The 121,896-nt window shown below is 45.9% G+C and overlaps 1 protein-coding gene across 1 annotated transcript; it reads left to right on the forward strand.

The window, feature by feature from the left end:
- The first annotated feature begins 5,180 nt into the window (after positions 1 to 5,180).
- PGBD5 (piggyBac transposable element derived 5) lies at positions 5,181 to 114,354 on the forward strand. Its single transcript, XM_084828112.1, has 7 exons — positions 5,181 to 5,988; positions 69,470 to 69,897; positions 85,319 to 85,453; positions 93,442 to 93,622; positions 97,245 to 97,442; positions 99,176 to 99,281; positions 109,837 to 114,354. The coding sequence occupies exons 1-7, from the start codon at positions 5,265 to 5,267 to the stop codon at positions 110,030 to 110,032; spliced, it is 1,968 nt and encodes a 655-aa protein (XP_084684238.1). The 5' UTR covers positions 5,181 to 5,264; the 3' UTR covers positions 110,033 to 114,354.
- The last annotated feature ends 7,542 nt before the right edge of the window (positions 114,355 to 121,896 follow it).

Consider the following 121,896-nt stretch of genomic DNA (forward strand, 5'->3'; position numbering starts at 1 on the left):
CGGGGACTGACTTACACAGAGATACGGCACAGCAATGGCTGCCAGCCATATCGACTTTCTCCAGCCCTATGGAGCTGGCGGCTGGTTCTGCAGGTTCGACGTGGACAGGGATCCGACCCGGACGGATCCCATGGGGAGGCAGAGGTGAGTGATCTATTCCGCCATGGACTTCTAAAGAATCCAGCCTCATTGGAGTCTGTGGCGGAATTCTCCGCCATCCCTAGTGGGGATTGACCTGAGGGGCAAGGGGGCATCCTAGAGGTGACTGTATGATGCATGTTGTCCACTTATACTGGATTCTGTAGATTCATATGTGGAAAACTAATAAATTGAGGATTCTGATCAAGGGAGATGTGTGGCTCTAATTTCAGTGGGGCAGAGAATTCCATTCTGAGTTCCATTCTAACCCAAGTGGGTCCAGAACCTTGGATAGCTCCTTTAGACTTTTGGCTGATTGTAACTAAAACCCAGAATGGGGTTTATTCCCCCCCCAAAAAATTGGAGCCACCAGCCTCCCCTGATTCTGATTGGAGGGCTAAACTGGAAGGTTTTCTTAGATGGGATGTCTCATTTAATCACATCCTATTCCTACTCTTTACAACTTCATCTACCTTGGTTAGATATAAAAATTTTCAACATGATCATATCATTAGATATTTGAATTTCTTGCTGAAATGGAAAGCTATAGGCTAACACATCCTTTGATCTATGAAATCCATCTGGTATCCTATTTGATCTAAGGGGAAGAATAGATCCTAGTTGATTCAAGAGGAAGATGCTTTATGACTGGGAAAGTTAACAGCTGTACTTCAGGTTGCCATGGATACAATATTCTATTTACTGTTTTCACATCTTGTCTAACTGTTCAAACATAGGCATAGAAATTACCATGAAGCAGGATGTGAACTGCAATCCTTTATTAGATTAAGACAGATTTAGGTTTAGCTGGATTGCAGTAGGTGACTGTCAGGGTGGACACTGAGCCCATAGAATCCCAGAGTAGTTCTGATTCAGAGGAAGAGCAGTCGCTCCTGGGAGAGGAGCGCGCCCCTTTTTCCCAGGGCCCGCAGCTGACAGAGATTCCTCCCACCCACATTCCTAGATTAGAAAGCAGTCCAGGGAGTGACCCAGCACCGATAGCAAACTGGTTGGATGCATGGCGCAGACGCAGAGAGCGGCGCCAAATGGAGAGCGTGGAAAGGAGGCATAGCGCCCGGTTGGCGCTCAAAGAACGGTTGCGCCCAGAGGATCCAAGGGAAAAGGGGAGGGATTCTCCCTAGTCCTTATATTCAGGGGTCTGCCAGTAATTGCTTTTCAAACGGGGACCAACTGTTCCAACTTAGGGCATAGGGATGCTGCTGCTCAGATCTAGTTGCTACCTGTAGAGTTGTAAGGTGTAAAAGAAGAATAAAGCTTTGAAAAGAATCCCTTTGTCTGCATCTGGACTTGGCTACTGGATTAGACTGAGAGAGCCCTCCAAGGAGCCCTTGACAGTGACTTCCCTTTCAAGTACTGGCCAGTAATTTTGTACATGGCAGGGCCAAGCAAACTTCAGCCTTGTGGGATCTCCTTCATTTTTCTAGAGTCCCAAGATGCACCAAACTCAGCCGGGTGCAAAAGACATATGCTTAGAATGGATCTCACAGATTTTCCACACAATGATCCATTCTTTCTACCTTTCAGCAGTATAATTTAAGAGTAGAGAGTGGGAGTAGGGATGTATGAATCCCACTCACCCATCCGTTTCAGGACAGCGGTGGTGGGGGGGAGGCACTCCGTCCCTCCCCCCGGAATCCTCCCCGGTTGGCTCCACTCCACGGTGACTCTGCAGAGCCACTGGCCGGGGCTGGCCACAGCCGGAATTCTGGCTGTAGCCAGGCTGCCGCGGCCGCAAATGGCAGTTGCTACGCCAGCCTCCATTTGTGTGGCTGCCAAGCCGTGATAGGCTACACAAGTATTTACATAGCCTATCATGGCAAAAGGAAGCCATGCAAATGGCAGCCGCTATGACCCGGCATCAGCCAGGAGACCAGCCGGAACCGCCGCCGCATCCGCCGCCAGGTAAGCTCCGTTCCGGGGGGATTCTGCGGGGTGGCGGGGGGCGTAGGCCGTTCCATCACGGATTCCAGGGGGCCGGATTCTTTAGAATCCGGCCTCACTTGAGTCTGTGGCAGAATTCTCTGACGTCCCTAAGTGGGAATCATTAATATTGTTAAACAGTTGGGACTAAGAAATCCTTGCAGATCTATTTCAGATCACCCAGAGTTCTACCAGAACATCCCAATCTATCTTCTGTCCACACCTGGTATATAGTAGTCTTCCTCAACCTGGTGGTCTCCAGATGTGTTAGACTACAGTTCTCATCATACCCATCCAATGTCCATGCTTGCTGGGTATGATGGGAATTATAGTTCAACATATGCAGAGGATACCAAATTGGGCAAAGCTGGTATATGATATATACTTTGTAAACTCATAGATACCAGCTTTTCCATATGAAAAAACAAACAATTGTTTGTAGTAGTTCGTTGCTACAACTAAGCTGCCTTTATGTTTACAGTTTTGAACACCAATCCTGAATATACTTACCATCCCTGTCCTAAAAGAAATTAGTTTTGTTTCCGTGGAATTTATGTACAAATGATTGTCCCAATCCAGCCAAGAAATACCAAATTGTCAGTCTTTTGTATGCATTGCTGATGTGGATGCACATCTGCATGTACTTTCTTATCTGCAGACACCATTATTTGTTATTATGTATTTAAAATATTTGATTTTATGATACCAGAAATAAATACACAAAATAGACAGCTCACACCAATCAGCTTAAGATCCAGCGTAAAATGCCTGGGCAAATACATTTTGACCTGGCAATGAAAAGAATATAGTGTTGCACGAGTCACACCTGTGTGTGTGGGGGGGTGTTCCACAACCAGGGTACCACAGTAGAGAAGACTTTCTCCCTTGTTGTCACACATTGACTGGGTTCAGACGATCACATAGGGAGAAGAAGCCATCGTGGCTTTTTGGCCGTCACATGCTGCACGCGTGACCTCCATGTGCATAATTCTCCACGATGCAGCATGGGTTGGCATGTCATCTGAACCTGGTGTGTGCTGCTGCGCGGATAGCTTCATACCCACCCTACAACCCATGACTTGCAGTAGGAGTTGTAAGGTGGTTATGAAGCCACCACCACCATGCTGTATGCCAGATTTGGATGACACACCAACCCTCACTGCATTATGGGGAATTATGCAAATGCCGACAGCATGCACAGCATGTGTGGGGGCAAGGGGAGAAGTCACGAGGGCTTCTTCTTGCTACGCGATCATCCGAATACCCCCAATGTATCAACAGTACTTGGGGAAGAGCTTCCCCTGCTGATCTTAAAGCATGGGCAGGCTGATACAGGGAGAAGTGCTACTTCAGATACTCAGCCAAACCCATGACGTGAATGGGGGTGTGTATCAACACCTAGGCCATGAATTATTACATATGGCTGGTTGCCTGTGACGACAGCTGAATCAGAGCCTATTTAGTTCTGGGGAAAGGCTGGAGTCAGATACCAGTATTTTCTTTTGCTTTTAAAATCAGATCAATCAATGGATTCCCTAAAGAATATACCAGTTAAAGGGACCCTTCTCAGTTGCCTGGCCTCAGGCCTGTGATTTTCACAATATGGGAGTGGTTTTGACAATGATGTCAGCACTGAAGAAAAATAATGTTATTAAAGTATGGGCCATGTATGGGCTTTGAGCTGTAGATCAACAAGAGAAAGTTTGTTGATTGGTCCATTGAGACCCCCAGCAATTTTCAAGTGGTCTGTTGAAAAAATAGAAAGTTTGAGAAGCAGGGCTGTAGCAGCGCCAAGGCGACATTGGACAGCGGCATTAAGGGCCACCTCTAAAATAACATTGAAAAAACATGCACGCTCTTAGTGTTACCTTTTCTGCATTATAACCTTAGCGTGGAATCATTTAATTATGTGTTAACGCAGACATGCATTTTGAGATCTTTCGGGACTGTGCACATTTGCCTCCATCTAAATAATATCTTAAACTGAAGAACATTAAAGTCTGTAGGAAAATTCAGAGAGATCTGAAATGGGAGCAACCTGATTTGGTTTGGACAGGTAATTGTGTCAATGATTTTGGTTACATCTTTTATTCTTCCAGCACTCATTAGATCTACATGTTGTTGACTACTACCGACATTGTGTTCATAGGATATAGGTCATCATATGACACAGCCATTTCTTTCAAAAACAATGTTGACTTTTGAATACTTTGGTACATAGACCCATTTTCATAACCTTGGCAGTTTCTAGAGTTGGAGATAAACAGCAACGCTGCCCCTCTTGCAGTCTTTCCCAGTTGATGTAAAGTGCTCTCTCTCTCTCGCTCGCTCTCACTCTCACACTCTCTCGGTGATGCATTAGTGCCGCTCCAATCTACTCTGACATGAAAGTGACGCGTGGCTGCAGATGCTATTTTCGATGAAGCGGATGTGACAGGATGGTTATTATTGCTGGGCGATTGTCATGCCCCACCGTTCGTGCAGAAAGGCGTGCAGTTCTTCCGATTCTGTTCCGGCTCCTCCTGGCGCTGGTCCTGCTGGGTCCTGCTGCTGGTCGCCTTCCTGTGCCGACCATGTGCCAATTGGTCAGCAGTGACTCAGCCTCCTGTCATGGTAAAGTCACATGCCTTGCTCGCTGAGCACTCGAGGCGCCTCGGGGGTTGGTGGGCTTCAGCACCAGAGCTGCCGGACAGCGCCACGCGAGCGGAGCCCAAGGGAAGAAAACCGGATAACGCGACCTTCCAAGCCTAAGGGGATGCTGGGAGTTGTAGTCGGAAACTTCCGGCGGGGCCCCGGGCGGGGAAGGCTAGGGCAGCTCTATCCCCTTAGGGGATGCTGGCGTTGTAGTCCGGCACTTCTGGACAGCGCCGCTTGGGGAGGGCTGGGATAACTCTGCCTTGCCAGATATATCCCCCCGGGAGCTGCGAAAGGCCCCTGGGCGTGTTGGCGCGTCACGTGCAGGGAGCGAGCTGCTGGCCGCTTTCCATCGCCGGGCGGCTGTGCTTTGCGCAGCAGCAGCTGTTTCGCCCCTGCTGCACGCCGAGCCTGCGATTTTAAAGGGCGGAGACCCCCCCGCTTGGGGGGTGGGGAAGTGGGCGGGCTCAGGGCGTCGGGAGCGCCCATAAAACCCCACCTCCCGCTTTCGGGGCTGCAGCTGCAATTGGCTCGATGAGGCATCCGGAGCGATGTTGAGCTGGCTGCTTCCACCCATGGCTCTGCACGCGCACAGGGGCGGGTTGTGCCGGGGAGAGCGGGAGGCTGGGCTGCGAGGCGGCGGCGGCGGCGGCGGCGGCGGCGGCGGCGGCGGAGGAGGGGAAAGGGAAAGGGAAAGCGGCGGCTGCGGCGGCGGCGGCGCTTCCCCAGCCTGCTTGCCTCCGTCGGTGGCCGAGCCGCTGCTGCTGCTAGGTTGCTGCCTGCGGCCGGAGGGCCCGGCAGAGCGGGGACTCTTGCTGACGCCGCCGCCGCCGGGCGAGATGATGGCGGAGGGCGGCGGCCAGCGGCTCAAGGCGCTGTCCCTGCTGGAGGCGGCCCGCTGCCGCTACGAGAGCCTGCAGATCTCGGACGACGTCTTCGGCGAGTCGGGCCAGGACAGCAGCGGCGGCAACCCCTTCTACAGCACCACGGCCGAGTCCCGCTCGGCCTCCGAGGAGGAGGGCGGCGACAGCGGCGGCGGCGGCGAGGCGGCGGCGGCGCGCCGGAGCCCGGCCGAGGCGGGACGCAACCACCGGAGCAGGGCCGGGGGACGCCGCGGCTCCAAGGCGGAGCAGCAGCAGCAAGCGCAGGGCGGCTCGGAGGCGGGTTGTCCCGGGCCCCTGGAGCCGCAGCAGCAGGAGGAGGAGGAGGAAGCCAAGAGGGGCTGGAGCCCCAGCCTCACAAACACGCCGACCCCTTCTTTCCAGGACAGCAGCGGTAAATCGGCTCGGCGCGTGTGCGCGTGACGGGGGGCTCAAAATGTGTGGGTCTCTGTGTGTGTGTGTGGGGGGGGGATTAGGGAGTGTGTGGGGGAAGGCACAGCCCCCCCCCCCCCCGGCAACTGAGTAGTGGAGGCTGGCTGCTCCGGTGTTAGTGGGGCCGGGAATCAGCTCCGGGTTTCAGTCAGAACTCTAAGGGAGCTGCCCAAATTGGGTTCATCGCCTCGGGTAGCTCCTTGAGAGTTCTGACTGAAAGCCGGAGCGGATGCCCGGCCCCACTGACATCGGGGCCGCCAGCCTCGACTGCACCTGGGCTTAGGAGGACTTCCAGGACTCGCGCTTAGCGAAGAAAGCCGCGAGGTTCGGAAGGACGCCCCGGCTGGCCCCTGGCTAGGTGGCTTCCTCCACGTCGGGTTGCTGGACCCAGCAGCTCCTTGCTTCAAGGGCCGCCTCCTCCTCTTGACTCCGCGCGGCTGAGAAGGAGAGCGAGCGAGAGCGAGCGTGGGGTGGTTGGACGGTCCCCTGTTGCATCAGGGAGGACGGCGTGCCTTTTCTTTTCTTTTCTTTTCTTTTCTTTTCTTTTCTTTTTTCTTTTCTGCTAGAAGAGGTTAAGGCCCGGAGAGGCGCGTGTGCGCGCGCTTGTGTGGTGTACGTCGGAAGCCGTTGCCCTCTTCTCCTGTCAGGCACCTGAGCGCTCGAAGTCTGGGGGAAGGACGGTGGCCCTGCCAGAGCAGAGCCATCTGCTGCAGGAGCCGGAGAGAGAGAAGAGAAGCCGATCTTCTTGCCAGGGCCAGGGGGGAGGCTGCAGGCATCGCTGCAGAGGCAAATCGGGAGGCAAATCGAAGACGAAGTAGAAGGGGCGAGGAAAGGGGGGGGCTCATCCCTGCTCTATTTCTCCCCCTCCCCAAATCTGTTGGGTTGGAGGGCAGATCCTTAGAGCTGCGAATCCCGCTTGGGTTTGCTAGATGAGAATTCCCGAAATCCAGGGACCCCCCCCCCCGAGCTGTGCTGTCTGCTGTCTAGAGTGTGAGGGGGCTGCAGAGCATTCTGGCACAAGGCGCCTCGGAAGTGTGGCGGTGCTCCAAAGAACGGTGGCGGCGGCGGGGAGCCTTCGCAATCATCTGCTTCTGTTAAAATGTTTTCCATTGTTTTAATATGGTGTTTTATTCTTTTATCTTGTTGTTGACGGCTCCGGAATCTTTGATGTGGAGCAGTATGTGAATATTGTAAATAAATAAGTGACTGTTTCAGACAAAATCCACTAATGCCGCTTGGGCCGATCCCTCCCAGGGCTTCCTGACTGCAAGCACTTGGGTGTTCAACCTCTGAGCCAAGCTAACTCAATGCACCTTGAAAAGAACTGGGCGGCAGCCCATAAGAATGAGCCACTGAGCGGGTATCTCTCAGGTGTCTGCCAGGGATGCTGGATCCCTAGAGCTAGTGCGACAGCCCAGCCCCGAATGTCTGACTGCATCCTGGCCTCATTAACTGGACTGGCTTGCAGGGCAGACTCCATCATGTCTGTTAGTCATTAGGAAAAGGAGCCCTCCTCCGTGGTGGGAAATGGGCGACACAGTAGCGGTAGGGGCGTGATGGCTGTTCGGTCCTCGCCTCCTTTCAGGATTGGGCAGAGCTTAAGTTTTCCCTGGTTTTTCTAGAGTCTAGATTCACACAACAGTCAGGAGTCTTGAAAGCTTAGTCATGGGAAGCCAGGGCTTGGCTAGTTTGGAAACTGACGTGTGTGAGTTGCCCTCGCTTGGTGAAACCAGCATTAGCTTGATTCACAAGCATTTGTTGTTTCCCTTTGCCTTTCACAGTTTTAGGGGGAGTTAACAACTGAACGCTCATCGCTCAGCGGCTGCAACATCAAGGGATGACTTACGGGTACAGAATGGTCACGTATCGCACACAGCGGAGTCAGCTTTTGGATCGCTCTCATGCAATATCTTCCCCTCCATAGAGACAGTCTGCATGTTCAGCTGAGAGTCCCTGAGCAATGAGGACTCAGTGATGGCAGATGTATGTGTGAATTGACCCTAAGGATCTGATCACCAGAGTCCATGGTGCAGGGCTGTCTGGCATTCTGCAGCTTTGCATGAGCCATAGATCCTGCCCATTTTCATCTAGGCTATATCTGACAACCATAGAATCAATGTCTAGGCAGACACTTGGTGGGGGATAGATTGTCTAATCAGGTGAGACGACACCCCCACCCCCACCTCATGACACTGGCTAGGAAATTCAAAGTTGGACAAAAAGCTCTTGTTCAGCAAAGTGTGCTAGCAAAGGTATGTCTCTTAAAAATGGGCAATACCAGATTTTATACATACACGGCAGTGAAACATGCTGGTTTTGGTTGGTGACATTTTATTTTAGCATTTTGCCATTTTCTTAATGCAGAACCCCACAGCTATATTGGATACATTCACTGTGCTAAGTTATAAGTCGTGGACGATACGAGCAAGAGATGTGTTGAAAATGGTTGCCAGTAGTGATGGGTGAGTCAGTTTGGGATTGGTTTGATATTTATTAGAATTTGCAGGGGAGGGGGACATTCCTCTGTTTTCTGAGAGTTCTCTTCTGGCTCACAATGCTTTCACATTGTGAAATTTTATTTTATTTTGAAATAAAAATTTAAAAAATGCAGGCAACTGGCCCTCGACGTTGTATCTATGTTGTGGCTAAACCCTGGACACTTATCACAGCTTAGACAGAGCTGGGTAAAAAAAAAAAATGAGAGAGAGAGACAGAGAAAGAAAGGGGTGATTATTTTTTTCATATTATTTTACTGTGGCCTTCTCTTGATATGACTGCTGTTGTCACTGGTATTGCCATTGTTATTGTTGCTGGTTTTATCATTGGCTTTTATTGTTTTTATTGCTATTATACTGTGTTTATGTTTTTATTGTTTTTAATATTTTAACCGTTCTTATGTATTCTATTGCTGTAAGCTGCCTTGAGAGGGCTTCTGCCCTGAAAGGCAGTCAAGAAATATTTTGAATAAAATAAATATTTTATTAGGCCCCAAGGAAGTGTGTAAGTTGTTGAGCTCTATTGGCACTGAATGCAGCTTTGAGGAGGTCATTGCCCCTGAGTTTGTTTGAGCAAGCTTGGGGAAGCTTCTTGACCCAAATGAGTTGATGCTTGGGTAGGTGACTTCATGTGCACTCTGTAAGCTTTAGTCACATAACTGGTGGGAGGGCTTATAGAAAAGCTATAAAGGGAACCTCCTTAATTTTTTCTCGCTCCAGTGGGGAAGCTTCCCTGAACTCACTCAGGAAAGCTCAGAGGTTGCACAGCTCTCTTCCTCCCAAGGTTGTGGACCAATAGCTCAGAGACTGCATGGTTCTGTGGAGCTTTAAAATCCAGCCTTTAGGGCAGGGGTGGGCAACTTGCGGTCCTCCAGATGTTTTGACCTACAACTCCCGTCATCCCCAACCATTGGCTATACTGGCTAGGGCTGATGGGAGTTGTAAGCCAACAACATCTGGAGGGCCACAAGTTGCCCACCCCTGCTTTAGTGGCTCTTGCACAGCTCTGTTCGTGCTGTGATTTAGTGGCCTAGATGTGGAATAAAAGAAGAGAAGCATTTTCAGTTTTTGTACCCCTGGCTGTAATTCATGTACTTGATCAATATTCAGATTTGCCTTCTGACCCTAAGCACATTTGATTATAAGTACATTGTGTTGATTTCAAGTGTACTCTGGATCCTAGCCTAGATAAGACATAAACATTCACAAAGTTCAAGTTATTGGACATAATTCTGTGGCAACAACAGATAGCCAAATCCCCCCAAATGATCTCAGTATCGTCAAAAAAACTAAAGAAACTGTGAGCTCTTTGTTCTGGAAATGGAGTGATGAAGATCTTTTTTAAAAGATTGGCATGGGAGCTGGGATCAAAATAATTAAGGGTACAATCCCATGAAAGTTTAGACAGAAAAAAGTCCTACAACTCCCAGCATGCCCTAGCCAGCATGCTGGGAATTGTATGATTGTATACTCTTGCCATCCATTCTATATTTAAGCAGTCTGAAATCCCATTCTCTGGATCGGTAATAGAGGTCAAGATAGGAAGTTCCTAGGGGAATGTCAGGACACTTTATCTCAAGGTGGGCTGAAGGTAGATCAGGGTCTACTGGTAGATCTGTGGGTGATTTGCAGTAGATCTGCAAGAGTTTCTGACTCTCTGTTGTTTAGCAATAGCAATAACAACATGACTTTTTCTGCCTAAATTAAGCTGCTGAAATGGAGAAAGTTTGGGGTAACTAGGAGCAGACTTTTGCACGAAAGGACTGTGAGCTGAGTTCAGTTCTGGTACTGAAAACAAATCCTGTGTTAATTCTGTGCGTATGTCTTTTGCACCTGGCTCTAGTTCGTGGATCTCAAGGTTCTAGTAAAATACAAAGTGGATTTGACAAGCCTGCCCACCCCTGGTTTATCCCTTATGGATGATGGGATAATGTTTCAGATCCTTAAAATAAGGGAATAGGGTAGAATCTGCAAAGATAAACAAATGATGTTTAAAGAGACCAAACTTTCATAGGAAACTTTGCACATGAAAAGGACATTTGAGAAGGACACAATGTCTAGGTGTTTATATGCAAATACTAGAAGCTACAAAACTAAGATGGGGAATTTTGAGTGAATGGTACTGAAAGAGAGCATCAATGCAGATATAGTGAGGATATCGGAAATGTGGTGGAATATTAAAAATGAGTATTGGGATGTGGTGATCTGTGGGATATCCCTGTATATAAAATATATAGCAAAAACAGAAAAGGGCATTTTGGTTGTGGTATTTACTCTATACATAACATAGAGGGCATAGAGTCCAACAAACTAGAAAACTTAAAAGGAATCACTGAGTAAAAACACCAGGCTCCCAAAGTAGCATTTGTTTATATTAAGACATTAGTACCCTGCTTTATGGGTCCAATATGCCTGCCAAGGAAGCTTACAACCATTTAAAAAACAAAATATGATATATCAATAACAAAGCAACAGTAAAAGAGAGATCTGAAAACTAGAGCAAGCGAGAAGCATTGTGGCAGGAGAGCAAAAACACAAAGCAAACCAAAGGCTTTGCAAAATAAGAAGTGTCCTTGCAATTTGCTGAAATGTCCCCCCCCCAAAAAAAAAGAGGGAGGTAACTTAGGGTTCCAAAGGAAGAGAGTTCCACAGTCTGGATGCTGCATCCAAAAAGGCCTCATCCTAAATCCCAGCCAAACGAACCTCCAGAGGAAACAGGACATGGAGCAAATATAGTTGTACTTTGGCCATATTATCTCCCTAACGAAAACTTGGTAGATGACCTTAAGAAGGACAAAGAAATCAGGGAGGGAGCTAAATGAGAACATGTTGTAATGATGGGTGCCTTCAACTACTTTCATGCTGACTTATTTATTTTGTTTTGTTTTTTTTATTTTACAATATTTGTACACCACCCAGTAACTAACATTCTCTGAGTGGTTAACACAAACTACTTAAAACCATTAAATAGCCCTATAAAACAGAACCACAATAAATAAACCCAGCAAAAGGTTAAGACAGATGAAGTAAATGTACACTGAGATCACAGCAAAGAGACAAGATACATTTCCTTGGAACAGTTAGTCATGGCGCCATTCTCTCCATGATAATGGCATTAGTCATTCTCTTCCTAGATAAATGCTTAAAATAAACCAAAATTTTTGTCTTACAGTAAAACGTCAGGTGGATTATAAGACAGGGTGCCATGACCCCAGTTGGGCTCAGTGGATCTCTTGATCTTTTTGCACTGTTGTGAACCTACAACTGCTTTCTGTTAAAGCAGAGTGGCTGTGGGAATGAGCATGCAGATGTTGTGTTCAAGAGATAAATAAGCTCAATAATACCATGTAATGGGTTGTATCCAGTGGTGTCTCTCCACTAACAGAAGGCTCTTTGATTCAGCAGAGGCTTCCATCAGTGGAACAGGGGGTGGTGATTTTTGCTGATTCCCCTTCCCCCTGAAGCCCCTGCCCCTGCTCCCTTGCATTAACAAGGGGGAGGGGCTGTGGCACAGTGGCAGAGCCCATGCTTTGCATGCAGCAGGTCCCAGGTTTAATCCCCAGCATGTCCAGAAGGGCTAGGATGAAATCCTGCCTGCAACTCTGGAGAGCCATTGCCAGTTGGTGTTGACAGTACCATAGGTTTGACTCAGTATAAGGCAGGTTCCTATGTTCCTAAGAAGGCTTCTTGACCCCACATTCCCAGCTAGGTCACTTAAGTGCTCAGAACCAAACTGGGCTGTGCAACCACTGTTTCCAATTCCCACTGAATTTAGCCAAGGCTGTTTATGATGTTTATTTCCCCCCGCCCCCCCGGGTCTCTGCTACAATATTCGTATATCAACATATACAACCATTGGTCATCTGAGTGATGCACTTGTAAGATACTTCCTTAGTTTAATCCAGGAAGAGTCTGAATGAGCACTCTCTCTCTTACTGATAATCCATTCAATCATTTCAGCTTCTAGAACGGCTCTTCGTGACTAAAGAGCTCTGCAGGACCATTGAGAGATCGAGAGCTTAAAACGTTAGCAGTGCAGTGATAGTTGCTGATGTTATCCTGGAATTCCTGGGCATGGGAGGGATTTAGGAGCTCTAGGGAAGAGTGAGTTTACACTACCATCTCCCATTGTGTTTTTTAACTAGAGCTCTAAGCTTTTGTTGATTTAGTGGATTAATCTACTAAAGCTTTGGTTGATTATTCACCGGAGGACAGTTTTAATGAGTGGAGATAAAAGTCAGTAAGGTTTCAAGTTAAGAGCACATTTAGTTATTTTTGAGGCAATTTTGGTTTTGGTATTTCTGTGTAATAGGATAACACTGAGAATTAGTTAGTAGATTAATCAGTTAAAGGATCGATGATTATTCAGCTCAGTTTCTTGAATTTATTACATTTCTATACTGTCCAATAGTTGAAGCTCTCTGAGCTGTTCACAACAGTTCAAACCACAAAATACAGCAACATAACAAAACATAATATATACTAGGGCTGTGCAGGGTTTGCGGCTTCCGAGGTGGCCCCCCCCCCCGACCTGACTCGGCCCTGAACCCGAAGTGGGATTCAGATGGCAAACCCTGCTTTGGGTCCCCCCTGATGCCCCCGCACAATCCCCCAGCTCCTTACCTGGGACGCCGCCTTCTCCACTGCCGCCTTCTCCACCGCCGCCAGGTCCTGAGGCCTGGATGCGCGGTGACTCGTCTTCTTGCAGGGAATCGCCATTTTTTAAATGGTGACTCCCTGCAAGAAGAGTCACTGCACATCCAGGTCTGAGGAGCTGGCGGCAGCGGTGATGGAGGAGGAGGCGGTGGCGGCAGAGAAGGCGGTTCAGGTAAGGACCTGGAGGCGCTGGGGGGCTGGGTTGGGGGCCGACCCCCAACCCACTCCAGGTCACTTCATGCCCCCTCCACTTCACCTCGGAATGGGCACAAAGTGACCCGAAGAGGCCCACTTCAACTTGGGGTTCAGGCCTTGGGCCAAAGCAGTGCACAGCCCTAATATATACCTTTTAAAAGTTTAAAACTATAGTATAAAACCAGCATAAAAACAGCAGCAGTGTAAAGATCTACGAATGCAATAACAGGTTTGAAACAATGCAAACTGAGGAACTTAACATGCCTGGGAGAATAAAAAAAGGTGCTGTGTGCGTATTTTCTTTCTATTACACATCTTTCCATTGCTTTGCAATCTCCCAGGCTGCCTGCACTTCCTGATCTGAAGAAACCCTATGGAAGGAATTACCTCTTGATGTCTTCCCCTGGGCTTTAATTGAAGTGTGGGAACCCGAGGAGGCTACACTTTGCTGGAGTGATGACTGTAGAATGAAACATGGGACATTTGGGCACACTGCTTGGCTACCTGCTATGTAAGGAAAGCGCAAGAACCCTGAACCCAACCCATGAGAATTTCTCCAAAATTTTCTTTTCACCGGTGAATTTCTTTTTGAAAGAAATTTCTTTTCTCTCTCAAATTGAATGACAATGGTCAAAAATTGTGGGAGAAATTTTTGGCACAGCACTAGTTTTTGATACTGTTTTGATACTGCTTGTGGCAAAGGTGATGTGACCTTCATACCTGGAGGGTAGATTTCAGAAAGTTGTACTGGGGAATTATTGCACGACTCCATGGAATTTGAGCTGTGCAGTCCATCTAAGGCTCCATCTTATCCCTCATGTTCCTATAACATCTAACAGCTGCTAGGTGAGATCATCTGGGGATGTGAAACCAGGTGCTCTCTTTTTTCATTAGTCAGGTGAGATTGTGGAGGTGCTGACCCATTGTCTGCATTCAGTAAGGGGGTGGATGAGGGCCAATAAATTGAAGCTCAACCCTGACAAGATGAAGGTACTGTGGGCAGGCAGAAGCAATAGCAGCCTCTTCACTACTGAGCCCAATTCAAAGTGCTAGTGCTTACCTTTAAAGCCCTAAACAGTGTGGGGCCCAAATATCTGGAGGAGCATCTTCTCACATATCAATCTGTCCATGCATTAAGATCATCAGAGGAAGCCCTTCTCCATGTTCCTTTGATAAGAGAAGTATATTTACCATCTGTAAAAGAAGTATATTTACCATCTGTAAAAGAGAGGGCCTTCTCTGTGGTGGCCCCCCCCAAAGCCCCCCAACTTTGCAGTGCCCTCCCATGGGAAGTATGCCCGCACCGAAGATTGTCATCTTAAAACCTTCTTATTTGCCCAGCGTTCTCAACTTTTATGTATTTCTATTTGTCTTTTAGCTGGTTGAAATAATGTTATGCCTCTTGATTTTATTGGACTGATATTTAAATCTCATGTCAATTTTATGGTATCGAATGTCTAATTTTTATGTACCCTGCCCTGAAATCCTCTTTGGGACAAAGGTGTAGTTTATACATTTAATAAATAAATAGACTGATTACTGGAGACCTTTGGTGCTCAATCCACTGGGAGGTTCTCCTGTCTAACTTGAAAAGAATGGAAGTTGTTCAAGAGAATAATAATGTCCCCTTTGCTATGAAAATGTCACTGGGCCCACATATGCAGAAAACCACCTCTGTTGGAGAGATGATAATCAGGCCCGCATGCCCTGCTAAAGTGCAGGCTAGATATTTATGCCAGGAAACGGAGGAGATAACTTGATTAATGCAGAGAGCTGGCCCTGTCTTTTGGGAGCCAGCCAGTGCCGTGTTCGCTGGATCTGCAGTGCAATGCTGACCAAACGGAGTGTGGAGCAAGCATTAAAGGTTTTACTTTAACAAACTTTTCTTCTCCATAATGGATCAAAGAGAAGGAAAAAGAACAAATGTACAGAAAGGATGCTTACCTAGTGTGCAGCACAATGGCTTTACTCCATTTTAACTACAATATTCACTGGGGCCTTGTTCTTTTTCTCAGTTAAAATATTCTGAATGGTGGTTGAGACACCAAGCAAGCATATAGAACGTGTGCTCCATGTCCTTGATTATGCATGGAACTTTGGCCTTCATTCATCAAATGCTTCCCTGGGGGAATGTTCAGATGTTGGGATTGGCTGGAAGGAAGGAAAGTTGGGCCAAAGCTTCAGTACAGTGTTACCCAAAGGGCCTGTTTGCATAATCATGCTGGGGGAAATAAGCCGTGGTGGCTTATTTCCCCCCCACGCACGCACACATGCCGGTTGCGTGCCAGGGAGATTAGCATAATTACCTACAGCACCGTGCCTTCCGTGTCATGCAAACCTGGCAAGGGTGGTTTTTGCTACGGTTAACAAGTAATCCCAGAACCCTATAACAGCCCATAGTTTCTGGGTGTCTTGTTAACCACAGCCACAAGCCACCTTCACCGGAATCGCATGACACAGGAAGCTGTGCTGCTGAGGGTAATCATGCTTAACACCATGGTGGCTTATTAGCCACCGTGCCATCATACAAACCAGGTCATTCAATGGTTTGGAGATGGGCCTGTTGTCCCTTAACCTGCCTGCCTTTCCACACATCTGCAGTGCATAGCATAAAGATACGGTATGGTGGCTGGGACTGGAGCAGCTTTAAGCACTACAACCAGCATAGAAAAGTAGTGGCAATAAGTAGGGATGTGATGTTTTGTTGACTAATCAGTTAGATAGCTAATGCAATCCTAGGCTGCATCAACAGAAGAACGGTGTTCAGATCCCAAGAAATAATTGTGTTGCTATGTTAGTAATGACCCGGTGCTTGCACAGGAGGAACCTTTCCTTTCCTATGTTCTGCTTTGGGCAGACCTGGAATGCTGTGTCCAGATCTTTGAGAAGGATGTTTGCAAACTGGAACGTGTCCAGAGGAGGGCAACAAAGATGGTATGGGGATGGGAAAGCAAGTCTTATAAAGAGAGGCTGAAAGGAGTGGAGTGTGTTTAGCTTGGAGGAGAGATTATTAAGAAGTGACATGATAGCCACCTTCAAAGGTTTGAGGAACTGTAACATTGATGAGGAACCAATGGGTTCAAATTACAAGAAAGGGAACTTTGACTAGACATATGACAGCTTTCCCCAACTTGGTGTCCTCCAGATGTATTTAGAAAAAGTGCTGTGGCTGGGAGATTTTTTTTAATTATAATTATTATTATTTATTAACTTTTTATCCCACCTTTTTTTCCTCTTGCAAGGAGCCCAAGGGGGCTTACGTGGTCATCGTCCTCCTCCTTTTCATTTTATCCTCACAACAACCCTGTGAGGTAGGTTAGGATGGGAGTCAGTGACTGACCCAAAGTCACCCAGTGAGCTTCATGGCCCAGTGGGGACAAGAACTGGATGGAATAAGGAGATATTTCACCTTTCTGTTCCTTGTCAAGTACCTTAACAGTTTAGATGTTCCTATAGGTGAGTCAGCGAAGGATAGTAGCAGAGTATAAATCCTATTGTTACCCATTGGGAGAGGAAGAAAGTGAATTAAAAGTCAACTGGGTTATCTCATGGCCTAGAGGAAAACAGCCTACCTCCAAAAACTGGTGCCCTCCAGCTGTGTTAGACTACAACTGCCATCAACTGGAAAAGTCACTGAATATGAGATTGTTGGTATTTAGGATTCCATGCAAGCATAAGAGTGACATGCTAGGGATCTAAGACCAGGACTTAAAAGTTCTGGATGAAACACTGTCAGGTTCTCTGCTGGAATAAACACAAGTTGAACTCTTCAGGATACTAACCTCAAGTCAAGAAGTTCAGGGAGCCCTAATAGTGTAACTGACATTCTGTACAAAAAAGTTTGGGATCATCATTAAATTTACATCCCACCCTTTTTCCTCTTGCAAGAAGCCCAAGGGGGCTTACATGATCCTCCTCCTCCTCTCCACTTTATCCTCACAACAACCCTGTGAGGCAGGCTTCCTGGCCAAGTGAGGACTGGAACCTGGATCTCCTGAGTCCCTGAGGCCACATGGGATGGAATAAGGAGATACATTTTTTTTTTTCTGTTTCAGCAAGTCTGTGGCCAGCTGTGTGGGGAGATAATACACAAAGAGAACATAGTTACGCAGTGCCTTGGCTCATGCCACGGCTGCTCTTTGTCTTTGAAAGCTGCTTCATACAAACAAGGAGAAGGGAAAGAATTCCAGTTAACACTAGACCCGTCTGTGGAGACGTCATGACCATGCTAGAGCAATGGAATACCAAAACCTGAGGCACATCTTGGTGTCCACAACAATAGTCATTACAGAATATTAAGCATGCCATCCTATGGGCTTCTAGCCTAACTGAAGGTGTCCTCTGATATCAGAGCCTTTGCTGGCAGGGTGAGAGGAACCGCAGAGGCATTCTTTGCTTCTCTGTCCTCCTGAAAAGGGGTTTTCGGTAGATGGACCACAGAGACTGTCTAAGTTCCCCACTGTGCAGGGGGTGGGAACGGGGCTGAGAGACTATTGTATCCATTGGATCAACACTCTCCCCCTCCCTGCCCACAGCACCCCCTGACACTCCCCCTTTTTCCCCCGTCCCAAAGACAGCCTGACCTTGGGAGAGGGACCTACCACAGACGTTGCCATGGTGTCTGGGTGGGGCTAGGAGGGGTTGTGGATAGGGAACTATAGCTGGATCTCCTCTAAGGTTGGAGTTCTGTCTCCAGCCTCAGAGGGGGAGATCTACTGCATCTTGTGGTCCCTAAGACACTGTCTAGGGGCCATAGAGTTGCGCTTTGAGGTAGTTAATAAAAATTCCAACTTATTTGTGCTCACTGTGGGTTTAGTCTAACGGTGTCTCTAATATTTTAACTTTCCATGTTTGAAAACGTATTTATTTGTTTGCACGGGAGAGTAATCAGACGTGCAGTTCTGTATCTGCAGTCTGATACAGGTCCAGGAAGGATTCCGTCATTCTTTATATTTGAATTCACTCAAGGGTTCCAAAGTGGGTCAGATCAGTGGAGGCTGGTGGCTCCAGTATCAGTGGGGTGGTGAATCCCATCCTGGCTCCAGTCAGAACTCTAAAAGAGCTATCCAAGGTGCGAAAGAATGGCGGATCCATTCTTTGCCATATTTTGCATAGCCGGTTAATCCAATTCTGTGCATGTCATATGTGGCGAAAAGGTTTGAATTGTTTGCACCAAAGCTCAAAGGGGCACACCTGTTTTGCAGAAAATTAACAGCAATGATGGTGAATGCACAGTCCCACTGAGTGGGTGTCATGGCTTTGCATAAGTTATTGCATGGTGATCAATGGTGGGAAGATGGATGAAGTCCCACTCTCCAAATGGAAAATGGTTTATACAAAGGCTTTTGAATTCCTCAGATTATCAGCCTCCCCCTTTCTTTTCCTGTATACTTAAATGGGAAGGGTAAACATTAATTAGCTAATTGATAGCTCTTTGAGAGTTTTGACTGAAACCCAGAGCAGATTCACCACCCCACTAACATCAGAGCCTCCACCCTCCACTGGATCAGATTGTACCATTTCGTAGGCCAGTTATGTCGGTTGGCTTGTGAGGTTTCAGGTTGTTAATGGGATAATAAAAGTTATATAACCCAATTGCTAAAATAACAAAATGCAGCTAACAGTATAATGACTTACTTACAAGCACGCTCATCCATTCTAAATGTGAGGTTCAAATATTGTATGAAGGCCCCTTAGGCTATGAGTAAATACAGTTTTTCTGAAGCAGTCTTGTAACTAGCCACTCCACTGTGGCAAGTAATAGAATCACCTCCATGTGACCAGGCAGAAAGAGAGTTGAGCCCTGCCCCACCCCTCTCCCTCTCAGAGTGCCTCAAATGACGGTAAGTATGCATGAACAGGCATGCTAGCTTTTTTCCCCTGTGGGGCTAGTATCTTTTATGGACTTTAAAAACAAATCAAACTGGTCAGACAAAAGATAGTTTAATTTGGCTGTCAATTGACTATGTATATTATCACATATTCTAATACAGGGGTAGGCAACCTTTTTGGACTGTGGGCAAAAAAAAAACACATTTGGCAATTTAATAAATTGTTGTGGGCCCCATCGCAAAATGGCGACCATGGGAGGTATGGGAAAGGATGCGCAACCTGCCCCAAAAACTGAGGACAAGGCAGAGGTGGGCTCTGAGCTAAACAATGGCACACTAAACAAAGCACCAGCAGAAGCCTATTTCACAGCAATCCCAGATGCTGGTAAGAAAATGTGTTAATTTTTTTAAAAAAATGTGGGAGGGGTAGGGCATCTTGATGGGTGCCAAGAAAGGTGTCTGGGATGGCAGTGGTGCCCAGGGGCACCACGTTGCCTACCACTGTTCTAATAACAAACTCAGTTGTCCGAGTGCCAGTCCTTATGCAGCCCAAGTGGTACCAGGCATGTACGAGAAGGAGATACCAATCAGTGTGGGGGGACCCCAGATTTTGCAGAAGTGCAGAAAATCATAAGGGGGGGGAGCTAAAGGTGGAACCTCCCCTAACTAGCCAAATGAATACTGAGCATGCTCAGTGGAAATAGAATGCTGTTGTGTGTATGTGGGGGGGGGAATAGAAAACTGATGGAAGGGAGAATGGAATGGAGTCTCCTGAATGGGAGCATGCTACGCTGCAGCATTTTGTTGCAGGCCCCATGCGTGTGTTCCTATAAATAGGCATGATCAGTGAAGCTGCTGATACACTAGAGTACAGGAAGTATGTACAGAGTTGCATATAGCAATCTAAATTAAAAGACCTGTGGAAGAAGGAATGAAAAGAATACAGATAAAATATTTCTTTTCAACTTAAATGGAGGAATAGGTTCCCATGCCAGAGAACTACAATGTGTGAAAGTCTAAGGAGCAGAAACAGCAAGCGGAGAGTCTAGATTGGCAGAGCATCAAGATTTGCAGCGTTGAAAGAGAGCTGTTGAAAAGGAGCAACCCAAAACATCAAGGGACTGGTGAAATCCTATCACAGTGCAAATCGTTCTAACAAACCTCGTGGAGCTATTATTACGTATTGTTACGTGGTGTGCTCTAGTTAGACCCGTGTGCAAACTCGTACATATTCTAACAACACCTACACACCCGCTTATAAGGAATCTCTGGAAATTGGCAAATAGTGCATCTGTGGCTAAGAAGGTGATTCCCACCCAAAGAGATCCACACTACAACACTATTGGAGGGGTTAACGTCACAGTGGCACATTTATTGTGGTTTACAAAGATTCATATATGCAAGCTAGTTTGGGGGGAAGTAGCTGAGCAAATGGATTTAGCACTTAATACCAATTGGGGATGCTCCGGTCTTCACCAAAGTATGCTTTGGTGGGGAAATTAGCTGCATTCTTGGTGCAGCTGAGCTCCAGCCCTAAAAGCAGTTTTCAAGACTGTGGGAAGGAGTCTTCCAGAGGCCTGAAGCCTACACATGCATGCGCACACACACACGAAAGCAGGGGTAGAGGCTACAATTTCTACTAAGAACCTCCAAAAGGTTCTTTTGGAGGGTTCTGGCTACCTCCAGTACGGGCTACCTCCGGTACCCGAGGCAGTGAGCCTATGTACACCAGTTGCTGGGGAACATGGATGGGAGGGTGCTATTGTGCTCATGCCCTGCTTGTGAGTTCCCGATTGACAGCTAGTTGGCCACAGTGTGAACAGAATGCTGGGCTAGATGGGCCCTTGGCCTGATCCAGCAGGGCTCTTCTTGTGTTCTTAAAAGCATCTTTACCTGGGCTGAAGCCCTTTCCTGCTGACAAGAACTAGTCTAGCAAGCGTTGAAACTCCTGGTCTCGGGTGAAGGGGAAGGAGAGCAGGAAGCCTTGTCTAGGGGAGGCAAGGCACCCACTGCTGGCACCTTGCTCTGTCAAGCAAGGAGCTTAGTGATTTCAACACTGAGGCTTTCCTCTGGGAGTGATTCAGCAGCAGGGTGGCACCTGACCCCTACAGAGCAAGGCACCTATTGATTTCAGCAGCATGGCCCTATGCCTCTGGGAAGAGGGGGACAGGGACTCTGGACTGCCCCAACCTGAGGCTTCTTATACAGTTCAGAGAAAGGCAGTGACATCACAACTCTGATGAGCCAGACACTGCTCAGAGGCACTAGAAATGGTGCTACTTGCTATGGGATAAAGACTGAGTTGGCCTCCCATCCTGAATAACAAAAGAGGGTGCTTGGGGATGATGGCTGTACTTCCCAGAAGCAGAAGTCCTACTTACTATCTCTTACTCTTTTAAGGAAAGATGACTTAACATTGAGCAGGGGGTTGGACTTGATGGTCTTGAAAGCCCCTTCCAACCCTACTATTCGATGATTTTATGACATGTAATGACTTTACATGTTAAAGACAGGTGTCAAGGCTGGAGTCCAACAATGGGAGTATACTGCAGGTAGCTGACTAGGTAACTTACCAGATATCACTCTTGCTATCCAGCACATTCATGTTTTGCTGAATTTTTACTCCCACTTTTGCCTTTGGGGAATGCATTTTAATGAAGAATGCATTCACTAGAAACTGAATTGCTTGATCTAGTCTTGAATGATGCTCTCAACCCCATTCCTGTGCTTCTCTCCCACCTTTGCTGAGGCTGGGGATGAAGACGCATGGCTTTGTGGCTGTGTCTCAAAATGGAGTCAGTACTGTTCACTCAAAAGAGAGCTACTTTGTAGCACTATACATGTATTAGTAGTGCCTTTGCTGTAAAACCACAGTCAAAATGACGTAAAATATATTAAACGTACGATCTATAGTTAATACCAGAAAGGTTAGAGAGGATACTTATCCTTTGCAAAAAAAAGAAGAAGAAGAAAAGAGGACACCAAAAAAGAGAACAAAAGAGGACACAGATTGGCATGCAATTTGCATGTGCTAGTTTATTTGTATAGATGCACATTTAGAAATGACTGTCATTTAAAGGAAATCCAATACATCTCACCCTAGTCGGGGAGACTGTGACCAGGTGACCCATGTGCCTGCTCAGTCTGCTAACTGCTGGTGGGCAAGTTCAAGAGCTCACTGTCCTCCCTTCTGATGGTTCTTCTTTATCTTTAAATAGGACTTGGACTGAACAGCCATTCAAACAGAGGATGCTGTCAAGTAGAGGACTGTTCTCTGACAGCTATACAAATAGAGGACTGTCCCCTGTAAATTGGGACACATGATCACCTTAGGAAAGGCTAAAACCGTAGCACAGTCAAAATGTCTGTACAGATAAAGTGGTCAATACCGAGAGAAGGTGCATTGGATTGTCAGACGCAGATGGATATATAGGAATGCTGACTGATCATCTATGCTGGCTGGGGATGATGGGAGTTGTAGTCAAACACATCTGGTGGGCGCCAGGTTGATAAAGGCTGTTTTAGAGCAACGGAGAGAGGTGGCTAAGCAAATCTTTTCCCTGGACTGGGAATTCCAGACAGTAGCAACCACCATGGAGAAACCTCCATGCCATACTTGATCAGTAAACTGAGAGACCTTGAGTAAGGCTCTATCCACTCCTCTCAGAGGATAGGGGGTCTTGGGAAGTCTGGACTTGACCAAGTGAGGATTGAATTGTTGAGCATGAACCCCTTGAAATCTGCAAATGACATGTACATAGGTTCACTTTTGCTTTGGAACTACTTGGATCAGAATGAATTTAGTTTTAGTTTAATATTTTTACCTCATTTCTACCAAAGGTACTCCAAGCAGCTAACTAAATGTTATCTCAGAGAGCGCCTCCTTCTTTACCAACCTGCCCAGTCACTGAGGTCATCAGAGGGCATGTTCCTGGTGGTTCCACATGGACCTATGGCCTGGTTGGAGTCCACCAGGAAAATAGCCTTCAGTGTGGTGGCCCCCTTCCTGTGGAATTCCCTGCCTTTATTGGTCAGGCAGCGCCAACATTGTGTTCTTTCCGGCGCCTCCTGAAGACGTTATTTCAAGAGGCCTTCCTTGCATGACCTGCCATGGTTTGTTAAATTCTACTTTATTGGGGTTTGTCTTTTAAAAAATGTTTTAGCTTTTTTAACCTGCTGTTTTATTCTTTTATTGTGTTGTTCACCACTCCGAAATCTTCTGATGTGGAACGGTATATAAATATTGTAAATAAATAAATAATAAATAAATGAAATACCTCAAAAAGATGGAAAATAGAATGACATTTAAAACAAATGAATAACCACCATTAGAACCCTAAGTAGGGATGTCAGAGAATTCCGCCACGGATCTCGGGGAGGCCGAATGCCAGCGCATTCGGCCCCCGAAATCGGTGGTGGAACGGCATTCCACCCCTCCGCCACCCCCCGAGACGAGACTCACCTGGGGCAGATCTTCCTGGCGGCGGCTCCGGTGGCGGTTCGGTGGCGGTGGCTGCGGCAGCCAGTCTTCTGACTGGCTGCCGCCACCGCCATTTCCAGTAAAAAAAAAAAAAAGACGTGATAGGCTACGTAAAGATTTACGTAGCCTGTCACGGCTGACTTAACAAAAAAACAACAACGCGCGTACACAAATGGCGGCGGCCACGGATTATTAGGACAAATTACTTTTATTATATGTAGCCACAGGTCAGGGATGGGGAATGTGTACCCCTGCAGATGTTGTTGGCTATGAAGGCTAGGGATGATGGGAGTTGCAGTCCAACAACATCTGGAGGTGAGGCGCATGCTCCCCACCTTTGCCACGACAAACCTCCCTGCCCAATAGATGTGGGCTTAGGGTCCCCACACAAAAGCACTTCTGATCAGAGCCAGGATTTTCAACATACCCACAGTGTGGCACTTATGGCACAATCCTATACATGTTTAGACAAAAAAAAGTCCTACAACTCCCAGCATGCCCCAGCACATCTAAACCTGTGTAGGATTGCATCCGCTACACTATTTGTGTTCCCCTTATTTTCGCCGTGTTAGTCTACATAAATCTTGACTTAGACTAAGACGTGCCAAAATAAGGAACGCAAATGGCGGCGGCCATGGCCGCCGCCATTTGAGTATGTGTGTTGTTGTTTTTTTAAGTCAGCCGTGATAGCCTATGTAAACATTTACGTAGCCTATCACGGCTGACTGCAGGGACGCAAACGCCGGCGGCTAAGGCTGCCGCCATTTGCATCCCTTCTAGCCAGTGGCCAGATGTCCGGCTGCTGGTGGAGCCGGTCGGCGGCTCCGCAGAATCCCTGCGGAGCACAGCCAGCCGGCCAGGATTCCGGGGGGGGGGGGAGGAACGGAGCGCCTCCCCCCCCCGTCCAGGATTCCGGGGGGAGGGACAGAGCGCCTTCCCCCCCACCATCAACATAATCTGCGAAAGGTAAGTGACTTTTGTACATCCCTAACCCTCCTGGTTTGAGATAAACCTGAGTTTGCCATTTCACCTGAATCAGCAAACTGTCATTTGTACCTGCCCAAAGCTTGGTTTGCAGGGTAAACACAAATCACAGTTTGCCTGCTTGGACAAAAATGCAAGGTATGATTTGCCTCAAGCCAGGAGGGGAGAGAGGGAATTGTGTCACATGAAGGGAGGAGAAAGAAGTGCATAAGTCTGACAGACTTTGAGGGTTTGTTCATGCAGTACCAAACCATGGCTTGTTGTTATATCTGACGCTGATGAATGCGGGCGGAAAAAACTACATGTTGCATACATATGGAACTAACAAAACTGTAAGGGCTGGGTAATTGTGTGTATGTGTTTTTAATTTATGGAAAAGCAGCTTCCAGAGGGGTATTGGAAGCGGTGAGCTAGAGCTTTGACTTGGGTTCCTGCATTGAACAGGGGGTTGGACTCGATGGTCTTGTAGGCCCCTTCCAACCCTACTATTCTATGATTCTACGTAGAACAGGATGTCTGAGACTGATTATAAAAAACAAGCAACTTCCTATGGGACTGTCTACAGTTATTTGACACCAAGTGGGTAAATAGGTGTAATGACTCCCTGTCTCTCACTGGAGTTTTAGGAGCTGTAAAATTACTTCCAAATGTGAATTGTTCATAGAAATCCCACAGGTGCAAATGCGTTCCAGCATTCAGAAGGGCTTTAGAATAGTCTTTCTTGTCTGTCCCAGATTGGTGGAGATCTCCAAAATATTGAAAGACATTGGTTAGAATGTCATGGCAAAGACCCTTGAGGAAAATCCAAAGTTCATCTGTGAGATACAGGTCATAGGCAATTAGGATGTTAGGATGTGCAGGCTGTTCGCTGCCCCTCCAATGTTCCAGCATAGTTCCCAACATAGTTTCACACTCTATCCAACACTGGCCAGTCACATGTCACCAAAGCTCATAAGGAGGGTGTTATGCTGTCTCCTTTTGCTGGTCCCTATCATCTGGTAACTGCAGTTATATTGCTTCTGAAGATTCCATTTAACTATCCTAATTAATAGTTATTGATAAGACATGAGCCACTGATAAGACATGATCCTCCATTAGTCTATAGTTGACTATAGAGAATGAGATAGGGATGTCAGAGAATTTCTCCACGAATCTCCGGGAGGCCGAATGCCAATGCATTCGGTCCCCCGAAATTGGTGGAGAAACGGTCCGCCCCCCCCCGGAATGGGACTTACCTTTCCTGAATGTCCCTGGCGCTGGCGGCTCCCGGCGGCGGTTTGGCGGCGGTTTGGCGGCGGCCGGTCTTCTGACCGGCTGCCACCGCCGCCATTTCCAAGTGGAAAAAAAAACACACACAAGCAAAGTGATAGGCTACGTAAAGATTTACGTAGCCTATCACGGCTAGATTTTCAAAAAACACCGTGATAGGCTACGTAAATCCTTACGTAGCCTATCACGGCTGACTTTGGGGGGGGGGAAGCGCGTACGCAAATGGCGGCGCCCATGGGCGCCGCCATTTGCGTACGCGCTTTCCCCCCCCCCCAAAGTCAGCCGTGATAGGCTACGTAAGGATTTACGTAGCCTATCACAGCTGACTGCAGGGACGCAAACGGCAGCAGCTACGGCCGCCGCTATTTGCGTCCCGGCCGGCCACAAGGATTCACGGCCGGAGGGACGGGGCGCCTCCCCCCCGGCCACAATTTCGGTGGGGAGGGACGGGGCGCCTCCCCCCCGCCCAGAATTTCGGGGGGAGGGACAGAGCGCCTCCCCCCCACCGTGAAGCAAGCTGCGGGATGAGGTAAGGGACCTTTCGTCCATCCCTAGAATGAGAGACTGATCCAGATCTACTCACGGTCACCTTGTCAAGATGTATTGAGACTGCTGACACTACTGTTCTGCATAAAGGAACAGCCTTGTTTAGCAACAGAGCCCCAAGCGAACTTCCTCCCACTGGAGATTTGGGTGTGTCTCCCACGCCATTGGCATTTAGGCACCAGTTGAAATATATGTGGTTGTTTAGGCACCACAAATATTTATTTGTGCAAGATTTGGGGTTATAGGCAAATGTTTTCTCTCTTTTACCTATTTTTTGCTGATTGGTTTTATTGAATTTTATGATGTATATGTGGTTAGAATAATGATCTTAATGGTATTTGTGTATGGTACTGTGTTTATGAAGTTTGTTAGCTGTTCTGGACTCTCTGTGAGGAAGAACTGGATATAAACACAATAAATAATAATAATGATAATCATCATAATCATAATCCTATGACATTAAAACATGGTTTTCAGAAATCTTAAATTAATTATTGTTTTGCTGGGCTCCATGCGCACATTATCTGCAGTTCTTCACCATTTTTTAAAAATGACTATGCAGCAACTTTCAAAATAAATGCTTTGTTTATTTAACAGTTCAGTTCTTGCAAACATGGCATTATTCACTGAGCACAAACTCAGTGACAAAAGGCAGAGCTGGGAGACTAAGCTGGCATGGAAACCAGTTTTTCTACTTTGAGAGTGATTGTCGGTGCTACTTTAGACGGTACACCAGAGTCAACAAATGCTGCAGTTTAGTCTCTGCAAACAGAGGTGTTGCTTTATGCGGAACAGTGGAGTAAAGACTCTTAATAGATCTTGACAAGGTGACCATTCCTTAATGAATGCTTGGTTCTTTTAAAAGAGAGATCAGGTGATGAGTCTTTCTACACAAGGCTTTTATTGTGCGCTTATGATTGCTCAGTCACGGTAGTTTGGGGGCCCTTTACATGACATCCCCCCCTCCAAGTCCTCTCCCGTGCTTTGCAACTATTATCATGGTTTTTTCCTTAAGGAGGAAAGTCTGGTATTATTTAGAAATGGCAGAATGAGAGTATCTTGCACTTGCACAATTCCGCTATACCAGTGCCATCTAGTGGTTGTATAATGAAACATATAGAAAGGCAGAGAAAGAAAACCCTGGGAAAAAAGCATGTGTAAAGGAGCTGATCTTAATCCTGCAAAGAACCTGGAAGCAAAAACCTCAGTAAACATGTGGGATAAAAGCCTCATGTAGAAATGTCCATGGGAAAGGAAGTTACATACTAAGAAGGGAGCTACAGATCAGAGAGTCACAACACAGATCACTCCACAAATCTGAACTGGAGAGCCCATATTTCTGCAGGAGAGGGTGATTTTTTTCCTTATCATTCTGCTCTTTGGAGAACCCTGTCCTGGAAGACTGGAATATCATGAACCAGGAACTGAGAACTGGGCATATGCCAAGAATGTTCCTTACAGTCCCCTCTTATGCATGTTTAAGATACCTGAGCACAATGGGACTTATTCCAAGCAAGCCTTCCTCAACCTCTCCAGATGTGTTGGATTGCAACTCCACCAGCCATACTGGCTGGGAATTATGGAACTTGCAGTCCAACACATCTGGAAGGCACCAGGCTGAAAAGGGCTAAAGTGTAATATCTTTTACAGGGGCGGGGAATGTGTTGCCCTCTAGATATTGGACGGCAGTTCCCATCAGCCCTAGCCAGTATAGCCATTGCTGAGAGATGATGGGAGTTGTGGCCCTCCAGATGTTGCTGGAGTACATTTTCCCCATCCCTGATCTATTAGGATATAAGTCTGTCCTAGCACATCTTGTCACACAGAGATCATGGCCTTTGTGTTTTCCCCAAACACACATCCTCTTGAGATCCTGGGTCCAAGTTGTTCACTGAAAATAATGCTGTGTATGTCTAATGACACTGTGCACCTAAACGTACACCAAATAATTTGAACGTAGTCTGTAGGAATAAAGGGGGGGGGCACTTTGAGAAAGAGAACCACAGGATTGTGAATTTGCTAGGGGTTGTGCAAAGTCAGAAACAGAGCTCCTACACACCCCCCCCCTAAAGGAATGGGTATCTGAGGGTCAAACTACGTGGTATATTAACTGCGTAGAACGTAGCCAAGGATTATCTTTTTGTTTACTCTAGAGTGAGTGTGTGTGGCCCTGGTTTGGATCGAGACCAGCATGCACCAGGAAGGAAGGATTAAACCTTCCCTCCCACATTTGCTTCCTGAAATGCTCACTCTACCCTGCTTCCCACACTGGGGGGGGGGGGGGTTTAAAAAAAAGAAAACACTCTCCGTTGGCATCAGTGGAGGATTTTTTTCTAAACCTCCATGGGATGGTGGGGGAAGAGGGAATTTCAGGAAGAAAATGAGGGTAGGGGAGGTTTAATCCTCCCCTCCAGGTACATTCTATTCAATTAATATACCATGTAGTTTGACACTGGCAAATACGTGCATAGGTTCAAATTCACCTTTGAAGGAAAGGTTACATTAATAAAGGAGATGGGTGGGATGATACCCAGACTGAAGCCACGAGCCTCCACTGCTCTTTCTAAACAGGAACAAGGGACATCATAGGAAGGTTGCTAATGAGATCTCTTTCATGGAAAGGGGAAATAGGAAGTGGAGTGTTAATCATAGTGGGAAATAGCTCCTCTATTTTTAGTGACATGTTGCACAACAATAAGTAGATGCAGATGACCTCTGAGTCCCGTTTGTTTTTGTTCTTGCACAGGCGTCAGAACTGGGAGGTGGAATAAGGGGATACATTTGCCCAATTCAACAACTCTGTTGCCAGCTGTGGGGAGACTCGACACAAGGTGAACACGGTTATACGTTGAGAGGTGCATGCCTTGGCTGCTCTTTCTTTGTATGTTCCCCTTTCCCCCAACCACTGATCAGTTGATTGTTTCCTGGCTTTTGTGCATTCCCCCCCCCCACATTCCTAAAGACTGAAATATCTCTACTAAGGCTTAGTAGGAATGTGGCCCCCGAGAGCTTCTCCAAAACTGAATTTGGCCCTCAGGCTGAAAGAAGTTCAACACCCCTGGATTAGATAGATAGGCAGATAGCAAAGAATTCCAGTTAAAATAAAACTGTGCAGAAATTGCAACCATGTAGGGCAGCTTTCCTCAACCTGGTGCCTGCCATATGTGTTGGACTACAGGTCCCATCATCCCCAGCCAACATGGAGATGGTAGGAGTTATAGTCTGACACATCTAGAAGGCAGGAGGTTGGGGAGGGTACGCAGAGGATTGGGAGAGGGATCCTGCCTGCTAAACGTTGTGCTTTCAAACATAGGTTTTACAGGATAGAAAAACTGTATCAGAGAGATGCCAGAGAGACGTAGTGTCAAGGGGTATTGTACATTTCCACTTTTGGGGAAATGGGAGTGGTTTGTTCTACAGCAAGATTGCTGAAGTGACACAAGTCTGCCTTTAGGGTCAGAGCCTTTTGTGGAAGCCTGTTCAGAGGCACTCTCTCTAAGTGGGAAAAAGAACAGTATATTAATTATATTATATTATATTATCTGCAATCCTATACATGCTTAGACAGAAAAAAGTCCTACGGTTCCCACCATACCCCATCAAGCATGGCTGGCTGGGGCATGCTGGGAACTGTAGGACTTTTATCTGTCTAAACATGCATAGGATTGTACCCTAAGAGTATTATATTAACCCATAAATACTTTCTGAGTTTTGTTGTGACTTATTTAAGGACATAAGGAAGTTGTCACATTCCTTGTTTTCTGCAAGCAGCGCCTTTGGGGGCAAACAGTCACCAGAGGTAATTGGAGACCAAAACAGACATTACTTTAATGTCTGTCCAGCAGCAATGTCTTTTTCTTTTCGTTTTACTCTGGAATAGGTGCAGGGTGCCCAATCAGGATCTTAAAAGCCCCCCTGCCCCCCTAAGGTAGGGTCCCAGTCCAAATCAGGGGCCTGCACTTACTCTAAAAATGAAGGACAGACATAGCTGCTAGATATAGATTTAAAGTAATGTCTGTTTTGGCTCTCATGCAGGGCCCACATTCAGATCAGGAACAGATTTTCAGTTGAAGTCCTGTTACCACGTTTTGTTCAAAATATCTTAATTTTTTTTCAAAATCTTTGAAAAAAGGGAATATAACAACATGCAATTTGGCCTTCCAAGTTCCTGACCAATAAAGTTCTATCTACACTGGATGTTTGTATATCAATGCCACCTTTGCAAATAAAGAGTTAACTGAAATGGGTTGTTGGACAGGCCTCCCCCTGAAGTATTCAGGGATATTGTTTAAGATTTAGTCTTCATTAAAGCTTTTGCCTAATTTGTATATAGCTACCTTCGTATATAGTGCCCTCCAGATGTGGACTACAAATTGCATCATCCCCAGCCAGCATGAGTGTTTTTGAATAAGGGGCCAACCAGTTTGTTGTTACAATATGTGACATAGCAGCAAATGGCATGCATGATTGATGGCGTGTTCTCTTCTTATGCACTAGAGAAAGAGACACAGCAGTTCCCTCTTGTACTGGGGGCTCAGAGGGATGTTTTACGGGGAAGCAGGTGTGAGATGCAATAGGGCAGCTATTTGTATGAGCTGGAGCCTGCCTAAGGATTACGTTGCAGGAAGATATCAGGCCAAATGCAGTTAGAGTGCAATCCTATGCATGTTTAGACAGAAAAAAAGGCATACAACCCCTAGCATGCCCCAGCCTAAACATGCAGAGGACTGCGCCTTTAACGTACGAAGAGTGTTTAAAAAATAAATGAAATCAATGATGTGGGTAAAAGAGGAAAATTGAACAGGAGAGGTAACTCCCTCCCAGTTCTTCTGCAGGAAACCCTGGAGAGTGCTTTTGGGCAGAAAAGAAAATGTCAGAGAAAAGAGAGCCTTTTCCGCATTGGCTCCACACCTCTGGAATAAGTTGCCATCGCCAGGCTTTTAAGAAAGTCCTGTTTTTTGGGAGGGCTCCTGCTCTGAAAGGGGGCCAAGAAATACTATATATATATATATATATATATATTACATACACACACACACACACTATATATATATATATAAATGCTAGAGAGAGAGAGAGAGAAATATCTATCTATCTATCTATCTATCTATCTATCTATCTATCTGAATGAACCAAAAAATTCTCTCTCTCTCTCTCTCTCTCTCTGTGTATATATATATATATATATATGGATGGATGGATGGATGGTGACTGCGTTTAACGTATCATTTGGCCCAGGGATAGGTGGATCAAGGTAATTTTTTGAATAGCCATGGCTTGGCCAACTAGGACCCAGATTCCACTTGCTCCTTAAGGAATCAGTCAGGTATTGACTCCAGCATTCCGTGAGTTGCAGTGGTTTTCCATTCATTTCCAGGCACAATTGAAAGTGCTGGTTATTATCGATCAAGCTCTAAATGTCTTGGGATTAGGCAGGGTATATAAAGGACCATCTTCTCTCTTATGAGTCTGTGTATTTACTGTTGGAGGGCACGCTCCATGTCCCTCTGCCTTCGGAAGCTTGGCTGGCTGGCACACGTGACAGAGCCTTTTTGGTATCATTCTGGAACTCCCTCAGGGGACTGAGTTGGCTCCCTCTCTTGTGGCCTTGAAGGAGCAGGCATTTGGCTTGTGTTAATTATTCCCCTGCTTTTGCGGTTTGTTTTATTGTCGCTTCTCTTTCATTTGGCTCTCCGTTATTAATTACTGTGTTTTTATTGTGCAGTGTTAAGCCACCTTGGGGGCCGTTATTATTTTGATTGATTGATCGATAGAGAGATATCTAGATAGATAATGTTACTGAAAGGACAGTCCTATGGCAGGTGTCTTGACAGGAGGGTCTAAGGAAGCCTTTCCCAATATGGCAACCTCCAAATGTGTTGGACTACAACTCCGATAATTCTGAGCCAGCATGGTTAATGGCCATGATGCAGCCCCACACCTAGGAAGGCACCAAGCTGGGGAAGGCTGGTCTAGGGCATCACCACAAAAGCCAGCCGAAGAGCCTTCATTCAAAATATGACAGAGTGGACAGACTTCTGGGCTTGGATGCCGGGAAACCCAGCTTCAAATCCTTGCCTAAGTAACCATGAGACTTCCTAGCTAGTGTAGAGCAGGTTGCTGTCTCCCAGACTTATTAGGTTCAGATGGTGAATGATGGAAGAATTCTGCACAAAGGGTTTTGTGCCTCAAGGTGTAACCTGTGTCCCATGATAAACACTGCAAAATACATGACGTATGTCTGTTGTTGTTGGATTCATACTCTGTGTGCCTAAGTTGCAATCTGCTTATGAGGAGAATGCTCTGGATGCATATAACCATGGAGATCAGATGTTCGGTCTCCTGAAGCCTGGCTCTGATAGCTGGCAGCCCTCATGCAATGGCTTCTGGGAGCATGCAGAGGCCCAAGGTGGTTGCGATGCTATGGAGGCACTGATCGTGTGTGCTGGAGCTTCTGTGTGTGTGTGATGGGGGGAATGGGTGGCCACTGTAAGAGACACAGTCACACTGATCATTTTTCAGCCTGCTATACTGCAGAAATCAGGGCAGTTGGGGTGGCCAAGTGTCCTGCTCTATAGAGGACAGTCCTCTATTTGAAGGTCTGTCAGAGGATAGTCCTTTGTTTGAAGGTGAACTCTATTTGAAGGGTTAACCAGAGAAGTTTACAGATTAAGAACCACAGGAACCCTAAGAAGGGAGAGCAGAGAGGGGCCATCAAGTTGCCCATCAACAGTCCATATCTGGTCAGCAGATTGAGCAGGCACACAGGTTGCCTAGTCACTGTCTTTCCTGCAATGCTGAGATGTACTGCATTTCTGTTTAAATCATAGTAACTATTTCTAAATGTACATCTATACTTACACATTAGCATGTGCAATTTTTGCGCAAATCTGTGTCCTCTTCTGCCCTCTTTTTTGGCAATGCTTGTTTCCTTTTTTCACAATGTGTAACTGGCTACCCATGTGAAGGAAGTGCTGGATCATACATTCAGCTTCTGCGGATAATCCCGCCTGGTTCAGAGCCTGCTGATGGCGACCCGTGCGCTCTTGGAGACAATCACATGGGGCCAGTAACAGCATGAACCAGCCCTATGATGACATAGTTCACTTAAACTGGAGTTTGGAACTCTACCTGAATCTTGCACATAAAGGCAAATATTCTCTATGGGCAAAGCTTCTGCTGCTGCTCTTCCCCTCAGATGGTCTCCTCCTTCCATCTTTCTTTCCTTAAATCAGTTATTTTATTGCTCTCCACTCAGTTCCCCTTGAAAATGACTGCCTTGCATCCCACTCTTAAACAGGTTTTCCCAGAAGCAAAGCCTGTTGGTTTCTGTAGGAGCCATGGGAGGCCTTTGTTCCATTCCATAAGACTGAATATTTCAGCGCTGTTCTTTGTGGGGTGGGGCTGGAATTAAGAAAAGTAAGAAGAGGAGTTGATTGACAAACCGTGACCCTTTCTGGCTGCCTGGGGAAAGAAGACAGGATGTACAGTGAGTCACACAACCACCTGGTGTCCTGCTAGACTGCCTGGGCTTGTGGGGTTGGCTGGTGGCACGTCACAGGGCTCCATATTAATCACCAAAACACACGGCAAGCTGATCGGCTGAGAGTAAATTTGGATCCAACCTATTCACAAATGTTAATGCTGAATAAGGACCCAAAGAGGTAACCATGGGTTGGATCCAAGATCTGCGTTCTGTGGACAGAAAGGTTCCACTAATGGAAGGTGTTTCTGCCTGATTTCTTTTGGATCCACACCACAGCTCACCCCATTCAGCAGGGTCCCCTGACCCTCTGTCTAGCATTTTCATGGGCCTGGAGGGGCTGCTGTGGGGAGGAGGGGCCAGGTTGCACGTGCCTAAACCGGGACCCCACCCACTGAGTGCACAGGTGGCTACTGAGCCTTACTGCTGCAGTCTTTTGTGCCTTTGGGGCTCAGAGTGGTGACACTTTCACAACCTCTGTTCAATATGTCTCTGGATCCCCGGGTTGACAAGGCTCCTCATGCCTTCATTCCCTGTCACTGTTTCTACTCTTCAGCGATGTGAGCACGTGGCTGCCCACTGCTAACTGCACACCCACTCCAGATTAGCCTCTGATGGCAGACCTCCTTCAGTGGTATTGCTCCTCAGCTCCCTCCCCTCCCTTCTGTCAGTGCCATCTCCTCCCTCTCTTAAATTCTGTTTCTCAGCCTCCAGCCTGATAATTCACTGCTGTGTTTTAAGCCTTCCTGCCCTGGTTCATTGCTTTTTTGCGCCTGCCTCAGCCCCAGAACCTGCACTCCACTGCCAAGGGCAAGAGAACTTCTCCTCTCATAGTCCACAAGGCCATATAAATAAAAACATGGCGTTTTCAAGAGGAGGATCGATCGCCTCTTTGCTGTGGGCACTGACGCACTGAGGTGTCACTGTCACCTTCAGCAGCAAGAGCTGTAAATACCACCGCTTCCCTCCTGTGATACTTGGTGACTCTAAACCGGGGATGAAGAACCTCAGGCTCAACAACAGCCCACTGGCTGCCTTACTGGTTTTTTCCCTTGTTCCACAGCCTCTAGGTGAGCAGCTGTTTGATGATAGAGACTAGCAGCCAATGTTGTTGTTTATTTGCTCAGTCGCTTCCAACTCTTCGTGACTTCATGGACCAGCCCACGCCAGAGCTTCCTGTTGGCCGTCGCCACCCCAAGCTCCCCCAAGGTCGAGTCCGTCACCTCCAGAATATCATCCATCCATCTTGCCCTTGGTCGGCCCCTCTTCCTTTTGCCTTCCACTTTCCCTAGCATCAGCATCTTCTCCAGGGTATCCTGTCTTCTCATTATGTGGCCAAAGGACTTCAGTTTTGCCTTTAATATCATTCTCTCAAGTGAGCAGTCTGGCTTTATTTCCTAGGGTATGGACTGGTTTGATCTTCTTGCAGTCCAAGGCATTCTCAGAATTTTCCTCCAACACCACAGTTCAAAAGTATGTATCTTCCTTCGCTCAGCCTTCCTTATGGTCCAGCTCTCGCAGCCATAGGTTACTATGGGGAATACAGCAGCCAATACTGTACATATATGTAAGTTCCACTACAGTGGGCTTACTCCCTAGTAAGTATTCATAGGTTTGCAGCTAAAGATACTTAATGGCCAGGTGTTATTCCCTTTTACCCTCAAGTTGCCAGGTTGCCCCATCTTCTGGCCTCCAGAAGGCCAGAAAAGAGCCCTATCTTCTGGCTTCCAGAAGTCCTGAGGAGAGTCCCATGGCCTCCACCCCAGAAGCCTAGAGCCCTTCTCATAGCAAGAGACAATAAAATCAGGGTAGTGAAAGCAGAAAAGTAGGCTTATCGTACATCTCCTAGTCCCACTGGCCAAGCTGAACCATAAATGGGACAAGTGGTGGAAGCGGTGTAGAATCCCAGTTCTCAAAGGGCTACTATACAATCGCCTATATTCTAAAAATAAAACAGAAGCCTTCTAATAAAGAGGTGTTTGGAGAGCAGGATGTTGCCCTCATCAAGACACAAATGTTCTCAAAACAAGAACATAGTTATGTTAGAGCAAAGCTAATTTCAGTGGAAAACAGCATGGCTCATTAGGCATATATGCTGGAACTATGCCAGCCTGGCATACCTCAGCCTGCACAGGATGCCATTCTAACAAAAAACAAATGAAAAAATCCAAAACAAAACTCACACATGAAAATTAATCCTAGATGTGTGAAACTGCCATTGTGTGTATTCATTCCCTGTTACCCTTGCTTTTCACTTTCCTCCATTCCCTTCACTCCCCTGGTGTCCTCCACTGTCAATATTTAGACAGTAAACTCCTCAGACAGGGCCAGCCCTACCATTAGGCAGAGTGAGGCAGTGGATGCTGGTGGGATGGGGCAGTGGGTGGCAGTGAGGAGTTGGAGGACAGGGCCATGTGTGCTATGTGACCTACCCTACACCCACTAAGCTAGCTTGCTGCCCTCAAGTGTGATGGAGGATGCTGTCCCATCCAGTGTTGGCTCCAGGTTTTTGAGGGCCCTTGGGTAAGACACCCTCAATGGGCCCCTCGCTCAGTAAGTCTACCTTCTCACTGCCATTGTCACCAGCTGCTATTGCTCCTCATCCTCTTTCTCATCATTCCTACCACTCACTTGGTTGACAGGCAGAGGGCCAGGAAGCAAACGTACAGTGGCATATCTGCTGCTTCTCCTTCTAATGGCGGAGAATTTCTCCCCGAAACTTCGGGGGGCCAAGCGCCAGCATGTTCGGCCCCCCGAACAAGTTTCAGGGAGAAATTCTCCGCACCCCCCCCCCGGGACGGGACTTACCTTTGCCGAATGTCCCTCCCGGCGGCGGGTCCGGCCGGCGGTTCGGCGGGTGTTCGTGCGGGGCGGGAGTGGCAGCCGGTCTTTCGACCGGCTGCCGCCGCCGCCATTCCAAGAAAAGAAAAAAAAACAAAAACGCCCCCGTGATAGGCTACGTGACGATTAACGTAGCCTATCACGGCTAGATCTGCAAAGTCAGCCGTGATAGGCTACGTAAATCGTCACGTAGCCTATCACGGGTGACTTAAAAAAAAAAAAAAAGCGCGTATGGAAATGGCGGCCCCCATAGGGAGCCGCCATTCGCATTCCTTATTTGGTCGCTGTAGTCTACGTAAAGATTTATGTAGACTACAGCGACCAAATAAGGAACGCGAATGGCGGGTCCCTATGGGGGCCGCCATTAGCGTACGCGCTTTTTTTTTTTAAGTCACCCGTGATAGGCTACGTGACGATTAACGTAGCCTATCACGGCTGACTTTGCAGATCTAGCCGTGATAGGCTACGTTAATTGTCACGTAGCCTATCACGGGGGCGTTGTGTTTTTTTTTTAAACTTTGGAGTTCGCGGCCGGGCGAGGCGGGAAGCCTCCCCCCCCCGGCCTGAACTTCGCGGGGGGAGCAGCGAAGCGCCTCCCCCCCACCGCGAACAAGCTTCGAGGACAGGTAAGTGACTTTCGTCCACCCCTACAAGTTCTAACCACCACCGTTGTCTGGGCCAGAGCGAGAGGGAGGTGAAGAAGTATATTGGAACGGTGAAGCGCAGGAGGAACTCCAGAGGGCTCTTGTCAGTGGGCCTCTGCTGGGATGTGGACCCTGGCAGGTGCCCAACAATGCCTTTGACACTGGCCCTGTCACCAGTGAGCTTCTGTAGGTGGAATGGTGTGGGTGGCTGGGTGGAGGAAACACTGTTTTGCCCTTTCTCTCAGGCAGCAAAATGTCTTAGGCCAGCCCTGTACTCAGAGCAAGGAGCTGTATGTACTATATACTGTACACTGATGGCACTAGTCCTACCAAATTGCAGCTTAATCATCTTTCCAATTCAGCTTCTGTACTTCGGCTCGCTCGCTTGCTTGCTTGAGTGTTCTTGGAGTATTGATTTGCGGGCGTACATTTGCTGCTCTTTGTTTGTGTCATGTTGCTGTGTAGCCTGGATTACCTGGCTGGTTTACGCAAATCTTGGGGTTGGTTGGGCTTGCCTTTTTGGACAGGAGAACTACTTAGTCCCCTCTAGTCTTTCTACAGTCCTTTAGACCCGCTGATACATAGGATACAACACTGAGATTAAAAGTTCCTCTGGGGGCACCCGCAGTAATGTCACTCCAGTGACTTAAATCCAAATGCTCATGTTTTACTGTTTGCGGTTGGGTATTTTGTGTTAAATGTCCAGCAACTTGTATCAGAAAATTAAGCCAATGAGCAGAATTCTTTGCTCATATGTTAGTTGCTGGGCTGTACCATTTCAGAGCAGAGGTGACGAATGTTTGAATGCTCTCCCACAGTAAACACGCATAAAGGGCCGAACTAGACGTGATGCCATCCCATCAATGGCCTTTTAAAAGTAAATTGCAGGCACAGGGGGACTGTTCCAGACTGGGACCCTGGCATGGGAATAAGGGAGGCTTTAACCCTTTGCCTTTGCCATTATGCTCTTTGCTTTGTGGTGGTGGTGGGGAGATCTGATGGGAGCTTCCCCCCCAAATACAAACAGCAGGTGTGGAGGGATGATCTGGACTGGGACCTCCATGGGTTAAGGATTCCCTACCCCCACACCACATCCCAGTCTGGATTGAATCCCCTGAACCTCCCATTTACTTTTAAAAAGCTGTTTGCACAATTGCTAGCTCTGCGGATGGCATCTTGTCCAGTTTGACACCCCCCTCCCTGAAAAAAACAACCACCACCACCTAGTCCTAGCATGTCAACCCCTAGTCTTTCCCCTAAGGTGGCCACCCATGCATCAACAAAAAAGAGGATAAAAGAACACAGATTTTCATGGAATCTACATAGGCTAATTTATATGGATGCATGCAAATGAAGAAACAACGGCTATGATTTAAATAGAAATACAATGCAGCTCATCATAGTGGCAAAGGCTGTGACCAGTTGCCTACTCAGTCTGCTTCTCTGGTGCAAACATCCTGGCCCTTGTTCTCTCTTCTGATGGTTCTTGATCTTTGAACTGTGCATCAGCTAGACAGCCCTTCAAACAGAGGGCGCCTTCAAGGAGACGACTGTACTCTGCAAAGTAGGACACATGGCCACCCTACTTGGCACTTGCCAGTATTTCATGAGGGGGCGCTTTCGTACATCAGTTTCCCCTCTCCACAGCCTGAAAGGCTACAGCCCTAGCAACAGATATATCACATGAGGCTTATTTTATTGATGCAGTAATAAATCAGTGTAATCTCTCCTGGAATCAAACCTTTCTATTTGTCTTAGCTCTTATTTTCATTGTATTTATTTCATTTTTATACCGCCCAATAACCGAAGCTCTCTGGGCGGTTTATTTATTATTAGCTCTTATTTAAGCTCCTATTATTTAGCTCTTATTATTATTAGCTCTTATTTAACAGTCAGGGTAGGCAGCAATTCTCTTCACCCTTTGCATCTTTAAAAAAACGTTGCCCTGGTGCCCTGATCTTCCAAGACATGGGCTGTAATAGTCACGGACACATCGCTCTTGCCAAGAATGAAAATGGGAGTAGTAATAACAGCTGTACTGACCCTCTTCACTCACAAGGCCACTGAGATAAAGTGCTTTAATATCTCCTAATGAGAAAAACACTCCAATCAAACACAGCAGTTGTTCCTGTCGCCAGCATTCATGTTGCAAGTCTCACATCTTGGCTGCAACTGTGGAAAGGGGCGGTGAATATGTCAGAAGCCAGTTTGTCTTTGATTTAAAAGCCAGTTGCCTGAAAGCTGCTTGGAGGTTGTGCTTTATGAGCACCGGTCATCATTGTTGCTGCCCTGACAGAGCATGTCTTTGGCACAGATGAAGCCCTTAGCACTCCTAGGCATATCCTGTTGAGGGATATGATGTAGAACAGTCTTCCCTAAGCTGGCACCTTCCAGGTGTGATGGATTACAACTCTTATCATCCCCAGCCAGCATGTCTCTTGGGCACACAGGCTGAGGTGATGGCCATTGTAGTCCAACGCATCTGGAGGGCAGCAGCTTGGGAAGGGTGATGTAGAAGGTCTGGAGAACTTGCCTAATTGGGTTTTCCACTCCGGGAGAACTGACCTTGATGTCTCCTGCCTGTCGAGGTGGGCATTACTGGGCAAGGTGGACTATAGATCTGATTTCGCCAAAGCAGAAAGCAGAAGCACAGAATGCATAACAGAAATAATATAACATGAGAAAAATGAATCATATAACCAACAGAGATTGCATTTGAAGGACAGTAGTTGAGGCAAACAGCTATAATTCTTTCAGTTTCACTTGTCATTAGTTTAAACTCTTTGAATAGTTAAAACGTTGGTGAACCTAAATAAAGCACATGTATAGTCCGTACGTGTCGTAAATGGTTTATTGCCAGTATTTGTTGATTTTATTAATTTTTGCTCTTTTTGCTGTTTTATAGTTCTGTGGATTTTTACTATATTGTACTTTACTGTGTAAACCACCTTGAGATGGCTCTTATCCTGAAAGACACCCTAGAAATAATGATGATGATGATAATATAAACAGACAATATTTTCTCTGTTGCACATGTTGTTGCTTGGTGCATTGCCCTCCCCTGGAACCCCAATCCAGAGTTCTGTGAGCACTCCAGTGTGTACACACAGTCATACCTGCCAACATTTCAAAATGCTAAAGAGTGAGAGACCTGACTTTGACATCCCTGCCCTAGGGTGGACAACTGTGAATCACCCCACAAAACAAGGACATGCATCCCCAGAAAGGAAGACAAGAGAGGACTCAGATTTGCATAAAAATCTGCAGATGCAAATTTATATGTACGGATGCAAATGCAGAAAGAATATTATAACTTAAATAGAAATACAGTGCATCTCACCATAGTGTGACCAGGTGACCCAGGTGCTTCTAATGGGCACCTTCAAGGCCCAGCTCTCCCTCCTGATGGTTCTTTATCTTTATTCCAGTCTTGTACTGGACAGCCCTTCAAACAGAGGACACCGGTCCTTTCCCCATTATTTATTGGGGAAAGAAATTTATTTATTTACTGGGGAAAGAAATTTATTTAAGAAAGCCAGAGTACATCTAATATTAACATTCACATTTGTTCAGGGCCACACTCAAAGTGACTGTTGCAGATCAGTGTGTTGAAACATTGGGGCTGCCCCACTGATGTAGAGAGATGAGGCTCTGAGTTGTATCGTTATAGCAAAACGGGCACCAGGTGAGGAGTGCCGAATCTTCCCCATGCCTGCTGCTTGATGTTACTGCTGCCCTTCTCTCAAAGCATCTTTTTCCTCGCTGAACTTGCATCCAGTATTAAAGTTCAGATGAAGAGAAAGGAATCTGGTGTGAGCGTGGGTCCGTGTGTGTGTGTGTGTGTGTGTGTGAGAGAGAGAGAGAGAGAGAGAGAACTGTGGGGGAAGTAAGACATGGCTGGGGAGAGAGATTGACAGATCTAGGGGGCCAAGATCTGCCTTGGCTATTAAAATGGGACCTTCTTTTTACGTGATTGAGGCAGAACTGGCTTCAAACACACCCATCTGCCGCAGCCATGGCCAGTCTGGGTCTCATATTAAATCCAGAAATTCTGTCAGGTGCTGGGGAATATGAGCAGGAGGGTGCTGTTGCACTCACGTCCTGCTTGTGTGGCCTTCCTATTGGCACATCTGGTTGGCCACTGTGAGAATGGACTAGATGGGCCTTTGGCCTGATCCAGCACAGCTCTTCTTCTGTTCTTATGCCAGATCCAACTGTGTTCAGCTGAACACGTTTAGAATCCCCCTTTTCAAACCTTCCCACTCAACATGGGAAGGTCAAGGCCGGAACAGGCAGGGATGGGGACCCTGGGGGCGGGGCTAGTACATGCACCCCTGCACCTTCTCTCCACGATGTACACCCAGACTTTCTTTGAACACCTTCATAGGGCTTAAGTGAGATCATTATTAGCAAAAAGAGAATTTATTTTGACATTTGGCATCTCAAAAGAGAAATCAATTACTCAGGCAGGGGAAAATGATAAGGTGTTGCTGCTTCACTGAATCACCGCTTCCTCATAATTATTGGGTTCATAATACTAATACTGATGAATGGGAAAAGAATCCTGGTTTAGTCAGAGTGCGTCCTTTCATTTACCATTTCTGCAATTGCATAGCATTTTAGATTAGGGCTTCTCCATGTCTACCTTTTTAGAATTGTTCCACGGAAGAGAACGACTCTGATTGTATTTATCATTATAGTATTTATCATTGCAGTAGCGAACGTATTTAAAAACTGAGAAAACCATGAATTTAAAGTGTTACTACACCATCGCAGTTGTCATTAACAATCATTCACCTCATTTGGCGTAAAGCCGTGCAAGAGGCTTTCATATTAGCCACAAATTCCCTTGATCAAACCCCTGTATGCTGCACTCCTAAACCCACTTCAAAGTAAGCCTCACTGATAGCCATTGAATTGTGTTCCGGATATGCATGTCCACAACTAGATCGGCTGATAGCAAGCAAGGCTCACACCAAAAAAACAAGATTGTGTGGATGATTACAGAACACATCTGGATGATTTCAAAACACATGTAGATGGTTGCAGAGCACATCCATTGTGCTGTGAAAAGGAAGGTCTTATGCTGCTGCCCTCCAGATGTTTTGGATCATTGGATGACAACTTCTCTCAGTCCCAGCCAGCATGACCAATGGTCAGGGATGATGAGGGTTGTCGTTCAAAACATTTGGAAGTTACCAGGTTGTGGAAGGCTGGTCTTAATGTAATTGTTTTAGGGGAGAGTGAAAATGGCCTTCCAAAATTTGCTGCTATTTGTGAGCAGTCAGTTTAGGAGGGGCATGTCACTTAACCTTTCTCTTCTTCCAGCATTTGGCAGCATATGATAAGTTTTAATTAATCCTGGAATGGCGTTTGGTTATGGTTCTCTGCTTTGAAATTGCTTGCTGAAATTGTTTTAAATATATGTTCTTGTATATTGTTCTGTTCATGTGTTTTTTTTAATGGAATTGGCTTTTAAATATATATTGTGTTTTTAAATGTTTTAATCTTTGTAAACTGCCCAGAGAGCTTTGGCTATTGGGCGGTATAGAAATGTAATAAATAAATAAATAAATTTCTTGAGAAGGGGAAACTCTCTAACCGTTTGGGTGGGGACAAAAAAGAAAATTCTCAAAAACTCTCTTCTGGGGAAATTTCAGCTCAATGTGGAATGAAACTATTGTTAGCTTGTTCTGGTGGATAAAAGGAAGCCATGAGCTAAGAGCAGAGTAGCGTCCAAGCTCATTGCCTTCTTCAACCGTATTAAAACAATACGAAACAATAGTAGTACTGGATCCACAGTTACATTTGGAATTCTCCACCCTATTCAGCAAAAATTGAGGAGGCCAGGACTGGACTTCTCCAACAGTTCAGGAGGAGCTCAAAAGAGAAAAGAAAAAAAAAGGGGGGGGGATAAAATATTTATCAGAAAATTTTCTTCTGAGAAATGTCAGCCCAGCCCTAGTTTGTTTGTTTTAAAGAATCTTTGACATTGAGTAGTGCAATCTAAATACTGCATAATGCATGTACTTCGATATCAGTGGCCCCCTTACCTCAGTAATGAATGGTAACTAAAAAGGAACCGTGTCCTCAGGTTCCAGTAACATCTGAGCCTATAGAGCAGCTTTCCCCAAGATAGTGTGCTCTAGATATTTTGGATTTCAACTCCCATCAGATCCAGCCACCGTGACCAATAGTCATGAATTACGCATCTGGTCACCCTGAGGAGCTATGATTTTCCTGAGAAGTGACCAGGGCTTCAGTCCCAGGACACACAATAAGATGTCCTCCTATACCTTGCCAAAAAAAAAAAAGAGTAAAATGCATAACAAATAGAATAAAAGAGAACATAGGTTTGCATGGGATTTTTGGATGCTAATTTACAACATGCAAATTAAGACGTAATGACTATAATTTCAACAGAAATGCAATATAGCTCACCATAGTGGGAAAGATTGTGATTGCTCAGTCTGCTGTCCTGGTGCTAACTGCTCAAGGGCTCCTCGGCTCTCCCTTCTGATGGTTCTTGATCTTTAAAACAGACTTGGACTGGACAGCCCTTCAAATAGAGGACGCCTTCAAATAGGACTGTCCTCTGTAAAGTAAGACGTATAGCCACCTTGGCACACTAGCTCCTACCCACAAAGAGCTGAATGGTCTCCCCCACACACACCCCACCGCCGTCCCTCAAAGTCTATAGAAGTGGTGGATATGAAATACTTTATAGGATCTAGTCTTACAATGGGGGAACTGCTGTATTCATTTCCTGGTTTGAAAGAAACAGCGGCCGGGTTTGGATGATCACAGGGGGAAAAGAAGCCACTGTGATCACGCTGTGATCAGTGAGCTAGAGCCAGACATCCTGAAGAGTGAGGTTGAATGGGCCTTAAGAAGCATTGCTAATAACAAGGCAGCAGAAGATGATGGTATCCCAGCTGAACTGTTTGAAATCTTGCAGGATGATGCTGTCAAGGTGATGCATGCCATATGCCAGCAAATTTGGAAAACACAAGAATGGCCAACAGATTGGAAAAGATCAACTTATATCCCCATACCAAAAAAGGGAAGCACCAAAGAATGTTCAAACTATCAAACAGTGGCACTTATTTCACATGCCAGTAAGGTAATGCTCAAGATCTTGCAAGCATGGAACGAGAATTGCCAGATGTACAAACTGGGTTTAGAAAAGGCAGAGGAACTAGAGACCAAATTGCCAATATCCGCTGGATAATGGAGAAAGCCAGGGAGTTTCAGAAAAACATCTATTTCTGTTTTACTGACTATTCTAAAGCCTTTGACTGTGTGGAAACTGTGCCACAAACTGTGGCAAGTTCTTGGTGGTATGGGGATACCAAGTCATCTTGTCTGCCTCCTGAGGAATCTGTATAACAACCAAGTAGCAACAGTAAGAACAGACCACGGAACAACGGACTGGTTTAAGATTGGGAAAGGAGTACGGCAGGGTTGTACTCTCACCCTACCTATTCAACCTGTACGCAGAACACATCATGCGATGTGCTGGGCTTGATGAAGCCAAGGCTGGAGTTAAAATCGCTGGAAGAAACAGTAACAATCTCAGATATGCAGATGATACCACTTTGATGGCTGAAAGTGAGGAGGAGCTGAGGAACCTTATGACAAAGGTGAAAGAAGAAAGTGCAAAAGCTGGGTTGCAGTTAAACCTCAAAAAAACCAAGATTATGGCAACCAGCTTGATTGATACCTGGCAAATAGAGGGAGAAAACGTGGAGGCAGTGACAGACTTTGTCTTTCTAGGCGCAAAGATTACTGCAGATGCTGACTGCAGCCAAGAAATCAGAAGACGTTTACTTCTTGGGAGGACAGCAATGACAAATCTTGATCAAATAGTGAAGAGCAGAGACATCACACTGACAACAAAGGTCCGCATAGTTAAAGCAATGGTATTCCCCGTAGTAACCTATGGCTGCGAGAGCTGGACCATAAGGAAGGCTGAGCGAAGGAAGATAGATGCTTTTGAACTGTGGTGCTGGAGGAAAATTCTGAGAGTGCCTTGGACTGCAAGAAGATCAAACCAGTCCATCCTCCAGGAAATAAAGCCAGACTGCTCACTTGAGGGAAGGATCTTAAAGGCAAAACTGAAGTACTTTGGCCACATAATGAGAAGACAGGATACCCTGGAAAAGATGCTGATGCTAGGAAAAGTGGAAGGCAAAAGGAAGAGGGGCCAGCCAAGGGCAAGGTGGATGAATGATATTCTGGAGGTGACGGACTCAACTTTGGGGGAGCTGGGGGTGGCGACAGCCGTCAGGAAGCTCTGGCGTGGGCTGGTCCATGAAGTCATGAAGAGTTGGAAGCGACTGACCGAATAAACAACAACAAACTGTATGGTTCCTTTGTTCAAAAATGGTATTAAAATTAACTCATTGAAAGGAAGAGAGCTCAAAAGAAAAAACACAGCAAAGGACATATGGAACTGGGGCCACTCTCACTACAACTTCAGTTGTCTACCACTGAAAATCCATGAAGCAGATTTTGGGCTGATCGAGATTCATTGCCGGTTTGTCTTTGCACCATATTTTTCTTTTCTTTTTGGCTCGTCCCATGTGGCTCTTGGTGTGAGCCGGAGTTTTCTGATGTTCACAACAACTGTAATGCTGTAATGAAAGGGCAAGATCAGACTTAGCATTTATCTCCTTTTTGAATCAGAAACAACATTGACCTTACTGACGGACGTTACCATTCATTTAAAATCTAGCTGATGGGACACTTTATTTAATGGTAAACCTCTGACTTAATGGTAAACCTCTGATTTTAAAAATGTACAGATTGCGATGATTTAGCATCTTCCTGGTTATTCTTCATCTTGCCTTTATGATTTTGAGCCCTGGTTTACCTTTCTCCTCACCACTTTTCTACCAACGTTTATTGTTGGTGATTTTAATATCCATATCAAAACATCCTCTCTCTTTCTTTCCTAGATTGTTTTGCTCTAACCCTGGCTTCGCATACTTCCACCTATTCTGCTAATCTGTCATAGCAGCCTTCTCCGACCTGGTGCCCTCCTGATGTTTTGGATGACAACTCCCATCAGTCCCAGTCAGCATGGCCAGTGCACAGGACTGCTGGGAGCTGTAGTCCAAATCATCTGGAGGGCACCAGGTTGGGAAAGAGTACATTACAGCTTAGGATCATAGAGCTGGAGGGAGCTTGGAAGGCCATCTAGTCCATCATAGGCTCAGTGCTTGAATTATGGGGGAAGAAGTGGAGAGAGCCATGAATGAAATCAAGAAGTCTCGCCCACTGACCTTCCTCTAATTTTGGCCAAAGCTTGCCCTTCCTGGAGCCTTCTAAAAAAATTCACTAAGGTGGGCACCACAGAAGGTAAGGGGGATGGTTCCCATCTGGTTCCCTTTAATCTGAGCCCCACAATGGTCTGATCAACCCACATCACAGAATGAGATGGTAGAATCCTGAAGTGGTAGAGGTAGAATTTAGACTGCAGGCGGGAGGTGCCAGTTTTTAACATTCTCCCATATAAAACGAAAACACAACACAACCCCCAGTGCTCTAGGAGTAATGATTGCAAATGTAATACATCAGCATGACTGTAGGTCTCTTTCTCTTGGAATAATGCTGGCCCGTCTCACTTCTCAAAGGCATTTAAATCTTACCAGGCCATTAACCCACAGCCTCCTGAAGACGGCAATGCAGGAGATGGTGTCTTTCCAGATATTTTTAAGCTGTAATGAAAGGGCAAGATCAGACTTAGCATTTATCTCCTTTTTGAATCAGAAACAACATTGACCTTACTGATGGACGTTACCATTCAGTTAAAATCTAGCTGATGGGATACTTTATTTAATGGTAAACCTCTGACTTAGCATAAAATATACATGGCATTGGACCTCTGCTCAGTTTAAATGCTTCATTCTGCTCTCTCTTTCTCTCTCTCTCTCTCTCTCTCTCTCTCACTGTCCTGCTAAGAAGCCATTTAAATAAGTCCAAATCTGCACTTGGGAATGGGAGGTCCTGAATAGGAGCGGCACTGTTATTGATATCTAATGTTGCACAAGCAGAAAGCAAGCTCATGCATCAGGTCTTCCCCTTCCCTCCTCCCCACTGCAGCTCCACGTATCCCCCGAAAGCGTCTCCAGAGGTCTGCAGGGACTGATTGAATGTCCTGGGTAGTGTCCTAAGGGCCTCTGAAATGGGGCAGAGGAATCTTGCACCACCTGTGCCAGGTTCCCAGTTTGGGGCAATTCCCCCCTCCCACTGCAGCTCACAATGTTTGATTGGTCCCCCCCCCCCAACCTTCTGGAGAGGCTATTGGGGGGTATAGGGGCTGCAGGGGGAGGTGGGGAAGGGAAAGAACTGTTGTGTGAGCTTGCCTTCCACTCACCCAACATTTCGATAAACAGGGCAAGCATGGAGAAGAGGACAGATGGGCAAGAGAGATGAGGATGGAAGGCAATAAAAATAGAATCCAATAAAGATGCAGGCCTAAATGAGAATAGAAGGTAAGAGAACAGAGACATAAGGAATGTGGGTGGCTAAAAGAAGACTATACACTGAATGGGATAAATTCATGACCACCACCACCCTTCCCTTTCTTTCTTTCTTTCTTTCTTTCTTTCTTTCTTTCTTTCTTTCTTTCTTTCTGCATGCATGTATGTATTTAATCAATCCATCCATCCATCCATCCATCCATCCATCAATCTTATAGGTCCCCTGGAAGGAACTCAGGGGAATGCACATAGTTGTCCCCCCCTCCAGCACCCATTTTATCCTTACAACAGCTCTGTGAGACAGGTTCTGCAGAGGGTGGGTGACAAGTCCAAGGTTACTAGGTCTGCAGTCCTATGCACACTTCACTAAATGCCGTTGAACTCATGAATTCATGCAGTGCCAGCCAGCTTCATAGTGAGGGTGTCCATGATCCAGGTCCAGCACAATAACCACTACACCATGCTGGCTCTTTTTCTCAGGGCTCTATATTCCCTTTATCATACCTGGCAGGATCTTGCTAGACACACAGCCCGCCGTGCTGTATTCTGTTGGAGGTGTCAGTTGGCTTGCTATGTGCTGGAGTGCTGGCTGCTCATTTCAGGTCGACATAACCCCTATTCAAGCATTTGCTTCTGAACATGTGAAGGGGCCAGTGGGAAGGGGGAGGGGCTTTCTCCAGGCACTGTATGCCATCCCTGTGCTGGCCACATACCTCAGCTGACATGTGATCAGCTTCAGGCTGGGGGTGCAGAGTGTTTTTATGCACATACATTTTCTAATATGGGGATGGGAACCATTGTCAAGCAGGATTCCTGTTCATATTCAGGAGACCTGATATGCTGAAGCACCCCCTTCAGACTGATGCTGCTCACGTGTTGGCCAGGGGCGTGGCCAGTGCATGTGTCATTGTCGAAGGGAAGGGAGTAGCCCCACAGATTCTCATTGGCCCCTTCAGTACCCATGAGTACTAAACACCTGACTAGGGCTAGAGCAGCCCTTCCCAACCTGGTGCTCCCTGATGCATCTGAAATCCAGATGTCCTGGACTTCAAATCAGGTTGGGTTCTCTCATGGCTGAGAGGAAAACAGCCCCCCCCCAACTGGAAAAGTCACTGAATAAGAGAGTGGTGGTGTTTAGGATTCCATGCGAAAATGAGAGTGGCATGCTAGGGATCTAAGACCAGAACTTCTGGATGAAAAACTGTCAGGTTCCCTGCTGGAATAAACACAAGTCGAACTCTTCAAGATACTAACCTCAAGTCAGTAAGTTCAGGGAGCCCTAATAGTGTAACTAACCTTCTATACAAAAGAGGTTGGGTGTTATTGTTATTCTTCCATTTTTATCCCACCTTCTTTTCCTCTTGCCAGGAGCCCAAGGAGGCTTATGTGGTCCCCCTCCTCCTCCTCCTTTTCAATTTATCCTCACAACAACCCTGTGGGGTAGGTTAGTCTGAGAGTCTGTGACTGGCCCAAAATAACCCAGTGAGCTTCATAGCTCAGTGGGGACTAGAACCCGGATCTCCTGAGTCCCAGTCCAAGACTCTAAACACTACACCACACTGGCTCTCTTTATGATGATAACAGTGGAATCTTTCAGTGGCATTGAATTAATCTGAAATTAATGATATGCCCAGCATGTTTTGCATTATGACATCTCCGCTCCTCTGTTATGTGATCCATGTTGCTACTCTCGGGAGCCTAGAATGATGACAGCATCAGAGATGGGAGGGAGCCAACTTGGGCTGTAAAATGTGCTTCAGTATTGATTGAAAGGAGAGACTCCGCCGGCATACAGTGCTGGCTCCAGGTTTGTGGGAGGCTGGGGTTGGGATGGGCCGGGCAAGATGCCCTCACTGGCTTCCCCTCCTCTCCACTTGATCTCCCTTTGCCACTCAGAGGGAAAGGGCAAGCAAGTGAGTACGCAGTAGTGGCAGCTCCTCCTCCTTGCTCCTGGTGTGTGGTCATGCTTAGGGATGTCAGGGGAATCCCTTTTGTGGGTGGAGCTCAATGAGCTTTTGTCAGCTTGGCCTCCCGGACTCTGTTTCGTCACCCGCCAGCTGGCCCAACTCGGCACGCAGCAAGTTGAGCCAGCTGGTGGGTTTTTCATACATTTTATTTGCGCAAATGACACCATTCACAGCCACAATTTTGCGCAAATCACGCTATTTGTGGCCACAGTTTTGTGCAAATGGCTATTTGCGCAAATTTTTAAAAACCTTCAAAAGTGACCAGATTTCAGGAACAACCCTGCGGCTTGGCTCATAAATGCGAACCGAGTTGGGAGTGTCACAGGGATCCGTTGGGCCCCCAAAGGGTCAGATTTCCGCGCAACAGACATCCCTAGTCATGCTTGTCCTGTGGACTGGCGAGAAAGAACAGCCCAGCAGGTGGCAATGGCGAGAGGAGCAGCAGCATGGAGAGAGACCTCTAGGGATCAGTAGTGCCTAGGCAGGGGCCTTGACAGATGCCCAGCAATGCTGACCCCTGATGCTGGCCCTGCCTGTGCACTATAGTGATGTTCTATGTTTTGTGAGCCTGGCCTATTCTCCAGCTCGGGTATGTGCACTTTTATTCCTGTGACAAGCTGGGCTATGCAGTATCAAGTTCCAGGCAGTTATTTCTTGATAGGTGCTCTTCATTTAGGCCTCCTGTATGCAGTTACCAGGGAGGAGTTTTCAGAGGTGGTGTTCTGTCGCTGAGGGACTCTAGTGCTATTTCTAGACACTGCTCTGACTTCCTCAGCTTGTTGGCCTGTGATTATGTTGCCACCCTCTTTTGCAGATGTCTCCAAGCTCCCTCACCCCCACCCCAGAAATCCAGATATTCAGTGTTTTGCAACCTGCTGTTGTGAACATCAGTGCGTTGATGGAAATGCTTTTTAAAAATCTATCTGGACTTCTATACATCGCTATTTCAAGCAGGAGAAGGACATTTTACAGAACAAACCAAACTTTCTAAACTAAAACTGTCCCCCCATGCCCTGCATTCATTTTATCCTTGGTTACTAATAGCCAGAACAAATAACATCTTACAACTCTTCTTAAAAATACTCTGTGGGCAAAGAATCCCATAATGGTGCACGTAAGAGAATCACTGAAATCATGTACCCTTATCCTGAGCATGTGGCATACAGATGACAATCATTCTCAGCAGATAAAAATAAGGAACATCGGTTTCTCAGATTATAGAGTTGATTATGTTTGATGCTTCATAATATAAAAGTAGCACTTCAAGGGTCAACTCAGACATTTCATAAAAGGTTGTCTTGCTATGCAGATCTGGCTGCATGTCTGAAACAGCGCAACTGTGGATATAGATGCTGTTTCCCGGCAGTGATTCCCAGAAGCGCTGTGATTGCTCTGCTCACACAAAATTGACCTTGGGAAATGATAGCTCAGAGCCAGGTTTAGTGGATCAAGTATTGGATTTGGACCTGGACACCCTGGGATGAAATCCCTACTCGGCCATAAAGCTACTTGGCGGTCTTGAGCCGGGCCCCATCTACACGAGCCTTTTACTCTGGGGCGGCTGTAAGTCGAGGTCCCTCAGGACAGATGATGTAGTCGCCACATTGCAGCCATTCATGGTTTTCTCCTGGAAAATGCGGATTTCCAAGGAGGCGTTTTGCTGTGATGTTTTTTGTTTGCTGCGGGTTTCCCCGCAGTTGTGAGCCTTCTGTCCCTTCCCAAACCAACTTCACATTTTGCACTGAGCATGTTGTGGGTGTGTGTAGTGCTTGTGTCACTCTGTGGCCCTCCCTTTACTCCCCCCCATCCCTTCACAGCTGCACAGTTACAGAGGCAAAGAGGCGTTTTCATTTATTTAATCACACTTTCGCAGTTTTGCCACTTTGTATCTTAGCAATGGTTGCTTTTGGACTCAGTGCCCAAGGGCCGGGGGGATCTTGGGGGAGAACCAACTTCACTCCAGATGCCATTTCGGAGTGTTGGGTAGGCATGTACCATTCATTCTTGTGAGTGTGAACCATTGCAAGAGTCTCAGGCTGGGGAACTGACAGACAGCGTGGAAATGAAGGAGCACAGAACACCCACTTTTTACCTAGCGAAGGATGGAAAGACACAACAGAACCCCTAAAATGCAAAACAGACACTGCAGTGTTGCACCTCCATGCTCACGGGCCTGCACAGCTGTGCATTAAAGTATAATGCCAAAAAAAGAAGGCATGGCGGAATCTGTTAGGGAAGCCCACAGTAAATCACGAGTGTATTGCAGCAGAAGCTAATTGAAGCCAAAATGCTGTGCAGTTGCGACGGAGTGAAGAGTGAAAGCAGTGCCATGCCCCAATCACTTGGGTTCACATAACATGACAACCCATACTCAAGGTACCTTGAGTTTGGGTTGAGTGTGTGAACCCAGCCATATGATTTGTTAACTATGAACAACCCATAGTTCACAGCCCAACAACAAACCATGGGTTCTCTTCATGGGTTGTTTATGGTTAACAAACTACATGGCTGGGTTCACACTACACAATGACCCACAATTCAACAACCCACAGTTCAACAACTCACACTCAACCTTAAGTGTGAGTTGTCATGTAGTGTGAACCCAGTCAGTGTGGAAGGGTTCACACACCATCTGGGGCATAAAATTTACACAGGTAGTGGGCATAAGTGTCAGCCACGCTCCTCACCCCACCCCCAAGGAAACCTTCAATGTGAACTGGAGCCTATGTACATAAATGTGGCTACTGCCTGCTTACTATCTTTTTCTGGTGCAACAAGCCAGAAAAATGCAGGGTTGTTTTGGGGGTTGCTTTTTTTTAGTGAGCCTGCAAAAGAGGCAGAAAGCTAGCTCTGAGCTCCGGAAAGGACCCTCTAGGAGCTGCCTCTTTAGGGATCTGAAGTAGGAAAGCAGTAGACATGCTGATGGCAGGGGGTTTTAAGGTGTGCACCTCCACTGATGCTCACCGTGTAAATAAACGCAAATATTACGGAACAACTTCTTTCTCCAGGGAGCCCGCCTCCCAGAGGAAACCAAAACCAGGTCAGCACAGTGGATGCCCTGGAACTTCTCACTATTCAATGAAATGGGGCGCACACAACTGTTTTGTAGAGTGATGCGCTCTCTTCTCATCTCCTGAGCTGCCTGGAGGAGAAAGCAGACTGTAGATCTGACTAACACTAATCACAGAGCCCAACCTTCCCCAATCTGGTGCCCTCCAGGTGTTTTGAATGTCAACTTCCATCATCCCCAGCCAGCATGGTCAATAGCTGGGAACTGTGAGAGGTTTAGTCCAAAACCTCTTAAGCGCAGCAGGCTGTAGAAGGCTGATCTAACTTATAAAAGCTATGATACTTCCTCCATATGTGCAGCACGGAGCATTTGCTCCAGCCCTGGGAACTTAGGAAGTTATGAGAGCGGTCAGAAGCACATCCTCTTGTAATATTTACATTTCCTCTGAAGACGGAGTCAAGGGAGGATGTGATCAAGATATTTTATTGTCCTTTAAGCTAGCCCTTTCCATATTCTTAGAAAGTTGAAAACCTTGACTTGTAATGAGTGCACTCCTGAACATTTGGGTTCCTCCTTTTCCACTCGAAGGTTTAGGGCACAATCCTATTGGGATAGGTGGCTGCTTCCGAACTTGGAGGCGACCACCTATCCAATGCAGGGCAGGAGAAGCGTGGAGAGGATCGTCCCCTCCGCACTTCAGCTGCCCTGCATTCGCGGCTAGACAGCCGATTTAGACAGCTGTCTAGCCGCGAGAAGTCGGCGCAGGGGGGCGGATGCCGAATGATGCATAGGAAGAGCCAGAATGACACTTCCGCCCTTCCCACCCCGGCACGCCCCCAGGAACACCCCATTTTTGCCACTCCAGGGTCCTTGTCGGAGCGTGGGGCCATTCCATGCTGCTTACGAGGCAGCGTGGGAGGGGATGGAGGTCGGTTCTCAGGGAACTGACCTGGGAATGCAGGCTCCGAGGTTGGTTCCCAGGAACTGATCTGTCCTATGGCCGTCTAGCTGCTGACTAGCAGCCACAGGATTGCACCCTTATTTAACTTAAACAAAAAACACGCAGACCGTTAGCTTCTTTGCACTGAGTTAAAAATCCACTGATGAACAAAGCACCACACACAGGTCTCTCCTGGGATTCACGAATAAAGAAAAAGCCCCATTTTCCCCTTGGGCTGTCCTTTTGGCATATAAACTAGGCATTAATCTCAGTGCTTTCAGCAGTGTTGTATGGGTCACTCAGATGCTGGCTTGTATTTAATGAATTACTTTTATATCTGCATCCTGACCCTTGGAACAGGATCAGACTATTGTCATTGTTTCTTTGTATAATAATAACTGGAAATGGCTAAAGGGGTAGATTAAAAAAATACTTATGGAAAATAAAATGGTATACCAGCAAATGGCTCTGGCTTACAAGTTTTAACCTATTGACTCATATTTTCTCCTGATGATGCCTTGTACCTTGACGGTGCATCAAGTTTTCACTGCAATAAGGTTATTGCTACTCAAATAAGACAGCCCTGTCTAAACGTAATGTATTTTGACAAATATTTGGACAGTTTACTTTTACTTTTAGGAAAAGATCATTAGTCAGTTCAGCCAAAGGTCAGCCATAGTATATAAAAAGAATTGAAGCAGAAAATGTAATTGTTTGTTTCTATGATATTAGGATTTATTGAATTGTAAATTCATTTTATGTTTATGGTTTTACAGTGGTTATGACTTGTGGGCTTGACAAAGAAATAACTAGTGCTCAGTGTGTCATAGCTTGCCATGGTGGCATAGATAGTTTACCAGTTCTATGCTGAAACTTTATTTTAAATTCTGAATTTAGAAATGAATGAGCAGAAAACATAGCAGCACAGATGTCTGTGGTTTCTAGGGACAGATGAACCTGTCAATCTCATTTTCTTCCACATTTTTAAAAAATCTCCAGTTCTTTCCATTCTGTTTATGAAGATCTTTGCACATTTTGATACATTCTTATCAAACAAAGAACTGAATGAAGTTTTCACTCGTCCACACCGGCCAAATTCAATAGGCACAGCTATTCCTAGCATGGAGAGGACCACAATGGACCTGCCTCCCATAGAGCTGTTAAAGATGAGGAGCCTGTCAGAAAGTGGCGACCCTAATTCAGCACCATAAACACGGCTGAATATGCAGGGATTCAAATCCAGACTTTTTTTCTCATGAAATTTTATTTTATTTCAAAATAAATTTAGAGCGCAATCCTATGGATGTTTAGACAGAAGAAAGTCCTACAACTCCCAGCATTCCGAATGCTGGGAGTTGTAGGACTTTCTTCTGTCTAAACATCCATAGGATTGCACCCCAACAAAGTAAAGACAACCAAAACAAGAACAAGAAGAACATACATAATAAATCAAGATCACTAAAGAAATGAAGACATTCACTAATTATAATTATTAGTCTATAACCGATATTCTTATGGAACATCTACAGTAAAACAGCCTAAGTAGGAGCTCACTACCTAATGAAAGAGTAAAAATACAAGTTATACAATATATAAAAGGATGAATCTGTCATTTTCTCTTTCTCCTACATTTGAATTTTTTTAAACCTTTTCATCCTGTTTATGAAGATATTTGTGAATTTTGGTAAGTTGTTATATATATAAAAAACGAGGCAAACAAAATTCTCACTCATCCCTAGTTGAGAATTAGCACTGTCAAAATGTGGTCCCCATTTTCCTATTCTCCCCACCATATCATAATTGTGCAATTTGTGGTCATGTAATCTATAAATTTGACATTTTGAGAAAGTTGCATGCAACGTTAAGCCGTGGTTTAGTGTTACAAGGACAAGCCTAAGCAAGTCTTCGGCTCATGCATTCCCCTGGCACTCTCCTTTTCCAGAGTGGCTATGTGGAGATCGGAAGCTTCTGTTGCAGATTAAATGCAGTTTAGTGTGTCATCTGAACCTTAAACTGTGCTTAATCCTAAGCATGGTTAGTGGAAACAAGCTAGCTTCTTAAACTATGGTTTCATGTTGTCTTGTTTCAACAAATCGTAGTTAAGATTAGTCACAGTTTGTCAGGTTTGGTTGGCGTGGCAAGCTGCGGTTAATCGAAAATGAACTGAAAACTGAAAGCTTCCAACCTCCTTGTGGCTGCACCTTCGGAGGAGGGAGTGCATGAGCCTGAGGCTTGCCTATACTCATTTTCATAATGGCTTAGCATAACGTCTGAACCAGCTTTGTATATTACTGTTTTGAGTTCTGCTGTGTTGCTTCCAGCTTCACACCACATACATAATACTATCCATAAGGCTGTAGCACAAAATGTGAGAGAGTAACATCTGTTTGGATGCCAATAATACTGATTGGCACAACTCATAATAGAAGCCAGCCACACTTACATTGAATGGCACAAATACTTTTGATTGTGAGGGTGTGTGTGTGTGTGTGTGTTCCAATTCACTGGTCACAACATGAATTTTTAGTCTGTTACAAGTATAAACCTGGAGAAATGTCCCTAACAGTTCAGGTTCTACCTTAAATCCAGGAGAGAAAATATTATAGAAGGCAGCCATATATGAGGAAAAGATAGGCTTATCAGGCTTATCCTTTCTATATCCTCATATAACACTCTGCAGTGCTGTTTTTGTGACATCACGGAGTTAAGAACTGGAATGTTTTGCCTGACGAATAGAACTCCCAGTAATGATACAGAGACTAGGTATTAGATTCTGATCATGTATTTTTGCAACCAGCCTTTGTGTGTGCAAGATGGCTGCACATTTTCATTAATGGAGAGACCCCAAGATGCCATATGCGGTTCACGTTACTGCCAGCACTGCAACAGATATGATCAGATTTGGTGTTACTGGGGAAAACAGAACCAATCTGCTGAACATTCTTTTTGATGGTATTTACATAAGAAAATTGCAAGTGCTGTGCTTAGTAAGCCTTCATTTTTCAACAAATCTGTAACAGGTATGGACAGTCAAGTCACAAGTTCCTCAATAGAGACTTGAAAACAAACTTTAAACTAAGGGATGTTTGCATTTGCACCAGTATTTTTATTGTTATTGTTTTTAGTTTTTTACTGAAGGTATAGTTTTGTATTGCAATTCTGAAGTGTTGGGTGCTGCTCTGAGGGTTGCATGGGCCAGGTTCAGATGACACAACAACTTATGAGTGGGGGTTGGGTTATGGAAGGGGACCCATGGACACCCAGCCCGTGCCGCAAATCACAGTGGCTTATTTAAGCCCTTGTGGCTCAAACTGATTTGTGGGAACCTGGCCTCTCTCTGGCCCAGTTCACACGTAATGAGATACTACTGTGGGTGAATTTCCCTGTGTGGCTTCTCGTTGTGGTTCCATTCCAAAATTCAGATTCCATTTTGAATATTCGAGCTGCAGTGGGGGTCACACTGTAGCTTTCCGTTACGTGTGAACCCAGCAAGGGCGGGTTGTTGGGGTGGTTGACAAGCCACCGACAACCCTAAAACAGGCCATGGGTTCTGGATGGCTTGTCAACCACCCCAACAGCCCATGCTCGCCAGGTTCACATGTAACAGCAAGCTACAGTGTGCCCCCTGTTACCTGAATATTCAAAATGGTGGCCACCACAGCAAGAAGCCCCACAATGAAATTCACGCACAGTGGCTTATGGTTACAGGCGAACCAGATCTCTCTCTGTTATCTCCCCAGGATCTCCAGGAAGGGCTGGACAAACACTTTTATTTGAAACCCTGGAATGCTATTGCCCATCAGTGCAGGGTGGTAGGCAAACTGATGCCTCCCAGATGTTTTGGACTGCAGCTCCCATCATCCTTGGCTATGATGGCTAGGGCTTATGGGAGTTGTAGTCCAAGACATGTGGGGGGTTTCAGGTTGCCAATGAGCTAGATGGATCAGGGGTCTGACTCGGTATAAGGCAGCTTCCTTTGTTCCTCTGTTCTTCTGTCCATCTTCCTGCTGCCAATTCTTTCTCTTCTCTCCAACAGATGGTTGAGAGGACAGCAATGTCATAATAATAAGATACACATCCTGCTGGTGCAACTGACTGGGTGAAGATCCATGTAAACTACCACATTCATTCGGTGCCCTTTCTTTTAAGCGGAGTGTAGGAATAACTAGCTGTGACTGCATAAACAGCGACATTGGCTAGAGCGGCATTTATTGTTGCTGTGTCTTATCCCTTGCCAAGTCCTTTACCTCTAGGACTCTGAATTCACGCTAGACTGCAGGTGAATCACAGCTATTGAGCTGTGTTCTTCTGCTTGGGTGCCTCTGATTCTGCGTTGAGAGAATGCACACGTTAGGAAAAAAGCACTTGAGAATCCATGGCGCTTAAAGTACATTCTAATAATTATTTTCTTCTGTGTTAAATCCATAGGAAAACACCAATTAATGAACGTTATTTTGGTCCCATTCTGCATTCTATCGCCCGTTCAGCAGCCATTAAGGATCCTGAGTAGCTCTTAAGCTGTCTTGTACAGTTATAAACACATTACCCAACATTTTCTGCAGCTTCATTGTTGTATTAAACCATCCTGAAGTTCAAGGAAGTACATTGTGTAGGGTTGTTTTTAATTACTCGTTGGTAGGGCTATTACTGAAGAATACAGCCTAATGGACCATCAAATAAAAGTCAACCATGTTTAGGCTTTTAAATGGAAGAAGTAAAGAATGCTCCATAGTTCTTGTGGGACAAAGACTACAGTCACTGCAGGAAGATTAGAATATGGTTTAGTATTTATTTTTATTTTTTAATTAAATTTATTAATTGCCCATCTGGCCGGTCACCCAGCCACTCTGGGCGATGTACAACAATAAAAACAGTTTATACAATAAAATTCAACATTAAAAACATCACATTTCTAAAATTACCCTAACCCACCCCAAATGCCTGCCTGAACAACCATGTTTTTAATGCATGGCGGAAGCTCATTAAAGAGGGGGCATGGCGGAGTTCCCTAGGGAGGGAGTTCCACAGAGTGGGGGCTACCACAGAGAAGGCCCTCTCCCTCGTCCTCACCAGCCTAGCTGTCCTGGCTGATGGGACAGAGAGAAGGCCATCCAAGGCTGATCTTGTTGAGCAGCCTGTCTGGTGATGCTGGAGGCGCTCCTTGAGATTTAGTAGGAAAATCTTTGAGATTTACTAGGAAAATATTTGTTGGAAATACAGGTTATTCTGTGTATGTCTGTGTATGTCTGTATATGTGTGTATGTGTCATGCTTAGAGTACACCCACTGAAATCTGTGGGACAAGGTGGTCATGATAATGTAAGTCCCATTGATTTCAGTGAGTCTACTTTAAGCATGTTTAACTCTGGATCTTATGTCTATATCACCCATTCAGCAATTTAGGGAGCAATCCTATCTAGATAGGTGGCCACCTCCAAACTCGGAGGCGACCGCCTATCCAAAGCAGGGCAGGAGAAGCACGGAGGAGATCATTCCCTTCGCGCTTCTCCTGCCCTGCTTTTTCGACTAGACAGCCCATTGCAGCTGTCTAGCCACAGGAGGACGGAGCAGGGAAGGAGGCTGCTGCATGACACATAGGATGCGTCGGACAAGCAGTTACATTCTCCCCACCTTGGAACGCCCCCAGACATGCCCCTTTTCAGCCACTTCACACTCCTCTTGTGAGCGCGGAGGACAGGGCTGTTCTGCACTGCCCGGGAGGCAGCGTAGAAGCGGGTGGAGGTCGGTTCTCCTGGAACCAACCTCGGAGTGCGGGCTCTAAGGTCGGTTCCTGGAAAACAATGAATTTATTTATTTCATTTCATTTCTATACTGCCCAATAGCTGAAGCTCTCTGGGCGGTTCACAAAAATTAAAACCAAAGAGCACACAATAAAACAATTAGGGATGGCAGAGAAATCCGCCATGGATTCCAATGAGGCCGGATTCTTTAGAATCTGCCCCCCGGAGTCCATGGCAGAACGGACTACCCCCCCGCCTCCCCCTGAAATCCCCCCGGGATGGACCCTACCTGGCGGCGGCTGGTCCGGGTCATCATCTTCGTTCCACAGCCATCTGCTGCCGGGCTGCGCAACAAAATGGCATCCGGCGTAGCGGACGCCATTTGCGTCCCTGCCCTTTGCCATGATTGGCTATGTAAATACGTAGCCTATCACGGCCAAGAGCAGGGATGCAAATGGTGTCCCCTACGCTGGATGCCATTTGTGGCCACAGCCCGGCAGCAGACAGAAGTCTGGCTACGAGCGGCCCTGGCCGGTGGCTCTGCGGACTCACCGCAGAGCGGAGCCAGCCGGGGAGGATTCCTGGGGGAGGGACGGATCGCCTCCCCCCCCCCCCGCGGATGCCCGGACCGGAACGGGGTGAGTATTCCGTACACCCCTAAAAATAGGGATGTTGGAGAAATCCACCACAGACTCCAGTGAGACCAGATTCTTTGGAAACCAGCCCCCCGAAGTCCGTGGCGGAACGGTCTCCTCCCCCGCCGCCTCCCCAAATCCCCCCCCCGGGACAGACCTACCTGGCAGCGGATGAGGCGGCGGTGGCTCCGGCTCGTCTTCCGGCCGCTGCCTGGCTGCTGCAGCCGCAAATGGCAGCCGTCATAGTGGCCACCATTTGCTGCGTGCCTGCATTAGGCCGTGATAGGCTACGTAAATACTTACGTAGCCTATCATGGCCTAATGGAAGGACACAAATGGCAGCCACTACAACCTGCTATTTGCAGCTGCAGCAGCCTGGCCGCAACCAGAAGTCTGGCTGCGGCCGGCTGGGGAGGATTCCGGGGGGAGGGACGGATCACCTCCCCCCCCAACCGCGGATCCCTCGAACAGAACAAGGTAAGGGATTCATACATCCCTACCTAAAAACAATACAAAATATATAAAACATTAAAACCACAATAAACAACATATCGTGTGGCCTTCTAGCTGCTGTCTAGCGGCCATAGAATTGCTCCCTCCAGGAATTATCCAATGTTAGTCCTACACAGAGTAGACCCATTGAAATGAATGAGACCCTAGGTATCATTCATTTCAATAGGTCTACTCTATGTAGGACTAACACTGGATACCACCATAGAACTGTTGCTTCTTATTGTATTAAACACTAAGGGTTAGATCCAGATTTATGATTGATCAAATGTGCTGGTGGAAGTGGGCTTCCCCACTGCCTCCTTTCCACAGGAGCCCCTCAAGCCCCCTGAAAATACTACACAGAGAGTCAGGAGACCCTGTTGAGTGGGGTGAGCTGTGGTGAGTTGGGGAGGGGGATCCCCAAAAATCGTGTGGAGGGAACTTCTGCAAAAGGAGCCCTTCCTCTCACAGAAGTTGCAAATAAAACATCTAGCTCTTTCAGTCTAAGGTTTGAGGACAGACGAGAGCTTTTTCAGATTGTCTGAGGTGGTGTGCGAAAGACAGAGCTGCCTGGGATGTACTTACTCGCTTCTGGTAAATGGGTTTTCATGGTGTTTGAAAAAAAACTGTTTGAGTAGAGATCACAGTGGAGCTGGGGTGGGGGAAGAAATGTATGGGTACACTGCAGGCTTTTGCCAAATTATTTCCAACTCTCTTATCAGTCTTCAGCTTCAAAGAACGTGAGGAATAGAAATAGAAACGGGAAAATGCTGTAGACAGAATATACAAAGTGGATTGTATCCAATGGTGGTTTTGTCTTAGTGGAAAGCACTTGGGCTCATGCAAGTTGGGGCCCCTCATTTCAATCCCCCCCTACCTTCACAGCCCTGCATGCCATATTCCCTAACTGGTCCCCCAACCCTCTGAAGCAGCTTTTTCCGATGGGATGAGTGGGGAAGGGTTATGTGGATAGGGGGGTCCCGCAAAATTGCAACCCTCTGTGAGCAGAAGCACATTTTCTTAAGTCAGTGCCACCACTGGTTGCAACCCAGCGAGAGTGGGTTGGGCCCCTTGTGGAGATGACATTTAAAAACGGATTTCTGCATTATTAGTGCAAATGGCCTAAGAATTTACAGTATAGTGTATCTGAGTACAGTCCAGAAATACTGAGGTGTTTAACATGCCCACATTTTAAATTCTTTACTGGAAGCTAAGCAGGGCTGATTCTGGCTTTCTTTGGAGTGGTCAGTCTGCTGAACCAGGAGTTTGCCACACTGCACAGGCATTTTATTTTTCTGAAATTGTACCTGTCTGATCTGAGAAATTGTACCATTTCAGGCTGTGGGTTCTGACGATGCTCTGCAATGTTGCCTCGGTTGCAGGGTTCTGCTACAGGTCAGATCTTTAGCAGAGGTCATGTTAGGTCAGGTTGCTCAGGGAAGCAAGACAGGGTGAGATCAGCACAGAAAGCTCCAAGTGGCACTGGAGCTGGAAGCCAGGATTATCTGTATGTTACTCCAACAAGGAGCTGATCAAGACTGAGCCTTAAATAGGAGTTTAGCTCCCTTTAGGATGATTGTTTCTACCTCTGCATTGACTAAGGCTTTGTCTCTTCAAGGGGTCTGGCCTGTTAGCAGCCTCAAGCTGTGATGATATGGGAGTGGCTGGAGCATGTGAGTGTCCGCATGGCCTGAGTCCTCAGAGCCTGAAGATGGCAAGGCAACCTCCTTTGAGAGGGGAGCTGACCCCCAGAATCTTTTGGGGAGAACTGGATCTTGGGGAGGTGGAAGCCTTGTCATGCCTTTGCATGACCGGATGCTGTGCTGTTAATTCTTGAGCCTCCTCTGAGGACAGGGGGTCAGGATCCCCCAGTGAAGAGGGTTTGGGGTTCTAGTCCATGACAGAAATATGACTTGGTTCTTATCCTCTATCTATCTTGTCAGGTCTTTAGCATGTTTCCATTATATTTCCAAACTCTGAGGGGCAAGATTAAAAAAAGTTTCTGGGGATCCTGCACTCTGGTACACTTAGGTGTATCAGAACCTGGAACCTAAGCAAAAGTCCCTTGCCCCCAGCCTTGATTTTAAACACCAGGTTGATTTACCAAATAGCAATAAATCAGTGCAAGGATTTGCTGCTTGTAGGTCCATCATTTGCAGAACTGTAGAGTTGTAGCGTTTGATTGATTATTAAGATTTGTGAATGTACATCCTTCTAAGCTCCCCATGATCATTGATGTGCTGGTTTTCTTTGAACCATAATGCTGTTGGCAGATTGGATATGCGGCTTGTTCTCCCCGTGTGCGCTTCTGTCTCTCCCTCTTCCTCCTGCTCCCTTTGTGTGTTGCGTCCAGCAAGACTACCGCAGCTAGCAGCCGTGCTCATCATAGCCAGAACACAGTGTACAGAGTACAAGCATATTTGACTTGTGTCATGTCCATTCCTGAATTTAAATCACCAGAGACTTAATAGCAAGTGATCTTCTAATGCTGACTTCACAACTGGTTTTTGTTTTGTTTTGGAAAAGAGTACAGGACTCGGCACCACGTTCAATGGCTTGAAGAGAAACATAGCTTCACACCCATGTTCAAGATGCCTTTTTAAAAGATTGACCCATAACGTCTCAAGATGCTGGAAAAATAAGTGCTTTATTCCAAGAGAAAACCCAACTCGTTTCAGCCCTGTTTTATTTGGGGCCTTTGTCAGAGGCTATGAAAACAGACAATACAATAAATTAAATGTTTTATTCAAGCAATAAGAAAATAGAAAACAGAAATAAGTACAAATTGCATTACAGCATGTATGAGGCAACTGAATACTGCGTGATGGGAAAAGATAATATATCTCTATGCTGCGAGACAAACTAGCACTTTACTTGACCAGTGTTGTCTAGAAGAATGTTGTTCAGAGAAGAATTCTGTGTTAATGGGGCTGGCTTTAAGGGGCAGGCCTGGGCAGGCACCTGCCACAGTAACGGCCCACTGACAACAACCCCATGAGAAAAAAGAGGAGGAGCAATAGCAGCTGGTGACCATGGCAGTGAAAAGGCAGACTTACTGAGAGAAGGTGCCCATTGCAGGTGTCTTGCCCAAGGGCGGTCAAAAGCCTGGCACTGGCAGAACGCAAACCATTCCAAAAGGCTTTGATTATGCCAATGGGTTCTGGGACATACTTTTATTTTAGCTGCAAGGCTCATTAGCTTCAGCACATTAGCTTTCCTATAACTGGACTCTGCACAAAATAAAAATACTCCTCCTGCCCTTCACCCTCATCGAGGGCTCAGTACTGGGCCCAGAAAATCTTGTTGCCATTACTGAGGTGAGGGAAGAGCAGTCATAGGAGTTTTAGACTAGGGTTATTTGAGGAATTTGTTCTTTGTGAATTCTGAAATGAACTGACCTAGAAATGTAGAATCTCTGGAAATTTTGAGGCCATGGAAAAAAATGCGTTTTTCCAGGTGGGGTGTATGTGGAAAACTGGGAAATTTTGGAAAAAATTAAAAATAAGCAATAGCCTCAGGCAGCATGGCCAATGGTCAGGAATGCTGGGCACTGTAGTCCAAAACATCCAGAGGGCACCAGGGTGGGGAGGGATGCTTTAGGAACATAAAGCAGCCTTTCTGTTCCTAAATTTATTTTATGTATGACTTAGTTTGGTCATAAAATTATCATTATATTTAAAAGCTTTAAAAAGTAAACACAGTTACTAAGTTTGTAACTATTGTCTGAATAGATTGGAACTACATTAAATGACTGCTACAGCATCAGAAACACATGACTCTATAGAACAAAACCCAAGCTGTCAAGAATACACATTTACTGTCAAGAATGCACAATGGTGACTCTACTCACATGTTGGGAAACTGAGCATAGATATCTATCATTAAAATGTACTTTAGACCAATAATTTTAATAAGGAATGAAAGAATTAACTATGCTGGGAATCTCACAGAGAGGATTTTAAAAATATTTTCCCCCATGGCTTCATTGTTTCCAAACATTTTACATCGCTAGTCTTTCTATAAAAGTGTTCTTATTACATAGTTTTTAGAAATAATTTTGGGAGAAGATGCTGATGCTAGGGAAAGTGGAAGGCAAAAGGAAGAGGGGCTGACCAAGGGCAAGATGGATGGATAGGGATGTAAGAAACACCTACCTGGCTCCGCGCCGGGCAATCTGTGGTGGGGGGGAGACGCTCAGTCCCTCCCCCCCGGAATCCTCGACGAGGGAGGAGGCGATCTGGTCCTCCCCCCCGGAATCCTGCCCGGCCAGCTCCACTCCGCGGCCAAGCCACAGAGCTGCTGGCCAGCTCCGGCCACCCACAGCCGCCGGACATCCGGCCTCTGGGCAGCCCTGCAGGGACGCAAATGGCGACTGTCATAGCCGCCGCGATTTGCGTCCCTGCATTGAGCCGTGATAGGCTACGTAAATACTTACGTAGCCTATCACGGCAGGGGGAAAAAACCCAGAGTACACAAATGGCGGTAGCTACAATAGTCGCCATTTGCGTCCCTGCAGGGCTTTTTTCCCCCCTGCCGTTATAGGCTATGTAAGTATTTACGTAGGCTATCATGGCTATGAAGACGAAGCGAATGGCGGCCGCAGGACGGCCACCATTCGCAAAGCAGCATGGATGGGAGCAGGTAAGTGCTCCGTTTCGCGCGCCTTTCGTGGGTTGGGGGGGCGGGGGCTTCGTTCCGTGACGGATTTAGGGGGGCCAAATGCACTGGCATTCGGCCTCACTGAGATCCGTCACGGAATTCTCTGACATCCCTAGGATGGATGATATTTTGGAGGTGACGGACTCGACCTTGGGGGAGCTGGGGGTGGCAACGGCCAACAGGAAGCTCTGGCATGGGCTGGTCCATGAAGTCACCAAGAGTTGGAAGCAAATGAGCGAATAAACAACAACAAAAAAGGCTGGGTATATAAATACTTTGTCTTAAATAAGAAAATATTTTATAAACCAAAGCTGTTCAGTTTTTCAGAAAAAACAAAAACAGTTCCCAGAAAAAAATGGAAAAAACAATGTTTTTCTTAACTTTTCCAGGTTTTTTCCAGGCCTTCACATCTCTAAACTGACCTGATCCATACCTCCTGCATTAATATGTGCACTGGAGCATAGCTTTACTTCGCATTTCGCACTTCTCTATATTTTGCGATGCAGTTCACGGCTGAAAAATGTATTAAGTTCATTTTAAAATATGTAGTTTTAGATTAAATACATTTTGGCTGCACTGTTATACACATGTACCTCAGGGCTTTTTTCTGAATAGACATGCATAGGATTGCACTGTTAGAAATGGAGAGAAAATATATTAAAGTATGTATTTAAATACATATTTAAATATGTATTACAGTACATGTTTAAATGTGATTTAAAACACACACACACACCCCACAGATTATTGAGGCAATAGGATGAAGCGAACTAATGAATGAATAGATGTGAAAGTGACATGGACCAAAAACAGAATAATCTGTCCATCCCTAGTTTAGACTCTGTGAGCATTAAGAATCCACCTAGGTGCTAGCACAGGCCAGTGGGAACAGCCACCTCTCTCTCACCCCACCCCACCCCACCCACCCCGACACAAGTAATCATGACATAGAGTTCCAGGTGCAGCATTATGGGAGGTCATGGTGTCCTGGCTGGTCATAGACTGCTGTTGCTCCCAGCTGTTTTAAGTAGCCACAGAAATTACTGTAACAAACAGTGTAAACAGATGCAGGCAGTCCCTGCCTTTGGGGGTATTAATGCAGATCGATAGAAATGATTGTGCTCAGGAAACACATCTGTTGACTAAATGAGTACCACTTTAACATAATCATTTCTCCACAAAGAATCACACTTTATAGAGTGCCAGCTATTGAAAATATAATCATGCCAAAAACAACAAAACAACAACAACCAAAACATTAATGGAAGATTCTGTACCTCCCACTGCCATCCTGGTTTTCTGAAACATTTCATATGTACGTATTTCAAAATATATTTGGGGCTTTGTTAGGCACTGTGTCTTTTGAACACAAATTGAGAAAATCCATTCAACTTGTGTTATCCAAGGGAAAGAAATTTAGCTTACTTTCATGAATATATATGCAGGCCAAAATGGTAAGTGCTGAGGAAGCTATTCATATACATCTATCACATTGTATCTCTGAATTACTCTGAAGTTATTTATTTATTAATTTAATTTATATCTCACCTCATGGACAAAAATAGCAATGGATGAGTGAGAATGCACTAATATGTAGGACGATCTTGGTATAAATGGCTCCCTAGGGTGTTGATGGAGTACTTGGATGCTTTATTTTGGTACACTAGTCAGCCTGTTGAGAAAATGTTGATGTTGACTCAAGGACTATGTGAATCAACCCTTAGATCTGTTAAGCAAAACTGGACTGTAGTCTCCGGTTCCACAGGCTTCCAGGAGGTGTGCAGGGGTCACCAACCTTTTTGGACCTGTGCACACATTTGGATTTTGAGAAAGTATCTTGGGGACCACCACAAAATGGCTACCATGGGAGGGGAGTCACAAAATGGCTGCCATGGGGTATGGGCTATCACAAAATTTACTACTGCAACAAAGCACTCATTTCATAGAAAGGCAAACTGGTGAGGCTAGAAGACAAACACTCAGTTGAACCCACAGTTTTCTGCTCTGGCAAAACACCTATTTCACAGAAAGGTGAGCCAATTTCCCCAAATCACCTCTACAATAATTTTTCTAAAATTATTTCCCTCAAAGAAGGTGAAAAGAGCTTGGTGGAAGAACTTGGTTAAGCTAGCCTTGCTAATATTTTATATGTAACATGACAAGATGAATACATTGTTCATCTAAAAAGCAGTTATATGGGGAGATTAAAAAAAGGAAACTCAAATATGACCTAGAGTCAAATATTTTGTTTTGATGGAAAACGCGTTGTTTGGAGATGCTGACATGTAGATGCCAAGCATTATTTTCAAGTTATAAACTGAACTTTAGACAGTTCAATGTTTAGGAGTGATTATCAGAGATATTTTTCTAGCCAGAGATTTTCTACAAGCTAATGAGATTTTACAGTAGATATATAGAGAGGAAATTCAAAGAGCAGGACGGTTCTTCCCCCAGAACCCCCTGGCTCCTGAGTCAGGAAAGCTCCATACCACCTCTTCTTGATCTCTTCTCCTTTGAGACAGCTCAGAAAGATAAACTGAGAAAGAGATGGTGATTTTTTTTAAAGGCAAGCTCCTAAAGAATTCTTACAAAGCTTTAGAAATACGTTTTGTTTGAGACCATACACTGTTAGCATTTTTTCTGTACGTGTACTATTTTCTCATACCATATGTCGCTGACCAGTAAATATCATTTGTTTTTTGTAGAAGTAAATAAAGTACCTTCCCTTGCATTCTTTAAATTCATATTTCCTGTCAATACAAATACCTTTTGGACCTACAGTGCAAATGTATTCCTTTGAAGGATATTTTGCATCGCCTAGTTAGCCGGTCACCTTAGTATTGATGTAACTATCAGGAGCATGAACCTTTCTCCTACAAGAGGCAGAAATGTGACCATATAGGGATAAAATAAATAAACTTGTATAGGTTTGTGCTGCATGATTTCTAGTGGTTGGAAGAGGGGCTTCTGTGACCCGTACAGTTTCTCCCCCGCCCTCCTTCCCCAATATCTAGCAAAACCAGAACAGACTATTCAAAATAAGACAGATACAATCTACACTAGTGCTTTTTATCAGTATTGAAGTGCACTAACTGTTGGGGCACATTAGGCATTCCATATACTGCTTTTCTGGCATTATTTCCCACTTTTTTTTCTTTATTATCCAAAATACTGCAACAGATGTCATTGGGCTCCTTCACACAGAGCTTTTCTCCTGCGATTGAGATTGCGCCTTCATGGAAGTTTGTGGGCTCTTTACATGACACCGTGATCATTCAAAGCTTCTCCTGCACTAAATGCCCTTTGTTCCATTTCTAAATAGATTGTAGTGTTCTGCTTGAGTTCCCTCTGTGAAAAGAGTAAATGCAGCAAGAAGAGGAGAGAGTTTCAGTGAAAGATAATGGAAGACTCAGATACGGGGAGAAGGAAGGGGAAGGGGGTGGGGGAAAAGGAAGCACGTGCAAAACGGAATCGTTGTGATCCTGCATTTAAGGTGGAAGCAGAAAGCCCAATTTTAAATGCAGGGTTTTAGGCTGGTGTAGAGATGCCCATTGTGTGTGCTACCAAGTATAAACGCGCAAGAGGGATATAGTGTCACTATGATGGGATCGTATCGATACAACACAAGGTGTAGATGCAGGGTGCAGTCCTATACCCATTTACCTGGAATAAACCCTGTTGAACTCAATGGGGCTTACTTCTGCATAGAAGTAAGTAAGTAACAGCGTAAGTAAGTAACAGCGTTGTAGTAAGTAACAGCATACAGGATTGCGCTGTTAATTAGAGCAAAATGAGATCAACTCTGCCGATGGGTTGAATTTGCATAATTTAGACACATCAAGGAATTCATTTTTTCTTGGCACTGAATGTGGATTGGCCTAGTACAGAGTTTTTAACCCCCCCTTTTTTTAAAGTGACGGGTACAACATAACCCTGACTACTGATTACGGCACGTACTGTAAGAAACAGTCCTGCATTTGAATGAGATGGAGTGGGGGACCCAAGTATAATTATTAAGTTCTCAGCGATGTTTCTCAGGTTGTGAACCATTAGAGAAATGAGCATAACCTTTTTATTTTTGCCTTCTAGGCCCAACTCGCAAAATGCCTCCAACTGCCAGTGCGATGGATTTCTTCCAGCTCTTTGTCCCCGACAACATACTAAAGAACATGGTGGTACAAACAAATATGTATGCCAAGAAGTACCAGGAGCGTTTTGGGAGTGATGATGCCTGGATCGAGGTCACCCTGACGGAAATTAAGGCCTTCCTTGCGTACATGATATCCACAAGCACTCACCACTGCGAGTCTGTCCTCGGCATCTGGAGTAGTGGTTTCTATAGCAACAAGAGTATAGCCCTGATCATGACCCAGCCAAGATTTGAGAAGATTCTCAAGTACTTCCATATTGTGGCCTTCCGTTCCAGTCAGACTACACATGGCCTCTACAAAATCCAGCCCTTTCTGGACTCTCTGCAACAGAGCTTTGACACGGCTTTTAAGCCTTCCCAAACCCAGGTGAGAGTTGATGTCTTGGTTGTGGACGATCTTGTCCATTTTGGGCAAAAATAGCAGGACATGCACTTACCAGCTACCTGGATGAAAAGCTGATCGATGTAGTAGGAACTCCCAGTGCAAAATAAAAGGGGATCACGTCACAGTGCATTTGCACATTAGTTTTTTTTTTTTCAAATGCACACCTTAATAACTTTTACTTGTGAACAAACACATGTTTACAAATACACGTACAGTTGCACTAATCCAGTAGCTGGGGTGGCAGCAGTCTCTTAGTGAGGCATTCACACTCAGAGGCATGATGAAACCAGTTCATTTGCCTTCTGCATTTAGCAGATTCATAGTGTGACCGTCATATCTCTGTGTCATTCTGGTCCCCTTCCACAGCTTCATAAGAGTGTGTGTGTGTGTGTGTGTGTGTGAGAGAGAGAGAGAGAGAGAGAGAGATTAATGTGTGGGTAGAGATGAGGCAAAAGTATTTGAAGTGAGGCATAGAAAGACATCTCTAGCTCTCTTCAGACATTCTGTCCCCCACCATAATTAGACTTGCCTGAGGAGGAAAGCAGGGAGGAACCCATTTACCCCACCTTCAGGGGTAATTTCTGCAGATAGGAGCATGCTCTACTCATGTAGGTTTTAGAAACCTGTAAGGATGGACGGAAGTCCCTTACCTGGTCCCGCAGCTTGCTTCGCGGTGGGGGGGAGGCGCTCCGTTTCTCCCCCCGAAATTCTTGGCGGGGGGGAGGCGCCCTGCCCCTCCCGGCTGAAATTCAGGCCGGGGGGGAGGCGCCTCATCCCTCACCGCTGAAATTCAGGCCGGGGGGGGAGCGCCCCTTCTCCCCGGCCGCGAAATGAAAAAGTAAATTGGAAAAAAAAGTGATAGGCTACGTAAATTGTTACGTAGCCTATCACGTTGTGTTTTTTTTTACTTTATGGGGAAATGGCGGCGGTGGCGGCAGCCGGTCGGAAGACCGGCCGCCGCCCCCACCCCCACTGAAATGCCGCCGAAACTCCGCCGGGACCCGCCACCGAGAGGGACATTCAACAGAGGTAAGTCCCATCCCGGGGGGGTGGCGGGGGGCTGGCGAAGAATTTCCCCACCAATTTCAGGGGGCCAAATGCGTTGGCATTCGGCCTCCCGGAGATTCGTGGAGAAATTCTCCGCCATCCCTAGAAACCTGAAGTTTGAGTTCATGCAGGAAGCCTATATGAGCAGAACACTGTAGGAGATGCAAGAGGGGGCTCACAGGAAAGGATGGGCCAAGAGACCTATGGCAGCTGGGGACTCCAGTTCCAGAGAGGTGGTGATTCCATTCCGGGTTTTACTTACAACCAGCCAAAACTCTAACGGTGCCATCCAAGGTACTGAACCCATTTGGGGGATAAGGTTCAGCACCTTGGATAGCACCTTTGGAGTTTTGGCAGGTGGTAACAAAAACCCCAAATGGAAGCACCGCCCCTCTGGAACTGGAGTCACCAGCTGCCACTGCAACAGACTCATTCTCATACCCCCCCCCCCTTCATGCTTCGGTAATCACATCTGGCTGGGGTGTTGAAGCTCAGGTCTGTGGGCCAAATCTGCTCCAGCTGGAGTCCCAAAACAGCCCTCTGGGACTTCCCAAATGGCCATGCACCCTTCCCCAGGCCCAGGCCCAGCCCCTTTCCCACAACTGCTGACCTTTGGTTGTTTCCTGGCTTTTGTGCAGCATTTTCTCATTCTTAAAGCTTGAAATGCCTCTCCTAAGGCTTTGTTACTGGCAGGAAGTGCTTTAAATGACACTATGCTGGTATTTTAGGGGTCTTATCCCTTTTGCCTTTGGCCCCGGCCACCACTGGAATGAGGCCCCTAAGAGCCTCTCTGGAATTGAATTTCGTCCTCAGACTGAAACAGGTTCAATGCCCCTGACATATGGGAAAAGGGCTTTTATCTTGCTCCAATCTAGACATGACATTGCAGGTCTGCAGTCATGATCTTCTGCACTTACAAAAATATTTAAAAAATTAGTAGCAGCCACAAGAATAATCTTCAGATTAGAACCATGGTGCTGTGGGATGGGGTGTTAATCCTTTCCCCTGTGTCACTTTTCCAGTTCAATTCCACCTTCCCCAGCCGCTACTTGCTCTGTTGGGAAAAACATAGAGGTGCCGTACCAATCACAGTCAGTTTTTTAAGCATCAAAGATAGTTCATTTGGAGTTTGCAAAAGCTGATCTGCCTTTGTAACTGTGTCGGTTGCATATGATAAGAAACAAGAATAAGGGCGCAATCCTGCCTCCAAACTCAGAGGCGACCGCCTATTCAAAGCAGGGCAGGAGAAGCACAGAGGGGATCATTCACTCCATGCTTCTCCTGCCCTGCATTTTTGGCTAGACAGCCGATTGTGGCACGATATCCTATGGCCGTCTAGCTGCTGTCTAGCAGCCATAAGATTGTTCCCTAAGAAAAGAAACCTCTTTTATTCTGACTGGTTGGTGTTAAAAATGATGGAAGTTACATCACACCTCTTAGAACTATTTGTCAGGTTGTATGTTGAGACAGAAAGAGATTATACAGTATGTTGGGCTAGCTAGAACGTAATATTTGCCTACTGAGATCTTCTGAGGGCCTTCTTGCATACTTGAAATCAGTTTGACTTGTGGGTGCTGCATCATAGAAGTTGTTTCTCATGCAGAACATCATCCAAGCAGTTGGTCTTCTTGGTTTCAACCACCAGTGTAATTTATGAGTAAGGCCATCAGTCCCAAGATAGAAGAAATGAAGTTGTACTGGTGGTGCCTTTTAACAAGTCAACATCTGCAGTATTTTCCATAGCTGGCTTTAAGTAGTGTGATATCTTTAATATGTGCCACCGGAAATGCTTCCATCGGGTATGCGCCTCGGTGCCTTTTGTAATACATCATGCTAGGTATATGCAAATCCACCCTGACCTTAGGCAGACACAATTCAATTACAAAATAAGCCACGCTATTAAGGCTTAAGGTGCAATCCAATGCACATTTAGACAGAAAAAGGTCCTACAACTCCCAGCATGCCCCAGGCAACCATGCTGACTGGAGAGGCTGGGAGTTGTAGGACTTTTTTCTGTCTAAACGTGCATCAGATTGTGTCTTCAAAGTTCTTATGACATTTCTTTTCATTAAGTTGGTTGACTAATGCCTGTAATGTAATTAAGATGAAGCCAGTCACCAATAAATGAAATAACTGAGTACCAAAATCATTACATGGCAAGGACTACAGATTTTAATTTTGATTGCTATTGTATCACAGGAATACGTTAATTCAACTTGTGTCTTCTAATTATATTATTTCTCTTTATCACTAATTGTTAAATTAAATTGAAGACATAAGAATTTAATGAGATGCTTTTTCCAGGATGAAAGTACAACGTACTTATTAAATGAAGAATATGCTCCTAAAAGAGGCGGAAAAGTGACAGTAAATGCATAAAATAAACAAACAAACATGTATAGCATTGTGCTGCATGAGTTTGAATGGTTGGAGGAAGGTTTCTGTGCCTTTCTGTGCTCTGATGGCTGCTAGTAAGATCTGGGGGATCTTCTGTTGGCTTAGGAGTGGTTCAAACATGGATTTGTTTCACTTGATGACCGCAACATCAAATGACTTCACACTGTGTCTGTGTGTCCCACTGATAACTTCTGGAAACAGCCCTGTAGTAACTTCCTTATTAGGCAGACATCTTGCTTGCCTGCCTGCTTGTTATGGGCAGTATCCTATTGTGACAATCCGCTAATGCAAATCATGTTGTGCTAGTGTAAGGGACCTGTAGCGCAATGCCAATTGTATTAGCTGGCACAATGGGATTCCCAGGGAGTCCCGTCACTTCAGCTAACGCAATTGGTGTAGCACTAGAGGTCCCTTATGTTAGTGCAACATTATTTGCATTAGCGGATTGACACTGTAGGATATTGCCCTTTGTTCTAGAGATGGGAGAACCAGGGATGTTCGTGCTTGCCAAAATTCCCTGAACTTCACTTCAAAGCTCAGTTTGGCTTGCTCACATTTTCGTTTGTGACCTGGTTTTTTGCTTCATTCGAATGGGGAAAGTCACGCTTTCCCTCCATTGACTACAGTGTGAAAATGTGTATTTCAAAGTGCACATTTTTTTAAAAAATGCAAATTTTCCAAATGCAATTGCAAGTTCAGGAACATGCGAACATTTTTTGAAATGCAATTGCAAGTTCAATTCCAAATGCAATTGCAAGTTCAGGAACATGCGAACATTTTTTGATTTGCGAACTGAAGTGAAATTCTTGTACATCCCCCCTTTGCTCCTCATTGATATACATGGAGACAGCAGAAGCCCCCTAGAGGCTTCACATGGAGCATACACAACAACTTCCACGTAGACTTGGTCACCACAGATATAATAATATCAACAGGTATTTCACGTCATCTTTCTTCACCTAAGAAGATCAAGATGAAAGTTTATTATTCACTGCATTTCTGTACTGTCCATTAATCAAACTTCTCTGGGCAGTTTACAACGGGTGCCTTTCCCCCAATGCAAATAGCTGCCACAGGAAAGGGCGATCCTGACCGGGAATTTGGTGGTGGCGCAGGATTAAATCCCCTCTCCCCAGGCTCCCACTCTGGATTGCAGGTCCCTGCGGCAGCTATTTACTTAAACATAATGGCATGTCTGGTTTGGCCCTGAGATTAATTGAAATCAATGGATTTAGGTCATCCCAGCAGGATTTCTTCACAACTGACCTGCTGAATTACGATGAATGCTTTTTCAATGGTGTCAGTTCACATATTCAGATATGCAGATATTCAGATATTCACATGTTCAGATTCACATATTCAGATTCCAGTCATCCAGTGGACAGTAATCCCGTGTTCAGAAACCAAATAATGTCCATGTATGTGTGAAGCAGGCTTTCAGTGCATTTCACATCAAAGGCTTAAAAAACGTGATAATATCGGGCTGGATCACATGATCAAACAAGCCACTATGGCTTAAATAAGATATGGTGGCTTGTTTTAATTGGTAGCAGGTGCCAGGCACCATTACCCTAATTATAACAGGCCATGGGTTATTTGAGGGTTGTTTCCCCCTCAAACAAGCCATGCCACCCAGGTTCAGACAAGCTGCACCCAGGTGGGTAATTAGGGAAATGGTGGCTGGCACATGCCAACTTAATTTGATTGTGTGAACCAGGTCACAGACTGCTCTACTTCCGAATTCTGTCAAATCTATCTGTGTATTTCCCCAGTTACAAGTCCTTTTGCTAAGAATATTTTGTCTTTGTTTGGAAGCCTTGCATGGTTTGAATAAGCCTTAAATGATATTAGTAGTCTTCCTGAACTCCTGGCCCTTCCTATATACCTGCATTTGGGCCTACCTGGAAGATTGCTACAGGTTTTAAATTGCCTTTGTCTCTTGGCCAACTCCTCTTCATGGATCACTGCCTTGTTGTGGCGAAGGGGCTTGCGTAACTCAGTGAAGCCATAAGCTATGCCGTGCAGGGCCACCCAAGACGGACAGGTCATGGCAGAGAGTTCTGACAAAATGTGGTCCACTGGAGAAGGAAATGGCAACCCACTCCAGTATTCTTGCCAAGAAAACCCCATGGAACGTATCACAAGGCTAAAAGAGATGACGCCGGAAGATGAGCCCCTCAGGTCGGAAGGTGTCCAGTATGCTACTGGGGAAGAGCAGAGGGTATTTCCAAGTAGCGCCAGAAAGAGTGAAACGGCTGGGCCAAACCCGAAAGGACACTCAGCTGTGGATGTGTCTGGTGGTGAAAAGAAAGTCCGATGCTGTAAAGAACAATATTGTTTAGGAACCTGGAATGTCAGATCAATGAATCAAGGTAAGCTGGAGGTGGTCAAACATGAGATGGCAAGATTGAACATCGACATCTTGGGAATCAGCGAACTCAAATGGACAGGCATGGGCGAATTTAATTCAGGTGACCATCATATCTACTATTGTGGGCAAGAATCCCTTAGAAGAAATGGAGTAGCACTCATAGTCAACAAAAGGGTGAGAAAAGCAGTACTGGGGTACAATCTTTAAAATGATAGAATGATCTCAGTACGAATCCAAGGCAAACCATTCAACATCACAGTAATTCAAGTCTATGCCCCAACCACTGATGCCGAAGAAGCTGAGGTTGATCGGTTCTACGAAGACCTACAACACCTTCTAGAACTAACACCAAAAAAAGATGTCCTCTTCATCATAAGGGATTGGAATGCTAAAGTAGGAAGTCAAGAAATCACCGGGATAACAGGCAGGCATGGCCTTGGTGCACAAAATGAAGCAGGACAAAAGCTAATAGAGTTTTGCCAAGAGAACACGCTGATCATAGCAAACACTCTTTTCCAACAGTACAAGAGGCAACTCTACACATGGACATCACCAGATGGTCAATATCGAAACCAGATTGATTATGTCCTTTGCAGCCAAAGATGGAGAAGTTCCATACAGTCAGTAAAAACAAGACCTGGAGCTGACTGTGGCTCAGATCATGAGCTGCTTCTTGCAAAATTTCAGCTTAAATTGAAGAACGTAGGGAACACCACTAAACCGTTCAGGTATGACCTAAATCATATCCCTTATGAATATACAGTGGAGGTGAGGAATAGATTTCAGGGATTAGACCTGATAGACAGAGTGCCTGAGGAACTATGGACGGAGGTCCGTAACATTGTTCAGGAGGCAGCAACGAAATCCATCCCAAAGAAAAAGAAATGCAAGAAAGCAAAGTGGCTGTCTGAGGAGGCTTTACAAGTAGCTGAGGAAAGAAGGGAAGCGAAAAGCAAGGGAGAAAGGGGAAGATATACCCAACTGAATGCAGAGTTCCAGAGAATAGCAAGGAGAGACAAGAAGGCCTTCTTAAATGAACAATGCAAAGAAATCGAGGAAAACAACAGACTAGAGATCTCTTCAAGAAAATTGGAGATCTCAAGGGAACGTTTTGTGCAAAGACGGGCATGATAAAGGACAAAGAAGGCAGGGACCTCACAGAAGCAGATGAGATTAAGAAGAGGTGGCAAGAATACACAGAAGAACTATACAGGAAAGATCTGAATGTCGCTGATAGCCATGATAGTGCGGTCACTGAACTTGAGCCGGACATCCTTGAGAGTGAAGTCAAGTGGGCCTTAGGAAGCATTAGTAACAACAAAGCTAGCGGAGATGACAGTATTCCAGCTGAGCTATTTAAAATCCTAAAAGATGATGCTGTTAAAGTGCTGCATTCAATATGCCAACAAATCTGGAACAGTGGCCACAAGACTGGAAAAGGTCAGTTTACATTCCAATTCCAAAGAAGGGCAACGCCAAAGACTGTTCAAACTACTGCACAATTGCGCTCATTTCACATGCCAGCAAGGTGATGCTCAAAATCCTACAAGCTAGGCTTCAGCAGTATGCGAACCGAGAACTACCGGAAGTACAAGCTGGGTTTCGAAGAGGCAGAGGAACTAGAGATCAAATCACCAACATTCGCTGCATCATGGAGAAAGCAAGAGAATTCCAGAAAAACGTCTATTTCTGCTTCATTGACTACGCTAAAGCCTTGGATTGTGTGGATCACAACAAACTCTGGCAAATTCTTAAAGTGATGGGAGTACCAGACCACCTTACCTGTCTCCTGAGAAAACTGTACGAGGGTCAAGAAGCAACAGTAAGAACCAGAGATGGAACAACCGATTGGTTCAAAATTGGGAAAGGAGTACGACAAGGCTGCATATTGTCACCCTGCTTATTTAACTTATATGCAGAGTACATCATGAGAAATGCCGGGTTGGATGAATCAGAGGTCGGAATTAAGATTGCTGGGAGAATTATCAACAACCTCCGATATGCAGACGATACCGCCCTAATGGCAGAAAGTGAAGAGGATCTAAAGAGCCTCTTGTTGAGGGTGAAAGAAGAGAGTGCAAAAGCTGGTTTGAAACTCAACATTAAAAAAACTAAGATCATGGCATCTGGCCCTATCACTTCCTGTCATATAGAAGGGGAAGAAATGGAAGCAGTGACAGATTTTACTTTCTTGGGCTCCAAGATCACCGCAGACGGTGACTGTAGCCATGAAATTAAAAGACGCTTGCTCCTTGGGAGGAAAGCTATGGCAAACCTAGACAGCATAGTAAGAAGCAGAGACATCACCTTGCCGACAAAGGTCCGTCTAATCAAAGCTATGGTTTTCCCAGTAGTAATGTATGGCTGTGAGAGCTGGACTATAAGGAAGGCTGAGCACCGAAGAATTGATGCTTTCGAACTATGGTGCTGGAGAAGACTCTTACGAGTCCCCTGGACTGCAAGGAGGTCAAATCAGTCCATCCTAAAGGAAATCAACCCTGAGTGCTCATTGGAAGGACAGATACTGAAGCTGAAGCTCCAATATTTTAGCCACCTAATGCGAAGAGAAAACTCCCTGGAAAAGACCCTGATGCTGGGAAAGACTGAAGGCAAAAGGAGAAGGGGACAGCAGAGGATGAGATGGCTAGATAGCATCACCGATGCAATGAATATGAACTTGAGCACGCTCCAGGAGAGAGCGCAGGACAGGAAGGCCTGGGGTGCTATGGTCCAGGGGGTCACGAAGAGTCGGACACGACTGAACGACTGAACAACAACTTGGCCAACTTCTCTTCCATACTGATTAAAGAGTACAGATTTCAGATTGGCAGATGCTGAAATGGCAACTTTTGCTGTGGTTTAACACATCTCTCAAATGAATTATTCAAAGCCCTTTAAGTTTGGCACCTTGTCCTTTTAACAGTGTTTTAGTTATTGAATTTATTTTCTAGTATACCAAGGTTAACAATGGTACATACGGTGGTGCATAAAGAGCCAAATTAAAAAGGAAGGTACTCAGGGTTGTTCCTAATTTTAGGAAGGCTGTTATGGGAATTAATGTGATATCATAGCATAGTGGAATGTGGGAATTAAAGTGTTCAGCGATATTGAAAGACTGGGACTCCCTTTAGTGTGAACCTTGTGAAGGGGACCCAAATTAAGGGAAGTGAGGGCTTTGTAAAAGTAGAATTTTTCTGTCTTCAGTTTGTGGTCACTTCCAGGCCTACAACCTGTTGCCACTTTAGCCTCTTTTACCCCAATTTTTTTTGTTTTGTTTTGTTACCCTTACCCTGAATACTCCCAGATAAATGATTTGATGACGGTGTAGCTTTAGGGTCAAATTCAACATGACAGCTTCAGACTCATCAGGCCAAATCATGTCATGTATGAAGTGGGGAATGGCATCAAGGTTTAGGTCAGGCGAAGGGACTGAACCCTCCATTTACCTCCCTGTAGCCTCTCTCCTTAAGTCCTTTTCTCTCAGCCAACCTTACTTTTCATACTGAAACTCATCTGAGGAGAAAAGCACCTGGGGGAGGATTGCTGCAGACTGTGGAGAGGGAAGCTGGAGGTGAGGGAAGGATTTAGTACCTCAACTATTTGCTAAAATCTTTTGCTCTAAAAATCAGACTGCAACCTAGGGTGGCCTCTTCTGCATTGCCTAAAAGGGGGGGGGGAATGTATCACCATAAAGAGGACATGGATTTGCATATAATTTGCATATGCTGATTTATAGATATAGATGCACATTTTAAAATAATGATAATTTAAATAGACATACAATATGTCTTACCATACCGGGGAGGACTGTGGCCAGGTGACCTGTGTGCCTGCTCAGTCTGGTGCCGTCCACGTGGGCAAGTTCAAGAACCAGGGCTCTCCCTTCTGAGGGTTATTTATCTTTAAACCAGACTTGGACTGGACAGCCCTTCAAATAGAGGATGCCTTCAGATGAGGACTGTCCTCTGTAAAGTTGGACACGTGGCCAACCTTCCCCTATGGGGAAAGATTATAGCAGCTGGGATTCTTTAGCTTGGAGAAAAGGTGAGTGAGTGGAGACATGATACAGGTGTACAAAATTATGCATGGTGTGGAGAAAGTGGATAGAGAGACATTTGTTTCCCTTTCTCATAATGCTAGAACCCAAAGGGGTCATCCCTTGAAGCCTATTGGTGGGAGATTCAGGACAGATCTGATCCTTTTGTCAGAGTGCAGCCCCCTTCAAAACAGGTTGAACACTGCTCAGCAACTTTATCTTGGAAGCATCATGCCACCTTGTCACAGCGTGCTATTAAGGGTTCCACCATCTCTGTCCTTGGCCCAGATTGCAGCAGGCCATGAACCACTCAGAAAACCACTCAGAAAAAGCTGGATGATGCTGAGAGGATGTCATCGTGGTGGGGGGAAAACTCCCTCTTTGCCACCATCACTGCCACAGAGCAGGCTTGATAATGTGTTTGGTTGGACTCAGAACAAGTCTTCCTCTACCTATGCTCTAGCCATCTCCGCTCTTGCTTCATTGCCTTCAGCTCAGGTATATACCAGGGAGGTTCCTGGCTCTGCTCAATGGGAGCAGACACTTGGGTGTGATCATGTCAGTTGCCCAGTTCGTCTCTGTATTCCACAGAGTGGCCAGAGCTTTGATGGGAGCACCAGCCATACCAGCAGGAAAATCCCCCGGAGCCCTCTGGAATCCATCAGAATCTGCCTCCATGGGCAGACCATTTTAATAAGTCCCTCACCTTAGCAGAGGGGGAAAGCTTCTGAAAGTCTAAACCTCAATAGGAAGTGATCCAACCATGACAAGGAGATAGATGTTAATTCCTCCACTTTGCCATCCTCCTATTCAGTCAAGTAAACCAAATCAAGAGTGTATGTTCCTACATGCATTGGCCCAACAACATGTTGGGACAGCCCCATGGTTGTCATGGCAGCCATGAAGTCCCGAGCCATCCCAGATCCCACTGTCTTGGCATGGAAGTTGAGATCCACCAGAACTATCATCCTAGGGAGCCTCAACACCAAATCTCAGACCACCTCTATCAGCGTAGGCAGGGAGACTGAGGGGTAGTGGGGTGGGTAGCACCCCAGCAAAATCCCTAGTCTGTCCCAGATACCCAACATGAGATTCAGATTGACACTCGGATGGACAGGGAGCCTAGAGAGGGAGATAGAATTCCTGTAGATCACAGCAAACCCCCAACCCTCAAGTAGGGATGGACGAACCCAACCCTGTCCGGTATCGGTGGGTGCCTGCTGAAGCCCTGCCCCTGCTTGAGCCTCTCCAGGTCCACGCTTGAGCCCCCACAAGCTCGCCGAGCCACCTGCACTCACCCTAGATCCCGTCTGCAAGCTCCCGCCATTTTGCCAGGCTTATTTTTATGGAAAGAAAGGAGGTCATTAAAAATGCACATATTTAAATATGCTCAAATTCAGGCTGAGAAAGCTTGATATACACAATATTACAGCCATAAATGGCCCATTTAAATATGTGTGTTTTAACAACCTCCTTTTCCCCATAAAAATAAGCTTGGCAAAATGACGGGCACTAGCGGATGGGTCCAGGTGAGTGCAGGGAACGTCCGGGAGGGCGCAAGTGGGGGTGAGCGAGGCCAGAGGCTTGGCTGCTGTAGTCCAGGGGCATGGACAGGGTGGAGCCCGACTGACTCCCGAACCCAGTCCCTAACCTCAAGTCATGAAATATCCTCTCCCAAAATGTTGTAACTTTCTCACAGTCCCACCACATATGCACAAAAGCATCTTTTTGACCACACCTCCTCCAACAATTAGTGGAGAATGGTTTGTTTATATAGGCTATTCTGACTGGAGTCTGGTACCATCTCTGTATTATTTTTAAAGCTGTCTCCCTAAACTTTATAAGGAAATTTATCCCACTTATTATTCCACTGTCCATTTGGTGCTGCACCAAGTAGCCAGGAGGGTACAGCTGGGTGAGACTAACCCCTCTCAGTTCCCCCACCCAGGTCTTGGTAATACATGCCAGGAGTTATGCCCCCTCCACATATCTGTCACGTCTAGTTTGGCCTGGAGACGCTTCAGACTGCCCACGTCCTTTCTGAATTTCCCGTCAACCAAGCTCCTTGCTCTTGTAGTTCTTTTGACAGTCTAATGTTATTTAATACAGGAAGAATGACGTTGGTTGGCACTTGGGATAGCTAGCCTTGCTTCTGTATTAGATATTCTGTAGAATATCAAATGGGGTTTGCACAAAGTTTTCCCACACCTGCGTCTCTCCTTTTTTCTTATTTTGAGTCGAATCCGTGTGTTTTGCCAAAGTGCTTCCAGATGATGCTGTGAATCTTTGATGAGCCATTAAGGGCTTGCATAAATGAAGATGTGCACAGCGGCTCCAGAGCTAAAATGTGTGGATGCTGGGGAGAAACTATGATATAACAATAGTCAAATCTCTGAAGGAAGGCATCGCCCTTTGGTATCAAAACCATACTTGTGTTGAACTTTTAGATCATACCCCCACCCCCAGTGATACAGAAATAATGCAAGTGCTCCAGACATCTCTGGCAATGAGTATGAAGATGTGCAGTGTACAGTGTACACAGTTACCAGTGGGAGAGTTTTTATTGACACCACTGGGTTTTAGGTCAGGCTTAATGTGCACACATTCTGGGCTGTTACATTGAGAAGATAAGATAATAGTAAACAGATAGAGAGACAGACAGACAATGGGAGTTGCCAGACTTCCCCAACCTTGTGCCCTCCAGATGTGTTGGACTGCAACTCCCATCATCTTCCAGCCAGCCATGGTTTGAATGTGGCCACGTCCTAGCTCTTTCCTCCATGCTTATCATCCTGGCCCCTACCAGGAGATTGCAACCTAAGCAGCCTTCGCTTCGAACAGTGTGTGTGTGTATGTATCAATTCTTCCAGTACTGAATTTATTTGTATATGTTTCTATACCGGCCTTCAACCAACAGGGAGCCAGGGCAGTTAACAACACGAAGAACAATGAAACAATATAAAACCAGAATAAATGACAATTTTAAAAAATCTCTATAAGATCACCAATTAAAAGCAACTGATTTAAACATAGAGTTTAAAGCTTAAAATGACTGGAGGAATAAAAAGATATTTGCTTGGCACCAAAATGATACAAAGTAGGTGCCAGGCAAGTCTCTCTTGGGAGGGAGTTTCAGGGATGCCACCACTGAAAAGGCTGTCTCTCTGGCTGCCCAACCTTAGGCAGCAGGACCACCTGAAGGAGAGCCTCAGTCACAGACTCAGTACGTGGGCAGGTTGATGTGGGACTAGACGTTCTTTCAGTACCCATGCCCCAAGCTGTAATGGGTCTTAAGCCAAATGGATAGTATGGAATAGTGTGTCTGGTAATTATGCCTTCTACCATTGCTATCATATTTCTTGGCCTCTTAATGTCAGGAGATTCTGTGGGTCTTGCAGCCATGCCTTAACATGTGCCAAAGAGCTGTACAATGGCAAGGTTAGGGAGCAATTTCAAGAACAGGCAGAGACATGGTAGGTGTCAGGGCCGGCATCAAAGGCAGGCAAGGTCAGGCACTTGCAGAGGGCCCACAGCCCAGCAGTGGCCCACTGACAAGAGCTTCCTGGAGCTGCTGCTCCTCTTCACCAATGCAACCTGCTTGCTCACCTGCCTCTTGCTCTGGCCCAGACGGTGCTGGTGGTGAGAAGGAGGAGCAGGAGCTGCCACGGCCTGCTTGCTCCCTGGCTCTCTGCCTGCCAAGCAAGCAAGCGGCAGCAGTGATGAGAAAGAGGATGAGGAGCAATCACAGCTTGTGAGAATGGCAGTGAGAAGGTAGACTCAATGAGGAAGGGGGCCTGTGGAGGGTGCCTTGCCCAAGGGCCCTCAAAAACCTGGAGCTGGCCCTGGTAGGCATGTTGGAGATGCTGCAGCCACTCTCCACTGGCCACTATTTCCTGCAGCCCCCTCCCACCACTGCATGTGTGGCAGTGTTTGTTTCCCAAGGTTTCTAGCATCTTTGCTTGCTGCCATGCATGACCATGACAGCGCCTGGAGCCTAACAGAGGCCTTATAGTGGTACTCACCAAGTTCTGGTCATCTCAGTGTTGTGCACCGGTATGTAGGAGAAAACAGGTGGCAGCCTGGGCTCCCATTCAGGACACTACAGTGGAGGCCATGTAAACACCAGACTCAGTTCAAGGCCTGGATTATTTTGCCCTTTATCTAGATAAAATGGAGAGGAGGAGGCTTAGGTATGCTGCCTTGGGCTTTTTGGAGGAAGGTGGAATATAAATGTAATAAAGAAAGAACCAAATAATCCAGTTCCCCCAAGTAATTTCCACGTGGACTATAAGGACATTCCCATCGCTAGCGATAGATGTTGTTATCAGCCCCAATTCAATATAAATAAGATTTTTTTAAAGTAAGAAATCTATATTTATTAGTGGCTATACATTTTTCTCTGTGAATGCTATTCACATTTTTATGATAATTGCGAAGTTGAGCCCTGTTGCGATGCACTGAAGAGGTTAGTTGCCATGAAAGATGCTTTCCAAAACAAATCTGTGTTTTGAATAAGTAACCTTCTGTTTGTTAAAAGCTCCTTTGATGGTTTCATGCCATTGGGTATCTGGAGAAGCAGAGTATGGCTGGCAAGAACCAACATGAACTCGGCCAAAGATTAACGTTCTGGAGGGAATTAAAATTACCAAGCTGGTGTTCTCAAGAGGGAACAAGTTCATTATAAGCAAGCTATTCCTTGGCTCACTTTGAAGTCTACACATGCATCAGGGCTAAAGAAAATATTTCAACGAATGATAATTAATCAGGGCAGGAAGGGAAAAGGCAGAAGCCATCTCCCCATATTTGGGAAGATTGTAATGGGTACACTGAAGACAGTGTGGACCATTCAGATATGACTACTGCATTTTCCCTGTGTGTGTGTGTCTATGTGTGTATGTGCATGTATTTGCGATATATGTATATATATGTATATATGTGATACATGGGTAATATATGTATATGTAACAATCTATGTAGAGTGGGTATAACCCCCTGAATAAATATAGTCCAAAATGTATTGAGATAATCTGTAGTGTTTGAATAATACTTTTTCTAGGTAATAGGTTGGATCCAGATTTAGTCATACTTAGAGTAGACCTATTAAAATCAATGGAATAAGTCATACTGATTTCTTACTCTAAGTAAGTGGGTCTTACTCTAAGCATGAATAAGTCTGGATCCAACCCACTGAACACAATCTTCTTCATTACATGGGTATTTAGGATGGCAATTGACTCCCTAACATGGGTTGGAGGGATGGAGAAGAGGAAACAGAGAGAAATCTGTTATTTATTGAATCACATCTAGAGACCACCTTTCCCTCAAGGAGCTCAGAGTTATATGTGGAGTTATCACATGTTATCTTCACAGCAACCCAGTGAGGCACGTTAGGCTGAAAGACAGCAAATTAACCAATGCCTCCTGGTATGTTTCATGGCTCTATGAAATTGGTCCAAGTCTAACACTGTCCATTCTGCCATGTTTGCTTCAGAGGAATTCAAACCACAGTTTCGTCCAAGGACCAAATACTCCTTACCTTATTATGATTGCAGGTACTCCATGAACCTCTGATTGATGAAGATCCGGTTTTCATTGCCACCTGCACAGAGCGAGAATTGCGCAAGAGGAAAAAGCGGAAATTTAGTCTCTGGGTTCGACAGTGCTCATCTACTGGTTTTATATGCCAGGTAAGAGCTGGTGGAATTGGTCTAAATCCAGTTTCAAGTGGCTGGATAGAGTATTTGTGCTTTGGGGCAGTTTTCCGACAGGCTACACCATGGAGTTGGCCTCTGACCTGTACAGTAAAATGCCTCAGTCCCAAGTCTATGCATGCATGATTCATGTTCAATTGAAACTCCCCCAAGACCTTCAATAAGAAGAAAAATGTTTAGTGTATCTTCCCTAGCAACAACTCCCTGCATGAACCAGTAAGTATCTCAAAAATGATGACAACAACAGCCAGTCCTAAGGGAGCTCATCTCCAGCCCTTCCTGCCAATCTTCTCCCAATCAAATGTTCTCTTATACGTGGGAAGTTGGAGTTTCTTATGCCTCCTGATTCAATGAATTAGGCCGGGAGGGATAGGAAACTATATACTCCAGCAGGAAATGTCATTTCTGAGTAAGAGTGTCCAGGCCCTATGGATGAAGCCTACAAGGCTTCTGCTGTCTCAAGTAAGCCCTTCCTGCTACCAGTTCCTCCCATTCACATGGATATGTTTGTTTAGGAAGGGAAAGGGAACTGGCAGGAAGGGCTGAATGACAGTGATGGTAGTGAACCCATTACAAACTGGTTGCGAATTTCAGAGGGGGTTGTACTTGGCTTGTAATGGGTCATGAAATTCTGAACTGGTGGAGTTCATATCTTGCCTTCCTCGCCAGCTAACATTGCTCCACTTCCCACTAGTATGAGAAGTAGCTGCATCTTCAACTCCTTCATCAGAGTCTCTGGTTTCTTCTATTAATGGAACATCATGGGACTGAGGTATTATAAGTACAGGCTTTTCAATTGACCTCCATGGACCTTGGCATTGAAGGAGAACAGGTATAGAGAAAAGTCCATAGATCAGACAGCAGATCTGTTCAGAATATAGACACGCTGGAAAAATTCCAGCTACACTAGGCTCTAAATATAATTCATTTTCTGCCCTCAGTCCATCTCCATTAACGTACATCTTCATACTGTCAAAGTCAATGAAAATGGATGGCACTCGGCACATCGCAGGATCAAGCTCAACAGCTTGAGTAAAATAATGAAATTGACACTTGAATTTGACTTGCATCCAAATAACTTCCAAAATAATCTCAAGAGCCTTTGTCTATGAGCATCTTGACAGCTCTGTCTACCCATTCAAAAGGGTCAGGTGAGAAAGGTTTTTTAAACAGTTGTGAAAAGGAACGCTTCAGAGTGTGAACCCATCAATATCATGGCTGCAAGAACAGATGTGAGATTCCCCCCACCCATCACCCCAGTGATTATAGACTTAAATACTGCCTTCAGCTTTATGTTGACGACCTCCCCGGTGCATTTATTCAAAGGCCGTGTGGAAGTCAGCCACTTATTTGGAGAATGCCTGCTGATCTGTGAAGAAGGAAAACAATAATTTGTTCAATGTGCCGAATTCAGGTTTTAGTTGAGTCTAAATGATGGGTTCCTATAAAGAGATAACTGCGTTAAATGAGAAGAAAGGTAGTCTCTCTCAGTGGAGGCTGGTGGCTCCGATGTCAGTGGGGCAGTGAATCTGCTCTGAGTTTCAGTCAGAACCAGTCAGAACTCTAAAGGAGCTATCCAAGGTGCAGAGCAAATGCATAGCTCCTTTAGAGTTCTGACTGAAACCTGGAGCAGATTCACTGCCCTACTGACATCAGAGCCACCAGTTGCCACTGGTCTCTCTGTTGCTATCCCTGTGAGTGCATAATCCCAACAAAACAATTGATCCAAATGTAGGGTGGGATCCAAAGAGCTGCTTCTGGTTTGCTGAAGGGCTTCGGCATCCCCAGTGGAAGTTTTGGATTTCCTTTCTTTGAACATCAGACCCTACATGATATATCGAAAGTGTTTTGCCATCTGGTATGTAGAAGTCAAATGTCTCCTTGGGAACATGGAATTTACTGCACTAGGGTTGGATCCAGATTTAGGCTTACTTAGAGTAGACTCATTGAACTCAATGGGACTTAAGTTAGCCAGGACTGACTTAAGTCCCATTGATTTCAGTGGGTCTACTCTAAATATGTCTAAATCTGTATCCAACCCCAAGTGCTGGATTGTGTTGAACTACAGCCGAAATCTTGATTATAAATTGGCTTCAATAAGCCTCCTTTTCTCCTGTACACTCTCAGTAGTAGAATTTGCAGATGACTTATTATGCATTTAGTATGCTATGCTGAAGAGATGCAAGTTAAACATGCCTGATACTGAGGTAGGGGTTCGTGATGGAGCCTTCACATGAAAGAATCACCCTAACCAAACTTCCATCCAGACTTGAAAATATCTACCAGCCATGGACTTGGTGCAAAGTGTAGGGATGTCAGAGAATTTCGCCACGAATCTCGGGGAGGCTGAATGCCAGCACATTCGGCCCCCCGAAATCGGTGGCGAAACGGTCTGCCGCCCCCCCAGGACGGGACTTACCTTGTGCAAATGTCCCTGGCGGCGGCGGCTCCAGCAGCGGTTCGGCGGCGGTTCGGCGGCAGCAGCGGCCGGTCTTCCGACCGGCTGCCACCACCGCCATTTCCAGTAAAAACAAACAAACAAACAAAAATGTGATAGGCTATGTAAAGATTTACATAGCCTATCACGGCTAGATTTTAAAAAAATACCGTGATAGGCTATGTAAATGTTTACGTAGCCTATCACGGCTGAGTAAAAACAAAACAAAAAAACCCCGCGCGTACGCAAATGGCGGCGCCCATGGGCGCAGCCATTTGCGTTCCTTATTTTGGCACGTGTAGTCTACGTAAATATTTACGTAGACTACGGCGAAAATAAGGGGAACGCAAATAGCGTAGACGCTACGCTATTTGCATTCCCCTTATTTTCGCCGTAGTCTACGTAAATGTTTACGTAGACTACACGTGCCAAAATAAGGAACGCAAATGGCGGCGCCCATGGGCGTCGCCATTTGCATACGCGCAGTTGTTTTTTTTTACTCAGCCGTGATAGGCTACGTAAACATTTACATAGCCTACCACGGCTGATTGCAGGGACGCAAATGGCAGCGGCTATGGCTGCCGCCATTTGCGTTCCCGGCCAGCCAGGATTTGTGGTGGGAGGGACGGGGCGCCTCCCCCCTGGCCAGAATTTCAGGGGGGAGGGATGGGGCACCTCCCCCCCAGCCAGAATTTCAGGGGGGAGGGATGGGGCGCTTCCCCCCCGGCCAGAATTTCAGGGGGAGGGACGGAGCGCCTCCCCCCCACCGCGAATCAAATTTCGGGCAAGGTAAATGACTTTCGTACATCCCTAGGAAAGTGTGAGTCAGTTCTCAAAGTCAGGGCCAAGCTAGATGGGACATTACATGCATCTTTGCATTAAACGTGCAGTTTTTTTAAAAAATGCATATAACATTAACTGATGGGGCTGATGATTATCATGAGTGCAACAGAAGGGATTTTACCCCTTTCCTTCCCTGCTGTGGTCCTGAAGAAAATCCCTCTTTTGAAGGTAGTATTAGCATCAGAAAATCCCCCATTGGCACCAATGGGGGATTTCCTCCCAATGCAAATACCAGCAATTAAAAGTGTGTCTAGTTAAGCCCTCAGAGAGGGAAAGAGCCCAAAGTCATCCAGTGAGCTTCCATGTCTGAGTGAGGACTAGAACCCAAATCTCCCGACTCCAAGTCTAACATTCTAGCCACTACACCACACTGGCTCTCCAGTGTGGTGTAATGTGGTGTATCCCCAACCTCAGATCACAGATAATAGCAGGATTCTCCTATGTGCCATTTGGAAGGGGGAGCAGCGTGCAGGGTTGCTAACCCCACTGCTAACACTGATCTCAGGTTGGAGAGAACAGTGGAGATTCCTCCAAGGAAGCTCCGCCCCCTGGAGGAGCCCAAGGAAGCTCTGGGCTGCAGGCCGGAGGTTCCACATCCCTGATCTAGAGGAATGCTGAGTGTACGGCTGCATAATTACAACAGTTAAAGTCTGACCTGTCTACAGCCATCTTTTCCCTCCTCAAATCAGTTCCATCAGGACCATGACTAGGGGAAGGCCTATCAGTGGCAAACGTGAGTGCGAGTGGAAATCTCCATAGCTTTGTGTAGTTTTGTCTGAACAGATAGCCGAGCACACAGCATGCTGAGAGTGCAAAGTCTTCGCATGACTGGGACTGGGACTGGGATGGAGCAATGTGTTGGGATGGATCCCCCAGGAGGGCCAAGGAGGAATTTGGCTTCAGTGGCTGCCTCTGCCTCTAGGGTCAGAGGCAGCCACAGGCCAAAGCCCCGGTCAGAAAGGCCACATGAAGAGGGATGGGGCAGGAATGCGAAGGAGCAAGTAGACAAAGAAGGCAGGAAAGGAGGAGAAAGGAGGCAGGCAGGGAGACCAAAGGATGGATGAATAGGCTGGCAGGCAGAGTTAGAAACAGAAAGCCAAGCAGGCAAGCCAGGACCAGGCTGTTGCCCAGGCAGAGACCCACTCCAATTATGACAAGGCTTGGAAGCATCAAATGTGCCTCTTCTAGTCAAGCCCACTCTCCTGACTGAAGCATCTGCGGGGTCCAAACCACCTTGTAAACCATCCAACAGAAGAGGAGCTACAGATGCTTAAAGCAGCGTGTTCCATCACTGAGTTGCTATTACAGTTGGGGAACTTACTCCCTTGGTGTGTAAAATGATTTTTTCTTGTCCTCTCCTTGGTGGGCAAGGGTGAAGAATTGTCTATTCATTTTCTAGCTTGGTATGCTTTTAAATATTTGGTAACTGCCCTCCCTTAATCTTATTTTACCTAAGCTAAACATATTCCATTTTCTTCAGCTTATCCTCTTGGGATTGACTTCTATCAACTTTGCAGCTCTTCTCTGAAACTGTACCAATCATGTATCAATAACTGCAGGGCCTGGTACTGAGGAATTAATTTCCAAATGAGACACTAGAATAATAATTGTCCAAGTGGGTGCAGTCCCAATGCAGTTTAATAGGCACTTTGTGTTTCTAATTTAGTTAAGCCACGTAGGGATGTGGGAGTAGAGCATCTCACCCTGGCTGCTGCACAGACCTGTCACTCAAATGGCGGCTTCCAAATGGAAAGAGGAACTGAGATCGATGAGCCAGTCTAGTCTTTTCTTTATGGTGTCAGCAGTGCTTAGTAATGCTAACTTCTCAAGTCTTGTTCCAAGTCTTGCTTCTAGAGTCTTGAGATTGTCTTACATTGATACCATCTAAAATGGCATTGGGCTGCTGCGTGCGTGCATGCAGGGGAGGGGGGCTACTGTCCCATCTTTCTTTCCTTCCTCCCCTCTCTCTTCTCCCCATCACTCTTTTTGCATGAAATTTCAATTCTTTATAGTCCTGGAGTAAGCTGATGTTGGACAATGTCAGAATTTCACAGAACTGGAAAGGTGCGACATTAGAACTGGGATGACTTTGGCTGTCCTCACGTTATGAATAAACTTACTGGGTCTGCCATTAAGACCTGATTGACCTGATTACTTATTCTGCTTTGAGAGATCAAAATATAAGCCTGGGGTGAATTTCCTTTTCAAGGGCAGAGTTGCAGGAGGGTTCGCCATCTGTCTCTTCTCATGACACATCAGAGAACCATTGGTTCCCTACCATATAGACAGAGGTATCTGTATTTAACAAAGACGTCTCCTTAAAGCAGAAATCTGTGAAAATATAAATCTTGTACAAATGAAACCGGAGCAGTTGCATCGCCCACATTTCATGAGTGGAGGAGGCTCCAGCAATTTCCTTCCTCCCCAGCCCATTTTCAGTTGGCGTCACTCTTCTAAATAACACCTGCAGCTTTACTGATCGCTGTCCTTGAACATCAGAGAAATGTGTTCCAAGTGTTAATTAAGGCATGGCTTAAAGAATATCCACTCATGAGGGTCATGTGGGAAACCTTCCCTGTCAAGCACAGGGCCAAAACTTCAATTTGTGCATAGATAATTACTACTATTATACAGACAGCTCTAATGTCTGTGAAAATTGGGTTTAGAAATATGACTGAGGACAGTACTGCTTTCCTGGCCGCTGTTATGTGTAGGACAGGTTAATGCCAGGGAAATGATGCATGAGTCAGTCTAAAAAGAAGTACAGGCAACATGGCTGCATTGACATCAGGAATTTGTGGCCCTCCAGATGTTTTGGCCCACAACTCTCATAACCTCTCAGCATTGGCTTTGTTGGCTAGGGCTGATAGGAGTTGCTGTCCAACAACATCTGGGGGGCACATGTTCCCCACCACTGAGTTAGAGCATAAAGAACATGAATGCCAAACAATAATGTAGAGGCTTGGAATGGCCCTCTGGTCAAATAAAACTCAATCAGGCCCAGTCTGCAGGTTGGGTGTGCCATGCAATGTAGAGCAGATTCCCTGATTCAAACCCAGTCTACTACTTTCCTTCTTAAAGCATAAGCTTCTATATGAAAGCAATGTGAATTGCTGTTGGTTCATCAGTGTATATCTTAAGATTTCTCTTTAGCAATACTCATAAAACCAAGTTGAATCAAGGAAGCCACAGGAAAGCCCCACATACAAGGGCCATTGTGGAGTTGCTGCATCTAATTATAGAAGAACATGGATCGGGGTGTGTGTGTGTGTGTGTGTGTGTGTATGAGTGTGAAAGGAGGAGAGGCTGAAGAGATCTTAGTTTTGTTCTGGGGAGATGTTGCATCCTTAAAACACAAGATAAAATAAGAGATGTGCCCCAATTAGGGATGTGGGAGACATCCACAATGGAACCAAGTGTGTTTGAATTTTCATGAATCCAACCCACAGATTTGGGTCGGATTAGACCAGTTTTCTAAACTTTGGGAATTCTGCACAAGTTTCATCCGTAGAAAAATATGCAAAATAAAAAACCCAGCCAAAAATGCACATTTCCCTCATAGGCTAAAGTGTGAAAATGCACATTTCAGGGGAATTGGCACATTTTTGCATGTGCATAATTGCGCAAATACACATTTGCACAAACTTGGGGGGGAAGATCCAGTTCTGGCAATGGGGGGATGACAAATAAAAGGCACCTGACAATCTGTGAAACACAGACAGACTGGATTTTACACAGTCCCTACATCCCTAGCCCCAACTAAAGCAGCTCTTTGCAATCCTAAATATGTATTTATTTATTAAATTTTTATCCTGCCTTTCCACTAATGAATAGTGCTCAAGGTGGCTTATATATAATTAGATACAGATAAAATATGAATTTATAATTCAACCCTAAAAACAATTAATTAAAAGCAGAATTAAGAACACATCAATTAAAAAAGAAAATAAATGAAAAGCACTCACCAGTTAACACCTATTTCAGCAAACAAGCCAGCTTAAAAGTCAAAAGCCTGTCTGAATGCAAATGCATTTGCTTGTCGACAGAAGGACAACAGAAATGAAGACTGAACTCCCTTGGCAGGGATTTCTAGAGCCTGGAATCAGCCACTGAGAATATGGCTGTCCAATGACTGAGATGTATAAGGGTGCAATCCTATGCTATGCTGGCTGGGGGATGCTGGGAGTTGTAGGAGTTATTTCTGTCTAAGCATGCATAGGATTGCAGCCTTAGTGAAATACAAATGTCTTTTGAAGCCCTGTAACAAGATGAAGCACTTCAGCTGTGTTTCTGATCATAGTCCAAAAGCAATAGCAGAGAACTGCAAAAGGTGCATTATTATATAGACAACAGAAACAAACTCTTTCACGTTTCAAGCTCAGTAGCTTTTCCATGGATAAAATTCTAATGGTTTCTGAAAACAGACCTGCTCAAAGGATGACATTTCTTCAAATGATGCTGGTATACTCAGCTATGGAATGGCATTTCTTGTTTCATCTCCAGCAGAAGTTTTAAAAGGACCAAGAAGCCTTAGCATCGATTAGCGTTAATGCCACTTGGGTAATTATTAGGTTCGTCTCCTAATAAGAGGGCAAGAGGGTAACCATTAGCCGTTTTTATACATTGACTTTTCTTCCTCCTGTTCCCCACCCCACACCCACCCCACACCCATTTGGCTGTTAAGATCTACGTCCATCTGAAAGAAGGAAGTGGGACTGAAGGTCTGGATGCTTTGAAGAACAAAGCCCAGCTCCACAGCATGGTGGCCAAGAGCCTTTGCCAGAATGCCGCAGGGAAAAACTACATCATCTTCACAGGCCCCAGCATCACCAGTCTGAACCTCTTTGAGGAGTTTGAGAAGCAAGGTTTGTGCCGGGCTACACAATGAGCTTGAACAACAGAGGTCCTGTGGGGGGAGCTCCAGTCCACACCATCTCACGCCACGTTAGTTACCACTGTCAGCCTTTTAAGGTGGCACAAGCGCTCCTTTGCTTTTGCTGCAACCACTTAACCTGGCTGCTCCTGTGCAGTGTTGACCTTGGAGCACTTTCCATTTTATGAAGTTTAGAATGAGAAAACAGTGAATGTTAATTCAATCACTGAATTAGGGGAGAGTGGCCAAACTCTGGGTGAGACGGCTTCTCTGGGGACATGAAGTGCAACTGAAATGCAGGAGTGTTGCTTCTTGCTCCTGAACTGCCACTGACATTCTGCTAGCTTCCACCACTGTCTGGTAGAACAAGAAAGATTTCAGTTGCATTCCATAGCAGCCCCAGCCAGCATGACCAGGGAGTATAGGTATTTAAAGACCAAAACTTCCGGCGGGCACCAGGTTATCTACCGCTGACAGGAACTTCTTTACACTGAGTCACACCATTGGTCCATCTAGCTCAGCATTGGCTGGGTTCACACAATACACCAGCCCACATTCAGTAGTTGAGTGTGGGTTGTTGTTGAACTGTGGGTTGTTGGTGAACCATGGGTTATCATGTTGTCTGAACACAGCAGGTGTACCACAGGCTGGATTATCGTGTTGTCTGAATGTACTGCAATTTCCACAGGGTGGCTTGTCAACCACCCTGAACAACCTAACAGCAAACCATGGGTTCTCAAGGTAGCTTGTCTAAGAAACGTAAGCCACGCTGCATGGTTAACAAGCCACCCTGTGGAAAACGCACTGCGTTCAGACAACACGATAAGCCATGGTACAACAACAAGCCACAATTCAACAACAAGACACACTCAACCACTGAGTGTGGGTTATCCTCTGTCTACTATACTGAAGAAACTGCCGCCACTGCACTGTCCCCCCTCCCCAAATCTGGTCCTTAACCATTGTGACTCTTTTCGCAAAGATGTCATTTGGTGTTTGCTCCGGCAGTGGGGTCTCTCAAGATGGCAGCTGGCTGCCAGAGCAAATGAGTAATGGCTTCTTTGCCAAGACAGCCACAACCGCTGAAGATAAAGAATGATGGGACAGGGGAGCGGTCACAGTGGTGGCTTCTGCTCCTTTCCTTTCCCAGGTGGAGTGTAAGAGGACAAAGGCTATGATCCTGCACACAGTTACATAGAGTAAGCCCCATTGAACTCGATAGGACTTGCTTCTGAGTGACTGTGCTTCCAGTTGGGCTGTGATCAAGTCTATAGATCAGTCCTCTGCTTCTGCTGCCCAGGCTGACTTTTGCGCTGTTGCTGTCAAGTTTTCATCACAAGCACAAGAAGGTCCTTGTGGTTCAGATTTCATGGAATAGAACAAGACAATCGATCCAGGTGGATTTAATCTTTATTGCACACTGCCATAGCAACGGTGAGTTTCAATCGCAGATTTTGCTTTTTAATTCTTGGCAGTTTCATGTGCTCAGTGGAGGCATGAAACTTCTTGCTGCTGTTAAAACAGTCACTGTTTGCCAGGTTATAAATCTGGGATGCTTCATTGTTTTCTCACATTAGAGAGGTGGTTTATGTATGGTTCTCATTATATTGCATAAGATGCTTTCCTTTTTATGAATCCTCTGTGAACTAAAGGGGGAAAAATGGTGTTTCATTACCATTTACCTTTACTGTGGTTGCTCTTTTAAATTAAAGGCCCACTTCGTAAACAAGGTAGTGTACATTTCATACCATTGGAGAAAACTGGATTTCTGCAATAGGCCTAGGGGCTACTTTTACTGTGGTATGACTGACAAACCAATAGACGAAAGCCCAGGCATTCTCCTCTTATGATTAGAGGGGGCCCACACCCTGCAGGTCATGCACCTGCCAGCCCCGTGGCTCCCATCACAGTGCTGCCATCCATGCCCCCTGTTGTCCATGTGTAAGTAGGGTGTAGAGGGAAACTTGTGTAGGCTCTTCCTGTGATGTTAATGGCATAAGGGGAATGACCAAATAGGGCAGGGATAGGGGACCTGTGTCCCCCAGATGTTGCACTCCAATTCCCATCAGCCCCAGCCAGCATGGTCAATGGCCAGGCGTGATGGGAATTATAGTCCAGCAGCATCTGGAGTGCCACAGGTTCCTCACCCCTAGACTAGGGCATCAGACCTATATATACTTACTTAGGAGTAACTCCAACTGAATTCAGTGGGGCATACTTCTGAGTAAACATGCATAAGATTGGGCTGATAGCCACACTGACAGCAACTGGATACCTGTCTTCCACCATGGTTTCTATTCCAAGCTGGTACTGGGGCATTGGATCATACTCAGTAGTTCCCCCAAATGCTCCTCCCATCCTATTTCTTTCCCTAATTCCTTAAGAACCCATGAAGAACCCATGAGTCATCTCATGAAGCTGATTGGTGGGAGATTCAGGACAGAGAAAAGGAAGGACTTCTCCACACAGCGCATAGTTAAACTATGGAATTCACTACTACAGAATGTACTGATGGCCACCAATTTGGATGGCTTTAAAAGGGGGTTGGACAAATTAATGGAGGAGAAGGCTATCAAAGGCTAGCCCTGATGGCTATAGGCTACCTCTAGTACCAGAGGCAGTAAGCCTATGTACACCAATTGCTGGGGAACATGGGCAGGAGGGTGCTGTTGCACTCATGTCCTGCTTGTGGGTTTCCCGTGGGTAGCTGGTTGGCCACAATGTGAACAGAATGCTGGACTTTAAGGACCCTTGGTCTGATCCAGCATGGCTCTTCTTAAGTTCTTAATGGCATAACAAAAATGTGAATCTTATAGAGCTTCGAAGGAGTTCCAGTAGCAGTTCTAGCAGTAACCCAGTGCTAAGTTCAAGTTTCTATCAGAGCTGAAGGAAATCGGATGGGAGAGTGCTATGCTGCTAAAAAGACCTGCTATGCGTATGGTTATCTGTAACCATCAGTAAATGCAAGTAATAAATATAAAAACTGAGTCGAGTTATGGATATGAATTCAAATATTAGCCCTTGAAAATTAAAATGTATTTGGAAATGTATTATTTTAAGTATTAAAAAAGGGGGAGAAATCTGTTGGCTCACCTTACCGTCCTTGGTACTTCATCCTTCATTCTGATTAGGATAACCTCTATGTTTTAAATGCTTCAGATTTTAACGCTGTAGACATTGAGGACCCTGTTGTCATAACATAACTGCATTCATGTCCTGCGTGTGGGCTTGCCATAGGCATCTGTCTGGCTGCTGAGTGCCGGACTGGCTAGGCCTTTGGTTTCATCCAGCAGGGCTTGTCTTATGCTATTATGGCACAATTAAGGAGATCACCTTCTTTGGTGTTCCCATTTCCAATTAGTGTTCTCCATTGAAAGTATGTTACAATTCCATGCATCGCAGTAGACAATTAGTCGGACAGTTCTTCTGTACTTCGGTATTGTCTGGTAAGTTTTATTGAGAAAAGAAGAATTTCCTTCTGAAAATTGTACGTCATTGGATGGCCAACGCTAGCTTCTTCCAGTCTGGTAGGTCAGCAGATGATTCTGTTCTTTTTCACTCTGGACCACAAGGTAGTTTGCTAATAGACATGTTTTGTCATCTTCCGTTTGCAGAGATTTACTGCTGTGGGTTGCTAAGTGCAAGAAAAAGTGACTGCACGGGCCTGCCTCCATCTATGCTAAGCAATTCGGACGCTCCTCAGTCTCGAGGACAATACAGGATAAAGATGAAAGGAAACACGTCCTTGATCTGCTGGTACAATAAAGGCTATTTTCGGTTTTTGACCAATGCTTATTCTCCAGTTCAACAAGGTGAGTGGCCTATGCTACTGCGTGACTTGGTCTTGCGCTACAAGGTAGGGGGTGGGACCCTGACTCCAAATGAAGAAGTATAATGCATGAAAATTTTGACAAAAGCAAATCGTATCACCTGGGGGGCAGGCTGGGATCAGAGCAGTCATGGAGAGTGGAATTAAACTTTTCCTTTTGTGCTGCATCCTGAGGAAAAACCCTCCTCATTTGCACTGGGAGGAAATCCCCCCCCCCCCAGTGTCATTGGAGGCAGCAGTTGGGGTAAGGGTTGAATTCCTGCTCCATACCTGCTCTGTTCCCATTTATTATCTCTCAGACATACTCGAGCTGATGCTCTTTCCTTTTAAAAACAAAACCTGCACATTAGAAGCAAATATGTTAGAGATGTAGAGATGTTAATTGTAAAGACACATTTCACATCACATGTAGTTCGGCCCAAGTCCCACGGATTGTAAGATGGGCTGGGCAACCTGTTTTCTGCCGAGGGCCACATTCTCTTGTGCGTAATCTGTTGGGGGGCCCATGTCTGTGGTGGATGAGGCCAAAGCCAGTGGTGGGCAGGACCAGAGCCCAGAGTCACCCGTTTCTTCTTTCTACCGCCTCCTTTTCCCTTTCTTTCTGCCACCCACTTTTTTCTCTTTCTCCCTCTCCCTCCCCACCCAGCAGGCTGCCAGGAAGGGGACAGATCACTCTCACCAGATGTCTGAACTGACTGCATGCAGAGGGCTTTTGAAAGTCTGCAGAGAGCCATGAGAAATGAGGCTGAGGGCCATTGTGGCCCTAGAGCTGCAGGTTGCCCACCCCTGTTAGGGTACATCCTGTACACATATACCCAGAGGAGGCTGGTGGCTGTGATGTCAGTTGGGCGGTGAATCCACTCCATGTTTCAGTCAGAACCAGTCAGAACTCTGACCTTGCTCTTTGGATAGTTCCTTTAGACTTCTGACTGAAACCCAGAGCAGAGTCACTGCCCCACTGACACCGGAGCCACCAGCCTCCACTGCATATACCTGGGAGCAAGCCCGACTGAACTCAGTTGGGTCAGCTAATGAGTGCAGATATCAGTATAAGATAAGCATATTCACAGCAGTTGTTCCTGCGTTGAAAAGTAACACATCCTTTGAATCCCTGTGGAATTTTAATATGGTCCTATCTACAAGTATTTAACCATTTCTTTGGAGACTGAGAAGGACCTTCGGAAAACTTTGAACCCAATGCTACAGCTACTTTATCTTTAATTGAATGTATTTATTTAGTACCATCAGTGTACAGAGATGCATAACAAACAAAAAAATGCAAGTCCCTGTCCTACAGAGGTTAGTTACTCTATAAATTTATGGGCATTGCATCGCCATCTACAGCCTCTCTGGCATGACTGAACTGCTCACATAGTTAGAAAGTTCTTTGCGTGGTATGGTTTAGTCTTTGACTAGTGATGAGAACTTGTCTGATCGCATATGGCTCGTTTTAGGGTTATTTGAGGTTGACTAACCCTCAAACAACCCCTGCCGCCTGGGTTGGCACAACATGGCAAGACACGGCAAGCTGGATGCCTGTGGGCGCCATGCAAAAATAGTGCCCGAAGGCACCCAGCACAATGCAACAGCCCCCTTGGGTAAATGAAGCCGCTGTGGGGTGATGTGTCATGCAAACCAGGTCGCTGTGTTTTAACCAAGATCACGACGGCTAGCTGCAAGTGACAACAAATGGTGTTTTTATTTTTATTGAAATAGGTGTTATAATTAAGAGGAAAAGTGGAGAGATCCCCTGCCCGCTGGCGGTAGAAGCTTTCGCTGCTCATCTTAGTTATATTTGCAAATATGATGACAAATACAGCAGGTAAGTAAGCAATGGGCTGGGCTGAGGACGCTGCTGGAATAATGGGACTTCTCTCCGATTTTCAGAAAAAACTGATACAGGATTGCCTTCACTGAATCTGACACTAACAGCAGAATCAAACACCGTATGGCACTGCTGTCTTGTCTGGAGACTGTCTAGGAGAACTGGACAGAAATTTTTTTTTTTTTTTAAATCTTCAGCCAGTCTGATGCTCCAGGTGGTAACTCTGAAGTAAAGCAGCTATATGTGAATTTGTGGCCAAGGGTTAAAATCCTATTCTCATATGCAGAGATAGCAGGCACTTATTTCCTTCCTGGGTCGTACCACTTCACTCCACAGGTAGGGCACTGCATGTATGAATGTGCCCTTGGGTGGCTACTGACGCATTGCCAAATGAAAGAAGATGCATCACCAAAAAAGAGGGCAAACATTGGCATGTGGTAATTTACAGTCAGGGCCAGAAATATTGGAACAAGGATAACTGTTCCGGCAGTTGGCCTCTGTACACCACCACATTGAAGTTGAAAGGAAACACACCCAGATGGGAGCGAAGTCAGGGCTTCCAGCTGTAATTCAAGGGGTGTGACAAAAGTGGGGCACTAACCATTCAGGAAGGACAGCCAGTGGCATACACACACACCCATCACTGGTGGCTCATAAGTAATGGAACGAATGGCTGACAAGCAGCTGCATGGCCAGGTGTGTGGCCTGTTTCCTGGGCACCCCATGACGAATCAAGCAGATAAAAGGCCTGGAGGTGGTTCTGAGTGTTACATTGCATTTGGTAGCTGTTCACTGGAACTCCCAGCATGAGGTCCAAATAGGTGTCCATGCGAGTGAAGGAGGCCATCATTAGGCTGAGGAAACAAAATAAACCCATCGGAGAGATAGCAGAAACATTGGGAGTGGCCAACACAACAGTTTGGAACATCCTGAAAAAGAAGGACTTAACTGGCAAGCTTAGCAACAGCAAAAGGCCTGGAAGACCACAAAAGACAACTCAAGTGGATGACCGCAGAATTCTGCTTATGGTGAAGAGGAACCCTTTCACAACATCTAGCCAGGTCAAGAACGCTCTTGAGGAGGTAGGCATGTCACTGTCAAGAGATGGCTTTAGGAGTGTAAATACAGAGGGCACTGCTTCATATTGCAGATGGATAATGACCCAAAAACATACAGCAAAAGCTACCCACTTCTCCAGGCAAAGAAGTGGGATGCTCTTCAATGGCCAAGTCAGTCACCTGATCTCAGCCCCATAGAGCATGCTTTTCACTTCCTGAAGACAAGACTGAAGGCAGAAAGGCCCACAAACAAGCAGCAGCTGAAGGCAACTACAGTAAAGGCCTGGCAAAGCATCTTGTGGGAGGAAACTCAGCATTTGGTCATGTCCATGGGTTCCAGACTTCAGGCAGTCATTGACTGCAAGGGATTTTCATCCAGGTATTAAAGGCGATCCTTCAGTTTGAAATGATGTTGGTTTGTTCCATTACTTATGAGCCACCAACGATGGGTATGTGTGTATGCCACTGGCTGTACTTCCTGAATGATTAGTGCCCCACTTTTGTCAACCCCCTTGAATTACAGCTGAAAGTCCTGATTTCACTCCCATCTGGGTGTGTTTCCTTTCAACTTCAATGTGGTGGTGTACAGAGGCCAGCTTCCAAAAGAGTTATCCTTGTTCCAATATTTCTGGCCCTGACTGTATATCTTTCGATGCAAATTTAGAAATAATGACAATAATTTAAACAGCAGCACCATGCATCTCAGCATAGTGGGAAGACTATGACCAGGTGACCTGTGTGCCTGCTCAGTTTGTTGTCCATGTGTTGATAGACAACTCCAGGATCCTGGCCCTCGCTTCTTAATATGGTTCTTGATCTTTAAATTGAACTTTGACATCAAAGCCCCCCCAAAAGAGGACTGTCCTCCATCAAGTAGTACACATGGCCACCCTAAGGTTCTCTCCATATGGAAAACCCCTTGAGTTTGGAGCTGTTATGTCAGTATCTGGGTTTTTATCCTTTTTTAAACTCCCAGGTGCATTTGCACAGGGGTAAAATCAGGGCTGAATCAAGACATGATGTGGGCGATCTGTGATTGAAATCTCCTCACATTTCCTCTTTTTTCACCTTGAAGCAGCTGTGGAGGGCTTGACTGTGACTGGAGCAGCAGTGGTAGGGAAGGGTGTGTTTAACCACTTCTGCCCCAAATCCCACCCCACACTGCTATTTGTTCTGGCGGCAGCTTCACTCCAGAGGCTAACAGCAGCTTCAGGGGCAATCTTTGGCTAGACTGCAGCACATGGAGAAAGGGTGCCCATGTCCTGACCCTGCTTCTCCCTCTGCCCCACAGCTGTTATTGTTAAAGGGCAAAAACAGTCATGTCAAATCAGCCTTCCTGAACCTGGTGCCCTTCAGATGTCCTGGACTGCAATGCCCATCACTCAGCTGCCACCTCCTGACTGGAAAAGATGGGCACTGTAATCCAAGACATCAAGAGGGCACCAGGTTGAGGAAGGCTGTGTTAAATGGAATCACATATTTATGATCATATTGGTTTTGGCCCTTCAGGCTTTTCATAGAATCATAGAATAGTAGGGTTGGAAGGGGCCTACAAGACCATCGAGTCCACCCCCTGCTCAGTGCAGGAATCCAAGTCAGAGCATCCCCGACAGATGGCTGCCCAGCCTCGTCTTGAAAGCCTCCAGTGTGGGAGACCCCACCACCTCCCTGGGTAATTGGTTCAATTGCCGTATTGCTCTAACAGTCAGGAAGTTTTTCCTGATGTTCAGCCGGAATCTGGATTCCTGGAACTTGAGCCCATTATTCCGTGTCCTGCATTCTGGGATGATCAAGAAGAGATCCTGGCCTTCCTCTCTGCGACAACCTTTCAAGGACTTGAAGAGTGCTATCATATCTCCCCTCAGTCTTCTCTTCTCAAGGCTAAACATGCCCAGTTCTTTCAGTCTCTCTTCATAGGGCTTTGTTTTCAGTCCCCTGATCATCTTTGTTGCCCTCCTTTGAACCCTCTCCAGCTTGTCTGCATCCTTCTGAAATTGCGGTGCCCAGAACTGGACACAGTACTCCAGATGAGGCCTAACCAGTGCTGAGTAGAGGGGGACTAGTACTTCCTGGGATTTGGAAGCTATGCTTCTATGAATGCAGCCCAAAAGAGCATTTGCCTTTTTTGCAGCCACATCACATTGTTGGCTCATATTCAAGCTTGTGATCTACAACAATTCCAAGATCCTTCTCACTTGTAGTGTGGTTGAGCCATGTATCCCCCATCTTGTAACTGTGCATATGGTTTCTTTTTCCTCGGTGCAGAACTTGGCATTTCTCCCTATTAAATGTCATTCTGTTGTTTTCTGCCCAGCGCTCCAGTCTATCAAGATCCCTTTGAATTTTGTTTCTGTCTTCCAAAGTATTAGCTATCCCGCCCAATTTTGTGTCATCTGCAAATCTGATCAGCATTCCCTGCACCTCCTCCTCCAAGTCATTAATACAAATGTTGAAGAGCACTGGGCCCAGGACTGAGCCCTGCGGTACTCCACTCGTTACCGCTCCCCAGTTTGAGAAGATCCCATTGATAAGCGCTCTTTGAGTCCGATTCTGTAGCCAACTGTGGATCCACCGGATCGTTGTTTCATCTAGCCCACTTCGAGCTAGTTTGCTCATCGGGAGATCATGGGGCACTTTGTCGAAAGCTTTGCTGAAGTAAAGGTATATTATGTCCACAGCATTCCCACAGTCCACAAGGGAGGTTACCTGATCAAAAAATGAGATCAGATTTGTCTGGCATGATTTGTTCCTGACAAATACATGTTGGCTTCGAGTAATCACTGCATTGTTTTCAAGGTGCTTACAAATGGATTGCTTTATAATCTGCTCCAGAATTTTCCCAGGGATTGATGTCAGACTGACTGGTCTGTAGTTCCCAGGTTCCTCCTTTATGCCCTTTTTGAAGATAGGGACCACATTAGCCCTCCTCCAGTCAGCTGGCACTTCACCCATCCTCCATGATTGCTCAAAGATAATAGACAGTGGTTCTGAGAGCTCTTCTGCCAGTTCCTTTATTACTCTAGGGTGCAGTTCATCTGGCCCTGGAGCTTTGAACTCATTCAATGTAATCAGGTGTTCCTTGACCATATGCCTATCGATCTCAAGCTGCAATCCTGCCCCTTCAGCCTGTACTTCACCTTTGCCAGGGGGGTCATAGACCCTCTTTTGGGAGAAGACTGAGCCAAAGTAGGAATTGAGCACTTCTGCCTTTTCTTTGTCATCTGTTATCATTTTGCCCTCCTTATTTAATAGCTGAACCACCATTTCTTTCTTCTGTCTTTTACTATGCACGTAGCTGAAGAAAGCCTTTTTGTGGCTTTTAGCATCCCTCGCTAACTTCAGCTTGTTCTCAGCTTTAGCCTTCCTAATGCCATCCCTGCAATTCTGTGCTACCTGCCTGTACTCTTCCTTTTCTACACAAGGCATATATTATGTGCTCATCAATCCCTACTCATAGTTCTATGTGTAAGCAGCACTTTTGGCAGAGTTTTTTTACAGCAGAGAAAATGCGGCACTTAATTCCTCTTGTGTATTTGCACTATTCTGCTATAGCACAGTGCCACCTAGAGGTTAAGTAGCAGAAAAGCAGGAAAGGAAACACTCTTCATGTAGTGCTTGGATCTCAATTCTGTGACAAAACCAAAAGTAGACACAGCCAATTAACAGCCTCATGTAGAATAGCTCTAAGATCTAAGCACCAAGCAGGGCTTTAGATTACATACATCTTCTAAAAGTTCTTTCGGGCCATTCCAAGATGGCTTCAGCCACATGGGGAGTCTATGTTCTGGAACAGCTTCAGCCCAAGTGTGTCCCTTCAAGAAGGTATTATCAGGCAGAATGCACAAAGGGAGAGAAAGAGAGAAAGCACCTTTAGCCTGTCCCCTCCTCTCTTTTAATAAACAAACTAAACCCTTTATGACTGGTCAAAGGGTGTCTACCAGCACCCCTTGCAACATGGAGAGATCAATATTCCTATAAGCCAGAGCCAGGGCTTGCAAAAAGCCAATTAGAGCTGTACGAGGCATTAATCACGTCAGGCCCCAGAGCTGGGCAAAGAACACACCTCTGCCTGGCAACGCATCGATTAGCATTTCAGTTGGGAATGCCAGGAAGGGAAAGGCTGGCCACAATCTACAAACTTGTTCCCTGGCTGTGACAGAGAGAAGGAAACTGAGGAAATGCCTCGTACAGATTCTGGCACAACTGGCTGCTTTGCCAGGTTTGTGGGCTCCCCAAATGGAGCTTAGGCACTGTAAAATGGCAGCAGCCATGTCAAGCAAGCAGGTGCTTCCAGATGTCGGGGTCCAGTCCAAGCGCTATAAGCGAGAAGGCATTACGCACCTATTCTATCTTTTCTTACTTAATCGGGGGGGGGGGAGGCATTCTGGTAAGAAAAAAGGCAGAAGCAACAATGTGAAAACACAGGAAGGCTACAAAGTGAAGGTGGCAATGTCTGGACCCCCCGTAAAACGCCGCGACTGAGGCTGTGCAATTCCACAATAAAATACTCATATGGATCCAATTCAATTATTTGAAGCTGCTTTTGTCGCAAAGGGGTAGATAGTAGGGCTACTGTGTTTAACTTTCCACCCCACCCCCTAGAAATGTCTTTGTGGTTTAGCATTTAAAGAGATGTGTAGCTGTCATTTGTAGCTGTCCGCTGTCTGCTTTTCACAGAGTCTAATCGGCTCTCGGGCTACAAAAAGTTGTGCTTAACAGGCGCATAGCTCCCTCTGAGGCTGTTCACCTGCCTTGAATCACACAAAGTGTCGTGGCGAACAGCTTCCAAGGAAAGGCACCAATACGGGTAGAAACATCCCTGCATCATGAAAGAAACTGCTCTTAAAAGAAAAGGGAAAGTGTCCCCAACCCTCTTTGACAATAGCATCAGTGCTGATGTATTTGTAAAAGGAAAGGAAAGCAGCTTCTTTCAGGGAAGGAGCTTAGCTGAAAACAGCGTACAAAGAGCAGCAACACAAAGAGGAAAGAAGCTTTGTGGGCCGAGTGTATTGCAGGCCGGAAAGTGGGGCAGAGGGTGGGGCTGGCATTTGGTCAGAGCCTCTACAGAAAGGGGAGAGGACTTGGCAAAAACAGGTTCAGACATTGCTCCCTTAGGCCACTACTTAAGAAGAAGAAGAAGAAAAGGCACACTAGAGCCATTTGGTTTGGCCAACTCTGCAAGCGTGCTCCGTACACAGCACCCGTCTGGAATCTGCACGTTGTACAGAGCTTGTCATTTTATTTGCACTAATCACCTTATGATTGATTTGCACTAATCACCTTGTGATTGCACTAATCACCTCGCATGTGTCCTTTTTTATGGAGGATAGTCCTCTAAAATGTTTGAATGGTTGCCAGAGGACCTCTGTTGGAAGGGCTATCCAATTCCAGTTTAAAGACAAGGAACCATAATGGCTGTTGCCCACCAAAAGTCACCAGACTGAACAGGCAGGCACACAGGTCACCTAGTCAGAACCTCCCACGGTATAATAATCATTTCTAAGTTTGTGTCTATGCATATAAAATAATATATGCAAATTGTATGCACATTGGGGGCCCTTTTGTCCTCTTTTTGGGTGATGCATTTCCTCTTTTTTGGCAATTCATAAGTGGCTATGCTCATCATCAATCATCATCATCCAAAGCAAGATCAGAGACCTCCATATAATGGGCCACTTTAACTGAAGCAGGTCCAAAATTTAGAGGTGTCAAATCAGAGCTTTCACAGATTTCACTTTCAGCCCACTATGTGTCAGGATATAAAGCCCAGGATATGTTGGCAGCAGGCGCAGCAGCATGGTGAGGGAAATGCTGGGGCCCACGGGTCCTAGAGGGCCCACCACTCCCAACACTTTTTTAAAAGGGTGGGCTTCTTGCTTCTGTTAAAGGGCCGGCACTTCTCTTTCTGCAGCTCTGTGCCAGATAGCTGCAGTTGCTCAATGCATATCGTCAGTGCGCCTGGGCCCTTGCCCGCAGCAAGCAGGGGGACAGAGCCAGAAGCGTTAGGGATGAAGGAAATGAGGGCAGCAGCCATTGCCTGGCCCAGCATTGTGAAGAGGAGTGCTGGGCCAGGCAGCTTCCGCCACTTTCCTCTGTCCCCATCCACGCATGATAAGCTTTGGGGAGGAGCACTCGGAGTGGCACTTGGGAGCGGGGGCCACCAGAACCCCTTGCCAAGGGCCCCATCGAACCTGGCACCGGCCCCTGCATGAAGGAGCTTAGATGAAGGCTACAGCACTAGGGTTTTTTAAACAGCAACGTGAAGGAACCTCTGATGCAAATTAAGATTAATTTGTGAGTCTTTCTAAAGCATTTTAAGAAACCTTTCTCCCCAGCAGCTCTTTATGAACAGGCTGACCGTACGTACTGTTTTAAACGGGACAGTACTGTTTTTTTTTTCATATTTCCCGACCGTCCCGTCGTTTTAATATAAATGTCAATTTTGTCCCATTTTTAATTTTTTGTAAAAAACTGAACGCAGTTATCATAAGGCTCTATGCTAATCAACGCGTGCAGTAAAACTGCTAGTGTGACGGAAGAGGAAGCTCCGTTTCCTTTATCCAGCCAGGGCCAGCGACGATCGGATGCCGCCCCCTGGCTTGTCTGCAGTGGCCGGGAATTCGAGAGGTGGTCGCTAAGCCCCATTCAACATGTGAATTAAAACAGTGCCCCGTGTGCGCAGTGCAGTCGGGTAGAAAGCAAGCAGCAGAGCTGAGCACGCTAGAAAACACGTGATAGACCTCCATTTGAGTCATCCTCTAAATTGAGAAAAAAGAGGGCCCAGTTTGCTGGGTCCAATACACCAGGTGCTGCTGCTGCATATGTTCATTCTTTTTAAATAATACAGTCCTGAGAAAATGGTCTTACAAAACAACACCTGGAGATTCTGTTCGCTCCGTCTTACTCAGTTAAAACGGGAGAGTGCTCGGGAAGAAACACGTTTCCAGCAGGAGAGAGAGAGGAGAAAGAGAGATCTCCACACCAGAGCCAGCACAACACTTCCCACCACCTGAAGGAGGAGTTCATGCTGCTGCCCTCTCTCCTCTCCCACCTGCCCTCCTCTGCTTCTGCCGCTCCCCCTGCTGCGGCCTTCTGCCCAACCCACTGGCCACGACAGCAGGAGCGGTGGTTGTTCACTCGCCCCATCCCTGACAATAAGGCTGATGGGGACATCAGCAGCAGCTGCCATCCGCTCTCCTCCTCCTCCTCTCCCCCACACTGCTGCTCTTCTCCCCTGCCACCACCACCACAGTGATTCCCCCTCCCTTCCCCTCCTCCTCCTCCTCCTGATGGCGCCAGGGGCAGGCCCCTCTCCTCCTTCAGTGCCTCGTTTGAGGGGGCCTTCCTTGGAGTGAGGCGTTGGTGGGGAGGTGGTTCTGTGGTAGCACAGGCACTCTCCAGGGCCACCTCCCCACCAGCGCCTTGCTCCAGGGAAGGACCCCGGACAGTGAGGCATTTGGGCCAGGCATTCTGCGCTGGGTGCTCTCTTCAGAGTGGCTGCAGGGCTTCCTGAAGAGCCTTCCCACCCGAGGTAGTGCTGGGAGGGGTCCTCAGAATGATGCATCAGGCCAGTGGTGCTCCAGAGAGCTGTGCCAGCCACTCTTGCCGCAGCAGCAGAGCAGCCAGCGTGGCTTTCTGGAAGGCCTGGTGGGCACACGGTTCTCCTGGGGGTGGGACCCGCCGCCCCTTGGGAATGGCTGCCTGCAGCAGCTTCAGCCCACTTCATGGAAGAGCCAGCCCTACTCCACACTGTTTGCCTTTGAGCAACCCCTGCAGAGAAGTCCCTTTGAACCTTCTGCTTGATCGGTTATTTATCAATTCAGTAAGCTCCGTCCCACCTCTCCAGCAGCTCAGTGCACCTCACAAAACCAACAGGGCAATCAGCACACAAGATCCCCATTCATTTCACTTATGATTTCTTCTGTTGGCCATGAAAGGGCCCTTGAGTAGGCAGGAGATAGGAAGATATTGCTTTTAGATGGACTTTCGAGGCATGGCTGACTTTATTGAGCTGGAACGTCAGCGCTTGTTAGGTCATTCCCGTAATCTGATTTCACATGGTGCATGCATGTTGCAAGGCGATTGGAAAACATCATTTTGAGTTGAGAGAGAGAAATTGTCATGTGAAATCACTGTAGAAAGAAAGAGAGCCTGCTGGCCAAACACTCTAATTTAAAAGACGCTCTCGTGTTTTTACAATTGGTAGAGGTATTGATTCCTTTTTGCTACCCCTGGTTGAAGCACAAAGTTAGGATTAGTATGCTGGCCACTGAGAGCAGGAATTGATTAATTTGCATCGCCTTTCTTTGGGGCATTTACAATTGTCCTAATCTCCTATTGCCAGCATCCCACAGTGTTTTTGCCACTGATGATTTGCAGGAAACACAGATGTGCCAGGCCTGTCCTGGCTTTCTGTAGCACTCTGATGCGCGATTCAAAGGGCTGCTCTTAAACAGCAAGGCCCTTGCACATCTATACTCCAAGCGCTGACAGCAACAGTGGGTTGAGTTTGCCTCATAGTAGGATTGCTGAGCTTCAGCTGTGTAAGAGAATGGGGCCATGGTTTTCGGGTGTGGGGGGGCACAGTGTTTTCAAAGTTCTCTCTCTTAGTGGAGTTTCAAAGTTCTCTCTCTCAGTGGAGGCTGGTGGCTCCGGTGTCAGTGGGACAGTGAATCTGCTCCGGGTTTCTGTCAGAACACTAAAGGAGCTCTCTGAAGCGTGAAACACCTCAGATAGCTCTTTTAGAGTTCTGGCTGGTTCTGACTGAAACCTGGAGCAGATTCCCACTGACATTAGACCCACCAGCTTCTCTGCTGCTTTAAGAATGGACAAGTTCCCAAGAAATGGAGCCTCACCTCGCACTGCTACGGTCACAACGGTTTTCATTTTTACATTACAAATGCAAGGGAGGAGCTCTCAGTCACCTCATAAATGGGGAAGGGTGGAGTGACAACAGCAGGAAGGAGAAAAGGTACAAGCCAGTCCTTCAACCTGCAATGTTCGGAGAGCAAGGAGAGCAATGTTCGGTACACTAGATGATACTGCAGGCTGGATAAAATTAGGCCACATCCAGCCCACAGGACATAAGTTCCTTATCCCAGCTGTATAATGTGAGAAAATCTTCCAAAATTAACCGTCTTGTTTCTAGATCTCTGTCATCATCTCCACTTTTTGCAGAATGTTGATCTAAAAAGCATTAGGAGCACAGGACAGTCAGAATTTTAAACAAACACCTTGTCAAGCTTACCTGTTAGTGTCTGTGTTATTCCTAGTTTGCAAACTCTAAATGCGTATGAAAAGATTAGCAAGAGTAATTAGCAAAATTTAAATTAAAAAATGTACACGATTTTCTGTAAGATGTAGGGACACAGCATTCTGTCATGCATCTGAATTCTGTAGTTTTTAGGACAGAGACCCCTCCACCCCTTCCTTTCTTGGAAATGTTCTACTGGCAATTCACATTTTCCTCCTTCTCTCTCTTTGTGCTTTTCTAGGTATTTCATTTCTCATAAACCAAACAAGACCTGGCAACAAGTGTTCTGGTTTGCCATCAGCATTGCCATAAACAATGCCTACATCCTTTACAAAATGTCCGACGCCTATCACGTGAAAAAGTACAGCCGAGTGCAGTTTGGTGAGAGACTTGTCAAGGAGCTGCTGGGCTTGGGGGAAATTTCACCTTGTCATTGATGAATCGTGCCGTGTGGCTTAGGTCAGGAGTGGAGAGGGGAAGAAGAGGAGGAGGAGGCAACTCTGGAATGCCAAAATGGGGGGACTTGCACATTGCTCCAACCACACGTAGTCCCATGTGACAAAATGACCAGGGAAGCCATTCGAGCATTAGGGCTCTGCCAAAGGCCCTGTTGGCCTTCAAAGGGCCCTCATGAGAGCAGCACATGTGGCTGCCCTAAGGACATTTGCACATCAGATGTGAACTTACGTTAGTAGCTATTTCTTAATACTATTTGTCAAACAGGGTGTTAGTTGTCTCGGGAGCTCCTTTCCTTGCCCCCCCCCCCCCGAAGCAGCTCAACCGTTCAGACTGGGCATTGCAGTAAAGCATAATCCTTTTTGAAGCTGTGTGTGATCAGCACACAGTGGAAACGATATGCACCGTCTCGTGGCTGAGCATGCTTGGTGCCTGGTGAGGGGTCATGATGAAGAGGTCGCTAGGAGAGAAATATTTAAAAATGTATAGATCTATTTTGCAAGCCTATTGTTAGGCAATGGCAACTGAGACTTAGTGGACTGATGAAGATTTTATTTTCTTGCAATGTTTTGGATTGGAGAAGGGAATATAATTTAGGGGGAAATAAAAACTTTTTTTTATATAAATGAATGGTCAGGAACTGGAGGGTTTACCAATCAAAGCTGAAGTCACTTTGGCACCTCAGGAGTCAGTGTGAGCTTTGAGGTTGTCTTCAGTGATGCCGTAACAAAAGTGAAAGAGATTTAATTTAATTGCAATCACAGCACATTATTTTCCCAGCATCAAATCCCACAACCTAGCGTGAGAAATATAAAAACAAAATCATTCAAAGAACCAGTTTCACCTTTACTTTAGCGGGATGTTCATTTTCTCCCGAGAGTTGCATAAACGTATATGGCTCAATCTTGGGATCACTTTCCAAGTACTGTAGGATCCTTGTGTGCTGTTCCATGTGTGCAAATGCGTGCAGGATCCTAAAGCACGAGGACAAGAAAACAGACCCAGAGGCCTGTTCTCTGCATCGCAGAATGCAACTTCATGCGAGCAAACTGGGCACAGAACCGGGAAAATGGGGCTTCCTATCGATCTCTCTCACTGCAGATGCAAACATACTTCCCTTATCTGAATTGTCCATGCACATCATACTAGAAGCACATAATACCTTGTTGTGTGAGAACATCTTTTGATTAGGACCATAACGTAATGTACTACTTTCTCCCATTTTCTCCTGTCCTCCTGCAAGTCAAGACTGATTTACCATACATTTTGATGTAATATCTGCACAAATGTGGCAGGAAAGCATAGTTCCTCCATCAAAACATGTTCTGTGGTAGCACAATTGGGATGTTCAGTAGGACTTATTAGAACCGGAGACTTCCCATCATGGTTATCCAGTTACAAAATGACACATCTAGAAAGAGAATCAAGTTTTTGTTCTTTTAAAAGACCAAGCTGGCACCCACAGCCATTCAAAATGCAACAGGCCTGTGCGTAGCCATATGCGACAGGGAGATCACTTTGAGTTTGTGGCACCAATAAGCAATAGTTGCATGATTCAGCGGTAGAAGGTTAAGAGTTGGACGAAGCAGGGGAAAGAAGCTTGGGATACCCATGGAGAAACACACACATCAAATGTGTTTTTCTTCATTGTCACATCATTAATTACAACTTAAATCCATAGCTTAGTAAATCAAAGACCATAAAGCGGGGGTGCCCGTGGTACTCTCTCCCCAAAATCAATGCAGCTATCCATTGATGTGTAGAGCTACCATCAGGCACCATTGCCTCCTGCAACATCAAGAAATGGGAAATATTGCTGTCTCTTAACTGTACGTTTGATCTGGCCTTTAGAACATTAAAGAAAAATGGAAAGGGTTGATTTGACAAAGCACATTATACAAATTACCTTGGATATGGGTGGCATCCTGTAAGGGAAATAGAAACCTAGTCCATCTGGATCCAGAGGTATGGGCACATATTGATAGGGCTAGGCAAATGTAGTTGTCTCCTAAAAGCAGAGCACATGCAGAAGTTAAAAGAGGCCATTGTGACTGAATTGGGGTTTGCTGGACCATTTCTGGAACTACCGATTGGGCACATTATGTTCTGAAGCACATCGTTTCTGTTTGCAGTAAAAGACAAAAAAACTTGCCCAAAGAGCATTTCTAGATTTGCTTGGGAAATATCCAAATGCATCTGTATTCATTACATTATCATTCAGCCAGGTTTGGTAACAGCGGTGGCGAATCTGTGGTGGCTAATCTGTAGTTAAAGCGACAGATTTCCAAAGGGAAGCCTGCACGTCTGCTGTGGCAAAAACAACAGAGTCTGATGGCACCTTAAAGACTATCAGATTTATTGTACCATAAGCTTTGGTGGACTAACCTAAAAGCCCACTTTCTCTGCTATTCCCCAAAGTGTTTTCTTCATTATGATGCCATTGTTTTGGGTGTCCTGGTGCAGAAAAGAGTTTGCGGTATGGACCATTTGCAGACAAAATAACATTGCTAAACCATAATCAATTCACATGCTCATACTTGATGACCCATCTCCAAGGTGTCTTAAAAACTGTCATGTCCCACCTTTCACTCAGAATAGCACAAATAGTGCAGAGTTGCCACATGACCATATCCCGATATGAAAAAATGGTGCACAACAAAAATATGCAACTTGGCTATAACCTCCTATCCCATGATACAGTTCAGATGTGGCCTTTGGTGCTGGAGACAATGCCCACTTCTCAATCAAATTGTCACACAAAGCCATAGTGCAATCTGGTGTCCCCAATCTGGTGTCCTCCAGATGCGTTGGGCTGCAATTCCCAGCACCCCCAGCCAACACAGAGAATGCCAACATCTTCCACCTAATGGTCTGCAGAACACTAAGGATACTTCCAGACGAGGCTTTTTACTGTGCAATTGCCCTGCCTCAAACATGAATTTTAAGAGGAGCCCAGACAAGGATGCCTTTCCTTTGGAACCCTCCTGTGTTTTCCCACCACTTCTTCCATCTCTTTTCTTACCACAAAAAGTCTGTTAAGGAGGGAAAGGCAGAATGGTGACACAACACCTTTGGGTTGGTAGCATGAGCGGTCTGTCTAGAGTCACCCAAAGATCTCCTTTGGGAAAGCAGCACTGTGGGCTTTCCGCTGAGTACCCAAGTTGTTTTATGGCCACTGGCTCTAGTGGTTGCTACGGGGAGAACATCCCACAAACACCTCTACTCTCCCTGACAGCAAAAATGCAACCATAAGAAACAAAATAACAATTTGCTGTCCTTTCATGACATCTCAGATCTGCTGCCTGAGGCAACCACCTCACTCTGCCTAATGGTAGGGCCTGTGCTGACAGAGCCCAAATGTGGCTCCGGGTCTCACTTGAACTGCAATCTGTTGTTCTTTCTAAACACAGACACCTTGCCCCCTCCCCCTGGCTAGAGGAAGAGTAATCCTGTTGAGTCCTCTCTTCTCACTATCACCTAACCTTTTAGCTGATCTAGCCCCAAACCCCTAAAGACATAAATACAGAGTGCGTGATCACTGCTCTTCACAGCTTGCTCTGGTACTCATTTCCTTTCCAAACATAGCCAGAATCAAGAGGGAACCAACAGTAATATCTCTCTCTCTCTCTCTCTCTCTCTCTCTCTCTCTCTCATTATTGCTGACAGGATGTGGGACTATTGCTTTTCCTTGTGTAGAAAACATCTTATTTTCTATTTGAGCATTTTGAATCATGTACATCAGTCTTTCCCAACCTGGAACCCTCCATAAGTGTTGCGGTGGCCAATGAGCATGCTGGCTGGGAATTATGGGAGTTGCAGTCCCAACACATCCGGAGGGCACCAGTTTGGGGAAGAGTGAAGTACATTAACTGTTTTTCCTATTTAATATAATATTGCCTTCTTGTGGTAGCTTTTCTTTTGCACATGTCCCTTCTTGCAAAATAGTATTTTAATTGTTCTTCCATATGTGTCTGTGGTTCAAAAGCCACTACACCTGGACTGAATTGGTTAAAGCATCCCTCTCCAACCCAGCATCCACCAGATGTGTTGGTCTACCACTCCCATCATCCCCAGCCAACATGGCGAATGGCCTGCTTGCTGGGGATGATGGAGCTGTTGTCCAGCACACCTGGAGGGCACCAGATTGGGGGAGGTTGCGTTAGAGGTTCAAGAGAATGCATGTTGGACTTCCATAAGCATTGAATACTGATAACATTGATAGCGACATTAGCACTGCCTGCAAGTTGTAAGATCTGTACCAATATATACACTAAGCTGGATTAAAACTCCACACTGTCCACCTTAATTTGCTTTGGTGGCCCATGCATATATCATTTTTTGACTGTCTTGATTTTGTACAAAGAGATGCTTAAAGTATCCAGGGTTTTCTAATGTATGTTTACATTCCAGCCACTTCAGTCTGTTGTAGCAAAACCAACAAAGAGCCTATTAAAGTCTAAGGCTGCAGTCCTATCTATGCATACCTGGCAGGAAGCGCCATTGAACACAGGAAGACTTACTTCTGAGTAACATGCATAGGATTGAGTTGTAAGGCATTGATCCAACTGCATGAGACTTGCCACCAGGGCAATTGTGGGTGCAAAAACCCTGGTCAGATAGTTGGCAATAGCATCAGTCAGTTGTTTGGGTGGGGGCTGGATTTAATTCCTTCTTCCCCCAAACGTCTGATTAGAATCACTGCCTATTGTCAGAACAGGGCCATGTCCACACTGCCCCAGCTGCACAGCTTACATACAATTGGCTCAGGACCTATGTTTAAATTTCTCCCATTGAAATGTCTGCCTAGATCAGCCACCCCCAGTCTGGTGTCATCCAGATGTGTTGGACTATGCACCTGAAGAGTCCAGGTTGGGGAAGGCTGGAGTAGATCATGATAACCTTAGTCTCTAAAGATAACCCTGGACTCAAGTCATTTTTTAATCCATATTAAGCAATCTTGAGTGTTTGCAAAGTGCAACGTAAAAGATAGATGCCTTGTAGTCCAACATCTGCTCAGAACACTGGCCAGTTGGGACAGTCAGGTTAATAGTAAACATTTGATCTGCTGTTGTACTAAGCATGTGATCAGTCAGCAAGGATCTTTGCCACTGTCATATCTGGGAGTTATTCAACAAAGGGAGACAGGATTAGAGGTGACAAGGGTTTGGATCCAACAGACGTGCAAGGAGTCTACTTGTGCAACAGGACTTCCACTTGCAGAACAGGACTTCTCCATTCTCTCCCTCCCTCCCGTAATCCCATGTGTGCACCCCAATCTGCTCTGGAGGTTCCCCCAATTGGGGGGGGGGAACATGGGTGGCTGCAGGGGGAAAGGGGAAATTCATTCTGCCAGTGGTGAAACAACACCATTGGGTACAACCCATAGTTATCATTTGTGTGTTGTGTGCCGCTAAAAGTGGAGTTGACCAAAGAGGCTATGATGGAGGAGAGCAAAAAGACTGCCTAGTTCCGGTGATTTATTTTCATCTTCTAAGCAGTCCAGATCCAAAAAGGGACATGCAGCCATGGAAGCAACCTCATATATGCATCAACAATGGAGACACACATCTGAATGTATTTCTCCACCTCTATTGGGATGCTTATACAGGCTCCACTGATATGGCTTGATGGGTCTTTAAATGCAGATGTGTACCCCATCCACAGCCACCAACTGTGGCTGCATATGACTAATGTTGCATATGACTAATGTTGGGTCACGGCCTTTGTGTGTTGCAGCTCTGCCACATTGCATCAAAGAGTTGTCAGGGCAATATCCTCTATAAACCACACTCTATGCCAGCCTCCAGATGTGCTGGACTAAAGCTCTCATCATCCCCAGCCAACATGCTGCAATGCACCCTTAAGGTGTTTTTTCTACACTGGTTTATTTTGGAGTATAACATGATATACTGCCCACTAAATATCAGTGCACAAATCAGTGTTGTACTGTAGTTTGCTCTGTTTTAGAAAACAACTATAAATGTTTGCTAGGACACTGACTCCTGAATGTTTAACAGAAATCTTTTGGGTTCCCTTTGTTGTTGTTGTTGTTGTTGTTGCTCTGCTCTGCTCTGCTCTGCCCAAGCCAACACTTCTAGTTAATACCTGTCTTTTTAGACATTCCCATTCTGCAGTGCAGTTCTCCTGTGTCACTGATGGCACACTCCTATGCATGTTTAGACAGAAAAAAGTCCCACAACTCCCAGTATTCCCCAGCTAGCATTGTAGGACTTTTCTCAGCATTGCTGGCTGGGGAATGCTGGGAATCATAGGACTTGTTTCTGTCTAAACATGCATAGGATGTCACCCTTAATTCATTTGGGGCTATCATTATTGTACTTCCTAGTCTGCTTCACCTGTGCAGTTAGACATTTCCAAAGTTCTCCAGAAAGACAGCAACGCAAAACTCAGCACCATTAGAACCTTTGATTTGATGTTCCCATACTAGGGAGCTTTGTACTCCTAACAATTGCCTACTGGGATCTTTCCTGACCTGGCAGCTAATGAGACCTCTTCTAGCTTATGCCTTTGCTCTCCCCAGTTATAGGCAGCCGACACCGGTGCAGATTTCAGGCATGAAAGAGGATTAGAAAGCAGCGCATCAGCATTTTGCACTTCTGGGATGCCTTCCATCTACAGAGTTCAAGAAAGTGCTTTTAAAGATGCACTAATGAAATGTCCATTGCAGCATATGTGGAAAGAAAGTGGGCTTCTGTACTCCCTACTTTTAGAACAAAAGGAAAGAAGGAAAAAGATTAAGGAGGATTCTTTAAAGATATATCGATTGGCTTCACTGATCATGCATCAGTGAATACTGGAGCTAGTGTGTATCACTGCCTCGGTGTACATGAGCCAGCTTACAGCTTGCTAGTCAAGTTGTTTCCATCAGAGCTCTGAAGAGATCTGGTGGCACTGCTGACTTTCATGATAACTCATTTTGCATCAGAAGTTATATTCCATACAAAAGACCATGGCACCTGTTGTCATGGTATGTGAATAGTACCTGTGAATGGTATACCATATTTACACATTTGCCTTACTGTCTACTGCATCCTGCTACTGGTAGAGAACTTCTTATGATCACTGCCTCCATCAAGCCTAGCAACAGGGAAGGGTGCTTACTGGGCAACTTGATATGTATTATGTGTTGCCATTCATATTGGCAACTCAGGAACTTCCAGAGTCAAGAACCTAGGGGGAGCCCTGCTGGATCAGACCAAAGGCCTATCTAGTTCAGCAAAGTGTTCACCCAGTAGTCTATGGGAAGTTCACAAGCAGGACATGAGGGCATGAGTTGTGAGATCTGCAGAGCATTTCTCTCACAAAATGGTCGATTAGCTGCAGTTTCACAGAATCCTCAAATCGCCCCTCCCCGAACTGGTGCCCTCCAGATGTGTTGGACTACAAGAGAGCTTCGGCTATTGAGCGGTATAGAAATGAACAAACAAACTCCTATCATCCCCAGACAGCGTGGGTTAATGAATGGGAGACGGCACCAGTTGGCGAGGGCTGATGAATCTGGAGAAGTCACCACATGATGCTGTGGGCCTCTTTCTTTGCCACAGCAACAAGGCATTTGAATGTTCTGAGATGCTGACAATCCGTAGCAAGAATGAAGCTCACCATGGGGCACCCAGAAGGGGCTCTTGCCTGGAAGATGCAAAATTACTGTGGCATGTGTGACATGTCTTGAGCGTGAAAGCTACCTTCCCCCAACACACACACACTCACTCAGTCACAAATATCCAGTGACAAATGGCAGCTTCCCAGAAACAAGAAAGCAACACTACTCCATTGCAAATAGAAAAGGGAAGAGCTCTTTGTAGATAGTCTCTGAAAAATGTCCCACCTCTTACCATATTGGTGTAAGTCTGCCTTTGAAGGGAGTTTACTTAGTTTAGAAGTTGATCAGCCCATTCCTATGTGAAGTTGGGCTTACGTAAATGCATGGATTACAAGGGGTTTAAGGGCACCAGCACTGCATAAGATTGGGTTGTAATTGTAAACCTGCTGAAACACACTTTTGCTCCAAGGCTGCTTATTAATGCTTGCAGCTCAATCCTAACCCCTGTTGACTCTGAACCAAATTTAATTGGGCTTCTTCCAAACAAGAGTACATAGTTTGCAGCTGTCATCTTGTTAGTGGCAGCATTAAAAACTCCCCCCAGCCCCAAACATAGTTTTCTTAATTCAGTTCAACACAAAGGCTACTCTTTTAGCAAGCAATTATATTCCACACTTAATGGCACATACACTTTCCAGCTACTAGAACTTACTCCATTAACACCATAGTAAATCAAGTTTAACTGGCCCTTTACCTGGGTAGTTCACTGTTTCTCTTGGGTTGTTGGGTCTCAGCCAACTTCAACATTATAAAATGCTTCATTATAATCAGCTACATTTTTCATTTCTAAGTTTTACCAACCATACCATTTCATTCACCAGATTAAGCTGTCCTAAGCATAGGCCAACAATACTCACTAGATGGCTTTGAGCCCCAATTGTAGCCTGTTCACATAGGATGATACCAGTGGTATTTATTGTGGGGATTCCTACTAGAGGGAGGTGGGAGTGCACTTTTTCTTCCCTTTTTTAATTGTACAATTTCTGTGTGAAAATCCATAATTAATGTATGCCCGTCAAGCCCTATTTTCAAAATATGGCTGGTTCTTAAAAAAGTGGTTTTCATCTTAGAGATTTACCACTTGATCCTACTTGCGCCCTCCTATAAGCACTTAATATGGGATATACAGACTCAGGGCTTCTCTACAGTAAGCAAAAAATCCTGCATCCTTACGGGGGCTTTCTTCTTCCAGAGTCCTTCTGGATTTATGATGGGCCTCTTTAGATGGTGAACATGTGATTATGATTTGAAAACTTCCCTTCTCAGACAGCAACAGCAATTAGGGATGCACGAAAGTCACTTACCTGGTCTCGCAACTTGCTTCGCGGTGGGGGGGAGGCGCTTCGCTGCTCCCTCCGAAATTCAGGCCGGGGGGGAGGCTTTCTGCCTCGCCCGGCCGAAATTCAGGCCGGGGAGAAGCGCCCCGTCTCCCCGGCCACGAACTTCAAAAGAAAAAAAAAACGCCCCTGTGATAGGCTACGTAACGATTAACGTAGCCTATCAAGGCTAGATCTGCAAAGTCAGTCGTGATAGGCTACGTTAATCGTCACGTAGCCTATCACGGGTGACTTTGAAAAAAAAAAAGCGCATACGCAAATGGCGGCCCCCATAGGGAGCCGCCATTCGCGTTCCTTATTTAGTCCCTGTAGTCTACGTAAAGATTTACGTAGACTATGGCGAAAATAAGGGCAACGCTATTTGCGTTGTCCTTATTTTCACCATAGTCTACGTAAATCTTTACGTAGACTACAGGGACCAAATAAGGAACGCGAATGGTGGCTCCCTATGGGGGCCGCCATTAGCCGTACGCGCTTTTTTTTTTTTTTTTAAGTCACCCGTGATAGGCTACATGACGATTAACATAGCCTATCACGGCTGACTTTGCAAATCTAGCCGTGATAGGCTACGTTAATCGTTACGTAGCCTATCACAGGGGCGTTTTTTTTTTTACTTTTCTTGTAATGGCGGCTGCTGCCCCCGCCCCTGACGAAGACCTGCCGAACCACAGCCGGAACCCGCCCCCGGGAGGGACATTCGTGAAAGGTAAGTCCCATCCTGTGCGGGGGAGAATTTCTCCCCGAACAACCTTCGGAGGACCGAATGCGTTGGTGCTCGGCCCCCCGAAGTTTCGGGGAGAAATTCTCCCCCATCCCTAAATTGCAATGCTCTATATGTTCAATGAAACAGCGCCATCTAGTGGCTGAATTATAGGGCTACACTGGCTTTATAAACTGCCAACATTGTGCCATTTCCTTTTATTACAGCTTATCTCTGACCTTTTTGAATGAGGGATAAAGGGGGGGATAAAGGAGAGATAAAGGAGGGAAAGCATGGCAGACGTCCTGGAGATTGACGTTGTGTAAAGCAGGGGTCCCCAACCCCCGGTCCGTGGCCTGTTAGGAACCAGGTCTCAGTAGGGGTGTGCGAAACCCTCTTACCTTGAGTCTGCAGGGGGGAGAGGCGATCTGTCCCTCCTCCCCCGGAATCCTCGCTGGCCCCAGCCAGCTCCGCTCCGTGGCAAGTCCACGGAGCTGCTGGCCAGCTCTGGCCGCCGGCGGACTTCCGGCCGCTGGGATGCAAATGGCATCCGCATAGTAGACGCCATTTGCATCCCATTCTTCATGTCCCCATTCTTCATTCTTCACTCTTTACATAGCCTATTATTGCACAGAACAGGGACACAAATGGTGTCTGCTATGCGGATGCCATTTGCATCCCAGCAGCCAGAAGTCCGCCAGCGAAGCCACCCCCCCTCCCCTGGTCCATGGAAAAATTGTCTTCCACGAGACCGGTCTCTGGTGCCAAAAAGGTTGGGGACCACTGGTGTAAAGGACCTGCAAACTTCCGTGAGTGACCAGTCATGAGTGTGCAATAAATTGCTCACGTAGAGAAGCTCTCAACAGCCTGGCCAGCACATGATGTCACAGCAGTGCATGTATTCAGAATGAAAACACTAATCATTTTCAAACATGGAACTTGGGGCGTTCAGCTATGTAGGTATGTGTGTAGATTTCATCCAAATCGAGATGGTATATTGATGGCAATAGGGCTACCCCATGGGGTTACGTAGGACCACAGCAAAGATATCAGAAATGGCACACATCTCGCTTTTTAGGGCAAGCTGCATTTTTTCAGAACCCTTACTGCTGCTGAATGGGATCTTGGCATTCTCTTTCTAGTGGCACATGGGATCAGCTGCTCTGTTGAACCTGATTAGACAACAGAGCATCTCAAAAAACCTGAGTATATCTCCACATCACTTTTATGAAGTAGAAAACCACTAGTTATTAAAGTGGTTCGCACAACATTTAGGTGTAAAAACAAAATCAACTCTCCTTAGCTATTCACTTGTTACTGCAAACATGGATCCTTATTTTATGTATTTTATTTTTTCCTATTATAGACTGTACAGACTGGAACGTTTTAACCTACTTCAAAAGGGAGAGGAGTCTTGTTTTTTTGAGTACCTGGTGCTGCAGTGCTTGGGGGCATGCTGACTAGATGGACGAGATAAAGACTGATTGGAGTATTTGGAGTATTTAGCCAGCCTGTATTACTAGACATCAGTGGTGTAGTGAAGGCAGGGCTCATAGGGATGAAGCATCAGCACTTTTTCCTTAGCAGGGGTGTTCAGTGGAGGCTGGTGGCGCCAGTGTCAGCGGGGCAGTGAATCTGGTCCAGGTTTCAGTCAAAGCTAGTCAGAACTCTGACTTTGCACCTCAGGTAGCTCCTTTAGAGTTCCGACTGAAACCCAGAGCGGGTTCACTGCTCCACTGGCATCGGAGCCACCAGCCCCACTAAGGCTGTGGACATCATCTGCCCCCCTCCCCCCTTAGACTTCCCTGGTCCCTCTGAGCTTACCTGCAATCTTCATAGTAGCTGGAGGGAAATGATTTTTTTCTGGCAACAATATTTTGATCCCTGTTGTGATGCCAAGTATTTGGGGGCAGCTTGTTCTTGAATGGGCAATGAAGACCCATTCACTTTACAAAAGACCTGCTCCCAGTGGACATGAAAATGGCTAGAACTGGGTTGTTGATATGAATCCACATGGATGCCTGAATTTTCGGACTCTCCTTGGGGGTGTGGCTATGGGAACAGTCATGATGAGTGCCTGCACTTCAACATTTACCCCTTCACCACCACTAGGCATGGCTGAAAAGAGGTACTAAACTCCACTGTTTCCTGGGCAGAAGACAAAGTGGAATTGCAAGAACTGAG

The sequence above is a fragment of the Heloderma suspectum genome, chromosome 1 (assembly GCF_057233095.1).
Source record: "Heloderma suspectum isolate Gila_16-S chromosome 1, 16-S_ref, whole genome shotgun sequence".
NCBI lineage: Eukaryota > Metazoa > Chordata > Lepidosauria > Squamata > Helodermatidae > Heloderma > Heloderma suspectum.

What these genes read in the sequence shown, in the direction of transcription:
- PGBD5 (XM_084828112.1), top strand. Translation starts at nt 5,265, where the DNA reads ATGTTGAGCTGGCTGCTTCCACCCATGGCTCTGCACGCGCACAGGGGC. An exon ending in TTAAGCCTTCCCAAACCCAG is followed by an intron (nt 69,898 to 85,318) that starts GTGAGAGTTGAT and finishes TTATGATTGCAG; the next exon opens with GTACTCCATGAACCTCTGAT. An exon ending in CTACTGGTTTTATATGCCAG is followed by an intron (nt 85,454 to 93,441) that starts GTAAGAGCTGGT and finishes TTGGCTGTTAAG; the next exon opens with ATCTACGTCCATCTGAAAGA.